The following is a 144179-nucleotide window of genomic DNA, read 5'->3' on the forward strand; positions in this document are numbered from 1 at the left end:
TACACTGCTTCAATTGAATGGAGTGGGAAATACACATTGTGCTCAATGGTAAAGTCCAATTTAGAATCTCCTACTGGAAGAATCATCACTTGCATTACCCTGTACTGGTCCAAAAGGAAGTGGATTAATTTACAAGTAAATGTGGTGTATGCAGCTTGTTCAATTAAAAATAAACAAAGAGAGCGTTAACATTCATCAATATAGAATCAGGCCATCCAAAATTGAATAGCATGGACTACACTCACTGAGCTCACACACAAAAGGTACAAGAGCAAGGTACCAGGGGTTGCAAGCACATTTGAGTTTTACCCCAGTAAGCAAGAAAAACTGGGAATAAACTTATTCAGACATTTCACAAGCTGCTTTATTACACATCCAGACAATTGCATCAGGGTTGTGAGATGCATTCTGGAATAGTGTAGGGTTCGCAAACTGAAAACACCTACAATTTGCATTTATATAGCACCTTTAACATAGTAAAACGTCCCAAGGCATAATCAGCCAAAGCTTTACACCAAGCCAAAGGAGATAGGCTTTAAGGGGCGTCTTAAAGGAGGAGAGTGTTCTGGAGAGACTAAGAGGTTTAGAGAGGGAATTACAGAGGGAGGGGTCTAGGTGGCTGAAGTTATGGCCCTGATGTGATGGGGGATGCACAAGAGGCATTAATCCTAGGAACAGAGAGTGGGGAAAGGAACTATAGGGCTGGAGGAGTTTACAGGGATAGGGGTGTGAGACAATGAAGGAAATTAAACAGCAGAATGAGAATTTTTAATTTAAGGGGTGATTGTTCAGCAGGACTTGAAGCATGCTGCCCAAGTAATCAATCACTACCTGCAGATTGTTGATCTCTGCATTGTGTCTCTCCTCCATCTCCTGCAGTTGTTTCTCCAGAGAATCGTTGGTGCTTTTGACGGCTTCGATTTCAATGTTCCGGGTCTGTAACTGGCGCCGATACTCTGAAATCTCTTCTCTGGCTGCTCGGGCCGCCTCGTTACCGCGTGCTGCATTCTCCGTGACGTTGGCAAATTTAGATTTGTACCACTCTTCTGCAGTCTGCTGGTTCTTGGATGCTATGATCTCATATTGGGACCTAATCTCCTTTAGAGCCGCAGTCAGATCTGGCTTGCTCACATCGATCTCTACAGACACCTTGACAAAACAATTGGAGAAATAATGAATTAAGTTCAGAGATCAAAGCTGTGTGAACTTGAAGCATAAACCACCTTGGCCAATTTAGCAATGGCAATGGGTCTGTTGGAAACATTTATTGCTTGGACTGTTGACATTTTGCCTGGAAAATGGAATATGTTCTTGCACATCCACTACCTAAATCGCTAAGCATGATAATAGTAACATAATTTGTATTAGTGGAGCACTACTGAATTACATTGAAGTGCATTGACTGCTATGCTAGTGTCAGCAAGGTCACAGTGAGATGATTGGTCTGGTTTGTGTTTTGTATTGGAGGGGGTGGGGGATGTTGGACAGGACACTGAGAATTCTCTGCTCCTGAATATAGTGCTATGAAAGTTTCATAGGCAGCCTTTTCCACCAGAACAGGTAGGCAGGGCTTTGGTTTCATATCACACCTGAAGGACATTAAAGGACATTGCCAGATACAGCTCTGAGCCAAAGGTTAGATGGTCCCAGGTTTGACTCAGTCTGTGCTAACTTGGCTGTTAGAACCCGGAGGCCAGCCCAGTCAGGTGGGATGATAATCTCCACACTCTGCTGCCGAAAAGTAAAATCAAGTTCGGGAGCCTCAATGCCCAGTGGATCTGAAGGGGAATTCGGCACTGAATTGGCCAGTCTCCCTCAGAGAGGCAACGATGGCTGCATTGGAAAGCAGAGTCGCCACATTGCTGCTACAGGGGGTTGTGTTTTGGGCAGATTGCAGGAGTTTAAATGGAGCAAGTGCTGTGGCTGGAATTCCAGTCACTGACATCCTTCACCTTGACATGAGCAAAGCTCAGTAGCAAAGTAACCTGATAGCTTAGAATTATCTGCTATTAAAAGTGCAGGCGCTGCAGGAAGTAGCAGAGGTTGAGAATCTTTGAGATTAACTTTCAGGACCATTCAAAAGGGCCGCCATTTAATGTTGTGCTGGGACAGTGACCTCTTTGGTCCCGGTTGGGAGCTGTCCGTGGTGCTGGTGTACAGATTACCATAGAATCATGCAGCACCGAACGAGGTCATTTCGGCCTAGCGTCGCGGTGCCGGCTCTTTTGAAAGAGCTACCAATTAGTCCCACTCCCCCTGCTCTTTCCCCACAGCCCTACACATTTTCCCTTCAGGTATTTATCCAATTCGTCTTTGAAAAAATGACAACTGAATCTGCCTCCAACCGCTCTTTCAGGCGGCGCGTTCCAGATCGTGTTTTGCAAGCTGATCGATCACCAGCTATTTCCGACCGTGTAGAAATGCTGCCTTTACTTGTTACTTGTTAAAGCAGCGATACCTTTAAGATGACAGCATGCTGTAGAGCAGTGTTTATTCAAAATATCGCATGGTATAAAATATAAAACAGCGAGTGAACCAGCCCGAAATATAAAAGTAACCGCATTAAAAAAAACACACGCAATTTACTGTTACAATTATTAATAATTGAATCAATTCGTTAGCATCAATATGAGAAAAATATTGACTCAGGGCGTCAACTAAGTTTCAAGAGTCTTCATTAAGCACGATTTTGTTTGGCAGGGCACTTGATTAAAAAAAATTTTTTTTTTTTTTAAAAAAGGGGAAAAAAATGCAAATGTGATGTTAAAAAAAAACTGCAGGAGTGAAGGCGAGGTGTTTGCATTCGTTGCCCGAGGTCCAGCGCCGCTGTGCTTTGTTCTAAAATGACAGGCGCTTCATAAATCAGGGAGTTGGTGCAGAATGGGAGACTGCGGCGGCCCTTGTAGCGTGCAGATCCCATGGGCAATGGAGGCGAGATACTAGTCCATCGCTTGCAGCATTAAATAGACAGGTTAAAGTAACATTTTACAGTGTGGGGGGGGGGGGGGGAAATCAATATTCTGCCGGTGTGCTGCAGCAGGTTATGGGTTAGAAACATAGGTGCAGGAGTAGGCCATTCGGCCCTTCGAGCCTGCACCATCATTCAATAAGATCATGGCTGATCATTCGCCTCAGTAACCCTTTCCTGCTTTCTCTCCATACCCCGGATAGGAAAATAGAGTTCTGTAATAGAGTTGCCCCTACTCGTAAGGATATATCGCAGGTTCATACCATCGACTTAAAGTAATTGGGGGGAGGTTTAGAGGGGATTGGAGGGGAAATGTCTTCACCCAGAGGGTGGTGGGGGTCTGGAAATCACTGCCTACCTCAAAAGGGTGGGAGAGGCAGAAACCCTCAGCACACTGAAAGGGTGTTTGGATGTGCACTTAAAGTGATGTAACCTGCAGGGCTATGGACCGAGAGCCGGGACCTGGGACAGTGCTGACCCACAGAGCCGGGACCTGGGACAGTGCTGACCCACAGAGCCAGAACCTGGGACCTGGGTCAGTGCTGACCCACAGAGCCGGGACCTGGGTCAGTGCTGACCCACAGAGCCAGGACCTGGGACCTGGGTCAGTGCTGACCCACAGAGCCGGGACCTGGGACCTGGGTCAGTGCTGACCCACAGAGCCGGGACCTGGGACAGTGCTGACCCACAGAGCCGGGACCTGGGACGGTGCTGACCCCACAGAGCCAGAACCTGGGACCTGGGTCAGTGCTGACCCACAGAGCCAGGACCTGGGACTTGGGTCAGTGCTGACCCCACAGAGCCAGAACCTGGGACGGTGCTGACCCCACAGAGCCAGAACCTGGGACCTGGGTCAGTGCTGACCCACAGAGCCGGGACCTGGGACCTGGGTCAGTGCTGACCCACAGAGCCGGGACCTGGGACCTGGGTCAGTGCTGACCCACAGAGCCGGGACCTGGGACCTGGGTCAGTGCTGACCCACAGAGCCAGGACCTGGGACTTGGGTCAGTGCTGACCCCACAGAGCCAGAACCTGGGACGGTGCTGACCCCACAGAGCCAGAACCTGGGACCTGGGTCAGTGCTGACCCACAGAGCCGGGACCTGGGACCTGGGTCAGTGCTGACCCACAGAGCCGGGACCTGGGACCTGGGTCAGTGCTGACCCACAGAGCCGGGACCTGGGACCTGGGTCAGTGCTGACCCACAGAGCCGGGACCTGGGACCTGGGTCAGTGCTGACCCACAGAGCCGGGACCTGGGACCTGGGTCAGTGCTGACCCACAGAGCCGGGACCTGGGTCAGTGCTGACCCACAGAGCCGGGACCTGGGACCTGGGTTAGTGCTGACCCACAGAGCCGAGACCTGGGACGGTGCTGACCCCACAGAGCCGGGACCTGGGTCAGTGCTGACCCCACAGAGCCGGGACCTGGGTCAGTGCTGACCCACAGAGCCGGGACCTGGGACCTGGGTTAGTGCTGACCCACAGAGCCGAGACCTGGGACGGTGCTGACCCCACAGAGCCGGGACCTGGGTCAGTGCTGACCCACAGAGCCGGGACCTGGGTCAGTGCTGACCCACAGAGCCGGGACCTGGGTCAGTGCTGACCCACAGAGCCGGGACCTGGGTCAGTGCTGACCCACAGAGCCGGGACCTGGGTCAGTGCTGACCCACAGAGCCAGGACCTGGGTCAGTGCTGACCCACAGAGCCGGGACCCGGGACCAGGCTGTCTGGTTTATTGGCCGGGCTTGCAAGTGGCTCGGGGGGCGGGGGGGGTGGTCGGGCCATACCTGCGTCGCCTGCAGCGCGCCTTGCAGCTCGGCCAGGTCCTCCTCGTGGATCTTCCTCATGAAGGCGATCTGGTCGAGCAGCGACTCGATCTTCTTCTCCTGCTCCAGCCGGGCCAGGGCGGCGTGGTCGGCTTCCTTGCGCTGCGCCTGCAGCGTGCACTCGGCCTGGCCCCGCAGCCGCAGCTCTTCGTCGTAGCGCTCCCGCAGCTGGTGCAGGCAGCGGGCCAGGTGCTCGCAGTCCTGGCGCGCCTGGCCCTTGTCGTGGCTCAGCTCCTCCAGCCGGGCTCGCAGCTCCAAGATCTCCTGCTCGTACACCTGGTTGAGGCGGGACGGCTCGGCTTGCCTTTGCCTGAGCACACCCACCTCGGCCTCCAGCAGCGCGTTCTGCCGCTCCAGCTGGCGCACCTTGTCGATGTAGGTGACGAAGCGGTCGTTCAGCCCCTGCAGCTGCTCCTTCTCGTTGGTGCGGATGATCTTGAACTCATTGTTGACGGCGGTGCACTGGGACAGCTCGAAGCCGTCCAAGGGCGCGGTGTAGCGGCCGGCCCGCTTGTAGGAGGGAGAGGCAGGGGCCAGGCTCTTGGACAGCCTCAGCACCGGGACCCTGGACGGGCTGCAGGAGGAGGAGGAGGAGGAGGACCAGCGAGGCGAGTCCCCGAATATCTTGCGGTAGGAACCGTGCAAATACTCGGCGGCGTAGCTCATCCTGCAAGGCTGGCTGGCTGGCTGACCTGACCGGTAATGTGGCGAGCGGATAAAGGTACCTCTGCAAAGCGCCGTGTCCCCCCCTTATGTAGCCGGCACGTAAAGACCCCGAGCCAATCTGCAGCCTGCAACACGCCCATTCTCCAAACAAGCCTACCCCCTTGCAACCACCCACCCAGCCTCTGCAGGCCAGGATTGCAAGCGTTGCATCTCCGCCTTGGAAGGCACTCAAGCAGCTGAGATAATCTCTCACCGCCTCCTCCCCACCAAATATAACAATCACTTTTACAACAGTGTAACAGACAAACATATACATCTCACACCGAGCCACAGAAGACATTAAGGCAGATGATCAAAAGCTTGTCTAAAGAGGTAGGTTTTAAGGAGAGTCATAAAGGAGGAGAGAGAGGCGGAGAGGTTTAGGGAGGGAGTTCCAGAGCTTGGGGCCCAGGCAGCTGAAGGCATGGCCACCGATGGTTGAGCTGTTAATAATCAGGGATGCTCAGCGGGACAGAATTTGAGGAGCACAACTATGCACAATGTTCCAGAAATGAGGATATACAATACAAGGGAAGACAGGCTTTTCGGAAACGAAGAGACGCACTGTGTCTGGATTCTAAAGCAGTGCCCCTGATGAAAAATAATACCACTTGGAGTTGGATTTATTCATTTTGAGAGAGAAGCGGGGTGTCACCTTTAATACAGGTGTGGGAGATGTGGAGCAACTCATGCACAATTGCAGTCTGAGGTTATTTGCCCCTTTCCAGCCAGTGGACAGTGATTACATCAAACGGGGAAGCGTGTCTGTTTTTTCCCCAAGCACTTTCCATATTCTACTCAAACCCAAATATTAGTGTCGGGATATTACCGCATGAACACAGCTGTCTGGCGGGGCATCTCCGGATCAATGGCCCAGTTAATGCCCCCCCCCCTCCCAACCCCCCACTTCACTAACATCACCCACAGCAACCTTTGGAATCTTTGCTTTCATTCGCCCACACCCAGGCTGCAATTCTGCTCGAATTTCAAAACATTTCCCCCCTCTTCCTAGCTTACGGTTACTTTTAAAGTTTGAAAATAAACACCCATGTGTTTGTCTGCAGTTCTGCTCCTTCCAGAATTGCGTGATCAATTAACAATGTAGCCGCGAGAATTAACAGCAGTTGGGGTCAGATGAAGAATGCCCTTCAATTCTCCTGATCCCATCCTTCGGAATATCAATCCCAGCGTCTTCCCATTGCAGCATCTCACTGTCCCCTGGAGCTCAGATCAGGAGCTGCAGTCTGGATTCCAGCCAAGCAGTTCACATTGTGAGACTGCGACCTCAATTATACAGCCCTGGACTGCACAGCAACACTCCAAGGCCCTCTCCTAGCAATTCAAGTTGATATTTTTCGACTCCCTAGGGGTAGCGTCCCTGCATGATGACTCCAAACATGTTTAAAAGCCCCGATTTTAACTCCAGGTGGATTCCTCGTTCAGGCCTGAGTTAAAATTACAGTCGAGTCTCAATTATCTCACTGGGCCACAATATGTTGGCTCATAAGAACATAAGAAATAGGATCAGGAGTAGGCCATACGGCCCCTCAAGCCTGCTCCGCCACTCAATACGATCATGGCTGATCCAATCATGGACTCAGATCCACTTCCCCGCCCGCTCCCCATAACCCCTTATTCCCTTATCAGTTAAGAAACTGTCTATCCCTGTCTTAAATTTATTCAATGTCCCAGCTTCCACAGCGAATTCCACAGATTTACAACCCTCTGAGAGAAGAAATTCCTCCTCATCTCAGTTTTAAATGGGCAGCTCCTTATTCTAAGATTATGCCCCCTAGTTCTAGTCTCTCCTATCTGTATCCACCTTGTCAAACCCTCTCATAATCTTATACGTTTCGATAAGATCACCTCTCATCTTCTGAATTCACAACCTACTCAACCTTTCCTCATAAGTCAACCCCCTCATCTCCGGAATCAACCGAGTGAACCTTCTCTGAACTGCCTCCAAAGCAAGTATATCCTTTCTTAAATATGGAAACCAAAACTGCACGCAGTGTTCCAGGTGTGGCCTCACCAATACCCTGTATAACTGTAGCAAGACTTCCCTGCTTTTTTACTCCATCCCTTTGCAATAAAGGCCAAGCTTTCATTGGCCTTCCTGATCACTTGCTGCACCTGCATACTATCCCCTGTCCTTGCTGCCTGCTCAGGAGAGCAGGTTAAAATTACAGATGTTGCAATCATGGCGGTTTTCGGACAGGTAAAGAGCCAGGGCGATTTTAACTGCTGAGCGAGCAGAGTTAAAATCGCCCCCGATTCACAGCAGGCGCGTTTGAAGTGTGTCTCAACGTCCAGTCGGCAATACTGGTCGTAATATCACACTGACTGGGTTTCACAGGGATCTAGAATGGTAGCCGGGATGAGGGGCAGCATTTATGTGGAGAGACGAGAGAAGCTGGGTTTGTAATCCTGAGAGCAGGGCAGGTTAAGGGGAGATTTAATAGAGGTGTTCAATTGTGAGGGATTTTGATAGAGTAAATAAGGAGTAACTGTTTCCACTGGCAGAAGGGCCAGTAAGCAGAGGATACAGATTTAGGATAATTAGCAAAAGAGGATGGGGAGAGTGAGTTGTTATGATCGAGAACGCGCTGCCTGGAAGGGCGGTGGAAGCAGATTCAATGGTAACTTTTAAAGGGGAATTGGATAAATACTTGAAAAGGAAAAAAAATGCAGGGCTATGGGGAAAGAGCGGGGGAGTGGGACTCATTGTATCGCTCTACAAAGAGCTGGCACAGGCACGATGGGCCGAAAGGCCTCCTTCTTTGCTGTATCATTGTGTGATTCTATGAATACCAGGTCACAGGGAAATTAAGAACAGGAAAGAGATAAAAAAAATATGTAACAACTCATCTCACACTGGACCAGTCCCAATGGAGCCAGCAAGCAGAAGGATGAATATAACTGCTGCAAATAACCTGCATCACGCACATTTAATGAACGGCGAGGTCCCTGATTGATCAGCAAATCCCTACATATCCCAAGACACTGCTGCATTCTTTTAATAAACCTGAAAGCTCAAAGCATTCCACATTCACGGCTCTTAATTTCCAGTGGGAATAAGAGATGATTGTCCTGGGCTGAAGCGGGAGTAGTGTGTTCTCCTGGTACTTTAACTAGCTTCTTGTCCCCTTATTTCAACAATAAATGAATGGTCTGGCAGGCGCTCAGCACAGGGTTTAGAGAATGTGCGGAGGTGTGCCCCACATATATACCAGGCATGCAAAACAATTCCAGCAACTGCTGCAGTTTAAAGTCATGAAAAGTTCCCTCATTGCATCTCGTTAAACTGCTGTCTCAGTAAGTATTGATGGGGGTTTAATTAAAATCAATGTCCAACAAACAGAGGCTGTTTTTTTTTGGCTCTGGGTGCAAACAGTTCGGGGATCCGCTGAGAGTGAGAATTGTGAGCAGAAAGACTGAGGCGGATGGAAAATGTATTTAAAGATGCACACGCCGACCTCCCGTGGCAGTGCTCTGGAACCCGGGCCACGGTTTGTGATGTTTGCCTTCTCGGATGGGGCTGTTGGTTTGTGAGGACCTGTGCCTTTAAGGCCGCAGCTCAGGCACACTCTGAGGTCTAAGTGGTCATCTGCTGAATGAAGGGATTTTTTTGTAACGCCCCAGCTCCCGCCCTTGGGGAGAGAAAGAAAGACTTGCATTTATATAGCGCCTTTCACGACCACTGGACGTCTCAAAGCGCTCTACAGCCAATGAAGTACTTTTGGAGTGTAGTCACTGTTCTAACGTAGGAAACGCGGCAGCCAATTAGCGCACAGCAAGCTCCCACAAACAGCAATGTGATAATAACCAGATAATCTGTTTTGTTATGTTGATTGAGGAATAAATATTGGCCCAGGACACCAGGAAGAACTCCCTGCTCTTTTTCGAAATAGTGCCATGGGATCTTTTATGTCCACCTGAGAGGGCAGACGGGCCTCGATTTAACATCTCATCCAAAAGACGAGAGAGGCCAGGTTATCAATGTGAAAAATACCAGCAGGAAATGACTGGCTTTTATTTTTAAGGTTTTATTGCATTTTTGACAAACTATCATACGTCTGAAGTGTGACAGACGTGCACCAGAGGTAAGGCGATAATATAAATAAAATGGGATCTGTTTATTTTTGTATGAACTATATAAATATAGAGTAACACTTTAGCCAATAATAAGTCACTCTCGCTCCAAATGAAGGCGATTTAATTGGAAATTGCAGAGATTATTTTGCTAGATTGCACACTGACCCCCCCCCCCCACCCCCAACATGGTTCACCAATCATCAGTCACATTTATGTGATGCTTCAACATAGTTTATAAAAAAAACACATTCCGTCCCCATCTTTGCCCGCTTTTTGTTGTGAATTTTTATTGGTGGTTGTGTGTTTTATTTATTTACTAAGCAGTGATTTATAAAGCTTTAGCTTAACATCCTTTTGTACTCTATGCCTCTATTTATAAAGCCCAGGATTTGTTTTCTAACAGCCTTCTCATCTTGTCCTGCCACCGTCAAAGATTTGTGTATCGTTAGTTTATATTGCCTCTCCTCATTCTCCGTACCAAAATGACTCTTCACATTTCTCGGCATTAACTTTCACCTGCCTATTTCACCAGTCTGACTATGTCCTCCTGAAGTCTGTTACTACCCACCTCACTGTTCACTACATTTCCAAGTTTTGTGCAATCTGCAAATTATGCCCTGTAGACCCAATTCCAGGTCATTATTAATATATATATATCAAAAAGAGCAGTGGTCCCAACACCGCCCCCTGGGGGATATCCCTCCAGTCTGAAAAACAACCGTTCACTACAAAAGACAAGTTATGACATTTTGGGCTGTTCACTTCCACGTTCCTGTTAAGCCGCATGGCCAGTGGTCTGGAGGTGCCACGTAGGCCACTCACTGGCTTCTACACGGGAGATTGAAGGCGATTGATAGGGTAGATGCTGAGAGGTTGTTTCCCCCGGGCTGGAGTGACCAGAACTAGGGGACACTGTCTCAGGATGAGGGGTCGGCCATTTAGGAATGAGATGAGGAGAAATTTCTTCACTCAGAGGGTTGTGAATCTTTGGAATTCTCTGCTCCAGAGGGCTGTGGCAGCTCAATCTCGGAATATATTCAAGACTCGGATGGAGAGATTATTGGACTGTAGGGGAATAAAGGGATATGGAAATCGGGCGGGAAAGTAGAGTTGAGTTCGATGATCAGCCGTGATCTTATTGAATGGTGGTGCAGGCTCGAGGGGCTTTAGTGGCATACTCCTATTTCTTATGTTCTTAAACTACGCATGCGTGAAAATCTGAATGTGCCACGCAGCCGTGCACCCAAATAAAATGACAGGGAATATTGGTTCAATTCATCCGAGCTGTTCTGATGAAAGGGGCATACTGAGAATGTCCCTCTTTACCCAACCTGTTGTAGATTTCCAGCATTTTCTGTTCATAATTCAGATAAATAACAGAAGCCAAGCTTGATGTTGCACAATGATTGACAGACAGACAATGATAGACGGGAAATGACCCTCTGGTCCATCCAGCTTGTGTACAACATTCCTGTTAAACTGCACGGCAACATGGTGGTATGGAAGTCCTGCACAGGCCACTCACCGGCCTTTACATGGGAGAAACTGCGCATGTGCAAACATTTGAATGGCCTGCGCAGCCTGTTAAAGGGACCACACACGAGAAAAATAATTTGAGCGAACATGTGCATCACAGTATATAAACACCCCACTCCATAAACATCCGAAAGCCATTTCATCTCCTGGGAGAAGTGAAAAACCAGATGAAAACAGGAAAAAAATCTGGGAAATTCCTCCAAGCCCCTTAGACAATCATTTTTAAAAATGGATTTTTTTAAAAAATCACTGTTCGGTGAAATGAGCTTCTCTCAACTCCCACTGAAGGTCACGAAACATAGACTGCGCTCCAAATCGACAGGCCTTCCTGAGGCAGATACTGATGACCAGGGCACTGATTTATGGCTGACCCGCATTCCGTCCTGATCGAAGCCTCATTAAATCAGTGGGAAAAGCAGGATGATCGATTGATCTGATTTACAAAGGGCCGAGCCAGATAATGAATTGGAAACTCTGAGATTTAGACAGTAACTGACCCTCGACAAAGGTCGTGACACAGGATCAGAAATGTCCACAATGCAGAAAGCCGAAAGGGGCCCCGGGACAATCACACGGCTGCGAGTTAGAAAGATTCCCATCCCGGGAATAGCGAGTATTTCCCGGAATTGTTTAGTGCTTGTTCTCAGGATGTGTGCGGTGTTGGCAAAGCCACATTTAATGTCCATCCCTAGTTGTCTTGAGGGCATTAACAATCTTTCAGGTGAGACGTTAAACCGAGGCCTGCGTCTGCCCTCTCAGGTGGACTTAAAAGAAACCCTGGCACTATTTAAGCAGGGGAGTTATCCCTGAAATGCTGGCCAATATCGATCCCTCAATGAACACCAATAAACAGATAATCTGGTCATTTTCACATTGCTGTTTGTGGGAGCTTGCTGTGCGTAAAATCACTGCCACATTTCCTCCATTACAACAGTGACTACACCCCAAAAATACTTCATTGGCTGTTAAGCATCCTGAGGTCATTAAAGGCGCTATATAAATGCAAATCTTTCCTTCTTGGAACTGGAGTCACGGAAAGACGAGACCAGGTAAAGGTGCAGGTTCCCACTGAGACTAGAGGTGACACTGCTATCACTGAGCCACGCTGACACTTGAATACCGACCTGAGGGCTTTCACTTTCCCCCACTGGTTGATTGATTTGATCCTGGAAGTAACAAGTGACAAGTTTTCCAATCTCACTTGTGCCTTTGGAAGAGACACTGGGGTTCTTCAGTGGAACTTCAGAAGGCAAAAAAGCAGACACAATGGGAATCCTGGGCCACTCGTCATTGACCAGAAACTCAACTGGATCAGCCACATACATGCCATGGCTATCAGAACAGGTCAAAGGCTGGGTATTCTGCGGTGAGTGTCTCACCTCCTGACTCCCCAAAGCCTTTCCACCATCTGCAAGGCACAAGTCAGGAGTGTGATGGGACACACTCCACTTGCCTGGATGAGTGCAGCACCAACAACACTCAAGAAGCTCGACACCATCCAGGACAGAGCAGTCAACTTGATTGGCTCCCCATCCACCACCTTCAACACTCACTCCCTCCACCACCGGCGCACCGTGGCTGCAGTGTGCACCATCTACAAGATGCACTGCAGCAACTCGCCAAGGCTTCATCGACAGCACCTCCCAAAACCGCGACCTCTACCACCTAGAAGGACAAGGGCAGCAGGCGCATGGGAACACCACCACCTCCACGTTCCCCTCCCAGTCACACACCATCCTGACTGGGAAATATATCGGCCGTTCCTTCATCGTCGCTGGGTCACAATCCTGGAACTCCCTCCCTAACAGCACTGTGGGAGCACCTTCACCACACGGACTGCAGCGGTTCAAGAAGGCAGCTCACCTTTCCAAGGGAAATTAGGGATGGGCAATAAATGCTGACCTTGTCAGTGATGCCCACATCCCAGGAAAGAATAAAAAAATGTGCACAAAAGCAAAATACTTCGGTTGCTGAAATCTGAAATATAAACAGAAAATGCTGGAAATGTCAGCAGGTCAGACAACACCTGTGGAGAGAAACAGAGTTAATGTTTCGCGTTCTGACACAAACCCGAAACGTTAACTCTGTTTCTCTCCACAGAGACTGCCTGAACTACTGACATTTGCAGCATTTTCTGTTTTTATAAAAAAATATGTAGCTTGTTCAGCTCATTTATCAGCCAATGCTGGCATCTAGTGGCCATTAACATATATTTCGGTCAAAATTGAAATGTAGAGCGAATCAGATTGTAAATAATTTCAACAGGAACTACCGCAAAAATAATTTGAAAACAAAACAAAAATGAACAAACACATGATTATTGTCCAGAATTTTTCACTCTATTTTCTCATTTGGTTAATCTGTTGAAATCTTACCAGTGGCAACTTTTAGCCTCACTGCATGGACACAGTAACAGAACAACAAATGGGGAGCAATTTTCTCTGAGACTGAAGCCTGGAGCTAAAAATGTGAAGTTTGGACACAGAGGCACACTTCTTGCCCAGTGTTCCAGGACACCGACCGGCGCTTCCTGGACACTGCTGCTGATCTTTTGCGATAGTGTAAAAAACACGTGACCGAGAAATTCGTCTCGGCCAGTGGCACAGAACGGGCGATATCCACCTGTTATCGGCCGATCCGGTATCGCCTGTTCTGCGTCACCTCCCGAGACAAATTTATAGTGAGGTGAGAATCAGCAATGCTCCAAATCATTGCCAACGATTCCTCTGCGGGTGCAATTGGGAAGTTACACTGGAAATTACACCCAATCAGGGCGACAGGAACTGCTGAAGCCCTCACCCATGCCTTTGTTACCTCTAGACTCGACTATTCCAATGCACTCCTGGCTGGCCTCCCATATTCTACCCTAAGTAAACCATAGGTGATCCAAAACTCGGCTGTCCTAACTCGCACCAAGTCCCACTCACCCAACACCCCCTGTGCTCGCTGACCTACATTGGCTTCCAGTTAAGCAACGTCTCGATTTCAAAATTCTCACCTTGTTTACAAGTCCCGCCATGGACTCGCCCCTCCCCATCTTTGTAATCTCCTCCAGCCCCACAACCCCCCCTCAGAGGTGTCTGCACTCCTCTAATTCTTCTTGACATCCCCGATTGCATTTGCTCAACCATTGATGGCCGTGTCTTCTGCCTGGGCCCCAAGCTCTGGAATTCTCTGCCTAAACTTCTCCACCTCTCTTTCCTCCTTCAAGATGCTCCTTAAAACATTACTCTTTGACCAAGCTTTTGGTCACCTGCCCTAATTTCTACTTATGCGGCTCGCGTCAAATTTTTTATTCATAATACTCCTGTGAAACGACTTGGGACGTTTCACTACGTTAAAGGCGCTATATAAATATAAGTTGTTGTTGTTATACGCAGTGCCTTGCATTCAGATCCTTCGACTGCAATAGGCTGAATATCAGATGCTGTGTATAACAGGCGGCCGACTCGATAGCGCCCGATCTGTGCCACCCCCCCTCCCAGAGACGAATTTCTAGTGCTGTGAGAATCAGCAACACTCCAAATCTTTGCCAGCGATTCCTCTGTGGGTGTAACTGGGAAGTTACACTGGAAATTACACCCAATCGGGAACTACCTACACCCCCAACACCCTCAGCGCTGGCTTGCCACCCCAAACTTGAAGAAACGTGAATCCCGCAGCCCCTGCTCGGTGAGAGAGTGAGAGAGGGCAGTGGGTGATGTAGAATGCTTCAGGTGGTGTGCCACAGAATGGCTGAGAGTTCTCCGTTTAAGCCTTTGCCACACTTGACGGGCACTACAAGGTCAATGAGCAAAATTGAATAATACAGTTATCGTCGAATCGTAGCAATTTACAGCACGGAAGGAGGCCATTCGGCCCATCGTGTCCGCTCCGGCCGACCAAGAGCTACCCAGCCTAATCCCACTTTCCAGCTCTCGGTCCGTAGCCCTGTAGATTACGGCACTTCAAGAGCACATCCAAGTACTTTTTAAATGTGGTGAGGGTTTCTGCCTCTACCACCCTTTCAGGCCGTGAGTTCCAGACCCCCCACCACCCTCTGGGTGAAGAAATTTCTCCTCAAATCCCCTCTAAACCTCCCCCAATTACTTTAAATCTCTGCCCCCTGGTACTTGACCCCTCTGCTAAGAAAAATAGGTCCTCATAATGTATTCTAGGCCCCTCATAATTTATTTTATTACTAATTCTTGGGATGTGGGCATCACTGCCAAGGCCGGCATTTATTGCCCATCCCTAATTGCCCCTTGAGAAGGTGGTGGTGAGCCGCCTTCTTGAACCGCTGCAGTCCGTGTGGTGAAGGTGCTCCCACAGTGCTGTTAGGGAGGGAGTTCCAGGATTGTGACCCAGCGACGATGAAGGAACGGCCGATATATTTCCAAATCAGGATGGTGTGTGACTGGGAGGGGAACGTGGAGGTGGTGGTGTTCCCATGACATTGCTGTTCTTGACCTTCTAGGTGGTAGAGATGGTGGGGGAGTTGCTGCAGTGCATCTGTGAATCGGTGGTGGAGCTTAAACCAAAAACAAAGAAAGACTTGCATTTATATAACGCCTTTCACCACCACAGGATGTGTCAAAGCGATTTATAGTCAATGAAGTACTTTTGAATTGCAGTCACTGTTGTAATGTGGGAAATGTGGCAGCCAATTTGTGCACAGCAAGCTCCCACACACAGCAATGTGATAATAACCAGATAAACTGTTTTAGTGATGTTGATTGAGGGATAAATATTGGCCGGGACATCGAGGATAACTCCCCTGCGCTTCTTCTTTTACGTCCACTTGAGAGAGCAGATGGGGCCTTGGTTTAATGTCTCATCTGAAAGACGGCACCTCTGACAGTGCGGCACTCACTCAGCACTGCACTGGAGTGTCAGCCTAGATTCTTGTGCTTAAGTCCCTGGAGTGGGCGCTTAATATGCGTGTACAACGAATACACTTAGGTTTATTGAGGCCCTGTGTATAAAAGTGCATTAACCTCAAACAAATACAAGATATTGTACGTACAAAAGACCAAAAGCATTTTATTTACATATTTGCTGAAATTATGTTTTACAATGTTGAAAGGCAATTTACAAAGATACAACATACTTTATCATGAAAAACATTGTGTGAGCAATTGTCAGTATTCAGTGTCGGGGCAACGGAGTGACTGATCCAGGGGGGAAATTACTCTCTCTGCAAGGTTACATACCTTCACCCAGAGAAATTCCTGGGATCATTTTGTCAGACTCCACTAGCGAGTGTCTGGGGGCTGCGATCCGTCGCTTAAACTTTCAGTTTTTAAACTCCGCTGTTGCCCACAGAAACTCTAGATGCCAGAAACACACCGGTGTCCAAGAACTACTCTGGTGCAAGCAACAGGAAATATGTCACGTACAATGTTCCGTCTATTTGCATACAATTATAATATCATTCACATTGAATTACAATATCATTTGCATCAAATTATATCATTTGCAGCTAATTATAATATTCGCATCTAGTTAATCGTTTTGCATCTAATTATAATATTTCCGCACAGTTTGGGGTGGACTTCCTGTACGCTCAAAGTCACTTCTGATGGGAGTGAGTGTGGAGTTAGCAGGGTGGTTGAGGTACTGATTCTGCATTCTCTTTTCAGGAAATTAAAACTAGGAGGTTTAATTTGCTCCCTCGCACTGTCAGGGTCATCCCACTCCAAACTACCCTTACAATAATTACTTCAGCACTTGTTTTTCTAAAATTAATTGAAAAAAAAGGTGTGCAGATTCATTCTAAATATTTGTAGGAGTTTAACAAATGACATTTGCTCGTTCTCTCCCTCCCCTCCCCCAAGTCGCTGGTTCATTCTGGGCTCAGGTTCCAGCAGTTTGCCCCAGGGATCATTCTTCCCTTGGCAGGGTGGTGAATCTCAGCCCCCAGAGGGCTGTGGAGCCTCAGTCTTTCAGCATCTTCAAGACAGAGATCGACAGATTTTTGGATGTTAAGAGAATCAAGGAATATGGGGATCGGGAGGGAAAGTGAAGTTGAGGTAGCCGATCAGCCATGATCTCATTGAATGGCTCGAAGGCCCGAATGGCCTACTCCTGCTCCTAATTCTTATGTTATGTTATGTTCTTATTCCACCTTGTGAGGCATCACAGCCCAGCCCTGTCCTGAACTCACTGGGTGCGGATCCAGACTCGTTCCAGCAAGGAGGGCAGAGGGGGAGGGCTGGGAGCGGGTGTCACTCAATATTGATCGGGAGCAGGAACTCTAGCCACACTGTCCCACTCCCCCGCCCAAGCTCACTGGTGCTGAGGCCCTACTGATTGCTCTTGCTTCTTGGTCAGTAAACTCAGCCCAGACTGGGCTGGAATCTGAGCTCGGCTTGTAGCATTCACACAACAGGTGAATGAGGGAACCCTCCGAGGATTAACCCTTCCATTTCCAGCTCGCCCACCCACCACCCCCACTTTGGGAGCAGGAAGTCAAAGCCCTCTCCAACGCGTACTGCCGGGATCTGGAATTGAGTGAGAATTATAGACACAAGGAAATATCTCACCGCGGTGGGGCACCACATAATGTCCCTGCTTTGCACCTTGCTCAAATTCAGCATCAGGGTGTTGGGTCAGGGCACGAAAGAGAGAAACGGACGAGGCTTGACTTGGCTGTGAGCAGCGGTGTGTCCTGCAGGGTGCTGACGGGGAGGCATGGGCTGTCGGTGACTATGACGGGAAGCTGGGCATTGGGAAGAACCTGGAGATTCTGTGCAGCGAGGATTTGGAGGTGTCGGGCTCGCTGCTTCGCCTGTACGAGACCTCCGACTGCTGCCGTTTGCGGGTGAGCTCCTCCTCCAGAATCTGCACAAACACAACAACCACAACCAGTCACTCAGGGATCGGTCCGAAAATAAACACCACCGCCGGCAGACCATCACCGACAACAACACGTTTCACACAAGCACAGTATTGCTGCAATCGGAAATAAAATCAGAAAATGCTGGGAATACTCAGCGGGTCCGGCAGCATCTGTGGAGAGAAACAGAGTTAACGTTTCAGGTCGATGACCCTTCGTCAGAAAAGTCCAAAAGGTAACAGATTCTTAAAGAAGTGCAAGTGGCCCTGAAAAGGGGAAGGGAGGAAAGAACAAAAGGGAAGGTCTGCGATAGGGTGGAAGGCAGGAGAGATTTGAGAGACAAAGGGAATGATGGGACGACTTGAGATGGTAATGGCACAAGTTAGGAAACAAAAGAGGAGTCTAGGTAGGGGGTGAATGGTGGAATAATGCCTGGGGAACAGAGAACATCGTTTCTTTTGTTTTGTTCCCATTGTCTCATCAGTGGAATACAGGAACAGGAAGAGGCCATTCAGCCCCTCGAGCCTGTTACACAGGAACAGGAGGAGGCCCATTCAGCACCTCGAGCCTGTTACACAGGAACAGGAGGAGGCCCATTCAGCCCCTCGAGCCTGTTACACAGGAACAGGAGGAGGCCATTCAACCCCTCAAGCCTGTTACACAGGAACAGGAGCAGGCCATTCAACCCCTCAAGCCTGTTACACAGGAACAGGAGGAGGCCATTCAGCCCCTCGAGCCTGTTACACAGGAACAGGAGGAGGCCCATTCAGCACCTCGAGCCTGTTACACAGGAACAGGAGGAGGCCCATTCAGCCCCTCGAGCCTGTTACACAGGAACAGGAGGAGGCCATTCAACCCCTCAAGCCTGTTACACAGGAACAGGAGCAGGCCATTCAACCCCTCAAGCCTGTTACACAGGAACAGGAGGAGGCCATTCAGCCCCTCGAGCCTGTTACACAGGAACAGGAGGAGGCCCATTCAGCACCTCGAGCCTGTTACACAGGAACAGGAGGAGGCCCATTCAGCCCCTCGAGCCTGTTACACAGGAACAGGAGGAGGCCATTCAACCCCTCAAGCCTGTTACACAGGAACAGGAGCAGGCCATTCAACCCCTCAAGCCTGTTACACAGGAACAGGAGGAGGCCATTCAGCCCCTCGAACCTGTTACACAGGAACAGGAGGAGGCCATTCATCCCCTTGAGCCTGTTACACAGGAACAGGAGGAGGCCCATTCAGCCCATTGAGCCTGTTACACAGGAACAGGAGGAGGCCATTCATCCTCTTGAGCCTGTTACACAGGAACAGGAGGAGGCCATTCAGCCCCTCGAGCCTGTTACACAGGAACAGGAGGAGGCTATTCATTCCCTCGAGCCTGTTACACAGGAACAGGAGGAGGCCATTCATTCCCTCGAGCCTGTTACACAGGAACAGGAGGTGGCCATTCATCCCCATGAGCCTGTTACACAGGAACAGGAGGAGGCCAATTATCCCATTGAGCCTGTTACACAGGAACAGGAGGAGGCCATTCATCCCCTTGAGCCTGTTACACAGGAACAGGAGGAGGCCATTCAGCCCCTCGAGCCTGTTACACAGGAACAGGAGGAGGCCATTCATTCCCTTGAGCCTGTTACACAGGAACAGGAGGAGGCCATTCATCCCCATGAGCCTGTTACACAGGAACAGGAGGAGGCCAATCATCCCATTGAGCCTGTTACACAGGAACAAGAGGAGGCCCATTCAGCCCATCGAGCCTGTTACACAGAAACAGGAGGAGGCCATTCATCCCCTCGAGCCTGTTACACAGGAACAGGAGGAGGCCATTTATCCCCTTGAGCCTGTTACACAGGAACAGGAGGAGGCCCATTCAGCCCCTCGAGCCTGTTACACAGGAACAGGAGGAGGCCCATTCAGCCCCTTGAGCCTGTTACACAGAAACAGGAGGAGGCCATTCATCCCCTTGAGCCTGTTACACAGGAACAGGAGGAGGCCATTCAGCCCCTCGAGCCTGTTACACAGGAACAGGAGGAGGCCATTCATTCCCTCGAGCCTGTTACACAGGAACAGGAGGAGGCCATTCATTCCCTTGAGCCTGTTACACAGGAACAGGAGGAGGCTATTCATCCCCATGAGCCTGTTACACAGGAACAGGAGGAGGCCAATTATCCCATTGAGCCTGTTACACAGGAACAGGAGGAGGCCATTCATCCCCTTGAGCCTGTTACACAGGAACAGGAGGAGGCCATTCAGCCCCTCGAGCCTGTTACACAGGAACAGGAGGAGGCCATTCATCCCCTTGAGCCTGTTACACAGGGACAGGAGGAGGCCATTCAGCCCCTTGAGCCTGTTACACAGGAACAGGAGGAGGCCATTCATCCCCATGAGCCTGTTACACAGGAACAGGAGGAGGCCAATCATCCCATTGAGCCTGTTACACAGGAACAAGAGGAGGCCCATTCAGCCCCTCGAGCCTGTTACACAGGAACAGGAGGAGGCCATTCATTCCCTTGAGCCTGTTACACAGGAACAGGAGGAGGCCCATTTAGCCCCTCGAGCCTGTTACACAGGAACAGGAGGAGGCCATTCATTCCCTTGAGCCTGTTACACAGGAACAGGAGGAGGCCATTCATCCCCATGAGCCTGTTACACAGGAACAGGAGGAGGCCAATCATCCCATTGAGCCTGTTACACAGGAACAGGAGGAGGCCATTCAGCCCCTCGAGCCTGTTACACAGGAACAGGAGGAGGCCATTCATTCCCTTGAGCCTGTTACACAGGAACAGGAGGAGGCCATTCATCCCCATGAGCCTGTTACACAGGAACAGGAGGAGGCCAATCAGCCCCATGACCCTGTTACACAGGAACAGGAGGAGGCCATTCATTCCCTTGAGCCTGTTACACAGGAACAGGAGGAGGCCATTCATCCCCATGAGCCTGTTACACAGGAACAGGAGGAGGCCAATCATCCCATTGAGCCTGTTACACAGGAACAAGAGGAGGCCCATTCAGCCCATCGAGCCTGTTACACAGGAACAGGAGGAGGCCATTCATCCCCTTGAGCCTGTTACACAGGAACAGGAGGAGGCCCATTCAGCCCCTCGAGCCTGTTACACAGGAACAGGAGGAGGCCCATTCAGCCCCTTGAGCCTATTACACAGAAACAGGAGGAGGCCATTCATCCCCTTGAGCCTGTTACACAGGAACAGGAGGAGGCCATTCAGCCCCTCGAGCCTGTTACACAGGAACAGGAGGAGGCCATTCATTCCCTCGAGCCTGTTACACAGGAACAGGAGGAGGCCATTCATTCCCTTGAGCCTGTTACACAGGAACAGGAGGAGGCTATTCATCCCCATGAGCCTGTTACACAGGAACAGGAAGAGGCCAATTATCCCATTGAGCCTGTTACACAGGAACAGGAGGAGGCCATTCATCCCCTTGAGCCTGTTACACAGGAACAGGAGGAGGCCATTCAGCCCCTCGAGCCTGTTACACAGGAACAGGAGGAGGCCATTCATCCCCTTGAGCCTGTTACACAGGAACAGGAGAAGGCCATTCAGCCCCTTGAGCCTGTTACACAGGAACAGGAGGAGGCCATTCATCCCCATGAGCCTGTTACACAGGAACAGGAGGAGGCCAATCATCCCATTGAGCCTGTTACACAGGAACAAGAGGAGGCCCATTCAGCCCCTCGAGCCTGTTACACAGGAACAGGAGGAGGCCATTCATTCCCTTGAGCCTGTTACACAGGAACAGGAGGAGGCCCATTTAGCCCCTCGAGCCTGTTACACAGGAACAGGAGGAGGCCATTCATTCCCTTGAGCCTGTTACACAGGAACAGGAGGAGGCCATTCATCCCCATGAGCCTGTTACACAGGAACAGGAGGAGGCCCATTCAGCCCCTCGAGCCTGTTACACAGGAACAGGAGGAGGCCATTCATTCCCTTGAGCCTGTTACACAGGAACAGGAGGAGGCCATTCATCCCCATGAGCCTGTTACACAGGAACAGGAGGAGGCCAATCAGCCCCTTGAGCCTGTTACACAGGAACAGGAGGAGGCCATTCAGCCCCTCGAACCTGTTACACAGGAACAGGAGGAGGCCCATTCAGCCCCTCGAGCCTATTACACAGGAACAGGTGGAGGCCATTCAGCCTCTCGAGCCTGTTACACAGGAACAGGAGGAGGCCCATTCAGCCCCTCGAGCCTGTTACACAGGAACAGGTGGAGGCTATTCAGCCCCTCGAGCCTGTTACACAGGAACAGGTGGAGGCTATTCAGCCTCTCGAGCCTGTCCCGTCATACAGTGAGATCATGGCTGATCTGTATCCGAACTTTGGGTGGGACACGATGTGAAGAGCGAATCTCATACGTTTGGAACTCTTTTTAAAAATTCAGGATCCCTTTTAAAGAGGAAGCCAATCTATCTAAAGAGGGAATCTCAGACTTTTGGGATCCCTCTTGAAGAGCGATCTCTTGTATCATTGGGATCACATTCAGAAAAGAACGTTGCATTTATCTAGCACCTTTCACGACCTCAGGATGTCCCAAAAATGTAAAAGCAGGGAGTCTCCATGTGAAACTTGCCGTTTAGCAGAGGGAGAGGGTGGTCTGGCTTTGAGTCTCTTTCTTGGGCAGCACCAACACTGCCAAAAAGTAACTTCTCTCGGAATGGGCTACCATGTCAACCTTCCGCAAAATACTTAAACAACAACAACAACCTGTATTTATGTAGCACCTTTAACATAGCAAAACATTCCAAAGTGCTTCACAGGAGCGTTAACAGATAACAATTGACACCGAGACACACACAAGATATTAGCACAGGTGACCAAAAGCTTGGACAAAAAGTAGGTTTTAAGGAACATCGTAAAAGGAGAGAGAGGCGGAGAGGTTTAGTGAGGGAGTTCCAGAGCTTGGGGCCCAGGCAGCTGAAGGCATGGCCACCGATGGTGGAGCGATTATAATCAGGGATGGGCAAGAGGCTACAGTCGGAGGAATGCAGAGATCTCGAAGGGTCATAGGGCGGGAGGAGGTTACAGCGATAGAGAGGGGCGAGGCCATGGAGGGATTTGAATATGAGGATGATAAGTTTAGATTTGAGGTGTTGCGGGACCGGGAGCCAATGTAGGTCAGTGAGCACAGGCGGGTGGTGATGGGCGAACGGGACTTAGTGCGAGATGGGATTCGGGCAGCAGAGTTTTGGATGAGCTGAAGATTTGGCCGGTGGAAGGTGGGAGCCCCAGAACTTAAGAGTCTACATTCGCTCTGTTGAACATTCACCTCTTTGCGTGACACAAGACGGTCCTTCCATTCCTTCAGCTCCATCGAGTGCTCCTCATCGAGTGTCTTCAGTTTCTCTTTCTCGTGTTGCACCAGGAGGTGCAACTTCTCGTTCTGGTAAAATACAAAGGGGCAGAAATTCGGTCATGCCTCTGTTGCGGCGTTAATCCAGGCGGAGCGGTACTTTCGAAAAGGTTTGCGCCTCCTGCCCAGAAATGTTTCAGAATCGGTCGACGAGCTGGCATGGGCGATAAATCAGCCAGTGCACGCCAGAACTGGAGGGGGTGGGGGGCGATAATGAAAGTTTGGTCGGTACATTTTGAGGGCCCATTGCGCATGTATGGAACTCCGAATCAGATTCCGGGAAAAGCCGAGTCTTAAAGACGCGGCGTGGTAATGCACCCATTAAAGTTTTCAAAATGACTTGTTTCCCCCCCCCCCACACCGTTCTGTCTGTCTGCCGCTGCAAACTGGGGGAGGGGCTCACGCACCGTGCTGTGTGTAAACGTTGCACTGACTGCGACCTCCCAGGGAAGTGTTTCCTCATCCCTTTAAGTAGCCGCCAGTTAACGACTCTGCCAGCCTGCACCCGCTGTTTTTCCCGACGTTGTTATTGGCGGGCGCTCAGTGAGGCGGCCGCACCGAATTTACCGACCGGGGCGCGAGCGTGGGCGTTGCACCAGGACTGATGCCATGATCGGAGCGATCGTCAACGGCCCGGCACTACTGGTTTGTGCCCCCGATGAGCCTCGAATGGATTTTCCGTCGGGGCGCTAAAAGCTACGTGCGGTTGCTAAGCTCTAACGCTCTCATTAATGCCTCCTCTGGCCGCTAACTGAGGCATCAGACAACCAAAAATCCAGCCCAAAATATTGTGTCGCCTCGGTCATTCGCGCCAGGGTGTCCCTGGAGATGGAGCACGCGGTGTCCACCGGTACGCTCGCGGCCTTCCACGAGAGGTGGGCGCCGGAGGGACTGGAGTGCATCATCACCCCCGGCAACCAAATTTTAATTTGCTTAAAGGTTTTCATTACAGTCTTAAATTGTTCATTTGTGGGTGGGTCTAATGCCAAAAGGGGGCACTTGTTTTAAGTTTCTACAGAAATAGTTGTGACACCTCGGTGTCAATCTGGCTCGGCTCGAACTTCAATATTTAACACACGCTTCACTTTTCTGACAAGTTAAGGGTTAGGTAGAATCTTTGATTTGTTCTTCTCTCCGCTGGGTGGGATCCCACTGGAGATTCCAGAGATCCCAATGAGCTCCAAAACCCTGTCAACAACGTGGGAATTGTAAACTGTTGTGGGATTCAGTAACTTCCAACTTACATTTCAAATACTGAAGCACAGAATCTCTACGAAGGATAGGCAGCCAATGCTTTTCTTGGGATGTGGGCATCGTTGGCAAGGCCGGCACTTATTGCCCATCCCTAATGGCCCTTGAGGAGGTGGTGGTGAACCTTTGTCTTGAACCTGCAATCCAGGTGGTGAAGGTGCTCCCACAGTGCTGTTATGTAGTGAGCCATGTTCACACTCAGTGCTTTTTGTGCACAGTCCCGTTAATTTTGCTGCAGGATATCTTTCCCAGCGGCAACTGTGCGGGACCTCTTGATCGATACATGGCTTAGGGTGCATCTTAGGGGGAACTTTGGTAGTGAGTTCTAGGATTTTGACCCAGTGATGATGAAGGAACTGCAAAGAACTAGCCAGAAAACTAGTGTGCAGGAGAGTGCTGCTAGTGCCCACTTTGGTAGGAAGAATAAAACAGCGAGTTATTATTTAAATGGGGAGAGATTACAAAGTGCTGCAGTACAGAGGGATCTGGGGGTCCTTGTACATGAAACACAAAAAGTTAGCATGTAGGTACAGCAAGTGCTTAGGAAGGCAAATAGAGCATTGGCCTTCATTGCAAGGGGGATGGAGTATAAAAGTAGGGAAGTCCTGCTACAACTGTACAGGGTATTGGTGAGGCCACACCTGGAGTACTGCGTACAGTTTTGGTCTCCGTATTTAAGGAGGGATATACTTGCATTGGAGGCAGTTCAGAGAAGGTTCACGAGGTTGATTCCTGAGATGAAGGGGTTGCCTTATGAAGAAAGGTTGAGCAGGTTGGGCCTACACTCATTGGAGTTTAGAAGCATGAGAGGTGATCTTATTGAAAGGTATAAGATTCTGAGGGGGCTTGATAGGCAGATGCAGAGAGGATGTTTCCCCTGGTGGGGGAATTTAGAACTAGGGGGCATAGTTTCAGAATAAGGGGGTCGCCCTTTTAAAACTGAGATGAGGAGGAATTTCTTCTCTCGGAGGGTCATGAATCTGTGGAATTCTCTGCCCCAGAGAACTGTGGAGGCTGGGTCATTGAATCTAGTTAAGGTGGAGATAGACAGATTTTTGAACGATAAGGGAGTGAAGGATTATGGGGAGAGGGCAGGGAGTTGAGCCCAAGATCAGATCAGCCATGATCTTATTAAATGGCGGAGCAGGCTCGAGGGGCCGATTGGCCGACTCCTGCTCCTATTTCTTATGTTCTTTATGCGCTTGCCTCTCTCCGCCAAGCCTTTCTCCCCCACCCCATCTCTCTCCCCACTGCCTCATTCTTTCTATCTATCTGAAGGCGAGAAACTGGAAGAGGGGTAGATGTAAAAGCGCTGTAACCACCTGACGGGACCTACACTAGGCGTAGCGAGTGTTTGAGCGAGGTGCACGGGTACCTGGAGCTGCTGTAGTTCCGCAGTGTTGTTATCGCATTGTTTCTGCAGGTCCCGGAGATGAGCTTCGTGTTTCTGGTGCTGATGTTGCCTCTCTGCTTTCTGTCGAGCTTCTTCCTGGACTGTGAACTGGGGACAAAAACAGCAACATTAGTTAACAGCACATTCACCCCGACCATGTAACCTGCAGATAAGGCTGCTCTCTCTCCATCGCAGATATAGAGAGCCCAAACACCAGAGGGCGGGCAACAACGCAGGGTCAACATCTTGTGGCTTGTGCGATCTTCCCTGAGAGTACCCACAAGGCCCATGAAGGGAATCGGCTCCGTTTCAATCCCCAGGTTCTCTGCATGTATTTCAATGTTACACTAATCCTAACCCCACCCTCGAACCTGAATCCTAACCCCTAACCCCAAGCAGTGTCAGCAGTGGCTCAGTGGGTAGCACTCTCGCCTCTAAGCCGTGGAACTTGAGCACATAAATCTAGGCTGGTACTCCAGTGCAGTGCTGAGGGGGTGCAGTATTGTCAGAGGTGCCGTCTTTCGGTGAGACGTTAAACCAAGTGCTCTCTCAAGTGGACGTAATGGCACTATTTCGAAGAAGAGCAGGTGAGTTGTCCCCGGTGACCTGGCCAATATTCATCCCTCAATCAACATCACTAAACCAGATTAACTGCTCATTATCACATTGCTGTTTGTGGGAGCTTGCTGTGCGCAAGTTGGTTGCTGAGTTTCAAACATTACAACAGTGACTATACTCCAAAAGTACTTCATTGGCTGTAAAACACTTTGCGATGTCCGATGGTCATGAAAGGGCCTATATGCAAGTCTTTCTTTTAAACAACCAACATGGATCTTAACACAGGCGCACTGCAAGTATTATCATTCAGTTCATCAGACCCGAACACGAACATTAACTCTAATGCCTAACCCTACCTTCCAAACCTAACCAGGGCACTGACCCAAATCTTAAAGCAGATACACGGAACCAACTTCATCTCACTCCACTGGCCCACTACCACGGCATATCCCCGACTCTTGCACTAACCCTAACCCCCAAAGGTAGACCCAATCCTAACCCTTTGATACCCTTCAATAACTCGGTCTGAGAAAATGTTGTATGTCGCCGTCTTAAAATCTCGAACACTCGCCTGCCATGCTTCCATCCATTCCCTGCTCCTTCCAGGATTGATGCTGAAACAGTCACTCTCAAGTTACGATTCTAGTGCGGACTTTGTGTTGTTCAGCAGCAGACGAGAATGCCAGAGATTGCCAGTGAAGAATGTGCATCCCTACAAACCGGCGCATGACAGGTTGGAATAGCGAGACACATGTTGTCTTGCCTGCGTCAAATGATTGCACGCAGGGTTAAGAGTTCGATCACTTCAGCAGCAACACTAGAATTGCTATTTCTGCTATTTTGGAGGATGCAATGTATGAGCCTGTGAGAATGCTCACAGGTTTGTAGAGCTGTTGAATCGTGAGTGGCTTAGCCAGTCACGTGATGTTCACACAAAGGAGTCAAGGGTTATGGGGAGCGGGCAGGAGAGTGGATTTGAGGCCAAGATCAGATCAGCCATGATCTCACTGAATGGCGGAGCAGGCTCGAGGGGCCAAATGGCCTACTCCTGCTCCTATTTCTTATGTTCTTATGTAAAACTCATTAAAACCCCAGCCAGTTGGGTTCAGGGGATCCACGATGAGACAGGTGGTTGTGAGCCTGGTGGATGAACTGGTAACGTGTAGTGTGATTGTTAAACCTATTGGCCCAGAAATTGCGGTCGGTGGCTTCCTGTGGGCGGATGTCCCCGACCTGAAAAATTTCTACGAAAGTAGCTGGTGGTCCCGGTGGAGCGTGGGATTCCGTTGGGGAGGGTCTTCTCTTCCCACCCTGAGAAGCGCGCTCCCGTCCTCCAGGTTCGGACGCAGAAGGTGCAGTCACGTGAGCTCAGGTCCAGTATTCCACAGCTTTCTCATTAATAGCAATGGGAACTCCGTATCTACCAGTTCTCATTGCTATTAATGAGAAAAAAAAACAAATACACTAAACACCATAATAAAAAATAAAAAAACACCTCACATAATTAAAATTAATTGAAATTAAACTTAATATATATATTTTTCTGATTTTTAAAAAAGTTTTGTAATTAGGGTTAAAAATAAACTTACCTTAGTGGGCAGGGTTTTTAACAATAATTTAATATTATATTTTTGTATGTTTTAAAACTCTTACACCTGTAAAAGTAGGCTATGTGCTTGCTTTTATCAGGTGCAAGAGTTTTGAGGACATTTGCTGGGCAAGATATGGGTAAATACCACAACCTTGCCCTTGCAAATGTCTTCTCTCCCGAGATGAATTGGATCTGTCAAGCTTCAGCACATGCGCATTGTGCGCTGAAAACCGGCTTTTGCGGTGCCTTCCCGGGTCCGTACACACCCCTTACATTCTCCGTACACACACCCCGTACGCTCTCCGTACGCTCCCCGTACGCTCCCCGTACGCTCCCCGTGCGGACCTGGGGAGGCTGGGCTTTCCAGGCCATTGCTAATACACCAACCCGTTCTTGCTATGAATTCTTCAGCAAAGAATTTATGAAGCAAATACATTACAGGTACCAACTGTGACATTGTATAAACAGCACAAGGGGTGCGAAGTGGAATGACTAACCTGTTTGATGAGCTCCCTTTGTTCCACTGACGCTACTGCCTTGATCTTTAGGCTTTGCTTGAAGATGTTCAGTCTGGTCTTGCTGTCGTTGCGTTGTGTTTTTGGCAGTCGAGTCCTCTCTTGTGCTTGCTGGCTCTTCAAATCCTCAATGAGGCCGTTGTGATCATAGGACATTCGGTCCTTCTCCTGCGAGAGGGATGTGGAAGACACCTCATTACGCAGAAACAATCTAACGGTACGACAATTAAGAGCAGTTGGAAAAGAAATGTCCCCATTTTACAAGTTGATTTGTTCAAATCGTTTGGTTCTGTGCAGTGGCTCTATAATATTTCCCATCCAAGTAGGAACACAACAGAACCCTCCTCCCAATCCTGCTTTTAATTTGATTGTGAGATCATTGACGATTAACTTGCTCTCTGCCTTTCCTGCTGGATTATCGATTCAGTAATGTCACCAGGTCGGGTATTGCAGGGGGAGGGAGGACTGGTGCCCCATCAGACTGTGGTGATCGGATCAGTGTACAGAGGTGAATCCATCCGTCGTGTAGTCACTCTGCAATGCCTAACATTCAGTGGGTGCACAGTCCCAGGAGAATGGAGTGTGAGTGTCAGGAGAGCTCCAAGTTTGTCCAGAGCACAGTAACCCAGGGTGGCACAGCATTGATGCATGGCACCATGGGGTAACCCAGGGTGGCACAGCATCGATGCATGGAACCATGGGGTAACCCAGGGTGGTACAGCATCGATGCATGGAACCATGGGGTAACCCAGGGTGGCACAGCATCGATGCATGGAACCATGGGGTAACCCAGGGTGGTACAGCATCGATGCATGGAACCATGGGGTAACCCAGGGTGGCACAGCATCAATGCATGGAACCATGGGTACTGGGACACTGGGTACTACCCCACAGAAGCAACTGGACGAGACATCCAAGAGTCTTTCTGTTGCAACTCACAGCGGCTGGAACCAGAGACACCAGAAGCTCATCGGCTATGACAGCGTCGCTGCCCAGAGGAGGGGAATCTCACACCTTCATAAAACCATTCTGTGTACTTTGTGGTTATGGGGCGCTCGACAGGCAGGCAGCCTTCCAGATTTAGGTAAATCAATAGGTGCATCTGTCAAACCCCAACAACCTAATCATGGGCTGACTTCTACAAATGTTTAATTTTCTTCAATAGTACAATTTATTCCTTAATAAAACAATCTTCCCTCTGTGGCTGAGGGGGCTAATCAAAACTTCACACACACACACACACACACACACACCTTCCATTTTGTTCTTTCCTCCACTCCCCCTTTCCCTACCTCTACTTGCTTAAAAACGGAATTTCTATCTTCGTCCAGTTCTGATCAAAAGTCATCAATGTGAAATGTTAACTCTTTTTCTTTCTCTATAGATATTGCCTGACCTGCTGAGAATTTCCAGCGTTTTCTGTTTTTATCACACACACACACACACACACACACACACAGGCTCACACACACACAGGCTCAGCAACCCACCCCCCCACACACACACACACACACACACAGGCTCACATACACACACACAGGCTCAGACTCACACACACACTCACACGCACACACACACACAGGCTCAGCCACACACACACACACACACACGCACACACACACACAGGCTCACACACACACACACACACACACACACACACACAGGCTCACATACACACACACAGGCTCAGACTCACACACACACTCACACACACAGGCTCAGCCACACACACACACACACGCACACACACACACAGGCTCACACACACACACATACACACACACAGGCTCACATACACACACATGGGCTCAGACACACACACACACACACACACAGGCTCACACACACACAGGCTCAGCAACCCACCCCCCCACACACACACACACACACACACACAGGCTCACATACACACACACAGGCTCAGACTCACACACACACGCACACACACAGGCTCAGCCACACACACACACACACACACACACACACACATACAGGCTCACATACACACACATGGGCTCAGACACACACACAGGCTCAGACACACACACACACACACACACACACAGGCTCATACACACGTGTGCACGCAGTATCATGTAAAGTTGACATGTGACGCTCACTCACCTTCTCGTGTCGTTTCATCAGCAGGTGCCTCTGTAGCGAGAATTGTTCCTTCACCTGCTGCTTGAACAGATGGTACTTCTCCTGCAGATGTCGTTCCTCAACGTCCCAGACCACTGCCTCACGGTCTAACGCACAGACACAGGACGCAAGGTGACCAGATGGTTAAATTGTGCCTTCGCCAGATGCGGAACATTTAGCGACGGTGTTGAAAAAAACTCACAAAACCAAGATTGAGGATGAACTAACTTGCCTTAGTATATCTGGGCTAGGGTGGGGAAATGTGCCAGGGTTTCCACTTCCAATGGTTATCCAATGACCAAGTGTGTCTGTGTGTGTGTGCAGGTATTCGGTGCGGATGGGATCGGGTTCACCTGCGATGCCTCCTTGTTTGAGGTTCACCGTCCAGCCCTACACATGATGAATGGCCACTTGCGTGATGTACTTAAGAGCGGCTGCGACCTGTGTAATGTATGTACCTGCGAGTATGCTCATGGGTTTGTAGAGCTGTTGAATGGTGTACCATCTTGGCGTCCGGAGGAGGCGGGGGTCCCCGATGGAGTGCTCTCTACGCGGGAGTCCTCCCTCTATTTATTGGGGATTTGGCCTGGAGGGTGTTGCACGTGGCAGTCCCGTGCAATCGGTTTTTGAGTCGGTTCACAGATTCCCAGGCCGCCTGTAATTTCTGCGGTCTGGAGGAGTCCGTGTGCCATGTCTATGTACATTGTGTGAGGTTGCAGCTACTCCATTATTTGAAGGGACTGCTCCTCAAATTCTGGCTGCATTTCAGTCCCACGCTCCTGATCTTTGGGCACCCTGTGCGGAGGGGAGTGGGCAGGTCGGAGGGCCTCCTCGTAAGACTGCTCCTGGGTCTGGCCAAGGTGGCCATCAGCCGGTGCAGGCAGCGGGCGGTCGAGGGGAGTCGTTCAGCCCGACTGCCTGCCTCTCTTCTGCGGTTACATCCGAGCCAGGGTATCCATGGAGATGGAGCACGCGGTGTCCACCGGTACGCTCGCGGCCTTCTGCGAGAGGTGGGCACCGGAGGGACTGGAGTGCATCATCACCCCCGGCAACCAAATTTTAATTTGAACCACTTAATGTCTAAAGTTTAATTTATTTATTTGTCGGTTTAGTGCCCCTTTAATAAGGGGGCACTGTATTAATGTTCAACTAAAAATAGTTGTAGAGCTGTTGAGTTGGGAGTGGCTTAGCCAGTCACGTAATGTTCACAAGACTCAATAAAACCCCAGCCAGTTGGGTTCAGGGGATCCATGATGAGGCAGGTGGTTGTGAGCCTGGTGGATAAACTGGTAATGTGTAGTGTGATTGTTAAACCTTTTGCTAATAAACCAACTAGTTCTTAATAGCAATGTGTTGCTGTGAATTCTTAAGCAAACAACCCATGAAGCAAATACATTACAACCTATGAGATCACCCAGGAGAGGACAGGGGTAAACTAGGGGCAAATGAGTCATCACAGTTTAGAAGATGTAAGGTTTTCAAAAAGTGAAACAGTTGCTTACTCTTCAAGGTTTTACTGATGGTCTCAGAGGATCTTTGAGTCTGACTGGAAATTTGATAACAATTCATAAGGCGGGGAAGGGAGCAATTAAAGATCTCACCAACTTATAAGCTGCTGATCAATGTTTTAAAAACTACCTTCTTTCTTAGGCAGTCGCTCGGAGTCGAGGATGGTTTGCTTCCACACTACAGTGAGTTCTCAGGTGACTGATGAGTCCAATGTGGGACCTACAGTCTCTGTCACAGGTGGGGCAGGCGGTGGTTGGAGGGACGGGTGGGTGGGGTGCCTGGATAGTCGTGCGCTCCTTCCGCTGTTTGCTTTCACGTGCTCCCGGCGCAGGGACTCGAAGTCCCACTTGCCTCTCCTCCACTTTGAGCGGTCTTGAGCCAGGGATTCCCAGATGTCGGTGGGGATGTTGCACTTTTTCAAAGAGGCTTTGAGGGTGTCCTTGTAATGTTTCCTCTGCCCACCTGGGACTCGCCTGCCATGGCGGAGCTCGGAGTAGAGCGCTTGCTTTGGGAGTCTCGTGTTGGGCACGCGGAAAACTATAAAAACTGTTTGACAGCAAGATTTTACGGTGTATCTATCAGTAGAAGATTCCCTTTTCTTCTCATGGATCCCACTGGAATCAAAGCAAAAGCAATGATGAGGTCCAGTTGACGCTATCGAGACTACCCTTGGGATACCAGGATCCCAAATATGACCACCAATGTGTGCCAATTTGCCCCCGATTAGAAGGGAGGGCATTGACACTAAAAGCTGAGCCTCATGTCCTAAACCTCAACCGTACAACGCTCACCCAACAGCATTCAAACACTGCCCTCGGAAACCAGCAATGTCTTCAGTGCCAGTTTTGTTGTTCATCGATATTTGTGTAGAGAGACAAACACAGCGGAGGTTGACCGTGCACTGTGGATTTCGGTGTGTGGTCTGAATATACTTGTGCGTGACGCCTCACCTCTCTTCAGCTGCTGGCCCTTCATCAGCCGCTTAAAGTCCGTGGACGATATTCTTGTCTTCCGCTCCTGAACAATCTTCTGCAGATGCTCATTCAGTTCTTGCTGTTGTTTCTGGATGAATTCTCGCTCCTGGTAAGAAAGAAAGAATTTTCATTTATACAGAGCCTTTCACAACCTCAGGATATCCCAGAGTGATTTACAATTAATGAGGTGTAGTCACTGGTGTAATGCAGGGAAATGGTAAGACAAAAAGTGCACAGAATTCGACATTAGAAAGAACATAAGAAATAGGAGCTGAATATATTTAAGAAGGAGATAGATAGATTTCTAGACACAAAAGACATCAAGGGGTATGGGGAGAAAGCGGGAATATGGGAGAATAGAGGATCAGCCATGATCATATTGAATGGCGGTGCAGGCTTGAAGGGCTGAATGGCCTACTACTGCTCCTATTTTCTATGTTTCTATGAGCCGGAGTAGGCCATTTGGCCCCTTGAGCCTGCTCCGCCATTCAATAAGATCATGGCTGATCTAAAGTTCACACTTTATGTCCTGTTGGTGACAATGGAAAAACACTGAGCTGTGAAATTGCCAAATAAAATCTGTTTACTGATGGAGAATCAGTAATAACTTTCAAAAAGGAATTGGATAACTACTTGAAGATGAAACATTTGCAGGTCTATGGGGAAAGTGTAGGGCAGTGGGACTGATTGGATTGTTCTTTCAGAGAGCCAGCATAGGCACGATGGGCTGAATGGCCTCCTTCTGTGATGGGCTCCATTCTATGGTTCATCTGGAAGAGTTACCGGACAAGTAATAATGGACCACGAACAATAAGGTCACAGACAGATTCTGAGAAGGTTTTTGAAAGCGGGGATAGGCGGAAAGGTTTCTCGAGGGAATTCTAGAGCTGAAAGGTGGGGTTAGGGGAAGGAATGCCCAGGAGGTAGTGAATTGGAAGAGCACGAAGGATGTGTGAGCATGTCGGACTGTAGGATGTTACAGAGTAGGGCAGGGTGAGAACATGGAGGAATTTGTAAACAAGGAATTTGAATTTTATATGTTGGATGCCAGGGAGCCAGTGCATGTTAGTGAAAAATATGGTGCTGGGTGAGTGGGATTTAGTGCAGGATATGATGCAGGCAGCAATTTCTGAATAAGTTGGGTGGATCTCGGGAGGTTGGACCAGAGAGCGTTAACGAACTGTACAGTAAGAATGTAGAAAGCTATATAGCAACACTGCGCTGTAGCTAACCTGGGAGTGTTTGATAGGACAATGTAGAGGGAGCATTACTCTGTATCTAAGCCCCTGTACCTGCGCTGGGAGTGTTTGATGGGACAGTGTCAAGGGAGCTTTACTCTGTATCTAACCCCGTGCTGTACCTGCCCTGGGAGTGTTTGATGGGACAGTGTAGAGGAAGCTTTACTCTGTATCTAAGCCCCTGTACCTGCCCTGGGAGTGTTTGATGGGACAGTGCAGAGGGAGCTTTACTCTGTATCTAAGCCCCTGTACCTGCCCTGGGAGTGTTTGATGGGACAGTGTAGAGGGAGCTTTACTCTGTATCTAACCCCCTGTACCTGCCCTGGGAGTGTTTGATGGGACAGTGTAGAGGGAGCTTTACTCTGTATCTAACCCCGTGCTGTACCTGCCCTGGGAGTGTTTAATGGAACAGTGTAGAGGGAGCATTACTCTGTATCTAACCCCGTGCTGTACCTGCCCTGGGAGTGTTTAATGGAACAGTGTAGAGGGAGCTTTACTCTGTATCTAACACCGTGCTGTACCTGCCCTGCGAGTGTTGGATGGGACAGTGCAGAGGGAGCTTTACTCTGTACCTAACTCGTGCTGTAGCTGTCCTGGGAGTGTTTGATGCTGACACTCACTGCTAAAATTCACAATTTTACTTACTTGCTTTTTGTCCTTCAATGACGGGCGTTGTTTTGATAAATCTTTGTCTTGTTGTGCTTTCAGACGTTTGGCTTCGTCACGCAGCCGGTTTGCGTAGTCCTGATCAAGTCGATCAATAGTCTGTCTGCAGTTTCGCTCCAGGTTCTCAATCTCCTGGTCATAGTAACCTTTCTTGTTCTAATCAGGTAGAAATGACACAGATAAATTACAGAGATTACTTGAACAGGTCCATGTGCTAATGTCTCCTTATTTAAGGAAGGATATACTTGCATTGGAGATGATTAACGAGGTTGATTCTTGAGCTGTGGGGGTTGTCTTATGAAGAAAGGTTGAGCAGGTTGGGCCTATAGTCATTGGAGTTTAGAAGAATGAGAGGTGATCTTATTGAAACATATAAGATTCTGAGGGGTCTGACAGGGTAGATGCAGAGAGGATGTTTCCGCTCATAGGGGAATCTAGAAATAGGGGGCATAGTTTTAGAATAAGGGGTCGCCCATTTAAAACTGAGATGAGGAGAAATTTCTTCTCTCAGGAGGGTTGTAAATCTGTGGAATTCTCTGCTGAGTGCTGTGGAGGTTGGGTCACAATATATTTAAGGCAGAGATAGACAGATCTTTGAGTGACAAAGGAGTAAAATGTTATGGGGAGCGGGCAGGGAAGTAGAGCTGAATCCATGATCAGATCAGCCATGATCTTATTAAATGGCGGAGCAGGCTCGAGGGGCAAAATGGCTGACTCCTGCTCCTATTTCTTAAGTTCTTATGTACCTACTGTACTATCATTCCTCTGATGTCTCCTGCAAGTCTCGAGTCATTCTGAGGGATGGTCCCATAAATGCTAACTGCCCTTGAGTAGCTCATCCAAGGATTCATTTTCACTCACGAGCCTAATCAGTGAAAGTTAGTAGGCTATATGGGTATCGATGCAGAGCATCATCCTGTCCCACCCCGGCAACCTCACATGCACTTTCTGGCTGAGGTGACTGGATAATGATCGGAGTGTCTACGCTTGCTGACCTCCCCACCTCCCTCGGACAGGCCATTGAGGCCCAATTGTGGCACGGTTGCGATCAGATAAATGGCATTGAGCCGGGGATTTAACATTTTTATCCTTGTGTTCCAAACCCTCCATGGCCTCGTCCCTCTCTATCTCTACAACCTCCTCGAGTAAAGCTCCCTCTACACTGTCCCACCAAACACTCCCAGGGCAGGTACAGCACGGGGTTAGATACAGAGTAAAGCTCCCTCTACACTGTCCCATCAAACACTCCCAGGGCAGGTACAGCACGGGGTTAGATACAGAGTAAAGCTCCCTCTACACTGTCCTATCAAACACTTCCAGGGCAGATACATCATGGGGTTAGATACAGAGTAAAGCTCCCCCTACATTGTCCTATCAAACACTCCCAGGGCAGGTACAGCACGGTGTTAGATACAGAGTAAAGCTCCCTCTACACTGTCCCATCAAACACTCCCAGGGCAGGTATAGCACGGGGTTAGATACAGAGTAAAGCTCCCTCTACACTGTCCCATCAAACACTCCCAGGGCAGGTACAGCACGGGGTAGATACAGAGTAAAGCTCCCTCTACACTGTCCCATCAAACACTCCCAGGGCAGGTACAGCACGGGGTTAGATACAGAATAAAGCTCCCTCTACACTGTCCCATCAAACACTCCCAGGGCAGGTACAACACGGGGTTAGATACAGAGTAAAGCTCCCTCTACACTGTCCCATCAAACACTCCCAGGGCAGGTACAGCACGGGGTAGATACAGAGTAAAGCTCCCTCTACACTGTCCCATCAAACACTCCCAGGGCAGGTACAGCACGGGGTTAGATACAGAGTAAAGCTCCCTCTACACTGTCCCATCAAACACTCCCAGGGCAGGTACAGCACGGGGTAGATACAGAGTAAAGCTCCCTCTACACTGTCCCATCAAACACTCCCAGGGCAGGTACAGCACAACTCCCTCGACATGCTCCACCCCTTCTGCCGCTAAAACCCTCCAGGCTTTTGCCAATTCCTGCGGGACCGATCCAATGCTGTCCTGTCCCAATTCCCATCTTGCTCCCTCCATAAACTTAAACTCACCCAAACTCTGCTGCACATTCCCTAACTCGCACCAAGTCCCTTTCACACATCACCCCTTGCTTGTTAAACTGCATTGGCTCTCTGTCCAGCAACGTCTCGATTTTAAAATTCTCATTTTCGTGTTCAAATCCCTCCATATGGTCACCCATGCCCTATCCATGAAAAGTCCTCGAGTCCTATGATCCTCCCAGAACTAGGCCCCTTGCTTTTTGTGGTATATATCAATGATTTAGACTTGAATGTCGGGAGTATCATTAAGATTTCAGGTGATAAAAATATTGGCCGTGCAGTTATAAAGAAGAAGAAAGCTTCAGACTGCAGGAAGATAGCAAGGGAGGTTTAGCAGGGATTTGAGGGCAAATTATTTCACTCCGATGGTGGTGGGGGTCTGGAACTCACTGCATGAAACGGTGGTGGAGGCAGAAACTCTCACCACATTAAAAAAATACATGGAAATGCACTTGAAGTGTCATAACCTACAGGCCTACCAAGAGCTGGAAAGTGGGACTAGGTTGGATAGCTCTTTATCAGCCAGCATGGACACGATGGGCCGAATGGCCTCCTTCCGTGCTGTAAATTGATATGATTGTATGAACTCTGCATTGCTGATTCTCTGGGCTCTTGTGCATCCTCCACCTCATCATTGGCGGCTGTACCTTTACTTGTCTGGGCCCCAATCTCTGTAATTTCCTTCCTAAACCTCTCCATTTCACTCCTCCTTTAAGACCATTCTTAGAACCTATCTCTGACCACACTTCTGGTAACTTGTACTCATGTCTCCTTTGGCTTAGTATATTGTTTTGTCTAATTATGCTCGTGTGAAGCGACTTGGGGTGATTTACTAAGGCAAGGGCGCTATATAAATGATCGTGGTAGTAGTAGTTGTTGTTGTAATGAGCAGTCCATCCTGGCCAGTCCCCTGGTTTGGTGCATTTGTAAAGATCAGGTGGGTTTAGCTGCAGCAATCCCTCTATTTTATTGATCAGACCCTCCTGGTCAGTCTGCCACGTGTATCTAGGTGGTTCGATCCATTTACACTGATCGGGGTTGGGCTGTACTGAATCCATTAGTGGTACTGAACCGCTGATCATCGCAGTCCACTGTGCAGCACAGGAAAGGAATCCAACTGTGATTCACAACGTGTTCACCTGTAAATAGCTCAGTGACTGTTCTGAACTAACGGGCCCTCAACTGCTCCCTGCAGAGTTCACCGTGTCAGGCCGGACTCGGTCTGTGCTGGAGAGAAGTCAGGATGTGGTGGCTCCGAAAGAGGTTGCGGTAATGGTAAAAACAAGAGCGAGGGATGTGAGGCATCGCTTTAATATCCCACAGGGCAGATTATCTGCCTTGCTGGGAGAGAATAAACAGCTGATTGACCGTCGGAGCGATGAGAGCCCTGACCACAAACGGGAGCGTGATGGGAAGGATGCAGAGGTGGAGAATATTTCCCCTTTGGATGGTGCCAGCTCCAGCTCGCGGGGTTGTGCTGAATATTCGACTGTCCTGTAAAACGAGCGCACGCCCTTCAGCTGCCAGGGCGAAAGAATGAGTTGACACTGGAACCCCGCCTGGGAGTTAAAAAACCGTCAGCTCCAGTTTTATTGGTCAATTACATGTCCTGATGAAACGTGCCCAATTAATTCACGAGAACCGAGTCCAATGTTCAGTGAATCCATAAAGCTCAGAACGAACCAGTGTGTGCTTTCCGGCAATCCAAACAATACAATAAAATGGGCATTGAGTCGGCGGCAGTCGGGTTGGGAGGATGTGTTGCGCAGACTAAAAGAAAGGCTCTCAACCAGCAATCGTACAATATACAGCCGGCCAGGAGAGGGCGGCGGAGAGCCACGCCCACCCGAGGCAGGTACAGAGACCCACCGGTAGGGAAAGGGCTCGAGGGGCGGTTGAGTCCTTACCAGCAGACGGCGCCAGGGAGCCTCGCCTGCCACAAGTGCAGTGACCCAGCGGCAGGGAAAGGCCCTGAGGGCGGATCAACCCTTATAGGGCCTGGGCGGTGCGGAGAGAGAACAATGAACGGAGGGAACATTGGACGAGTTCCGTTGCTCCATTCGGATCTTGCTAAACCTGTTTTACTCTGTGTAGGCGTTACTTTACTCCCGAATATGGAAAAGACAAACATCTGACCCGGGGGCTGGATTTCATCCCTTGGTTCTTAGCCATCCAGAGTGACCCGGCCGTGATCCCGGCAGAGTTTTCTCTGGGTTTCCCAAATCCAATATGTGGCGGAAGTTACTGCCCGATATTGGGATCCCGCCTTGGGCGGGGGCGGGGGCGGGGCGGGGAATCTGGCGGTGAAATCACTGCAGCAGTGACATAGGCCACGCAGCATTTAGTTGTGAAACTTTCTAGACCACAACAGTGTCTGAGGAAGCTGGTTCCTCTCACATTGAAGCCTCGCATTCACACACTCTTCGGCTTGTTCTTACTGTGTGAAATACAACACAGGACCACCCTGTCTCATGGTCCTGAGGACAAAAATCTGATGGAGAATACAGCCCAGGAACAGTGGGAGGAGGTTGTCCTTGGCAGTGAGTGTCACCCCCAGCTCCACCTGGAGTCCGCTCCAAGTGTTGCTCACTGTCTGGGAGGAGAAGAATTCCTGAAATCAGTCCTAAGTTTATCTTCACTCAGTGTTACCCCATGTCCCAGAATCCTTCTCTCACAATTTGACTTAAAGTGATGTTTCGAAGTTCCACTTTTCCACCCGCATAACCACCTTTTTCTGAGCTCCTTCCAGCTTCTCCTTTTCAGTCTGTGCAGCCCATGTTTCCCCAGTGTACTCACACCTCAATCCTTTGACACCAGCATCAGCCTTTGCCCCTTACCCACACCGTCTCCAGTGTCTGGATGTCTCCCCAGCACCTTGCAGACAACGAGCCATCCAGGAAATGGTCAGGACTGAGCAGACATCCCGCTAAACCTCCAGAGGCAAATCTCCTCGCAAACAGCAACCTGTCAAGTGGTGAGAGAACACCAGCAGCGGGGGATAGAGGAGTATAAACAGGGACAGCGAATAACAATTGGGATCCAAGTGTGAGGAGCCAGTGTCTCGGAGACTGGGAGCAGGAAATGTTCCTGAAACCAGTCTGAAGTCCTACTATGAAATTAAATCTGGACCAGGCCTGGCTTGGATCATCCTCCTTCTCGATTAGTGCAGAACTGCCAGCAACACTGATCCGAAATCTTTATCAAGGAACATTTTAATCCTAATTGCAATTTCATCTACTCCAGTAATACATCATTGACAGTCGGGAATAAGGAATATTATAATCTTTCATCCAAAAATCCTTCCATTAAGCAAACGTCAATGCTGTGAATTAAATTTGAGCTGACAGGTTGCGTTTCCCACTGTGAGAAGGAACGACCTGCTCTATCCTCAGACACTCTGGTCCTGCTGCTGTTCCATGTTTTAGAATCGAACAGAACCCATTGTCTCCCCGGTTACATCAGTTGTGGCCATGGTCCACAGGAAGGAAGTCCTGGTGTCTGCCCCACATCTCCCCGCACAGTACAGAGGGGACATCGTGTGCTGGGATTGGTAAACTCCATCCTTCTTGTTTTATTATTTCATAAAATCAGCCTCGATTTCAAAATTCTCATCCTTGTTTACAAATTTTCCATGGCCTGGTCCCTCCCTATCTCTGTAATCTCCTCCAGCCCCACAACGCCCCCCCCCCCCGCCCCGCCCTCCCTAGATGTCTGCGCTCCTCAAATTCTGCCCTCTTGAGCATCCCTGATTATAATCACTCAACCATCGGTGGCCGTGCCTTCTGTTGCCTGGGCCCCAAGCTCTGGAACTCCCTCCCTAAACCTCTCCGCCTCTCTTTCCTCCTTTAAGACGCTCCTTAAAACCTCCCTCTTTGACCAAGCTTTTGGTCACCTGCCCTAATTTCTTCTTAGGCGGCTCGGTGTCAAATTTATCTGTTTTGTCTTACAACACTGCCGGGAAGTGCCTTGCTACGTTTTACGACATTAAAGGCGCTATATAAATACAAGTTATCTCTTCAGCCCCTTTGGCACATTGCCATCCTTACCATCATTTCCTGTTGGATTTGCCGGAACATTTGCTCGCGCTGATGCTGTAGCTTGAGGTCGAGCTGTGTTTGCAATCGCTGCTCCTCCTTCTGTAGCAGCCGGAGTTCCCGCAGTTCCTGACGCCTGTAGGAAATCATTCGGTTCACACCAGGCTCGCACGGCTACACATCACACACCAAAACTGTGCTTGGGGTAGACAGGGGTTGGGGCGGGGGCCTTGTGTAGAGGCTCACCATCTTTTGGCAAGTTCCAAACCAATTGGTGGCAGGTAAAGACTGGGATCCTGGCTTGAGTTCTGACGTTTGCCTTACTGACGAATATTCCGCAAAATCTAAATAAACTCAAAAACTAACACCCCTACATCGGTAATATACACAATGGCATACAGGAACAGGAGAAGACCATTCAATCCCTCAAGCCTGCTGCACCATTCAATTAGATCATGGCTGATCTGTACCTCAACTCCGTTTACCTGCGTTTGCTCCATATCCCGTCGTACCCTTACCTAATAAAATCTATCAGTCCCTGCCTTGAAAGCTTCAATTGTGTCCCAGCATCCACAGCCTATTGGGGGAAAGAGTTACAGAGGTCCACTCTCCTTTCTGTAAAAAAAAAGTGCTTCCTGGTGTCAGCCGTGGCTCAGTGGGCAGCACTCTCACCTGCATCGGAAGTTTGTGGATTCAAATCCCACTCCAGAGACTTGAGCACAAAAGTCTAGATTGATATTCCAGTGCAGTATTGAAGGAGTGCTGCACTGTCGGAGGGGCAGTATTGAAGGAGTGCTGCATTGTCGGAGGGGCAGTACTGAAGGAGCACTGCACTGTCAGAGGGGCAGTACTGAGGGAGCACAGCACTTTCGGAGGTGCCGTCTTTCAGATGAGACGTGTTAAACCGAGGCCCTGTCTGCTCCCTCAGGTGGACGTAAAAGATCCCACGGCACTATTTCGAAGAAAAGCAGGCCAATATTTAGCCTTCCTTCCCAATATTTATCCCTCAATCAACATCGCTAAAACAGATTATCACATTGCTATCTGTGGAACCTTGCTATGCGCAAATTGGCCACTATGTTTGCTACATTACAACAGTGACTACACCTCAAAGAATACTTTGGGACATCCGTTGGTCGTGAAAGGTGCTATATAAATGCAAAGTCTTTCATTTAATTTTTCCTAAATGGCCTAGCTCTAATTTTAAGATTATGTCTATCTTTTCTCTTGGGTCCCGAGTCTTACTGATTCCCTGGACACCAGGAGCCACCCAGTACCTCACCAAGTAGCCACGCTTCACACACGGGCCTAGAGAGTGAGTGGTGGTGGGCTACTGATCATGGGAAGCTTCATAACTGAGCCCAATCCTGCCCTCACACAGCCACTTTCTGGTGTCAGTCGCCGGATAGGACAGGAGCAATGGGCCGAATGGCCGTAGGATCCGATGATTCTCAGCCATTGGATGGAGGACGGGGAGGCTGACCTGACGATGAGAGAGCAGGAATTGGGACTGCCGTGCGCTCTCACCTGGCCGATCGCATGTCCTGGCCCTTCTTGTCATCCTCACTGACAACCTTTGACGTTGTGACACTCACTTCCACTCCATCCACCACGAACTTCCGGGTTTTCTTTAATGTCTTCCTCTGTGCGGGTCTATCCTGGAACACAGGTAGTATCTTTATAAACCCTATGGCACGCTCACTTGCCCTGTTATACTAGTATCAAGTGATAATTTTCCAAATTATTACAACAGTTAATTAGTCTCACCCCCACCCCCCCTCCCCCTCCCTCTTGTGGGCCACTTAGTCCACTCCCTTGTCTCTTGCTCTGTAATGTATTTGCCTCATGGGTTCTTTGCTTAAGAATTCATAGCAACACATTGCTATTAAGAACTAGTTGGTTTATTAGCGAAGGTTTAACAATCGCACTACGCATTACCAGTTCGTCCACCAGGCTCACAACTGCATACCTCATCGTGGATCCCAACTGGCTGGGGTTTTATTGAATCTTGTGAACAGCGCGTGACTGGCTAAGCCACTCCCAACTCAATAGCTCTACAAACCTGTGAGCATCCTCACAGGTGAATACATTACATGCTCCTCTCGGGATGTGAGGGTTGGTGCGATTGGGTTGCACTCTTTTCTCATGTGACTTTCTATAAGCCCTTTACTGTAATATGCATCAAATACTCTTATATTGTAACAGAGTGAGAGAGGGACGATATTTGAGCCTTAGGATTTTTGAGAGCTCTGTACAATAGGGCTGCAACTTTAAGAAGTTATATAAAATATCAGAATGTCCAAGGCAAGGTGATATAGGTTTATGGCCTTAATTGCCTTCAATCAGGAACAACTCCCAGACTGTAAGAATAAAAGGCAGGGAAACTGAAGGAGTGCTGCACTGTCGGAGGTGCCGTCTTTCAAATGAGATGATAAACCGAGGTCCCGTCCGCTCTCTCAGGTGGACGTAGAAGATCCCATGGCACTATTTCGAAGAAGAGCAGGGGAGTTATCCCCGGTGTCCTGGCCAATATTTATCCCTCAATCAACATCACAAACAAAACAGATTATCTGGTCATTATCACATTGCTGTGTGTGGGAGCTTGCTGTGCGTAAATTGGCTGCCGATTTTTTCCCACATTACAACAGTGACTACACTCCAAAAGTACTTCATTGGTTGTAAAGCACTTTTAGACGTCCAGTGGTCGTGAAAGGCGCTATATAAATGCAAGTCTTTCTTAGAGGAGAGGAGTTTGGAGCTGAGAGTGAGAAGGCATATGCTGGAAAGTAATCCCTATTACAGTTTTATTCATCGCTGCTGGACTTAAAGACACCACTGCACTGGGTGAATAAACCTGACATGTCCAAATGGAGCACTGAGTCCTGGGCTGCAACTGGTCATGTTCGATATCACTGAAGCTGAGCAATGTCGTTGGCGTTCTGCAAATGTTCTATGCAACGGTAAGAATGAAGCACCAGAATAAATCAGGAACGATTACTTACTTCTTCGTCAAAATCTTCAAACTGCCTCTGGAAAGAAGACAAAGAACAAATGGACAGCCATTCAGATTGTGGCACAGATAGCGGAAAAAATGCAGCGCAAGATCTCAAAAATTAAAAAAGGATACATTTGTTAAATTGAGTCACCTGTCTATAAAACACATCTCGCGGGCAAGGGAGGGATCTGTCTGGCTCAAGTTCTTCAGTGCCATACAGGTAGGAAACTCTCCTCTCCCCAGTCTCACCCTCCGGTGAACGTTCAACCAAAGGGGTCCTTACAGCAGAAGGATGGCGCGTCTCTCCCTCCATTGTGGTTGGACCGTTTGATTCCAGTCTTATGGTTTCCTTGGAAACGTCTGCTTCCATAATCTTAAAAAATAAAAGCAAAGGATTTCTTTTGCAAGCTGTAATGTATGCCCCTGTGAGGATGCTCACTGGTTGGTCGAGCTGTTGATTTGGGAGTGGCTTAGCCAGTCACGCGATGTTCACAAGACTCAATAAAACCCCAGCCAGTTGGGTTCGGGGGATCCACGATGGGGCAGGTGGTTGTGAGCCTGGTGGATGAACTGGCAACGTGTAGTGTGATTGTTAAACCTTTTTCTAATAAACCAACTAGTTCTTAATAGCAATGTGTCGCTATGAATTCTTAAGCAAAGAACCCAGGAAGCAAATACGTTGCACAAGCTTTCCTCCCTTTCACACTGGTTAGTTCCCTTGGTGTACACCTAGGCCGGGGGGGGGGGGGGGGGTGACTTGCTGCAGGGTTCTGCAAAGGTTGCTCTCTAACTTTTCTTACCATTGATAAATTGAGGTGAAAAGTTAAGGTCGATCGTTCAGGGCACTGCCATGGTGGAAATGAACAGAGAGAGGGTAGGAGAAAGGGAAGATTGAGGGCGATAGGTGGCTCCCGAGTGAAGAGTTAGAAAGGGAGATCTTGCAACGAGTCTTGATTTTGACCCAGTGAGCTTGCAGAGAGGAAAAGAACATGGAGAATGGCAAATGTGCAACTTAGAATGAACAAAAGAAGATACCAGAGTAGCACTGACCATAGTAATATTGCTAAAAGAGAGGCGGCAGAGGGAGTAAAGATTGAGGCAGTCATTGGGGGCTAGGGATGTGAAAGGGATCACCAACTGTGTCAGCTGTGGCTCAGTGGGCAGCACTCTCGCCTCTGAGTCATAAGGTTGTGGGTTCAAGTCCCACTCTAGGGACTTGAACACAAAACAAAAATCTAGGCTGATACTCCAGAGTACTGTCTTTGGATGAGTCAGTAAAGCGAGGCCCTGTCTCCCCTCGCGGGTGGATACAAAACATCTCATGGCACTATTTGAAGAGGAGCAGGGCAGGTCTCCCTGATGTCCTGGCCAATATTTATCCCTCAACCAATATCATTGCTGTTTGTGGGAGCTTGTCGTGCCCAAATTGAGTGCTGTGTTTCCTACATTACAACAATGACTACACTTCAAAGTGTACATCATTAACTGTAAAGTGCTTTGGGATGTATCGAGGCGTGAAAGGCGCAATATAAAAGCAAGTATTTTTTTCCTCAAACAATCTAGGACAAATGTTTTCACCCAGAGGGTGGTGGGGGTCTGGAACTCACGGCCTGAAAGGGTGGTAGAGGCAGAAACCCTCACCACATTTAAAAAATACTTGGATGTGCACTTGAAGTGCGGTAACCCACAGGGCTACGGACCGAGAGCGGGAAAGTGGGATTAGGCTGGGTAGCTGTTTGTCAGCTGGCACGGACACGATGGGCCGAATGGCCTCCTTCCACGCTGTAAATCTCTATGATTCTATCACCGGTGGCATTTAGCTGCTTCCTTCACGAAACGCTTTGCCTTATTTTTTTCATTAATTTGTAAACTTTACCTTATTCTGATCATTTAAAGATGTTTCATTTTCCTGGTTACGTGAAGTATCTTCGACAGGCGTTTGGGAGACGTTATTACCATCCGTCTTTCCTGTGTGTGCGTGCTCCTCTTGTTCGCTCTGGGTGTCGCGTGGTTCTGCCTTCTCCTTGCCCACAGCACCGTTTACAAGTGCTTCTTCCTGTACTTTCTCTGCAGATTCATGTGGAGGCTTCAGCCCTTCATCAGAACTGTTGGCCTCTTCAACCTGAACAAAACCTTCTCCGCTGAGGGAACTTCCTACTTTCAGCAGGCATGGTGTGACTTCTTGCTCAGTCTCGTTAGAGTTATTCACCTCAAGTTCTCCTACATTTGCCACGACCAGGTCTATCAGTTCATTTACAATACAGGCAATGTCATCACTGCATTCTGACATGTCTTCCTTTACTTCAACTAAATCGTCAAGTTTCTGCTCTGTATTTTCCTTGCTGGCTGCTTGGGTAGTGTCTACATTTGTTATATTCCCTGCCGCTTGTGGTGTTACGGATTCTTCGCACTCTAATTGTTTAGTTTCTTCAGTCATGATGGTTTCCTCATCTATGTGTGCAACTCCTGACCTCTCGATCGAAGCCTGTGTGTTTATCAGTTCAGGAAACTTTATCGAGTGATTTTCTGTCTCTTCATACTGCATGGATTTAACTGAATCTTCACTGCCAACTCCCAAGTGCTTTACCTCTAAAGCAGGTTCCCCAGCCAAGCTTTCTAACTCATCCGCTACGGAGTTGGCCATTTTGTCACTTGCAGTCTCTAACTCAGATCCTTCTCCCTTGGTCCCTCCCACCTCATCAGTTACAGGCTCCAGACTCATAGAAACTAGTAGTTCAGAGTCTGTATCAGTCATTATAATATTGTCGTATAGCTGTACAGCATCCTTGTGATGCAGACAATCATTATTACTTGCCTGAGGTTGAGAAATTAACTTGTCTTCCTTTAGATCCTGTTCATTTTCTTTGAAGTCTTGGGTAATCTCCATCATTTCTACATCTGAAAGGCTTTCCCATTTCACATCACAGATGCTCTCATCTGTCGCTGCAGTTGTCTCAGCTTCCCCAGGTCCAAGGGAATGAGCGCCAATCTCTCCCTCTGTTGACTCCGTGTCGGTTTCTGTTTCTGATGAGCTTCCCTCTGGAGTGGTAATATTTGTTTCCGGTATTGCAGAATCTCCCATTTCCACATGCTCTGCAATTGATTCCACGCTTTCCGTTAATGGCTTTGCCAACATCCCGGACACCTCGCTTTCTGTTCTTTCGAATAAGGGCACAGCTTTCTCAGTTTCTGCTAGATCCTCATCTCCCGAAGTTGACGCATCAGTGCATTCTGTCCTTAACCTCTTACTGCTCACTCCTGACTCTTCATCCTCCAGTGTTACTTTGGGCGCAGTGCAGTTGCAATCTACACATGCTGAGTCGGTCAGCTCTTTGAAACCAGGTTCCAGGACTCTGTCGTCCGCAGGCTCAGATTCTTTGGTGATATCATTGGGTTTATCATATTTTTGTTCCTCTTCACTTATGATAACATCGTTTTTCTTCAGGTGTAATTCTGTTGATCCTTGTGAACTTGTCAGAAGCTCGTCATCTGTGATTTGTCTTCCTTGATTTATATTGGCCATGAGATTCAATCTTGTGGCTGAGGTTTCTAAATGTATCTCCTCGGCACTGACCTCAGTGAGGCTGCCATCAACCACTGTCAATTGCTCATTTTCAGATACTTTACTTTCACATGTGTCCAGAACGACGCCCACCTCCTCGCTATTGGTCAAATACTCCATTGGTTCAGTAGTGTTGGCTTGGTCTTCTTCAGTGCTGCTCAAGGTGGAGTTAGCAGCTTGGCCATTGTCAACAAGCCCAGGACGTTTTGGCTCTTCCTCCAGTGAAACCTTGGTGAGTTTCCCTGGCCGTTCTTCCTCCACGTTGAGTATACTAACGGAACACTGATGGTATGCGAGAGCCTAGCAGAAAAATAAAAACAATACATAACTAGGAATCAAAATGGCTGGAAATGCACAGAACATCCATCAGAATTTGACGACAAACTAATCACTTTGGTCGGTGCTGTTTATCAGAACCCTATTTAGTCACTTATAGGAAATCTCCCATTGTTCCTGGATGTCAAACTTTTCAAGCTTCAATAGTTTCTGCTTTTTTGAGGAGAATAAACACAGCAATTGAATTCATTGCGTGAGTTGCAGTTTAACTATATTTCTATATTGAACCAAATAAAGTGGATGGCTTTTAGCTGTGTTGGAGCTGCAGGTTTGTGGCTGCGTTTTGCCCTCGTGCTGAGCTCCTGTTCACAGCCATGGTCTCAGGGTAAGGCTCAGAGCGGAGGTCTGGTACATCCCCTCAGCGAGAAAGGAAAGGAGAGACCAGATCCTACAACGAGCCACTCTTGCACACCTCTTAGCATCCAGGTATCAAGCAAGCTTCACACTTGGTCTCCTTCGAGCTTCCTTGGTTGTTGGTAGCATGAGGCCTCAGAAGAAAGAAAGTAAAAAACAAATGATTTTCCAGTTGAAAGCTGTGATGGTAACTCTATTTAACAATGGCCACTCATTGACAGTACCTCCTGTTCGTCCTCCTTCCCTTCTTCAAACTCCTCCATAACCTCGGCCTTCGCTTCAGCAATCAGCTCTCGGATTGGCTTGTTGCTTGCAACACAAGCGACGAATGGGTGCTGAGAGAAAGAACAGGTGTTAATCAAACAGAAGACTGAGGCACAATAAATAATAATCGGCAGGAGAAGATAGATTTTTGAACGATAAGGGAGTCAAGGGTTATGGGGAGCGGAGAGGGAAGTGGAGTTGAGGTCGAAGATCAACCGTGATCTTATTGAATGGCGGAGCAGGCTTGAGGGGCCAAATGGCCGACTCCTGCTCCTGTTTCTTATGTTCTTATAACAAAAACATCTCACTGCTCTTCATTGATTCCTTGACTGTTATTGGCATGTGTGCCTTTCTCAGTAAGCTGCACAGCCATGGGACCTCCAGCACCCGTGACCCCCGCACCCAGACCCCCCGCATCCGGGACCCCCAGGACCCCTGCACCCTGGGACAACCGGGACCCCTGCCCACTGGAACACCTGGGACCCCCACCCACTGGGACACCCACGCCCAGGAACACCGCACCCGGGACCCCCAGGACCCCTACACCCGGGACCCCCGCACCCGGGACCCCCGCACCCCTGCACCCGGGACCCCAGGACCCCCACACCTGGGACCCCCACTCACGCGACCTCCTGCACCCAGGACCTCCCTGCCCGGGATCATCGGGACACCCACCCCTGGGACCCCCATCCCTGGGACCCCTGCACTCAGGACCCCCAGGACCCCCGCACCCTTGAACCCCAGCACCCCTGCCCCCCCGCACCCCCACACCTGGGACTTCTTGTGAGAATGATTTGAACCCGAGCAATTATTAGCCCAAATGTTAGCACAGTTATATTTGCTCAATGCTACCCTGAACGTCTGTTTCCAAAGTCCAACAGTTATTAAGCTAAGTGGTGTATACGTATCCCTTTCTACTCATGTGCAGGGATGTCTTTTTCTCTCTCTGTTCCTTTCTGTTTCAGACTCCATCTCTGCCCCCTTTCCATTTCTCTTTGTCTCTCATTTGTCCTAGATATTTATGAGGGTGTGTTACATAGGCTGGGTGGGAGCGGAGTTTTTTACGGAAAACCCGGAAGTCTGGGTGTCCCTGCATGTTGTGCAGTGAGTCTGTTGGCCCCGACAGCTTCTCCACCCAGTAGTCAGTCGGATTTCCAGTTGGGCCGCAGGACCAGGTCGGTCCGATCCCAGACCTGGCGGCGGGTTATCCAATCCTCGACCCCGGGGAGTGGGACTGATCCCAGTCAGGGTTTGATCCCAAACCTCCGGGGGGAGGGAGGGGGGGGGTCCGATCCCTGACTTGGGGGGATGTGGGGGAGCGTTGTCCAATCATCGACCTCAGGGATGGGGTCTGATCCCGACAGTAGGGGGGAGGGGGGTTGGGGGCGATTGATCCCCGACCCCAAGGGTCTTTGTATAGGGGCAGGGGGTCTGATGGTGGGAATTTGGGAGGCTGAGGGGGGGAGTGGGGGGAGGGGGAGCTCTCCTGCTTCTCCTGGCCCACAAGCAGTGTTGTGAAGGGATTTACCTTCACCCCCAAACTCTCATCACTTTGCTTCTGCTGCCGGGTTTCCCAAGGTCTGGGAAACCTGGCAGCCCACTGTAATTCAGAGGCTGCCAGCCTCATTAACATACTTAAAATGCCTCCTGGGGCTGGGGGCTGCTGGGGTGCTGTGCCAGGTTGGGGGGATGGGGAGGGGGGGGGCGAGGGCATGTTCGGGGAGGGGTGGGGTCTGTGCCAGGTGGGGTGCTGTACCGGATCGGCAATCGGCTTCACCAGGGTACCAGCCAGACAACACAGTTGAAAACGAACCCCTACAATGTCTATGCAGTGCTGATTAGGATGGGGCCCGGTGCACCTGTTCCTAATCACTATTCACTAACCCATCAGGCAGGCCCACCATCCACTGACAACATCCAACTGTGATGCCCCCCATGGTGGAACAACCTGTGCCCTGCTCGCACACGGGTGAGGAACCGGAGGGCAAGAGGTGCCCATGCAACCGGACCCCCAAGGAGAGTCAGCCCTCCAGGAGAGGAAAGGAGAAATTTGGAGTAAAATAATGATCACCTGGAGAAGCTGCTTTACGCACCATCGAACGTCAACATTCTTTTCCAACGCCTTCCTTAAGAAGTCTTTAAAATCCGCTGACCTGTAAATTCAATTATTGAGAAGTTTTTATTTACTAATACAGAAAGTGAGAAATTGACCTCAAGCGGAATTGCTATCACCCTGTTTGCATCAGTAGCCAAAGTTTAAATTAGCCCTCCTCTCTCCAAAGAACCTTTTCGGTTTCGCGGTATATACTCAACTTCTTTCCCCTTCCCAGGGTGGGAGGAACCATGACACTACCTGCCACAGAGGGAGTGCAGCGAAGGTTCACCAGACTGATTCCTGGGACGGCAGGACTGTCGTATGAGGAGAGATTGGGTCGACTGGGCCTGTATTCACTAGAGTTTAGAAGAATGAGAGGGGATCTCATTGAAACGTAATAAATTCTGACGGGGTTGGACAGACTGGATGCGGGGAGGATGTTTCCCCCGGGGCTGGGAAGTCTAGAACAAGGGGTCACAGTCTCAGGATACGGGGTAGGAAATTTAGGACCGAGATGAGGAGAAATGTTTTCGCTCAGAGGGTGGTGAACCTGTGGAATTCTCTACCACAGAAGGCTGTGGAGGCCAAGTCACTGAATATATTTAAGAGGGAGATAGATAGATTTCTAGAAACAAAAGGCATCAAGGGGTATGGGGAAAAAGCGGGAATATGGTGTTGAGATAGAGGATCAGCCATGATCATATTGAATGGCGGTGCAGGCTCGAAGGGCCGAATGGCCTACTACTGCTCCTATTTTCTATGTTTCTATGTTTCTCACAGCCCAGCTCCCCAGGCTTGTTCCAGTGAAATGGAAATAGCAGTTTGCCAGTTACCATCGGGAGGGCAGGACCAGAGTTGGAGGCGGAGCCTTTGTGATCTTCAGGAGGACTCTCATTGGGTTGAGTTCGTGGTGTGGCGGTTCCGTCTCGGCCAGCTCGATAAGCGTGATCCCAAGAGACCAGACGTCTGCCTTGTGGTCGTACGGTGCATCTTTCATCGTTTCACATTGCACAACCTCGGGGGCCATCCTAAATGAGAGAAGGACAATTGAGAGTACAGCGTGCTGACAATGTTCGCCTGTTCAATCAAAAACATAAAAAATCCTCAGTATTCTTTGTCACTGCACCACCGTTATAAACCTTGGACAATCACAACCAGGTAACTAAAAAAAATGCAATAAACAGAAAATTCCTATAATCTAATCCTAATCTGGATTTAGGATTGGGAAGTATAAATCTGTAATGTATGCACCTGTGAACATGCTCACAGGTTTGGAGAGCTGTTGAGGAGTACATGTTGCATGTGTATGTGCAGTGTGCGAGGTTGCAGACCCCATTTCCATTATTTGAAGGGGCTGCTCCTCGATTTCTGGCTGCACTTCAGTCCCACGCTCCTGATCTTTGGGCACCCTGTGCGGAGGGGAGCGGGCAGGTCGGAAGGCCTCCTCGTAGGACTGCTCCTGGGCAGGGCCAAGGGGGCCATCAGCCGGTCCAGGCAGCGGGCGGTCGAGGGGGTCGTTCAGCCCGACTGCCTGCCTCTCTTCCGCGGTTACATCCGAGCCAGGGTGTCCCTCGCGGACTTCCATGAGAGGTGGGCGCCAGAGGGACTGGAGTGCATCATCACCCCCGACAACCAAATTTTAATTTGATCCGCTAAGTCTAAAGTTTTATTGTTAATTTGTGGGTTCTAGTGTCCCTGTAACTCGACTTTATCGTTTCATTTTAAAATAGTTGTAGAGCTGTTGAGTTGTGAGTGGCTTAGCCAGTCATGTGATGTTCACAAGACTCAATAAAATCCTAGCCAGTTGAGTTCGGGGGATCCACGATGAGGCAGGTGGTTGTGAGCCTGGTGGATGAACTGATAATGCGTCGTGTGATTGTTAAACCTTTGCTAATAAAGCAACCAGTTCTCAATAGCAATGTGTTGCTGTGAATTCTTAAGCAAAGAACCCATGAAGCAAATACATTACCAAACTCCCCAATGGGGAGTAATAAATATTACGACAGTGGTATATTGGAGTTTGACTAGCTGGAGTTCTCACAGGACCCGGAAATGCTTGGACCGTCAAAAAGAGCTTGGCCTCCCTTACCTGCTGGCATGCTGGTTTTAAGCTCATTGCTGCAAGGAGAGGCCCAACAGAGGAGGGGGGGGAAAAAACCATGGAGACGATGTTGCTTACTTCTGCTGGCCAGCTGAAAATTAGCTCGAGCGGAGGTCTATAATATAGACTTGCATTTACAACCTCAGGAGGTCCAAAAGCCCTTTAGTGCCAATTTGTGCACAGCATGCTCCCACAAACTATCTGTTTTAGTGATGTCAGTGAGGGATAATTATCAGATAACCTCCCCCCTGTGCTCTTCTTCAAAATAATGCCACAGGATCTTTTACGTCCATGTGAGAAGGCAAACAGGGCCTCGGTTTAACGTCTCATCCAAAAGACAGCACCTCTAACAGTGCGGCATTCCTTCAGCACTTCACTAGAATGTTAGCCTAGATTTTGTGCCGAAGCATCTAGAGTGGGACTTGAACACACAACCTTCTGACTCAGAGGCGAGAGTGCTACCCACTGAGCCACAGCTGACACAAGGGCTGGGAGAGGGCAGTCGGCCAGTGTACGTGATAAGCTGGTGAAAATTGTCAGGAAAGGCAGTGAGTAGTTGAGCCATACAGCCGGGAAGAAAGAAAGACTTGCATTTATATAGTTCCTTTGATGACCACTGGACATCTCAAAGCGCTTTACATCCAATGGAGTACTTTTGGAGTGTAGTCACTGTTGTAATGTAGGAAACGCGGCAGCCAATTTGTGCACAGCAAGCTCCCACAAACAGCAATGTGATAATGACCAGATATTCTGTTTTTGTTATGTTGATTGAGGGATAAATATTGGCCCCAGGACACCGGGGATAACTCCCCTGCTCTTCTTCAAAGAGCATGGGATCTTTTACATCCATGTGAGAGAGCACATGGGGCCTCGGTTTAACATCTCATCCAAAAGACAGCACCTCCAACAGTGCAACACTCCCTCCGCACTGCACTGGAGTGTCAGCCTGGATTTATGTGCTCAGGTCTCTGGAGTGAGACTTGAACCCACCACCTTCTGACTCAGAGGTGATTGTGCTACCCACTGAGACACAGCTGACACAAGGTCCCAAATCTGCTCCTCAGTCTGTGCAGATGGTCACAGCCAGGATAGTGGCTACGATCGTCTTTCACGTCCTGGGTTAGAAAGCTAAAAAAAAACTTATGGTCGAGGACACCGTCCAGCAACCTTGCTGAAAAGTGGTGAACTGTGATGCCTTCTACAGTCAAAGAGCCTGTTGACACTCACTGCTTAGATTTACACATGAAGGGTGACCATTCGGGCAAAGAGGTGGCCTGTTTCCCAATAAGGTCCAACATCTTCCGGAGAAATGGGGAGGGAAAATAATTATTGGAGTGAAAATTTAAGAAAATACACTGAAAGTGGCAAAAATAGATCTCATACTTTCTAGAACAGGAGTAAAACCTACCAATAAGGCGTCCCAATAAACGATGCCCTCCGTTGGATGGTCCGGGTATTCTTTGCAGACACTCCAAAGTCAGCTAGAAAAGAGGACAAAGTATTGGACTCATTGCACAACTCATGTCATCTATGATTAACAACAGACCCTTTACTGGCAAGAAATAACTAACTGAATGTGAACTGTTTTATGTCTTCATTTCTTTTCGAGATAACCACATCCTGGATCGATCTGGTGCTGCCTTGACCACGCACGTACTTGGTCCGATAAGAAACATAGAAAATAGGTGCAGGAGTAGGCCATTCGGCCCTTCGAGCCTGCACCGCCATGCAATAAGATCATGGCTGATCATTCCCTCAGTACCCCTTTCCTGCTTTCTCTCCATACCCCTTGATCCCTTTAGCCGTAAGGGCCATATCTAACTCCCTCTTGAATATATCCAATGAACTGGCATCAACAACTCTCTGCGGCAGGGAATTCCACAGGTTAACAACTCTCTGAGTGAAGAAGTTTCTCCTCATCTACGTCCTAAACGGCCTACCCCTTATCCTAAGACTGTGTCCCCTGGTTCTGGACGTCCCCAACATTGGGAACATTCTTCCTGCATCTAACCTGTCCAGTCCAGTCAGAATCTTATATGTTTCTATGAAATCCCCTCTCATCCTTCTAAACTCCAGTGAATACAGGCCCAGTCGATCCAGTCTCTCCTCATATGTCAGTCCAGCCATCCCTGGAATCAGTCTGGTGAACCTTCACTGCACTCTCTCAATAGCAAGAACGTCCTTCCTCAGATTAGGAGACCAAAACTGAACACAATATTCCAGGTGGGGCCTCACCAAGGCCCTGTACAACTGCAGTAAGACTTCTCCTATACTCAAATCCCCTAGCTATGAAGGCCAACATACCATTTGCCTTCTTCACCGCCTGCTGTACCTGTATGCCAACTTTCAATGACTGATGAACCATGATACCCAGGTCTTGCTGCACCTCCCCTTTTCCTAATCTGCTGCCATTCAGATAATATTCTGCCTTTGTGTTTTTGCCCCCAAAGTGGATAACTTCACATTTATCCACATTATACTGCATCTGCCATGTATTTGCCCACTCGCCTAACCTGTCCAAGTCACCCTGCAGCCTCTTAGCATTCTCCTCACAGCTCACACTGCCACCCAGTTTAGTGTCATCTGCAAACTTGGAGATATTACACTCAATTCCATCATCTAAATCATTAATGTATATCGTAAATAGCTGGGGTCCCAGCACTGAGCCCTGCGGCACTCCACTAGTCACTGCCTCCCATTCTGAAAAGAAGAGTTGAACCAATTTAGAGAAAGATCTATAACTTGTGTAATGCTCCCATAACTGTCACATGGAATGAGGAAAAACACCCTTAAACTCAGGGGAAAGCAGAGCAACTAATCGTCAATCTACCCACCGCTGCTTACTAGAATGTGTTCTTTACTCATCATATTGCTACACTTATGTTCCTATATAATTCTTATGTTCTTATATTTTTGAACAATAAAAGGAGTCAAGGGTTATGGGGAGCGGGCAGGGAAGTGGAGTTGAGGCCAAGATTAGATCAGCCATGATCTTATTGAACAGCGGAGCAGGCTCGAGGGGCCGAATGGCCGACTCCTGCTCCTAATTGTTATGTTCTTACGTTCCGTCTTCAGAAGCCAGTTATTGGGCAACGAGTTTACCACGCTTTCTCTTTTTGACTGCAAGACCGTCTCCTCTCGCTGTGAGGGCACGAATCTCTGGGTTGCTCTCAATGGTCCTCCGTCAACAGCGGATAGGATTGGGATTGGCGGCGGAGGGAAGTCACCCGGATCTCAACCCATGAGGAAACTGGTGAACTTTGCCCTCAGTGGTGGTAAGCGGTGGATGTGAGGCCGAAGGGAGTGGCACTGTTGGAGAAATCGCAGGAGGACTCTCTAAGGGAGATTCTGTATCTGACGGGGAACAGGGATGGGAGATTACAGAAGGGTTAGAGGCAGAATATATATCCACAGTTGGACTTCAACAGGATTTGGAAGGGAGTGTGGGCGAATTTTAAATGTCCAGAGTGGATTGAACTGGATTTCAAACCATGATAGTCTTATGTAAGATTGGGCGAGTAGAGGTGGCAACTTGCCCAGTGTGTGGGACGCGGGATGAGACTCTGTCCCATTTGCTGGTGTTGTGTCCGCAGTTAAAGAATTTTAAGTACTATGTTCGACAGTTGTGTGAGGTTTTCTTGCTGGGTGAGGACCGAAGAGCAAGAATGGGAATCCCGTGGGACTCAATTTTAATAAGAACATAAGAATATAAGAATTAGGAACAGGAGTAGGCCATCTAGCCCCTTGAGCCTGCTCCGCCATTCAACAAGATCATGGCTGATCTGGCCGTGGACTCAGCTCCACTTACCCGCCCACTCCCCATAACCCTTAATTCCCTTATTGGTTAAAAATCTATCAATCTGTGATTTGAATACATTCAATGAGCTAGCCTCAACTGCTTCCTTGGGCAGAGAATTCCACAGATTCACAACCCTCTGGGAGAAGAAATTCCTTCTCAACTCGGTTTTAAATTGGCTCCCCCATATTTTGAGGCTGTGCCCCCTAGTTCTAGTCTCCACGACCAGTGGAAACAACCTCTCTGCCTCTATCTTGTCTATCCCTTTCATTATTTTAAATGCTTCTATAAGATCACCCCTCATCCTTCTGAACTCCAACGAGTAAAGACCCAGTCTACTCAATCTATCATCATATAGGTAACCCCCTCATCTCCGGAATCAGCCTAGTGAATCATCTCTGTACCCTCTCCAAAGCTAGTATATCCTTCCTTAAGTAAGGTGACCAAAACTGCACGCAGTACTCCAGGTGCGGTCTCACCAATACCCTGTACAGTTGCAGCAGGACCTCCCTGCTTTTGTACTCCATCCCTCTCGCAATGAAGACCAACATTCCATTCGCCTTCCTGATTACCTGCTGCACCTGCAAACTAACTTTTTGGGATTCATGCACAAGGATCCCCAGGTCCCTCTGCACCGCAGCATGTTGTAATTTCTCCCCATTCAAATAATATTCCCTTTTACTGTTTTTTTTCCCCAAGGTGGATGACTTCACATTTTCCGACATTGTATTCCATCTGCCAAACCTTAGCCCATTCGCTTAACCTATCTAAATCTCTTTGCAGCCTCTCTGTATCCTCTACACAACCCGCTTTCCCACTAATTTTGAGATGTGGATTGCAGCAGAGTCTGTCCGAGTCTAGTGGAGTGGCAATTAATTTAATGTTCAGTTTGGCGAGATTTGCGATTGTGCAAAGAAGGAATGCTCTGTTTTTTAAGCGGAGGAGAATAAACCTAAAAGAGTATTTTAAGTATAAACTAAAAGATCATTATAAGGCCCTTTGGATGTTTTATTCAGAAAAGAATTTAAAGATAGTATTTTATGATCAATTTGTAAAGTACAATAGATTATTATATGTTACAGGAGATAAATTAAACTTCAGGTTTTGATGTTAATATGTGTTGGAGGAACGGCTGTGCGGAGGGACAAAATGGATTTCTGTGATACAATGGAATGATCACGATGTTGTAAATGTTCTTAATGTTCAATAAATATTAATATTTTTTTTAAAGTGGGTAGCACCCTTGTCTCTGAGTTAGGGTTGTGGGTTCAAGTCCCACTCCAGGGACAACATCTCGGCTGACACTGCAGTGCAGTGCTGGGGGAGTGCTGCACTGTCGGAGGTGCCGTCTTCCAGATGAGACATTAAACCGAGGCCCCGTCTGCTCTCTCAGGTGCATGTAAATGAACTGTGGCACTGTTTTGAAGAAGAGCAGGGGAGTTATCCCCGGTGTCCTGGCCAATACTTATCCCTCAGTCAACATAACTAAAACAGATTATCTGGTCATTAACACATTGCTGTCTGTGGGAGCTTACTGTGTGCAAATTGGCTGCCACGTTTCCTACATTATGACACTCCAAAAGTACTTCATTGGCTGTAAAGCGCTTTGGGATGTCCGGTGCAAAGTCTTTCTTTCTTTCACATACTCTGACTTTCTCCTCATCCACTCTCCCTCCCCTGCTCCTCCTCCTTACCGAGTTTAATGTCTCCCTCCAGGGTCAGAAGGATGTTGCCAGCTTTCAGGTCCCGGTGTATGATCTTGTTGCTGTGGAGGTAGTCGAGTCCTTCGAGCATCTGTCGACAAACAACGCGAATCTGCGGCTCCGTCAATCCTCTCTCCAGCTCTGGGACAGAACCAAACCAAGGGGAGACAAATCATAGAATCGTGGAAATTTACAGCATTTTGGCCCATTGTGTCTGCGCCGGCCGACCAAGAGCTACCCAGCCTAATCCCACTTTCCAGCTCTAGCCCTGCAGGTTTCGGCACATTAAGTGCACATCCCAGTACTTTTTAAATGTGGTGAGGGTTTCTGCCTCTACCACCCTTTCAGGCCGTGAGTTCCAGACCCCCACCACCCTCTGGGTGAAATTTCCCCTCAAATCCCCTCTAAACCTCCTACCAATTAGTTTAAATCTATGCCACTGGTTCTTGACCCCTCTGTTAAGGGAAATAGGTCTGTCCTATCCACTCTATCTCGGCCCCTCGTAATTTTATACATCTCAAATCAGGTCTCCCCTCGGCCTCCTCTGTTCCAAAGAAAACAAACCCAGCCTATCCAAACCAAAATGTGGAGTTTCATTTCTTCTTAGTTAAATAAACTTTGATCCTCCAAAGGTGTAGTGGGATATTGAGGCACACAGATCAACGGGGTTTGTGCCCTGTCTGTGCTGAGGGAGCTGACCTCAGCTAGGGTGGCGGTACAATGGGTCTCACTGCCCCTGGGATAGCGAGGGGAAAATCCGCCAGGGGTTCCTGCTCCCAATCAATACCAGTGACCACCGCCGTAAGGGGCGAGTGTGTGTGTGTGTGTGTGTGTGTGTGTGTGTGTGTGGGTGCTGACCAAAAACAGGATCAAACGCAGCCGTGATGCCTTCAGTGGTGGAATAGCCAGAGACCGCTGACTAGATTCACAGATGAAGAACAACAATTGGACAAGGCACCAGGTCACGCAGCTGTTAATGGCTGGGATTGGATACAGACGAGCGATGCCCACACACTGTTTATCCAATGGGACGTCTCTGATTGGTGACATGACCACGCCATTGAATGGTCAATCACATCACTGCATTTGCAGGTCCTTTACCAACCCCCCCCTTGAGACCATGGAACTGTACCCAGCAAGTCAGCACCTTCAGCAATAGAAGGGGGAAATTGGATGGGTAATGAAAGAAATTCAGCAGATTACATCTAATATTACTTACCCAACATTATAGAGTCTACAGCACCACCAGGACAAAACTCAATTAGAATCTGTAAAGAAAAGGAGAGGGGTTAAGATCTTGGAGTGCTCAATGTCCTTTGCGTTTTCAGAATATAGTGGAATCTTTATACAGAGAGTGGTGATAATGTGGTGCTCGCAGCCATAAGGAGTTGGTGAAGCAGGTTACACTGACACTGCGTACAGTTTTGGTCTCCATATTTAAGGAAGGATATACTTGAATTGGAGGCTGTTCAGAGAAGGTTCACTAGGTTGATTCCGAAGATGAGGGGATTGACTTATGAGGATAGGTTGAGTAGGTTGGGCCTATACTCATTGGTGTTCAGAAGAATAAGAGGAGATTTTATCGAAACATATAAGATAATGAGGGGGCTCGACAAGGTGGATGCAGAGAAGATATTTCCCCTCATGGGGGAAACTAAAACTAGGGGACATAGAATAAGGGGCCGCCCATTTAAAACTGAGATGAGGAGGAATTTCTTCTTTCAGAGGGTTGTAAATCTGTGGAATTCTCTGCTGCAGAGAACTGTGGAGGCTGGGTCATTGAATATATTAAAGGTGGAGATAGACAGATTTTTGAACAATAAGGGAATAAAGGGTTATGGGGAGCGGGCAGGGAAATGGAGCTGAGTCCATGATCAGATCAGCCATGATCTTATTAAATGGTGGAGCAGGCTCGAGGGGCCAGGTGGCCTACTCCTGCTCCTATTTCTTGTGTTCTTATGACACATTTAAGCGGAGGTTTGATGCGTACATTGGTGAAAACAAGAACCTATATTTATATAGCGCCTTTAACGTAGTGAAACGTCTCACGGCGCTTCACAGGAGTATTATGAGATAAAAAAATTTGACAGCGAGCTGCACAAGTAGAAGTTAGCGCAGGTTACCAAAAGCTTGGTCAAAGAGATATGTTTTAAGGAGCATCTTGAAGGAGGATAGAGAGGTAGAGAGGTTTAGGGAGGGAGTTCCAGAGCTTAGGGCCTGGGCAACAGAAAGCAAGGCCACCGATGGTTGAGCGATTATAATCAGGGATGCTCAAGAGGGCAGAATTTGAGGAGCGCAGACATCTCATGGGGTTGTGAGGCTGGAGGAGATTACAGAGATAGGGAGGGGCGAGGCCATGGAGGGATTGTAAACAACTATGAGAATTTTGAAATCAAGGCGTTGCTTAACCAGGAGCCAAGCACAGGGATGATGGGTGAGCGGGACTTGGTACGAGTTAGGACATGGGCAGTCGAGTTTTAAATCACCTTTGTTTACTAGCGGTCAAGGGAATGGAGGGAGATGGGGGACGGTGGGAATAGGTCATTAGAGTGGGAGGAGGCTCGTGTGGAGGATAAACAGCGCATTGACCAGTTGGAAATCTGTGGAATTCGCTGCCTCAGAGAGCTGTGGAAGTTGGGTCATTGAATAAATTTAAGACACAGATTCTATACAATAAGGGAATAAGGGGTTATGGGGAGCGGGCGGGGAAGTGGAGCTGAGTCCATGATCGGATCAGCCATGATTGTATTGAATGGCGGAGCAGGCTCGAGGGGCCATATGGCCGACTCCTGCTCCTATTTCTTATGTTCTTATGTAACCTGGTGAACCAGTGTCGGAATATTTCTTATGCTGTAACAGCTAGTTTGTATATTAGAGCTTCTCTTGGGAAGATGCGGGACGACTCGCTGCTATTCTTCATTCGCCTTCCTGTCTTGACTCACCCACAGGTTGTTTTCATAGTAGAAAGCATCGAGCAGTTTTACAATGTTGGGGTGATCACACGAGGCCAGAATATCAATTTCCACCATATAGTCTTCCAGCTCCTCCTCATCCAATGACTGGATCACCTTGGCAGCTGCCACATCCCCAGTCTCCTTGTTCTGGGCCTTTAAAGCAGAACATAAATGGGAAATAACATCACAACGTGTTTCTGCAACATTGTGCAACACCAACCTTTTTAGATCGTAACCTTCTTAACATCATTGATGTCAAAAATAACAAGATAATTTCTTGATCATTTGCATATCAATCCCTCCCCCCCTTTCTGTCCTGCTGACTATCGCTGGGTTATGGCTCCACTGGCTGCCCACAGATAGGCTCTTTAGCCGTGAACCCAATGGCACCCTATTTAACCATGAGAGGCACTGCAACTCCATTTATCCGTCTTTGCTATATACCCTTTCATACTCTTCCCTAACAAAAATCTATCCATACAATTGACCCCCCCCTCCCCCGCCACACACACACACACACACAGTCTCAACAACTTTTTGGGAGTGAGAGTTCCAGATTTCCACGACACTTTAGGTGGAAAAACTGCATGCTGATTTAATTCCTAACTGGCTCAGCGCTAATTTGAAGATTGGCCATGTTTTGACTTGCATCATTGGCCCAGAGGTGCCCTACTCTGGCACGCCATCGGAGCTCCGGAAAATGATAGTCATGATCCAGAGTCACTATTCAGTTCCTTTAAGATTATGCTTCCTTCTTCTGGATTCCCCCACCAGAGGAAATAGATTCTCTGTATCTACCTTATAGAATCAACTTATTATTTTAAGCACCTGAATTACTGCCACTTCCCAGTGATGCAGTTAGTCTACCAGACTCCTGTCCCCTCCATCTCCCTCATCGCTCCATCTCTTCGCCTCCTACCATTCCTACTATCATTAGCAAGTAATTAGGAAGGCAAATGGAATATTGCCCTTTATTGCAAGGGGGGTGGAGTATAAAAGTAGGGAAGTCATAGAAACATAGAAAATAGGAGCAGTAGTAGGCCATTCGGCCCTTCGAGCCTGCACCGCCATTCAATATGATCATGGCTGATCCTCTATCTCAACACCATATTCCTGCTTTCTCCCCATACTCCTTGATGCCTTTTGTGTCTAGAAATCTATCTATCTCCCTCTTAAATATATTCAGTGGCTTGGCCCGCTACAACTGTACAGGGTGTTGGTGAGACCACACCTGGAGTACTGCGTACAGTTTTGATCTCTGTATTTGAGGAGGGATATACTTGCATTGGAGGCAGTTCAGAGAAGGTTCACGAGGTTGATTCCTGAGATGAAGGGATTGTCTTATGAAGAAAGGTTGAGCAAGTTGGGCCTATACTCATTGGAGTTTAAGAGAATGAGAGATGATCTTATTGAAACGTATAAGATTCTGAGGAGGCTCGACAAGGTAGATGCAGAGAGAATGTTTCCCCTCGGGGAAATCTAGAACTAGGGGACATAGTTTCAGAAAAATGGGTCGCCCATTTAACACAGAAATCAGAAGGAATTTCTTCTCTCAGATGGTTGTGAATCTGTGGAATTCTCTGCCCCAGAGAGCTGTGGAGGCTGGGTCATTGAACATATTTAAAGATGGAGATAGACAGATTTTTGAATGATAAGGGGAGTCAAGGGTTAGGGGGAGCAGGCAGGGAAGTGGAGTTGAGGCCAAGATCTGATCAGACATGATCTTATTGAATGGCGGAGCAGGCTCAAGGGGCCAAATGGCCGACTCTTGCTCCTATTTCTTATGTTCTTACTATTCAGTTCCTTTAAGATTATGCCTCTTTGTTCTGAATTCCCCCACCAGAGGAATTAGATTCTCTGTATCTACCTTATAGAATCACCTTATTATTTTAAGCGCTTGAATTACTGCCACTTCCCAGTGATGCAATTAGTCTACCAGGCTCCTGTCCCCTTCACTGTCATAGAAACATAGAAAATAGGTGCAGGAGTAGGCCATTCGGCCCTTCTAGCCTGCACCGCCATTCAATGAGTTCATGGCTGAACATTCAACTTCAGTACCCCATTCCTGCTTTCTCGCCATACCCCTTGATCCCCCTAGTAGTAAGGACCTCATCTAACTCCTTTTTGAATATATTTAGTGAATTGGCCTCAACAACTTTCTATGGTAGAGAATTCCACAGGTTCACCACTCTCTGGGTGAAGAAGTTCCTCCGCATCTCGGTCCTAAATGGCTTACCCCTTATCCTTAGACTGTGACCTCTGGTTCTGGACTTCCCCAACATTGGGAACATTCTTCCTGCATCTAACCTGTCTAGCCCCGTCAGAATTTTAAATGTTTCTATGAGGTCCCCTCTCATTCTTCTGAACTCCAGTGAATACAAGCCCAGTTGATCCAGTCTTTCTTGATAGGTCAGTCCCGCCATCCCGGGAATCAGTCTGGTGAACCTTCGCTGCACTCCCTCAATAGCAAGAATGTCCTTCCTCAGGTTAGGAGACCAAAACTGTACACAATACTCCAGGTGTGGCCTCACCAATGCCCTGTACAACTGTAGCAACACCTCCCTGCCCCTGTACTCAAATCCCCTTGCTATGAAGGCCAACATGCCATTTGCTTTCTAAACCGCCTGCTGCACCTGCATGCCAACCTTCAATGACTGATGTACCATGACACCCAGGTCTCTTTGCACCTCCCCTTTTCCTAATCTGTCACCATTCAGATAATAGTCTGTCTCTCTGTTTTTACCACCAAAGTGGATAACCTCACATTTATCCACATTATACTTCATCTGCCATGCATTTGCCCACTCACCTAACCTATCCAAGTCGCTCTGCAGCCTCACAGCATCCTCCTCGCAGCTCACACTGCCACCCAACTTAGTGTCATCCGCAAATTTGGAGATACTACATTTAATCCCCTCATCTAAATCATTAATGTACAGTGTAAACAGCTGGGGCCCCAGCACAGAACCTTGCGGTACCCCACTAGTCACTGCCTGCCATTCTGAAAAGTACCCATTTACTCCTACTCTTTGCTTCCTGTCTGACAACCAGTTCTCAATCCATGTCAGTACACTACCCCCAATCCCATGTGCTCTAACTTTGCACATCAATCTCTTGTGTGGGACCTTGTCGAACGCCTTCTGAAAGTCCAAATATACCACATCAACTGGTTCTCCCTTATCCACTCTACTGGAAACATCCTCAAAAAATTCCAGAAGATTTGTCAAGCATGATTTCCCTTTCACAAATCCATGCTGACTTGGACCTATCATGTCACCTCTTTCCAAATGCACTGCTATGACATCCTTAATAATTGATTCCATCATTTTACCCACTACCGATGTCAGGCTGACCGGTCTATAATTCCCTGTTTTCTCTCTCCCTCCTTTTTTAAAAAGTGGGGTTACATTGGCTACCCTCCACTCCATAGGAACTGATCCAGAGTCAATGGAATGTTGGAAAATGACTGTCAACGCATCCACTATTTCCAAGGCCACCTCCTTAAGTACTCTGGGATGCAGTCCATCAGGCCCTGGGGATTTATCGGCCTTCAATCCCATCAATTTCCCCAACACAATTTCCCGGCTAATAAGGATTTCCCTCAGTTCCTCCTCCTTACTAGACCCCCCGACCCCTTTTATAACCGGAAGGTTGTTCGTGTCCTCCTTCGTGAATACCGAACCAAAGTACTTGTTCAATTGGTCCGCCATTTCTTTGTTCCCCGTTATGACTTCCCCTGATTCTGACTGCAGGGGACCTACGTTTGTCTTTACTAACCTTTTTCTCTTTACATATCTATAGAAACTTTTGCAATCCGTCTTAATGTTCCCTGCAAGCTTCTTCTCATACTCCATTTTCCCTGCCCTAATCAAACCCTTTGTCCTCCTCTGCTGAGTTCTAAATTTCTCCCAGTCCCCAGGTTCGCTGCTATTTCTGGCCAATTTGTATGCCACTTCCTTGGCTTTAATACTATCCCTGATTTCCCTTGATAGCCACGGTTGAGCCACCTTCCCTTTTTTATTTCTATGCCAGACAGGAATGTACAATTGTTGTAGTTCATCCATGCGGTCTCTAAATGTCTGCCATTGCCCATCCACAGTCAACCCCTTAAGTATCATTCGCCAATCCATCCCAGCCAATTCACGCCTCATACCTTCAAAGTTAGCCTTCTTTAAGTTCTGGACCATGGTCTCTGAATTAACTGTTTCATTCTCCATCCCAATGCAGAATTCCACCATATTATGGTCACTCTTCCCCAAAAGGCCTCGCACAACGAGATTGCTAATTAATCCTCTCTCATTACATAACACCCAGTCTAAGATGGCCTCCCCCCTAGTTGGTTCCTCGACATATTGGTCTAAAAAACCATCCCTTATGCACTCCAGAAAATCCTCCTCCACCGTATTGCTTCCAGTTTGGTTAGCCCAATCTATGTGCATATTAAAGTCACCCATTATAACTGCTGCACCTTTATTGCACGCACCCCTAATTTCATGTTTGATGCCCTCCCCAACATCACTACTACTGTTTGGAGGTCTGTACACAACTCCCACTAACGTTTTTTGCCCTTTGGTGTTCTGCAGCTCTACCCATATAGATTCCACATCATCCAAGCTAATGTCCTTCCTAACTATTGCCTTAATCTCCTCCTTAACCAGCAATGCTACCCCACCTCCTTTTCCTTTTATTCTATCCTTCCTGAATGTTGAATACCCCTGGATGTTGAGTTCCCAGCCCTGCTCATCCTGGAGCCACGTCTCCGTAATCCCAATCACATCATATTTGTTAACATCTATTTGCACAGTTAATTCATCCACCTTATTGCGGATACTCCTTGCATTAAGACACAAAGCCTTTAGGCTTGTTTTTTTAACACCCTCTGTCCTTTTAGAATTTTGCTGTACAATGGCCCTTTTTGTTCTTTGCCTTGGGTTTCTCTGCCCTCCACTTTTCCTCATCTCCTTTCTGTCCCCCTCCCAATGCCACTCCATCTCCTTTATCTCCTCCATCTCTTCTCCTCCTGTCATTCCCACCATTAAATCTCCCCCTCCTTCCCCTTTCCCATCACTACCTCCACCTCTTCCTATGCTTCTCCTTTCTCCTGGCTATTCCGACCACTCAAGACCAGTGGTTACCGCAGGATCAGGCCCAGCACGTTCCGTCAGCGCAATAGGCCGGATTACCACCTCTAGAATACGGTGGGTGGCAGGCGAAAGACTTCCAGCCAAGCAGAGCCATTTGTAAAAAAAAAAAACCTTAGTAACTTCATGAAAAAAAGGAGACGTATTTTAAGATTACAAATTGGATTTATTTGTTACAGCAAAAAAATCTATTGTATCTGAAATTTAAAAAAACATCCGTTTCTTTTTAAATAAGCAAAGGCAACCAAATAATTTTGTGCAAAGACTGGGCAGTTATTAAGACATTAAACATATTGTTTTTGCTGGGATGAGAGGGTTGTCCTATGAGGAGAGATTGAGTAGATTGGGCCTATACTCTGATTGGAGGAATAAGGTGATCTCATTGAAGCGTATGATTCTGAGGGGGATTGACAGGGTAGATGCGGAGAGGTTGTTTCCCCCGGGCTGGGGAGTCTAGAACCAGGGGGCACAGTCTCAGGATAAGGGGTCGGCCATTTAGGACTGAGATGAGGAGGAATTTCTTCACTCAGAGGGTGGTGAATGTTTGGAATTCTCTGCCCCAGAGGGCTGTGGAGGCTGAATCGTTGAGTACATCATGGCTGAGAGAGATTTTTGGACTCAAGGGATACGGGGATAGTGCGTGAAAGTGGAGTTGAGGTCGAAGATCAGCCATGGGGGTAGAAATTGCCTCCCAACCCGTTTGGATGGTTTTTACCACAGCTGCGGTTCCGGTTGCCTCTTTCGTGAAATTCCGCCCTTTGTTTTTGTTTTGTTTTGATCCGGAAGTTGGTCATAATGGGGGCGGTGACAACACCTGAGGGGCAGAAGTTGGGGGGGGAAGGGGGGGGGGGGCGCGGAATGACCGCCGCAATGACGTCATCACGACGCCACGTCACCACGGCTCTCCCCTTCACTTAAAGGGGAGAGCCGTCGCCATTGTTACACTTTGGCCCATTGGGCCACCAGGGAGGGTTTCGGCCAGGCAAGCAGCTGCCTGGCACCCACAAAGGGAGGGCGGGGGTGGGGGGGGGGTTCTGCTGCCAGGCTGCCTGTTGGGGGCCCGGCCGCACCCGAGGGTGTAACTGTCGGGGCGATCTGGCAATCGACCGACTGAAAAGAAAAATATGGGGCGGCGGCGGTGCGCCCTCCCCTTGAATGGCCGCCGCGCGCTGCTGCAGAAGGCCACAGCCTCACTGGACCATCGGGCGAGCCGAGGATTTTCCGAGGGGAATGTCACCGTCGGGTGGGGTGGGGGTGGGGGTTAGATCGGCGGTGTGCACGGTGATGATGCGTTTAACACCGTTCGGCAGCGGCGGTTCGGTAAAGGGGGGGGGGGGGTGGAAAATCGGGGCCCTGCCGGAAAACCTCCGGAGGGCAATTGGGCTAGCAGCGGCCACCCCGCCAAAAGTCAGCGGCCACTCCACTCAGCTGCGTGGCCGCTGATTTGCGGGGGCAACAGGCCTTAAGGAAAGAGGCATTTTCAGCCTCATGATCTCACTGAATGGCGGAGCAGGCTCGAGGGGCCGAATGGCCGGCTCCTGCTCATAATTCTTACGTTCCTGAAGATGATGTATATTTTCCTATTTTGTACCGAGTTTAAATGTTTCAGGGAAACAAACCCAATTATGGACCAGTCAATGAAACTTTATGTACTACAACTCCTGCAATTAAAAATCGCCAAACTCAAAAATTTAAAGAAACACGAGAGGGAAGATGCAGCCAGTGATGATGTATTGATTTATACATTTGTGAATGGCATTGCTCAGTCACGATGACACTAGCCGGTTAGATGCCACGTTAGTCGGTCTGTTGGAAGGGTTCACACCAGAAGCACTTTGGTTGTTCTGTGCTTGACACACTCGAGTTTGGTAGCAGACATTCGAAGCGCAAATACTTTCGACTTTTCCCAGTGCCTCCCACCTCGGGAACCCAGCTCCTAATGTCATCCCTGCCTTTGTTACCTCTAGACTTGACTATTCCAATGCACTCCTGGATGGCCTCCCACATTCTACCTTACGTAAACTAGAGGTGATCCAAAACCCCCGTGTCGTAACTCGCACCGAGTCCCGCTCACCCATCACCCCCTGTGCTCGCTGCCCCGTGTCCTAACTCGCACCGAGTCCCGCTCACCCATCACCCCCTGTGCTCGCTGCCCCGTGTCCTAACTCGCACCGAGTCCCGCTCACCCATCACCCCCTGTGCTCGCTGCCCCGTGTCCTAACTCGCACCGAGTCCCGCTCACCCATCACCCCCTGTGCTCGCTGCCCCGTGTCCTAACTCGCACCGAGTCCCGCTCACCCATCACCCCCTGTGCTCGCTGCCCCGTGTCCTAACTCGCACCAAGTCCCGCTCACCCATCACCCCCTGTGCTCGCTGACCTACATTGGCTCCCGGTTAAGCAACGCCTCAATTTAAAAATTCTCGTCCTTGTTTATAAATCCCTCCATGGCTCTCGCCCCTCCCTATCTCTGTAATCTCCTCCAGCCCCACAACCCCCGAGATGTCTGCGCTCCTCTAATTCTGCCTTCCTGAACATCCCTGATTATAATCACTCAACCATCGGTGGCCGTGCCTTCAGTTGCCTGGGCCCCAAAGCTCTGGAGCTCCCTCCCTAAACCTCTCCGCTTCTCTTTCCTCCTTTAAGACGCTGCTTAAAACCGACCTCTTTGACCAAGCTTTGGTCACCTGTGCTAATTTCTTCTTATGTGGCCCGGTGTCAAATATTTTTGTTTTGTCTTATAACACTCCCTGTGAAGCGTCATGGGATGTTTCACTACTTCGACAAGTTGTTGTTGCCTTTCTCCTAGGCCATTCACAATTTGGGCTGTGGCTATTTGCGACCATTGTCCAGCAATCCTTCAGATCAGGGATGTCACATCTGTATTGTCCAAAGTCTCGGGAGGGCGGGACATTGTCAGAAGATTGTCTCGATGAGGTGGACTGGGTCTGTAATTTTATGATGCTAAACAGTCAGTAAGACCCAGTTTATATGAACTTGTAGCTAGCTGGAGACTGCCTATATATAAAAAGCTTTCAGAATTTAATTAGAAATGTACAGTTCCTAATCCTTTATCCAGTGACATGAATGTATGTTAGAAGAATCAAATGTGCTATCTTAATATTTAAAGTGTATATTATATAAAATGTCAAAATATGTCAATATAACCAAGATGCATTGGATATGAAAGGTTGTGGATTACCAGAATGTTATCATATTTGCCTTACAATCTGTGAAAATTCTTTGGTGCCTGGAGCAAAGCTATGGAGACTTTGAAATTCACCTATTCACCAGTTTGACCCAACTGTCTGTTTGGTGCTAAATATTAATAAAAGTATAAACTGAAAATACTGGAAACACTTAGCAAGTCAGGCTGGCTCCGTGGAGAGAGAAACAGAGTTAACGTTTCTGGCCCGTGACCTCTGTCAGAACACAGGCCCGAAAAGTCAACTCTGTTTCTTGCGTTTCCCACATTACAACAGTGACTACATTCCAAAAAGTACTTCATTGGCTGTAAAGCGCTTTGAGACCTCTGGTGGTTGTGAAAGGCGCTATATAAATGCAAGTCTTTCTTTTTTCTCCACAGATGCTGCCTAACCTCTCAGTATTTCCAGCATTTTCTGTTTATATTTCGGAGTTCCAGCATCCACAGTATGTTGCCTATGTTTTAATAAAAGTATATTATGTAGAGAAAATGTTATATTGAGATTGTTGAATTGCTGATACTGAAAAGAACGATTTGAAGAAAATGCTAACTTCTACCAAATAACGGCTTAATGCGAAATAATAGGTTTGGAAAAAGTTTCTGAACTGAATTATGGACCTGGAGGAAATTACAAGACCGAAGGTAGATATAGTAAAGATACTTTGTCCTATATTTTGTGGGTGGATACCACTGCTGTTGGCAATTAGCGGCAAGCAGGCTGGAAATTCCAGGATACAGGAGCTTGATCGAAACGTGTTAAATATAGTGGGGGTGAAATTCGATTAAGCTCAAAAACGGGCGCAGGGATTGCGATGCACAATGTGCCCATGCCCATTGAAAGGAATTCAGGCAGCACATATAATTCGTGCTGCCTGCTACTTTACACGATTGCAGTGCACTCAACGTGCTGCTGACAGGCAGTGTGCTCAGCAGGGGGCCAAAGTTTGCAATGTTCGCATGAGGCTAGAGGCCAGCTTTACTTAAAGCTAGCCTGCACCTCTTAAAGGCAGTCTGCACATCTTAAAGTTGAGCAGCCTTCATGGTGATGAAAAATGTTAAAATTGCTTCAGCAGGAACGCAGAGAAAGGGCACCCAGGGTCTTGAACGCAGCATTTGAAGCCTTTCTGTAGGTTCATTCGAAGAGAGGTTCTCTACCCACAGGGGGCCAGGAGGCCCTCTAGAAAGAAGGATGTGGGACGGGACCAGACCACCGAGATGGTCACTGCCCCCAGGATCTGGCTCAAGTGCTCAAAGAAGTTTAATAACCTCAGACGAGTGGTCAAGGTCAGTCAACGCGTTTTCAAAAGCCGTCTCCTACTGACACCACTAGCCTCACACTCTTGTCAATGTACCACACCCACCCCATCACTCACCGACCAACAATCTCTACCAAACACGAGGCACACCTCACATTGTAAGCTTCACCTCACCCTCACATACTTACCACTGCTACAAGCCTCGGAGACACATCTCACAGCTTGAACATACTGTCAGTTATTCCACCATGACAGCCACATCACCCAAACACATTACACCACCCTCACTGACACACTTCCCTTCCTTTTGCAGGAAAAGGTGAAGCATAACCGGTGCCAGAAGACCTTAACCGAATAGGGTCAGACTGGCCTGCATCACCTCACCTCACCCCCTAGGAGGAGACGGTGATGGCCAAGCTTGGCAGGGGCATGGCTGAGCACCGGGCCAGTGGCAGGACTGAAGGAACACAAGACGGCGACATCCTCAAACATTATTCTCCTTCTCAAATCCCACTTCTCCCTCATCCCACAAACTCTTCTGATTTACAAGCTATACATGGTGTAAGCATTCACCTCTTGCTCACCACAACCCTACCCTTGTGCCTTCCTTATTTCAAACACCCAAGAAATCCAGCCTGCCCAGCCAGCGATTGAACAAGAGGGAGAGGAGAGTGAAGAAGAATAAACACCGTCACTCGATTTCACACTCCCGGCCACCACCCTGAGGACGTCCTGCAAGGCCATCGGCAGTCTCCCCCATTGAAGGTCAGCAGGCTTCCACCAGCCATGCTGCAGCCACTGGGGAAGCACTACCACTGCACAGGAGTGCTAGGGCAGGCAAAGGCACACCAAGACAGTAAAAGAGAGACTTGAAAGACTTGCATTTATATAGCGCCTTTCATGAGCACCGGATGTCTCAAAGCGCTTTACAGCCAATTAAGTACTTTTGGAGTGTAGTCACTGTTGTAATGTAGGAAACACGGCAGCCAATTTGCGCACAGCAAGCTCCCACAAACAGCAATGTGATAATGACCAGATAATCTGTTTTTGTTACGTTGATTTAGGGATAAATAATGGCCCTGGGACACCGGGGGTAACTCCCCTGCTCTTCTTCAAAATGCCATGCGATCTTTTATGTCCACCTGAGAGAGCAGACGGGGCCTCGGTTTAATGTCCCATCCAAAAGACGGCACCCAAGGTAACTAAGGGAATGCACAAGGGTGATCAATTGATTTGTTGATGTAATATTGGATGTATATATGGATAAAGTTGGATCGGAAAGTTTGCTTTGTGGGGGCTTTTATTTCAGCATTGTGACCAAGAGGACTGATGGTCAGTAACAGAGGGTAAGGTAAGGTGTGGGACTATTGTTGAAAGGGGAATTGGGTAGCACAGGTGGATCATTCCATGCCTAAACCTCTCCGCCTCTCAATCTCTCTTTCATAGAAACATAGAAATTTACAGCGCAGAAGGAGGCCATTTCGGCCCACCGTGTCCGCGCCGGCCAATAAAGAGCCGCACGACCCTCGGTCAGCAGCCCTGAAGGTTACATATAAACCTATGAACAATGACGGAAAGGCAAAGAGCACCCAGCCCAACCAGTCCGCCTCACACAACTGCGACACCCCTTACACTGAAACATTCTACACTCCACCCCAACCAGAGCCATGTGATCTCCTGGGAGAGGCAAAAACCAGATAAAAACCCAGGCCAATTTAGGGAGAAAACAATCTGGGGAAAATTCCTCTCCGACCCATCCAGGCGATCGAAACTAGTCCAGGAGATCACACCCCGGCCGTTTTCTATTCCCGGCAGTACTTACCATTATATTTGCTCCGTCCAACAGAAGGTCATCCAGTCTAATCCCAATTACCAGCTCTGGGTCCGTAACCCTGCAGGTTACTGCACTTTAAGTGCCCATCCAACCATCGCTTAAAAGTGGTGAGGGTTTCTGCATCCACCACTCTTCCAGGCAGCGAGTTCCAGATCCATACAACCCTCTGCGTAAAGAAGCCCCCCCCCCACTCAAATCCCCTCTAAACCTTCCACCAACCACCTTAAAACTATAAATGAATCCTTTTTCTATCTCCATCTTCAGACTTGACCAAGCCTGCTGTAATTTATTCTTATACGGCTCAGTGTCAAATGTATTTGTTTTGTCTTATAACACTGCTGTGAAGCGCCTTGGGACGTTTTACTACGTTAAAGGCGCCATATAAACAAAAGTTATTGTTGTTGTTGTGATAGCATTGCATAGTCATTGTTAAAGGTATTCCCTTCAACTCAGGGAAATGTATTTGTGTGCAAATTGGATAGCAATGAGGCAAGCACAGATGCAAAGCTAAAGGTGAATCTGGAAGTTACTGTCTGACATGCACCACTCTGTCGTAAGCTGCACGCAAACAGCATCCCTCCATCTGGCTCCCCATTCAAGTAGAAGGGCCATAAATGCCGGCCTTGCCAGAGACGCCCATGTTAAGTCCTGACTCTAATGTACTGACTTACACAAGACACATGCGGAAGTCAAGGTCACTCAGGACCTGCACCTTTAATTCCAGCTCTCCAGTGCTGAACTTGCCTGAGACCTCCTTTTATATACCTCAATGGGACAGGTATGGAGTGTCTCCTGAAAGTGCACCCCTGGTGGTAAGGTATGCTTATTGTTACAGGTCATATCCAGTTACAGTCATGTATAGCATGGTAAGATACAGTTATACACAGTAATGTGAGATACATGACATCACCCTCCCCCAAGGTCTTATTGCCTTTATAGATTCAGTCTCTCAGGTGGTCTGCGCTCTCGCGAGGAGCGTCTTAGTTGTGGTTCAGTTGTTTGCCTTGGTGCCTGTTTTTCGTTTGGTGTGATTGCTGGTATCTCGCCTGGGCTGTCTGTTGAGACTGCCCTTTCCTCAGGTTGTTTCACCTGTCTGTCCACCAGGTATGGTGTGAGTTCCACATTGTAGTCTGCCTCTGGTTCTTCAGTGTTATCAGTGAATCTACTTTTTACTTGGTCCACATGCCTCCGGCAGGTTTGGCCATTGTCCATTTGTACAACAGTAGCCTGTTTCCCTCTTTGTCTGTTACTGTCCCTGCAAGCCATTTGGGACCCCGGCCATAGTTTAGCACAAACACTTTGTTCCTTATCTCATTCCACCTCCCCCTCGAATTTCGGTCATGGTACTCAGTTAGCTTTTGATGCTTAGCCTCAACAATTTCATGCATGTCTGGGAGGATTAACGAGAGCCTGGTCTTTAAGGTTCGTTTCATTAATAGTTGTGTGGGGGGAACCCCAATCAACGAATGCGGACGAGATCTGTATGCCAGCAGCAGTTGCGACAGGCAGCTCTGCAGCGTGGGACCTTGGATTCTGAGCATGCCTTGTTTAATGATCTGCACTGCTCACTCTGCCTGGTCATTGGAGGCCGGCTTGAACGGTGCCGTTTTAATGTGATTTATACCGTGGTCAACTATGAAATCATGAAATTCTGCGCTGGTGAAGCACGGACCATTATCACTGACTAATATGTCAGGAATGCCGTGCATTGCAAACATGGTTCTAAGGCTCTCCACAGTGGTGGAGGTGGTGCTCGAGTTTAAAATGGTTCACTCGATCCATTTTGAAAATGCATCAACGACTATGAGGAACATTTTGCCCATGAATGGACCTGCATAGTCTACATGCACCTGCAACCACGGTTTGGTGAGCCAGGGCCAGGGGCTTAGGGGGGCCTCCCTGGGGGCATTACTGAGTTGGGTACAAATGGTGCACCGACGGACACAGAGCTCCAAGTCCGCGTCAATGCCAGGCCACCAGACGTGAGATCTGGCTATGGCCTTCATAAGGACGATCCCCGGGTGCCCGCGATGGAGCTCCTGGACAAATGCCTCTCTGCCTCGTAAGGGCATAACTACTCGGCTGTCCCACATCAGGCAGTCTGCCTGTAGTGAGAGTTCATGCATGCGCCTATGGAAGGGTTTGACCTCCTCGGGGCAGGCATCGCGATCCACTGCCCAATCACCGGTTAAAATGCATCTTTTAACTAGAGATAACTTGGGGTCACTGGTCGTCCACGCTCTGATTTGGCGAGCCATCATGGGTAAACCTGTGGATTCAAAGGCATTGATTGCCATGACCATCTCACAGTCCTGTTCGTCGGACCCTTCCGTGGTCACCAGGGGTAGCCTGCTAAGCGCGTCGGCACAGTTGTCTGTGCCTAGTCTGTGCCTTATCGTGTAGTCGTAAGCCTCCAGCATGAGTGCCCACCGCTGAATGCGCACCGAGGTGTTGCCGTTTATTGCCTTGCACTCAGATTGTAGGGGCGTGAGGGGTTTGTGGTCGGTTTCTAATGCAAACTTGGCTCCGAAAAGGTATTGGTGCATCTTTTTGACACCGTGCACGCACGCGAGCGCCTCCTTCTCAACCATACCGTACCCGCGTTCCGCCCGCGAAAGTGACTTGGAGGCATAAGCAACGGGCTGCAATTTACCCGCATCACTGACGTGCTGTAAAACGCACCTGACCCCTTACGCTGATGCATCACACGTAAGGACTAACTTTTTACCTGGGTCAAAAAAGGCTAAAACACTCTTGGAACATAGAAGATTGCGTGCCTTATTGAAGGCGCGTTCTTGGGCGTCCCCCCAAAACCAATCACACCCCTTCCTGAGTAGCACGTGGAGAGGCTCCAGCAGCGTGCTCAAGTTCTGAATAAAGTTCCCAAAGTAATGAGTAGCCCGAGAAAGGCGCGCAGTTCCGAGACATTCCGGGGCCTGGGTGCCAGGCGAATCGCTTCAGTTTTGGATTCGGTTGGGCGGATTCCATCAGCGGCAATCCTTCTGCCCAAAAATTCAACCTCAGGCGCGAGAAACAGACACTTGGATTTCTTAACTCTTAGGCCTACCCGATCCAATCGACTTAGTACTTCCTCAAGATTGCGGAGATAAGAGTCGGTGTCCCTGCCCGTGATGAGTATGTCATCTTGAAACACAACCGTCCCCGGGATGGACTTGAGCAGACTCTCCATGTTACGCTGGAATATAGCAGCTGCTGACCCGATGCCAAATGGGCATCGATTGTACACAAAAAGACCTCGATGTGTGTTGATGGTGGTGAGTAGCTTAGACTCTTCGGTCGGTTCTTGCGTAATATACACAGATGTGAGATCTAGTTTCGAGAGAAGTTTTCCTCCAGCCAACGTGGCAAATAGGTCCTCCGCTCTGGACAGTGGGTATTGGTCCTGTAGGGAGACTCTGTTTATGGTGGACTTGTAATCCCCACAGATTCGCACGGATCCATCAGGCTTCATGACGGGGACGATGGGGCTTGCCCAGTCGCTGAATTCCACGGGAGAAATTATGCCGTCCCGCAGAAGCCGGTCCAGTTCATTTTCAATCTTTTCTCTCATCACATAAAGCACAGCTCTAGCCTTGTGATGGACCGGTCTGGCATTGTGTGTGATGTAGATTCTAACTTTAGCCCCTTTGAAGGTGCCCACACCTGGCTGAAAGAGATGTTCAAAACGGCTTAGAACTGTTGAGCAGGAGGTCCGTTCCTCTGACGATATGGCGTGAACATCATCCCATTTGCAATTAAGTTCTGCTAGCCAGCTTTTCCCCAACAGGGCTGGGAGATCCCCGGGGACAATCCACAGGGAAAGTCAGTGCACCATCCCTTTGTGTGTGACTGAGAGCATGGCGCTGCCAAGGACTGGGACGATTTCTTTAGTATAGGTCCTTAGTTTGGTGTCAATCTTTGTGAGTTTTGGTCTGTTGCTTTTGTGCGGCCACAGCTGTTCAAATTGTTGAACGCTCATGAGGGATTGACTGGCCCCCGTGTCCAGTTCCATGTTCACGGGTATCCCGTTGAGTAGAACCCTCATCATAATTGGAGGCGTCTTGGTGTAAGAACAGTGGACATTGATCGTGTTAACCCGCTGTACCTCGGCGTCCCGTGCACTGTTCCAACCGTCTTCTGGTCCGCTTTCCAACCCTTCTGATTCGTATACCAGCCGAGTTGCTGTTTTTCTGCACATGCGAGCCAGATGCCCTGTATAGTTGCTGTTTCTGCAAACGGCATGCTGAAATCGACACACCCTGGCTGAGTGCCTTCCCCCACATCACCAACACATTGTTTCCGAAGGATGAGCTGCGTCTGGCTGATCTCCCTTGAGCTTCTCTCAATCTGTTGTTGATTGTTCGCATTGTGGGTTGATGAGGTGTGATCCGCCGTTCATACTGCCCTTGATTTTGATGGCTTCTGGCGTCACTGTCTGCTGTTAAAGGCCTGCTCTCCTGCCTTTGTCTGTGTGTGGGGGTAGCGGTTTGTTTCACAATGTGAACTCCTTATTCCGATGCCTCATTGGTTATCGTACCCGAAGTATAGATCAGCCTCGTTTCTTCTTCACTTCGAAGTCGGGTATGCTCTGGCCCACACAGCGTCTGTAGTTGTAGAACCTGTGTCTGGCCATGTGTAGGCTGCTCGCTGGCTTCAGGTGGTCTCTCACCAGTGTGTTCAACTCCTCAAACGACTTGCTTGCTGGTTTCTCGGGTGCCAGCAGGTCTTTCATTAAAGCGTATGTTTTCGAGCCACAGCTGGTCAAGAGATGGGCTCTTCTCTTGTCTGCCTTATCGTCGCCCAGCCAGTCTTTGGTCACAAAGCTTTGCTGGAGCCTTTCTATAAAGTTATCCCAATTGTCTCCAGCATTGTATTTCTCATCTGAGCTCTTGGTAGCCATTCTGTGTATTCTGTGATCCTGTAACTCGTCGCCACTGTTAAGTCCTGACTCTAATGTACTGACATACACCAGACACATACCTGCACCTTTAATTCCAGATCTCCAGTGCTGCACTTGCCCGAGACCTCCCTTTATATACCTCAGTGGGACAGGTATGGAGTGTCTCCTGCAAGTGCACCCCTGGTGGTAAGGTATGCTTATTGTTACAGGTCATATCCAGTTACAGTCATGTATAGCATGGTAAGATACAGTTATATACAGTAATGTAAGATACATGACAGCCCACATCACAGGAGCGAATAAAAAAAAACAGGAGCTTTTTTCCTTTGCTCCCTTGGTCTGTGTAGAGCTTGTGACAAAAGAGAATGATTTTTTTCCCTGATGAAGATTAAATCCAGTGTTACACGAGTTATTAACTGATTAAATGTCGGCTTTTCCGTAATGCAAGTTGTAAACTGGGGATTGCAAGGGTCCTGTGCAGATGCCCAGTGTTTAATGGTAACAGGAACAGGAGGCTTTAAAAAAAATATTCGTTCCTGGGATGTGGGCGTCGCTGGCCAGGCCGGCATTTATTGCCCATCCCTAATTGCCCCTTGAGAAGGTGGTGGTGAGCCGCCTTCTTGAACCGCTGCAGTCCGCGTGGTGAAGGTGCTCCCACAGTGCTGTTAGGGAGGGAGTTCCAGGATTGTGACACAGCAACGATGAAGGAATGGCCGATATATTTCCAAGTCAGGATGGTGTGTGACTTGGAGGTGAAAGTGGGGGTAATGGTGTTCCCACGCGCCTGCTGCCAGCATATTGAAGGTTGAGATACAGTCAAACAGCTCGTTGGGGAGAGTAGATTTGCTGGATGAACTCAGTGCCCCTTTCAACCCTGAAGAGCTTTGCTTTCCAAATTTGGTAATGGTATAAACAGCACAGGAAGCAGAGCTGTAGGAGTTGGTGGAACGTGGGGGCTGTTGGACCGAGGAGTGCAATCTGGTTGCTGTGGAGATGAGCCAATATTCAACAAAACACTGTTATATATGGAACATTGAGCTGACAATAATTAAACAGGAAACAATTGAAAATGCAGAGAGGATATTTCCACTCATCGGGGAAACTAAAACTAGGGGACATAGTCTCAGAATAAGGGGCTGCCCATTTAAAACTGAGATGAGGAGAAATTTCTTCCCTGAGGGTTGTAAATCTGTGGAATTCTCTGCCCCAGAGAGCTGTGGAGGCTGGGACATTGAATATATTTAAGGTGGAGATAGACAGATTTTTGAGCGATAAGGGAGTCAAGGGTTATGGGGAGCGGGCAGGGAAGTGAAGCTGAGTCCATGATCAGATCAGCTATGATCTTATTAAATGGCGGAGCAGGCTCGAGGTGCCAAATGGCCGACTCCTGCTCCTATTTCTTATGTTCTTATGAAAATAAGGTAAGCCAGGTTAGAATATAATAAATGAACCTTATTCCCAGACTGAGCCTGCCATTTGTGTAAGTTGGGCACTTGAGGTATGAGAGTAGGCTTAACCGTTGGTTCCCGTGGCAGGGTTGTAGGCACAGAAACAGAAAATTGTGACAAATGTTTATTTTAAAGTATGCTTTTTTTGGACTCTAGTTCCTAATACACTCGCAAAGCTAACTGTAGCCAGCCCAGTGAGCTTCAAGGTGTTCACATCAGAGATGGCAGACTCAATGGGCCCAAGTTTCCACACGCGCCTAGAACGGCGCAGTCCCGGCCTGGGCGCCCGTTTTTTCGCGCCACAAAGTGCGCCTAAAAAAATCCTCCGTATTCTCCAGCTCCCTGCAGGTCCTCTGGCCCTGGGCGCAGCGCAGCACGAGCTGTGGGGGGGCGGAGCCAGGTCCCTGCGCTGAAAACAGTGCCGGGACCTTTGCACATGCGCGCTACAGTGGGCACGCAAGTGCAGTAGCTCCAGGCGCCCAAAACTGTGTGGGAGTGGCCCGAAGCACGCAGCCCCTAGCCCTGGCCCAATGGCCTCACTGGGGCTGCGTGAATAAGGCTCCTCCCACGCCCAGCTCCTGCTCGCCCCCCCCCCCCCCCCGACCAGACCTGACACCCACTCCCCCCCCCGGACTGGACCCGACACCCACTCCCCCCCCCGACTGGACCCGACCCGACCCGCGCTCCTGCTCCCGCTCCCCACCCCCCCCGACTGGACCCGACCCGACCCGACCCGCGCTCCCGCCCCCCGACCCGACCCCTCCCACTGGACCCGATCCGACTCCCGCTCCGCGCGCCCCCCCGACTGGACCCGACCCGATTCCCGCTCTCGCACCCCCCTCCCCGGACCCTGGACTGGATCCGACCTGACCTCCCCCACCTCTCTCCCTCCCTCTCCCTCTCTTCCCCTCCCCTCCCTCCCTCTCTCCCTTCTCTCTCCCTCTCTCTCTCCCTCTCTCTCCCCCCCTCTCCCTCTCTCTCCCCCCCTCTCCCTCTCTCTCCCCCCCCTCCGTCTCTCTCCCCCCCCTCTCCCTCTCTCTCCCCCCCCTCTCCCTCTCTCTCCCCCCCCCTCTCCATCTCTCTCCCCCCCCCCTCTCCCTCTCTCTCCACCCCCCTCCCTCTCCCTCTCTCTCCGCCCCCCCCTCCCTCTCTCTCCCTCCTCTCTCCCTCTCTCTCCACCCCCCTCCCTCTCCCTCTCTCTCCGCCCCCCCCCCTCCCTCTCTCTCCCTCCCTCCCTCTCTCTTCCCCCGACCCGAACCGAACTGAACCTCCCCGACCCGACCCAACCTGTAAATCTGGTGCTGGGGACGGGCCCTGCCCGAAGTCTCGGGCCGGCCCGTTCAGCCTTCGGTCCCGAAAGGCCTGCCTGAAGCACTTTCACACAGGTAGGAAGATGGTTTATTTAATCTTTTCTTTGCTTATAAATGTTTATTCAGGTTGGATTTATTTGTATAATATTTGTATAAGTATAAATAAGGATTTATTGTCGAATTTAATGACTTCCCTTCCCCCCCCACTCCCCCCCCCACCTCGTTCCCGACGCCTAATTTATAACCTGCGCCTGATTTTTTTAATGTGTAGAACAGGTTTTTTCAGTTCTACAAAAATCTTCACTTGCTCCATTCTAAGTTAGTTTGGAGTACGTTTTCACTGTGGAAACTTTGAAATCAGGCGTCAGTGGCCGGACACGCCCCCTTTTGAAAAAAAAATTCTGTTCAAAAGTGAAACTGTTCTAAATGACTAGAACTGCAGAAAACTTAAATGTGGAGAATTGCGATTTCTAAGATACTCCATTTTCCACCAGTTGCTCCTAAAAATCAGGCGCAAATCATGTGGAAACTTGGGCCCAATGTGTCAGCTGTGGCTCAGTGAGTAGCGCACTCACCTCTGAGTCAGAAGGTTGAAGGTTCAAGTCCCACTCCAGGGACTGCTGTGTTTCCCACATTACAACAGTGACTACACGCGAAATGGCTGTAAGGTGCTTTCAGACGTCCAGTGGTTGGGAAAGGTGCTATATAAATGCAAGTCTTCCTTTCTTTTAAACAACTAACACGGACCTTAACACAGGCCCACTGCATACATTACCATTCAGTGCATCAGAACCTAACTCCACTGCCTAACCCTAACCGAGGCCCTGTCTGCAGTATCTAAGATCCCATGGCACTGTTTCGAAGAAGAGCAGGGGAATTATCCCCAGTGTCCTGGGGCCAATATTTATCCCTCAATCAACATAACAAAAACAGATTATCTGGTCATCATCACGCTGCTGTTTGTGGGAGCTTGCTGTGCGCAAATTGGCTGCCGCGTTTCCCACATTACAACAGTGACTACACTCCAAAAGAACTTAATTGGCTGTCGTGAAAGGCGCTATATAAATCCAAAACTTTCTCTCTAATTATAAATGAGAGCACTGGAGTGAGTGGCAGATAATCCGATGATGAACAGGTGCATACTGGGAGCCAGAGACATCGAAATGAACAGACGTTTGGGTAAAAAAATAACTGGGAGAATCCAATTCATTCTGTTTGCTAAGAAGCTATTATCCCATGATTTCCTGATCACATTTGTATTATTTGCTGCACAAGTTGCTCAGGTTGAGTGTTTGTGCCAGAATATGAAAACCCACACGCTGTCAGGGGTGCAATGAGTTGAATGCTCACAGGCGCAGGCTGCAGACTGGCTCGATAGAACTGCATCAAGTCGGAAGTGGCTGTGGTTTTGTTCTTTCTGGCAGACACTTGACTGAATTACAGGGAGGCTTCTTGTTTAAAAGATCATATCTAATGCTGTTGCTGTTGCTTTTCTTGCCTTTTGAACTTTTAATTACTTTAAAACCTGCTGCGTAAGTTGTACCTTCATCTTGCTTATCGTAGCTACAAACTTGAGATGCAATTTACGCACAGACACCACGACAGTGTTTGTGTCCATTGATCAGCATAGAAGTAGTAAGCAGGGCTTGGGTGCCATTGTGACCTAGCCACAAGACTGGGTCAATAAATAGACTCCTTCTACAAAGTGCATGTGTGTGAATGTCAGGTCACTTATAGCAACCTTGCCTCTGAGTTGGAAGGTTGTGGGTTCAAGTCCCACGCCACAGACTTGAGCACATAAATCTAGGCTGACGCTCCCAATGCAGTACTGAGGGAATGTTGCACAGTCCGACATGCTATCTTTTGGCCCCGTCTGCGCTCTCAGGTAAAATATCCCACTGCACTATTTCGAAGAAGAGCAGAGGAGTTATGGCCGGTATCCTGACCAATATTTAACTCTCAATCAACATCACTGAAAACACATTATCTGGTCATTATCACCTTGCTGTTTGTGGGAGCTTGCTGTGCGCACATTGGCTGCCGTGTTTCCTACATTGCAACACTGACTACACTTCGCACAAAAAAATACTTCATTGGGTGTAAAACACTTTGGGACGTTGGTGGTCATAAAAGTGCTATAATCCTTGATTAATATAAGCTATAATCATCTTGGTTAACCCTTGTCACTGGACCAAGACCTCGCTCTGTCAAGCCCGTGTGGTGGCTGGTGTGCAACGGCCACCCCACGTTAAAAAAATCCACGCACAGGGATCTTCCACCCTTCAACATGTAGCTCGGGATCCGGAATATTAGGTCTTTCATTGAAACACCTGTGAACTCATCCCTTTTTGGTGGAAGCAAACGAGGAATCGCCTAAGATGAAGATATAAATGAAAGTCTTTCATTTTTCTAGTTCAGCTGTACAGCTCCCGTTGTCTAGGCTAATCCGTGATGATTGGATTTGGAATGAGTGCCCAGTGCCTTTGAAACGATACCATAAGAACATAAGAAATAGGAGCAGGAGTCGGCCATACGGCCCCTCGAGCCTGCTCCACCATTCAATGAGATCATGGCTGATCTGATCATGGACTCAGCTCCACTTCCCTGCCCGCTCCCCATAACCCCTTATTGTTTAAGAAACTGTCTATTTCTGTCTTAAATATATTCAATGTCCCAGCTTCCACAGCTCTCAGAGGCGAATTCCACAGATTTACAACCCTCTGAGAGAAGAAATTTCTCCTCATCTCAGTTTTAAATGGGCGGCTCCTTATTCTAAGATCATGCCCTCTAGTTCTAGTCTCCCCCATCAGTGGAAACATCCTCTCTGCATCCACCTTGTCAAGCCCCCTCATCTTATACGTTTCGATAAGATCACCTCTCATTCTTCTGAATTCCAATGAGTAGAGGCTCAACCTACTCAACCTTTTCTCTTAAGTCAACCCTAGCAGGTTGAAGGGGGAGGGGAAGGGAGAATGATGTGTGAACAAACAAACATAAGAAACAGGAGCAGGAGCAGGCCATACAGCCCCTCGAGCCTGCTCCGCCATTCAATAAGATCATGGCTGATCTGATCATGGACTCAGCTCCACTTCCCTGCCCGCTCCCCATAATCCCTTATCCCCTTATTGCTCAAAAATCTGTCTATCTCCACCTTAAATATATTCAATGACCCAGTCTCCACAGCTCTCTGGGGCAGAGAATTCCACAGATTTACAACTCTCTGAGAGAAGATATTTCTCCTCATCTCAATTTTAAATGGATGGCCTCTTATTCTGAGACTCTGTCCCCTAGTTTTAGTTTCCCCTATGAGTGGAAACATCCTCTCTGCATCCATCTTGTCGAACCCCCTCATAATCTTATACGTTTCGATAAGATCACCTCTCATTCTTCTGAACTCCAATGTGTATAGGCCTAACCTACTCAACCTCTCCTCATAAGTCAATCCCCTCATCTCCGGAATCAACCGAGTGAACCTTCTCCGAACAGCCTCCAATGCAAGTGTATCCTTCCTTAAATACGGAGACCAAAACTATACACAGTACTCTAGGTGTGGCCTCACCAATACCCTGTACAGTTGTAGCAGGACTTGTGTGGGGTGGGATGGAATGGCCCTCAAAGGAATAAGGAAAATAAACAGGGTAGAGAATGGAATCTGTTGAATAGAGGAAGTATCTTGTTAAAGATAAATACTGTTGGTTTGTATTGCCAAGAAAGCGTCAGTGAAATTACTGCCTTGTTTCCATTACTGAATCTAGAATTTATGTAAAGCGAAGGTTTCTGTTCAGTAAATGATATAAAATGCAATAAGCTTTACCATGCTTAGTATAGTTTCATAATTCTCATCCTTGTTTACAATTCCCTGCATGGCCTTGCCGCTCCCTATCTCTGTAATCTCTTTCAGCCTCATAACCCACGAGATGTCTGCATTCCTCAAATTCTGCTCTCTTGAGCATCCCTGATTATAACAGCTCAACCATCAGTGGCCGTGTCTTCAGCTGCCTGGGCCCTAAGCTCTGAAACTCCCTCCCTAAACCTCTCCACCTCTCTTTCCTCCTTTAAGATGCTTCTTAAAACCTCCCTTTGACCAAGCTTTTGGTCATCTGCCGTAATTTCTTCTTAGGTGGCTCGATGTCAAATTTATTTGTTTTGTCTTATAATACTCCTGTGTAGCGCCTTGGGACGTTTTACTACGTTAAAGGCGCCATAGAAATAAAAGTTGTTGTTGTAGGCCAGTTCCAATACAAGCAGGGTAGGTGTTTTTAACTTTTCTGTGATTTTTTGGGACATTAAACCCACGTGTTATTAGATGTGTTTCAATGCCGAGTGCAGAGTATCGTCACTGTTAACCGTTAGTTCATGAAGTTTCCCTTTAATCCCGTCTTCTCCCGTAATATCCACCGTTTAGCTGTCGGGCTTGGCTCAGTGGGTAGCTCCCTCGCCTCTGGGTCAGAAGGTCGTGTGTTCACATCCCACTCCAGAGACTTAAGCACAAAGTCTAGCGTGACACACCAGCGCAGTGCTGAGAGAGTGCTGCACTGCCGAAGGTGCCGTCTTTCAGATGAGACGTTAAACCGAGGACCCCGGTCTTCTCTCTCAGGTGGCTATAAAAGATCCCATGGCACCATTGGAAGAAGAGCAGGGGGAGTTCTCCCCGGTGTCCTGGCCAATATTTATACTTCAACCAACGAGGCTGAACATTGCAAGCATGTTAGGACACGCACACATACTGGAAAATATTGCAAATGTGGGCAGGAGTGACCATTATAGAACGTGAAACAAAGATTCAAATTCCCAGGAGATCCACCTGTAAAATGCAGCTCTGCAGCGGGATGGAATTACACTGCAGCGAGTCTAACAGGGATCGCACCGTATCAGCGGGAAATGGCTTTACAAATAACTCACGCTACTCTAATTCTGCCCTTGTGATTATAATCGCTCCACCATGCTTGGGCCCTAAGCTCTGGAACTCGCTGCCTAATCCTCTCCACCTCTCTATCCTCCTTCAAGACGTTCCTTAAAACCTACCTCTTTGCCCAAGCCTGCCCTAATTTATACTTATGCGGCCTGGTGTTAAATTTATATCTCATAATACTCCTGTGAAGCGCCTCGGGATGTTTCACTATGTTAAAGGTGCTATATAAATGCAAGTTGTTGTTCTTGTGTGATCTCCTGACCTGGTTTTGATTGCCGGAGTGGGTTGGGGAGCAAATTTCCAGAGTATCTTTCCCTTACTGGCTCCGTATAGTTATCTGGATTTTTGCCTCTCCCAGGGGATGACATGGCTGCTGGGGGGAGTTGGGGGTAGGGTTGAAAGGTATTTAATCAGGCATCATGGTGTGGGCCAGGCTTGATGGACCAGCTTTTCCTGCCTGCCAGTTTTGTTGGTGTCTGGTCAGCAGCAGGGATAATATTACTTCCAGCGCAGTGTCGGTCGCATCAGTTTGACATATTGTGCTCGGTAGACAAAACCGGATCGGAATCCGAAAGCCCATTTCATGTGTGTGTGTGTGTGTGTGTGTGGCCAAAACTGCTGCACATTGACAATGAACGAGAAAGCTAAAGGGATCCATATTTGTCCAGAATACCAGCAGTTACAATGGAGTTCACTGTGCGCATGTTGGTATCTGTCAGTTCTTGCTGCTGTATTGCGCGGGTCGGGGCGAAGGAGCGGCAAGAGTTCATAGAGGGATGTGATCGGGGCCCATAAGAGCCGAGGGCCCAGGGGCAGCACGGGCCCAGCCCACACTGTGCGAGATGTGTGTGCACTGGGTCGGTGCAGCAGAGCTGGTCTCCAGTCGTCCTGGATAATCCTTGTCACTGGACCAAGACCTCGCTCTGTCAAGCCCGTGAGGTGGCTGGTGTGCAACGGCCACCACACGTTAAAAAAAATCCACGCACAGGCATCTTCCACCCTTCAAGATGTAGTTTGGTGTAATGTATGTATGTCTGGGTTTACCTGCCACCAGGGGGAGCGACTGTCGGAGGTCATTGGGTCACAGACACACACGTGCAGCCCTTGTATATAAAAGCCTCCCTGTTTAATCCTCACTTTGAGAGCTAATAAAGTCGAGTCAGGTCGCACCTGATTAGGCTTAGTATCGTAAACTCATTGAGTTACTGCATACGCAACATTTGGCGACGAGGCACAATACGAACTTTCACACACAAAACAAAAAAATGAGCACTGTTGGAATCCTGGAGCGATTCATGGAGGGAGAAGACTGGGAGGATTTTACAGATCGCCTCGACCAGTACTTCGTGGCCAACAAGATGGATGAAGATGCTGACACAGTTAGGCACAGGGCGGTCTTCCTCACGGTTTGTTGTCCAAAAATCTATGGCCTCAAAGAATCTGCTCTCACCTGCACGTCCAACGGAAAAGACCTATGAGGAATTGTGTGCTCTGATTTGGGACCATCTCAAACCTAAAGAAGGCATCATTATCTCGAGATATTGCTTTTACAAGCATGTTCGTTCTGAGGGCCAGGGCGTGGTGGAATCTGTTGCCGACCTGAGACGTCTCGCTGGGCCGTGTAAGTTTGGAACCGCGTTGGAAGACAAGCTGTGCGTCGTTTTTGTAACAGGCATAAACCACGAGCTGATCCTGTGGAAGCTGCTGGCTGCGGAGACGCTGGATCTGAGCAGGGCCATCACGATCGGCCAGGCTTGCCTGACCACGGTCGATAGTACAAAGCAGATATCCTCGCAGAATCGGAACTCCACGGCAAGTACTGTGCACCAGATTGTGTCATCGGTTGGCAGAGCTGCACCTGGCAGGGCGCACCTGACTGTGTTTGCGAAACCAGTAGCTGTTCGAAGTCCGCCATTGGGCACGAATCCGATTTCACCCTGTTGGCAATCATCGGCCTCATCAATGCCGTTTCAGACAGTATATCTGTAGAGGCTGTGCGAAAATGGGGCACCTTCAGCGGATGTGTCCGCAGCTCAGCAAGCGTGCTGCAACACACCACGTGGATGATGATGACCGATCCGGAGCGGATCCGGCAATGCAACCCGAGATACCCGAGGAGCAAGTGTATAGTGTACATTCGTTCCTGACAAAGAGCCAACCGATAATGATTGAAGTAAAATTGAACGGCATGCCAATATCTATGGAATTAGACATGGATGCGAGTCAGTCAATTATGAGCCAGAGGACTTGCGAAAAGCTGCGGAACACCAAGGCCATGAAACCCAAGCTGAGTCCAGTAAATGCAAAATTGTGTACCTACACCAAAGAGCTCATACCAGTGATTGGCAGTGCAGCAGTCAAGGTGTCGTACGATGGGGCGGTTCATGATCTATCGCTGTGGATCGTTCCAGGCAATGGTCCAACGCTGTTCGTCAGGAGTTGGCTTGAAAAAATAAAGTGGAACTGGAACGATATTAAAACTTTGTCATCGGTGGATGACGCTTCGTGTTGATCAAGTTTCCCTCGCTGTTTGAACCGGGCACCGGCAACTTCATGGGAGCCAAGGGGGGGTGCAGATCCACCTGGACTCGGATGCAAGACCCGTCCATCACAAAGCCCGGGCCGTCCCGTATGTGATGAAGGAGAAGGTCGAAATTGAACTGGACAGACTCCAACGTGAAGGGGTCATTTCACCGGTCGAATTTAATGAATGGGCTAGTCCCATTGTTCCTGTGCTGAAGAGTGATGGCACTGTCAGAATTTGTGGAGACTACAAGGTTACGATCAACCGAGTTTCGAAACAGGATCAGTACCCATTACCAAAGGCTGATGACCTGTTTGCAACGCTAGCCTTGGGAAAGTCATTCACCAAATTGGATCTGATGTCGGCCTATATGACACAGGAGTTTGTCGAATCGTCAAAGAAACTTACGTGCATAAAGGGCTGTTCATTTACAACAGGTGTCCTTTTGGAATTCGCTCGGCTGCAGCCATATTTCAGAGAAACATGGAGAGTTTACTGAAGTCTGTCCCTAGAACCATGGTGTTCCAAGAGGTCGTGACACTGCCGAGCACCTGCACAACCTGGAAGAGGTTCTACGTCATCTGGACAAAGTGGGGTTCAGGCTGAAACGTTCAAAGTGCGTCTTTATGGCACTGGAAGTCAAATTCCTGGGAAGGAAGATTGCTGCAGACGGCATCAGGCCTACAGACTCGAAAACAGAGGCCATCAAGAATGTACCCAGACCCCAGAATGTGACGGAGCTGTGTTTGTTCCTGGGTCTTCTCAACTACTTCGATAATTTCTTACCTAAATTGAGCACCTTATTACAGCCACTGCACATGCTGCTCAGAAAAGGCGACAACTGGGTTTGGGGTGTATCTCAAGACAGGGCCTTCGAAAAGGCTAGAAATCTGCTTTGTTCCAACAAATTGCTGGTACATTATGACCCGTGCAAACTTTTAGTATTGGCCTGTGACGTTTCATCACATGCGGTTGGTTGCGTGCTCCAACAATCCAATTAGTCGGGCAAACTACAACCCGTTGCATACGCGTCGAGAAGTATGTCTAAAGCGGAAAGAGCTTACGGCATGGTAGTGAAAGAAGCTTTAGCCTGCGTATACGGGGTTAAAAAGATGCAGCAGTATCTGTTTGGGCTTCGTTTCGAGCTTGAAACCGATCACAAACTGCTCATATCTTTGTTTTCAGAGCATAGAGGTATCAATACCAACGCGTCGTCCCACATCCAGAGGTGGGTGCTGACATTATCTGACTATGATTATGTCATTCGCCATAGACCTGGCACCGAGAATTGTGCCGATGCATTGAGCCGTTTACCGTTTCCCACGCCGGAGGTGGAAATGTCACAACCCACAAACCTACTGTTGGTCATGGATGCCTTTGAGAGTGAAGGGTCGTCTGTCACTGCTCAACAAGTTAAGATCAGGACCTGCCAGGATTCCATCTTATCGATTGTAAAACGTTGTGTCCTTAATGGTGATTGGTCGGCCATTCCCAGGGAAGTGTGTGATGAGACCAAATCTTACAACCATCGCAAAGACGAACTATCCATTCAATCTGATTGTTTGCTATGGCGTAATTGTGTTGTTGTGCCCAAGAAAGGCAGGGAGAGATTTGGACGGGATTTACACAGTACCTATCCTGGTATTGTGATGATGAAAGTCATTGCCAGGTCTCACGTTTGGTGGCCTGGCATTGTCTCTGATTTGGAGTTATGTGTGCATCAGTGCAACACTTGCATGCAGTTAAGCAATGCACCAGTGGAATCTCCGCTAAGTCTGTAGTCGTGCCCATCCAAACCATGATCGAGAATCCACATCGACTATGCAAAATGTTTTTGGTGGTGGTGGATGCATATTCCAAAATGATAGAATGTGTAATCATGTCCACCCAGCACATCCACAGCCACCATTGAGAGCCTTCGTGCCATGTTCACCACTCACGGTCTGCCCGACATCGTTGTGAGCGACAATGGATCGTGCTTCACGAGTCTGGAGTTTCAAGAGTTTATGAGACTCAATGGTATCAAGTACGTAAGGTCAGCACCATTCAAACCCGCGTCCAATGGTCAAACGGAGCGGGCCGCCCAAACCATCAAGCAGAGCCTGAAATGCGTAACTCACGGTTCTTTGCAGACTCGCTTGTCACGCATACTGCTTAGTTACAGGACGAGACCCCACACTCTGAGCTGTTGATGAAGAGAGGTCTCAAGACCAGGCTCTCGCTTGTCCACCCTGATCTTAACGATCACGTCGAAAACTGACGTCAACATCAGCAGTGGTATCATGATCACACTGCCGTGTCACACATCTCTATTGATGATCCTGTGTATGTGCTAAATTATGGTCAAGGCCCCAAGTGGATCACTGGCACTGTTACGGCCAAGGAAGGGTGCTTATTGTCAGGCTCACTAATGGGCAACCGTGCAGGAGGCACATTGATCAGACAAAATTGCGGCACACAGACGAACCGGAACAGTTTGAAGAAGACACCTTCAATGACCAACCGATTCATATTCAGCCATCAGAAGACCCTGCTGCTGTCAATGAATCTGGACCTTCAATCCCCAACATGGACACTGCCACTCCCATTAGATCGGCTACCCAGCCTCAAGTCATGAATGACTCGGAGAGCTCACCCAGATCTGGAATTGAACTGAGACGATTAACTAGGGAGCGGAAAGCCCCGGACCGTCTCAATTTGTAAATAGGACTGATACCAAGATCTTGGGAGGGGGAATGATGTAATGTATGTATGCCTGGGTTTACCTGCCACCAGGGGGAGTGACCATCGGAGGTCATAGGGCCACAGACATACATGTGCAGCCCTTGTATATAAAGAAAGCCTCTAGGTTTAATCCTCACTTTGCGAGCTAATATAGTAGTCAGGTCACACCTGATTGAGTTCACGGTACTAAGCCTATTGAGTTATTGCATACGCAACATTTGGGACCTGGAATATCATTGAAACACCTGTGAACTCATCTCTTTTCGGCGTTGAAGCAAGTCATCCTCGTTTCGAGGGACCACCTATGATGGCACGGATTAAAACTCGGCCACAAGATTCCAGTGAAAAGGCCGGCAATATCGAACGGGCGACATCCAGCCAGCCTCCTGTTTTACATCTCTCCCGACTGACGTCAATGGAAATATGTTAGGGGGCGACTGATCCGATATCGTCCGTTTTATACCATCACCCACTCTGTTCTGGTTTTATAATCTTAAAACTCAATAAATGTACCTTAAATTTTTATCAATTATGAAAAATAACTGAAATTTCTCTGAAATATACCGAAGCCAACTTATAAACTGTGATTTCCATCTGCAAGTTCCTCGTGTATAATGCGTTTGTGCGTCAGAGTCAGATTTTGGGGGGCAGAAATTGGTCTCGGGCAGTCGCACAAAATGGACCTGAACATGGGGCGGGGCTTAGAACCTGCGGCTGCTGCGATTCGCCCATTTCACACTCTCACCCAAGACAGCGTTTTACCTCCAAGGTGGTGGAATTTAATTTCCTCAGGGGCACAAATCAGGCAGAGATGGCTGGGCCGAGCGCAATTCAATGGAACGGGAAATCGGTCTGAGTAACGAGGAGGCGATCCACCGGTTTTGCGCCAGTTCTGACGAAGTTAGATTTCACCCCCGAACTACTGCAAGCCCAGGAGGGCGAGCGACCTGCTCCCAGGCCCTGGACAGAGTTGCTCTTGGTCGAGTTGCTGAGTTGAGACGCAGAATTGTCCTGGACAGACTCCTGCTCCGATTCTTCCTCTCCCTCCCCCGCTACCCAACTCCCCCTGTGGAACGCCCAGCCTCCACTTGGTCCCGTACACCGACATTTCATCAGTCACAAGGCGAGGTGGCCGAACTCCGCCGTCGTCAGCGAGACGAGGCGATCCCTGTGTTGCAGGATCTCCCCGTGTCCAGCTCTTTCCAGTCCCGGGACTTCCTGATTGGGAGCAGTGGGGCTGAGAGCAAGTGCTCCTCATTCAGGATCCCGCTGGAATGGGCTGACATGGTGTCACATCTGGGAGAGAGCCACACACTTGGGGCTGTGGATGTGCAGTTAGCTCCTTTTCTGACATTTAGAATCGCACCATATGTGAGCACCTAGTCAGGCTAGGAGATAGTCACACATCACTGGGTACAGTCTTGCCTCCCTGAAATCAGTGGGACTTCTCTGCTTCATATCCCACCTGATGAAATGCCCATGTTCAGGGGCTGGGCTCTACACAGGGATGCATACGGGGTGGGTGGGTGGGGGGATTTAGGCAGGGGTTATCTGAGTAGGAGTCTGCCCGGGGCTGCTCTCCTCCTCATATTCCAGCAACATGGCCGGAGACCTGGAAATGGGTCCTTCAGGCTATGAATAGTTTGTGGTACAAAACACACTGGGGGGTAATGTTAACATTGGGAGATAGTGTAAAGCGGGCAATGTCGAATTGGCTCACATTGATTTCAATGTAAAGGAAAATCGGGTAGGGAGTGGAACAGGATGCTAATTCAATATCGCCCATTTTACACCATCGCCTAATTTTAAAATTAACCCCACAGTACTTTTCTAACTGTACATATTGATACACATCGCTTGATTTTCATTAGAGCAGAGAATATTTTTAAAATGCATTAATTCACGGGACGTGGGCATCGCTGGCAAGGCCAGCATTTATTGCCCATCCCGAATTGCCCTGGAGAAGGAGGTGGTGAGTTGCCATTTCAGAGGGCAGTTAAGAGTCAATCACATTGCTGTGGGTCTGGAGTCACATATCGGCCAGACCGGGTAAGGGCGGCAGATTTCCTTCCCTGAAGGACATTAGTGAACCAGATGTTTTTTTTCCGACAATCTGGTAGTTTCATTGTCATTATTACTGATACTAGCTTTTTATTCCCGATTAGAAGGATAAGAGATTTGACAGATGTGTTTAAAATCATGAACGATTTAGATAGAGTAAAGAAAGAGAAACAGTTTCCATTGGCTGAAGGGTCGATAATGAGATGGCTCAGATTGAAGGTGATTGGCAAAAGAACCAGAGGCGATGTGAGGACAGACTTTTTTATACGAGTGGTTAGGATTCGGAACGCACTGCCCGATAGGGTGGTGGATACAGATTCAATAGTAGCCTTCAAATGGGAAGTGCCTAAATACTTGAAGGAGTATAATTTGCAGGGATATGAGGAAAGAGTGGGAGAGTGGGACTAACTGGTCGCTCTTCGAATGAGCTGGTGCGGACTCGATGGGCCGAATGGCCTCCTTCTGTGCTGTACAATTCTATGATTCATTACTTCAATGATAAAATAATTGACTGATGAAAGTGCTCGATATCCTTGCCTCGATGAGTTTACCATTAAAGCAGAATCACCTTCCATCAAGTTGTCTTACAATCTAGACCCTCAGTGTGTTTTTTATAGGGGGCTATCTTCCCATTTGCTTCTGTTTCCCATCATTTCCTTGGTACCCTGTTTTGCGGTACAGAATTCGGAGGTGATCCAAAACTCAGCTGCCCGTGTCCTAACCCGCACCAAGTCCCGCTCACCCATCACCCCTGTGCTTCCGGTTAAGCAATGCCTCAATTTCAAAATTCACTTCCTTATTTTCAAATCCTTTCATTGGCTCGCCCCTCCCTATCTCTGTAATCTCCTCCAGCCTCACAACTTCCGCCCATCCCCCCCCACGAGATGTCTACGCTCCTCTAATTCTGCCCTTTTGAGCATCCCTGATTATAATCGCTCAACCATTAGTGGCTGTGCCTTCTGTTGCCTAGGCTCCAAGTTCTGGAACTCCCTCTCTAACCCTCTCTTTCCTCCTTCAAGATGCTCCTTAAAACCTACCTCTTTGACCAAGCTTTTGGTCATCTGCACTAATTTCTCCTTATGTGACTCGGTGTTAAATTTATTTGTTTTGTCTTAAAACACTCCTGTGAAGCGCCGTGGGACGTTTCACTACGTTAAAGGCGCTACATAAATAAAAGTTGTTGTTGTTTCCAGTTCAGTGATTTCACCAATGGGGAGGGTATGGCTGTATCGGGAATCACTAGAATGGAACTTCAGCACATGGGGGGGGGTTCTATGCAGGGGGAAATCAATAAACCACTTTGCTTTATGACCTCTACCGTTCTTCAACTTTTCAGCATAAGACTCATTCTTTGAAGTGAGATGGGGAGATAATCACAGTGTGGTCTGATGCCAGCCGGCTTCTCTGTTTCACTTCTAGCCCTTGAAATATTGGTGTTGAGACAATGGATGGCCAAGTGCTTCTGAGCAGAGAGCAGGGCAAGGGGCAGAATCTTGAGCGGGTATCTGCCCTGGGGGCAGGTTTCATTCACCCTCCAATAGCCCAACCAAGGGCAGCATGTGTTAGCCAGTGGCTCAGTGGGCAGCACCCTCGCCTCTGAGTCACAAGGTCATCGGTTCTAGTCATATTCCAAGAAGCTTGAGCACAAAAGTCCAGGCTGACACTCCAGTGGAGTGCTGAGCGAGCGCCGCACTGTTGGAGGTGCTGTCTTTCAGATGAGATAATAAACCGAGGCCCCGTCTGCCATCTCTATAAGATCCCATGGCACTATTTCGAAGAAGAGCACGGGAGTTATCACCAGTGTCCTGGCCAATATTTATCCCTCAACTAACATCACTAAAACAGATTATCTGGTCATTATCAAGATGTTGAATCAGTTTGGGTGGAGATAAGGAATAATAAGGGGAAAAAGTCACTGGTGGGCGTAGTCTATAGGCCCCCTAACATTAACTACACTGTTGGACGGAGTATAAATCAAGAAATAATGGAGGCTTGTAAAACAAGGAACAGTAATAATCATGGTGATTTTAACCTTCATATTGATTGGACAAAGCAAATTGGCCAGGGTAGCCTTGAGGAAGAGTTCATAGAGTGTATCCGGGATAGTTTCCTTGAACAGTACGTTGCGGAACCAACCAGGGAGCAGCCTATCTTAGATGTGGTACTGTGTAATGAGACAGGATCAATAAATGATCTCCTAATAAAGGATCCTCTAGGAATGAGTGACCATAGCATGGTTGAATTTCAAATTCAATTGGAGAGTGAGAAAGTTGGATCTCTAACCAGTGTCCTAAGCTTAAATAAATGTAACTACAAAGGTATGAGGGCAGAGTTGGCTAAAGTGGACTGGGAAAATAGATTAAAGAGTAGAACGGTTGATGAGAAGTGGCAAACAATTAAGGAGATATTTAATAACGCGCAACATAAATATATCCCAATGAGAAGGAAAGACTGTAAGAGAAGGGATAACCATCCGTGGCTAACTAAGGAAATAAGGGATGGTATCAAACTGAAAACGAGGGCTGATCAAGTGGCCAAGACTAGCGGGAGGCCAGAGGATTGGGAAACTTAAAAGCCAGCAAAGAATGACTAATAAATAATAAAGAGGGGGAAGATAGATTATGAAAGTAAACTCGCACGAAATATAAAAACAGAGAGTAAGAGTAATAGATAGTAATACTCAGGGAGATGCAGTATAAAAGCAGAGAAGTCCTGCTGCAACTGTACAGGGTATTGGTGAGGCCACACCTAGATTACTGCGTACAGTTTTGGTCTCGGTATTTAAGGTAGGATATACTTGCATTGGAGGCAGTTCAAAAAAGGTTCACTAGGTTGATTCTGGAGATGAGGGTTGACTTACGAAGATAGTTTGAGTAGGTTGGGCCTGTACTCATTAGAGTTCAAAAGGATGAGAGGTGATCTTATTGAAACATATAAGATAATGAGGGGGCTCGACAAGGTGGATGCAGAGAGGATATTTCCACTCATAGGGGAAACTAAAACTAGGGGACATAGTCTCAGAATAAGGGGTCGCCCATTTAAAACTGAGATGAGGAGGAATTTCTTCTCAGAGGGTTGTAAATCTGTGGAATTCTCTACCCCAGGAGAGCTGTGGAGGCTGGGTCATTGAATATAGGAGACAGACATATTTTTGAGCGATAAGCGAATAAAGGGTTATGGGGAGTGGACAGGGAAGTGGAGCTGAGTCCATGATCAGATCAGCCATGATCTTATTAAATGGCGGAGCAGGCTCGAGAGGTCAAATGGCCGACTCCTGCTCCTATCTCTTATGTCCTTATGTTCACATTGTTGTTTGTGGGAGCTTGCTGTGTGCAAATTGGCTGCCGCATTTCCCACATTACAACAGTGACTGCACTTCAAAAAGTACTTCATTGGCTGTAAAGTGCTTTGGTACATTCTGAGGTCATGAAAGGCGCTATATAAATGCAAGACTCTCTTTCTTTAATGTTATCAGAAGCCTGGGAGCAGGTTACCTGCGCTGGGAATAATCTGTGGCACAAACACACAGGTCTTTGTTTTTTAACTGTTCCAATTGAAATAAATGATTTACTAAATGTGCTTGAAGTCAGTACATTTGGTATTGACTAATACATTTTGCAAAACTGCACCTGCATTTCTTCTTGGAGAGAGAAGTGTAAAGAACATTCAAACTGTACAGCTGTGAAAAGTGAATGCTCTTTGACTCAATGACCTCTCTCTATTTCATCTGGAAATAAAATGCTGAGATCGGTAAAAGTGGCCATGAAGCTGCTGGATTGCCGTTAAAAAGCCAACTGGTTCACTGTTAGTGAAGGAAACCTGCTGTCCTTACCCGGTCTGGGCCTACATGTGACTCCAGTCCCACACCAACGTGGATGACTCTATAACTACGCCTCTGAAGTGACCACTCAGTCGCACAGAACCACTAACAGTGGTTCAAGAAGAAGGTCGACCACCTCACGGTAACTAGAGATGGGCAATAAATTCCGGCCTTGCGGGCACATCCACATCCCGAGGATGAATGCTCAAGAATCCATAAATGTCTGTCATTTCTATACTTGCTGGCGTCTCAGTACTCTACTTGTTGCCATGTTCTGTGGTTCAGACCCCACTTGTTGCAACCAGCTCGTAGCCGACATTGTGTGGCCTTCCTAGTGCCGGGGAATCATGAATGGGGACAGTGGGGCTGTGGGCAGTGCACACCATTCATGATCTCTGAGGTTCAGAATTTCACCATGGCACATCAGTATAATGTGGATAAATGTGAGGTTATCCACTTTGGGGGTAAAAACAGAGAGACAGACTATTATCTGAATGGTGACAGATTAGGAAAAGGGGAGGTGCAACGAGACCTGGGTGTCATGGTACATCAGTCATTGAAGGTTGGCATGCAGGTACAGCAGGCGGTTAAGAAAGCAAATGGCATGTTGGCCTTCATAGCGAGGGGATTTGAGTACAGGGGCAGGGAGGTGTTACTACAGTTGTACAGGGCCTTGGTGAGGCCACACCTGGAGTATTGTGTTCAGTTTTGGTCTCCTAACTTGAGGAAGGACATTCTTGCTATTGAGGGAGTGCAGCGAAAGTTCACCAGACTGATTCCCGGGATGGCGGGACTGATATATGAATAAAGACTGGATCAACTGGGCTTGTAGTCACTGGAGTTCAGAAGAATGAGAGGGGACCTCATAGAAATGTTTAAAATTCTGACGGGTTTAGACAGGTTAGATGCAGGAAGAATGTTCCCAATGTTGGGGAAGTCCAGAACCAGGGGTCACAGTCTAAGGATAAGAGGTAAGGCATTTAGGACCGAGATGAGGAGAAACTGCTTCACCCAGAGAGTGGTGAACCTGTGGAATTCTCTACCACAGAAAGTTGTTGAGGGCAATTCACTAAATATATTCAAAAAAGGAGTTAGATGTAGTCCTTACTACTAGGGGGATCAAGGGGTATGGTGAGAAAACAGGAATGGGGTACTGAAGTTGCATGTTCAGCCATGAACTCATTGAATGGTGGTGCAGGCTCGAAGGGCCGAATGGCCTACTCCTGCACCTATTTTCTATGTTTCTATCAGAGGGAGGCTCACAAAGAGCTTGCCTCTGACCAATAGTTTCCAAGCTCGAAATGGGGCAACGAGGGCTGACAGAGTGACGGGGAAGTGTACAGATGACGCCCTATGAAACACTTAAGATCGTGTGACAATTCAGAAACAGAGGAAGTTAAAATCTTAACACAGCACATCAAAAAACGTTTACCAACCCTCGCATAGCAAAAATAATCCCAAGACTTTATATGGTTGATGCTACTCATTTAATGGAAGCGTTAACTCATTTATTTTAAATAGAAAGAGACTGGCACTTATGTAACACCTTTCACAATCTCAGGACCCTCCCAAAGCCCTTTACAGCCAATGACGCACTTTTTAAAGTGTAGTCACCTATGGACTGGAGGGTAGCTAATGTAACACCACTTTTTTAAAAAGGAGAGAGAAAATGGGTAATTATAGACCGGTTAGCCTGACATCAGTAGTGGGGAAAATGTTGGAATCAATCATTAAGGATGAAATAGCAGTGCATTTGGAAAGCAGTGATAGGATCGGTCCAAGTCAGCATGGATTTATGAAAGGGAAATCATGCTTGACGAATCTTCTGGAATTTTTTGAGGATGTAACTAGCAGAGTGGACAAGGGAGAACCAGTGGATGTGGTGTATTTGGACTTTCAAAAGGCTATTGACAAGGTCCCGCACAAGAGATTGGTGTGCAAAATCAAAGCACATTGTATTGGGGGTAATGTACTGACGTGGATAGAGAACTGGTTGGCAGACAGGAAGCAGAGAGTCGGGATAAACGGGTCCTTTTCAGAATGGCAGGCAGTGACTAGTGGAATGCCACAGGGCTCAGTGCTGGGACCCCAGCTCTTTACAATATACATTAACGATTTAGATGAAGGAATTGAGTGTAATATCTCCAAGTTTGCGGATGACACTAAACTGGGTGGCGGTGTGAGCTGTGAGGAGGATGCTAAGAGGCTGCAGGGTGACTTGGACAGGTTAGGGGAATGGGCAAATACATGGCAGATGCAGTATAATGGGATAAATGTGAGGTTATCCATTTTGGGAGCAAAAACACGAAGGCAGAATATTATCTAAATGGCGACAGATTAGGAAAAGGGGAGGTGCAACGAGACCTGGTTGTCATGATACATCAGTCATTGAAAGTTGGCATACAGATACAGCAGGCGGTGAAGGCGGCAAATGGTATTCGTGTTTTGGCCTTCATAGCTAGGGGATTTGAGTATAGGAGCAAGGAGGTCTTACTGTAGTTGTACAGGGCCTTGGTGAGGCCTCACCTGGAAAATTGTGTTCAGTTTTGGTCTCCCAATCTGAGGAAGGACGTTCTTGCTATTGAGAGAGTGCAGCGAAGGTTCACCAGACTGATTCCCGGGATGGCTGGACTGACGTATGAGGAGAGACTGGATGAACTGAGCCTTTATTCACTGGAGTTTAGAAGGACGAGAGGGGATCTCATAGAATCGTATAGGATTCTGATGGGACTGGACAAGTTAGATGCGGGAAGAATGTTCCCGATGTTGGGGAAGTCCAGAACCAGGGGACACAGTCTTAGGATAAGGGGTAGGCCATTTAGGACTGAGATGAGGAGAAACCTCTTCACTCAGAGAGTTGTTAACCTGTGGAATTCCCTACCTCAGAGAGTTGTTGATGCCAGTTCATTGGATATATTCAAGATGGAGTTAGATATGGCCCTTACAGCTAAAGAGATCAAGGGGTATGGAGAGAAAGCAGGAAAGGGGTACTGAGGGAATGATCAGCCGTGATGTTATTGAATGGTGGTGCATGCTCGAAGGGCCGAATGGCCTACTCCTGCACCTATTTTCTCTGTTTCTATGGAATGTAGGAATCGCAGCAGCCGATTTGTGCACAGCAAGCTCCCACAATAATGACCAGATAATCTGTTTTAGTTATATTGATTGAGAGATAAATATTGGCCAGGGCACCGGGGATAACTCCCCTGCTCTTTTTCGAAATTCGTGCCATGGGATCGTTTACATCCACCTGAGATCGCAGACAGGGCCTCGGTTTAACGTCTCAACCGAAAGACGGCACCTCCGGCAGTGCGGCGCTCCCTCAGCACTGCACCGGAGTGTCAGCCTCGATTGTTTTGTGCTCAAGTCTCTGGAGTGGGCTTTATAATCTCTTAAAATTAGATTAAAATGGGATTAGGCTGGATAGCCTCTTGTTGGTTGGCGCGGACACGATGGACCGAAATGGCCTCCCTCCGTGATGCAAACAGGGGGGGTATGTCTGAGAACTGTATCACTGTTACTTCAGGGCTTAACCGTGAGAAGTTGCTCAAAGACCCGAAACACACAGCTTTTGAGGGTGGCTCACATTTGAAACCGTGCTGAGAATCCGTGCAACGGTGAGCTTTGTGATCAGCCCGTAAGGTTCCGGCGTTAAGTACGGCGCAGTGCAGAGAGAGCGAGAGAGAGAGAGAGAGAATGGGCGCTGCCACCGCCCCGCTCGGCGTTCTTACCTTGAACACTTTGCCGAAGGCTCCATCCCCTAGCTCGCCCACAACCCGCCACACATCTTCGGGATCCAAGCCCCTCCTGACATTCTCGTACTGTTTCACCTTTTTCTTCTCGGCGCCCAACTTAAACAGTCTCATGAAGCTGAAGAAAGACATGCCCGCCCCGTCAGCCGGCCCCAAGTCGATCCAAAAAGGGCCAACGATCAGGGAGGAAACGAGAGATTACAAGAAACGAGGGCAGCCTCTCAGGCGAGTGAAGGTATCTCCGGGTGGATTCATTGCCCTCAAACGCCCAGTGTCATTTCAACTCCGTGCTGGAAGAAGTCTCCCAAGTTTCAGCAGTTGCAGCTAAACCCACTTGGAGGAAAACGTCTTTAAAAATAACTTTTAGAAAAACACAAATGCGAGCAGAATTTCACTTGGAGATGACTGTGAAATATTCTCACTGGGTAAAAAGGCAGAAAGTCGCAACTGAGATCTGAACACGTGCTTCCAGCGAAGTGCAACATGACGAGGCTGTGGCCGGAAGAATTCAACTCATTTTGACACAAAGCACGATATTGCTCATCTGAAGGCACCGTGCCAAAATGTACCATCATTTATTTTTCTTTAAATACATTTCCCCCCCACCCGTGTATGGGTTTAGAGACTTTTGTGCCAGAGGTGATCTCATTGAAACATGCAAAATTCTCACAGGGCTTGACAGGGTAGATGCAGGGAGGATGTTTCCCCCGGGCTGGGGAGTCTAGAACCAGGGGTCACAGTCTCATTTAGGGGTCGGACATTTAGGACTGAGATGAGGAGAAATTTCTTCACTCAGAGGGTGGTGAATCTTTGGAATTCTCTGCCCCAGAGGGCTGTGGAGGCTCAGTCTTTGAGGATAGTCAAGACAAAGATCGATAGATTTTTGGATATTAAGGGAATCAAGGGATTATGGGGCTGGTGCAGGAAAGTGGAGTTGTGGTAGAAGATCAGCCATGATTTTATTGAATGGTGGAGCAGGCTCGAGGGGCCGAATGGCCAACTCCTGCTTCTAATTCTTATGTTCTTATAAACTATATGTATTTTCTAAAATTGAACCTGCATCTTCTCCCAAGGCTCCCCTCCCCTCAAATTGGGCTACACTAAACTTCAAACAATATTCAAATAATGCACTGATAACCAAGGGAATTTTGACGGTCGTACAAAGGGAATGTTTTTTAATGCAGTAGTGCTGTAATTTAACCACGGTCCCTTGATGTGCTGCGGTTTGATGTATTGTTTAAGTGGGTTTGCTATTGACATGCGAGGAGTGGGGCATGAATGGAAAGAGGGTTTGTTTCACAAAGTTTGATGGAACACAAACAAACACAGGTTATTTTTTTTCCAGGGGGGTGGATTGGGGTGTAATGAACGCTGCCGAGAGCTTATATTGCAATTTTCCATTGTCTCACTGAGCAGACAGCACGCAAATATTCCCAGGTGAAAAAATAAAAGACTTGCATTTATATAGCGCCTTTCACGACCCCCGGACATCTCAAAGCGCTTTACAGCCAATGAAATACTTTTGGAGTAATGTAGGAATCGCGGCAGCCAATTTGTGCACAGCAAGCTCCCACAAACAGCAATGTGATAATGACCAGATAATCTGTTTTTTTGTTATGTTGAAAAGGGATAAATATTGGCCAGTACTCCAGGAATAACTCCCCTGCTCTTCTTCAAAAAAGTGCCATGGGATCTTTTACGTCCTCTTGAGAGAGCAGACGGGGCCTCGGTTTGTCTCGCCAGAAAGACGGCACCTCCGACAGTGCAGCCCTCCATCAGCACTGCACTGTCGGAGCATCAGCCTAGATTTTTTTTGTGCTCAAGTCCCTGGAGCGGGACTTGAACCCACAACCTTCAACCAGGTGAACTCGCCTGTCAGTCCGCAGCAACTATATTCATCCTCCCCTCAACTCCCACTGTAAACCCCAGCCCACTTTGCTGCTATTGTTTCAGAAGTTTTGAAATGTTTCTCTGAATGCAGATTAAAAATGAGCTGAAGCAAAACGTAGCCTTTGGGAAGATTCAGTGGCACTTAAAAAAATATTTTAATGACCCCCCCCCACCAAAGGACATGACTAAATTTCAGGTGTGCCTCATATTGTACATTGTTTATTGGTGTTGTGTTATCATTTTAAGGGATGTGATGTAACAGGAAAGCAGTGTGTTATTTCTTTACCAGCAAGGTTTGTGAATCGCACTTTTTGGCAATGCTGTGCAACACTTTGGTAAATGAATAAAACCTGTCTGTCTTGGGTTCAGCTGTGGGTAGCACTCTAGCTCTGAGTCAAAAAGTCCCACTTCAAAGACTTCGAGTACATCCTCTAGGCTGACACTCCAATGCAGTGCTGAGGGAGTGCTGCACTGTGACGCCTTTCAGATGAGACATTAAACTGAGCTCCCATCCGCCTTCTCAGGTGGATGTAAAAGATCCCATCCGCCTTCTCAGGTGGATGTAAAAGATCCCATGGCACTTTTGGAAGAGTAGGGGAGTTATCCCCAGTCTTCTGGCCAATATTTATCCCTCAACCAACATCACTAAAATAGATTATTTGGTCATTATTGTTATGTATGGAGCAAGAGTCAGACTGAACACTGTGAGCTCAAAGTAAAGTGTGACCGTAGTATTTTATTGCAGGTCTCCAGAGTACCTCTCCAGCCTGTGAGGCCTCCTTAAATAACTGTGCTCCCAAGAGATTATGGGATCCCTTGGGACTCCAGGGGGTGAGCCCTCTGGTGGCTGTACAGAGTAAATACAAGAGTAATTACATATATAACAACACTCCCTCCCCCCACCAAAGTCAATAGTGTAACTATTTACAATGTGAGTCGATCTAGGGCCCTTCTTGCCCTGGTTGATCGTCTCGGTGTGAAAGCTGGTATTGTTGAATCATTTGTTGGGCCTTCGCTGGGCTGCCTGGTGTGTTGGGCCCTGCTGGGCTGATGTGGATAATGGGTTCTGCTTCATGGTCAACTGTGGTGCCGGTTGCCACTGGTGTGTGTGTTGAGGGATCAAAAAAGGTAGGGTCCAAGATTGGTTGCTCAGGATAGTCCGTGAATCTGAGTTTGATTTGGTCCAAGTGTTTCCGGTGAATGAGTCCATTTGAAAGTTTGACCCAAAACACCCTGCTCCCCTCTTTGGCCATGACAGTGTCGGGAAGTCACTTGGGACCTTGTCCATCATTCAATACAAATACAGGATCATTGATTTCAATCTAGGGTGACACATTTGCGCTATCATGGTATGCACTTTGTTGAAGCCGCCTGCTCTCTACCTGTTCATGTAGATCAGGGTGAACTAACGAGAGCCTTACCTTAAGTGCTCTTTTGATGAGCAGTTCAGCAGGTGGGATCCCAGTGAGTGAGTGGGGTCGCATGCGATAGCTAAGCAGGACTCGGGATAGATGCATTCTCGATTGCCTCCGTCTTCGCGTTGGTAGGCTTGATGCTGTCTGCCGCAATCCTCCTTCCCAAGAACTCCACTTCAGGCGCTAGGAAAACACACATCGAGCGTTTTAACCTGAGCCCCACGCGGTTGAGTCAACTAAAAACCTTCTCCGGTTCTGCAGATGCTCGACTGTGTTCCGACCAATGACCAAGATATCATCCTGGAAGACCACGGTGTGCGGGACTGACTTCAGTAAGCTTTCCATGTTTCTCTGGAATATCGCCGCCGCTGCTCGGATTCCAAACGGGCATCTGTAATAAACAAAAAGACCTTTGTGCGTGTTGATGCAGGTGAGGGCCTTCGATGATTCCTCCGGTTCCTGCATCATGTAGACTGAAGTCAGATCCAACTTTGTGACTGTCTTTCCTCCCACCAGCGTTGCAAAGAGGTCTTTGGCCTTTGGTAGTGAGTATTGGTCCTGCGATTGATAGTTACTTTGTAATCGCCACAAATTCTGACGGTGCTGTCTCCCTTGAGGACTGGCCCACTCGTTGAACTCGATCGGTGAAATGATCCCCTCTCTTTGCAGCCGGTCTAGCTCAATCTCTACCCTTTCTCTCATCATGTACGATACTTCTCTTGCCTTGTGATGGATGGGTCGCGCCCCCGGAATTAAGTGGATCTGCACTTTTGCTCCTTGGAATTTCCCGATTCCTGGTTCGAACAGAGAAGGAAATTTGTTTAAGACCTGGGCACACGAAGTGTTGTCAGCGGGCGATAGCGCTCGGACATCATCCCAGTTCCAGCGTATCTTTCCCAGCCAGCTCCTGCCGAGCAGCGTGGGACCATCGCCCGGTACCACCTAGAGTGGTAGCTTGTGCACCACTCCATTGTAGGAGACCTTTACGGTAGCACTGCCGATTACAGGAATCAGTTCTTTTGTGTAAGGTCTTAGTTTGTGAACTGGAGTTAAGACTGGCCTAGAGGCCTTGTTGCACCACAATCTTTCCAAGTCTTTTTGCCCATGGTGGGCTGGCTCGCGCACATGTCCTGCTCCATTGACACCGGGAGTCCATTTAGTTCAACATTCAACATTATCGGGGGACAATTCATGGTGAATGCCTGCACCCCATGTACCTCTGCCTCCTCGGTCTGAGGCTCTGGTTCGTCGTGATCCTCCGTGGATCTGTCCTCCTCTGCAACATGGTGGCTTGCAGGTTTAACAGGATTTGCAGCACGCCTGCACACTCATTGGAGGTGTCCCATTGTTCCATAGTCCTTGCAAACGTACCCTTTGAATCGGCATGAATGGAAATGATGATCACCCCCGCAGCGCCAACAAGGTGTTAATGGCCTTGCATTCATTACCCTTGATGGTGGACTCTGAGACATCTGTGGACGTGCAGCTGCAGGTATGTGTGACCTGCCCTGTACGTTATGATTCAAAAACAACATCACTTTGTTCACAGTACTTGTAGCAGCACTTGTGTGCTGAGAGATTTGCTTCGTATTGTCACTGGTGGCAATGAACGCTATGGCCTTATTCAAGATCGGGGTCTCGACAGTCAAAAGTTTGCGAAGTATGGTTTCGTGGTCATTGCCAAGTATGAAAAAATCTCTTGAGCATGTGCTCCAAATTCGCAATGTCCAGCAAGGCGTCTTCGCTCAGCGACATAACTCGCCATTTCCTGGCCTTCAGACCTTTTGTAGGTGTAGAACCGGTACCTCACCATCAGAACGCTTTCCTTCGGGTTCAAATGCTCTCGGACCAATGTGCACAAATCATCATACGATTTCTCCGTGGGTTTCGCTGGAATGAGCGCATACATTGGTGCCCCACAGACGGTGAGGTGGATCGCCCTTCCTTTGGCAGTGTTCTCTCCCCCATCTAGCTCGTTGGCCACGAAGTATTGATCGAGTCGCTCCACAAGTTTCCCAATCATCTCCCTCCGAGAATTTCTCCAGGATGTTCACTGTTCTCTGCATCTTTGGGTTCGCTATCTGTATCTCGTCGCCAGTTGTTATGTATGGAGCAAGAGTCAGACTGAATACTGTGAGCTCAAAGTGTGACCGTAGTCTTTTATTGCAGGTCTCCAGAGTGCCTCTCCAACCTATGAGGACTCCTTAAATACCTGTGCTCCCAAGGGATTATGGGATCCCTTGGGATCCAGGGGATAAGCCCTCTGGTGGCTGTACAGAGTAAATACAAGTTTACATATTTAACAACTATCACATTGCTGTTTGTGGGAGCTTGCTGTGTGCAAATTGGCTGCCGCGTTTCCCACATTACAACAGTGACTGCACTTCAAAAGTATTTCACTGGCTGTAAAGCGCCTTGGGATGTTCTGAGGCTGTGATTTTAATGTTTGCTGGTTATTATGTGAATGTATGAGATTGTTTAAAAGGTAATTTTGCTGCCTGTGATGTGGGAGAAAGTAAACGAGAAGCGAGGAATCAATGGGCTGGTTCGAGAGAGAGCTTTGAGACAGGAAATGGGGCAAGAATCAGGTGTGGATGGGAATAAAAACAGAAATTACTAGAAGCTATTAGCAGGTCACTTCTTCAAATCCACCCTCCCCACTATATTCAGCCTATCATACCTGTCCTGTGCCAGCTCTTTGAAAGAGCTATGCAATTGGAATCATAGAATCTTGCAACATTGAAGGAGGCCATTCAGCCCATCGTGCCTGTGCTGGCTCATTGAAACAGCTGTCTAATTTAGTCCCATAACTCTGCAAATTAGTTCTTTTCAAGTACGTGTCCGATAGTCTTTTAGAAGTTCCTATCTTCAACCACCCTTTCAGTAGTACATTCCAGATCTTAACAACCCTCTGAAAAAAGTATCGCATTTGCCCTCTATTTCTTCTGCCAATTAATTTAAATCTGTGACCTCTGGTTATTGACACACTTGCCAGAGGAAACGGTTTCTCCAAACGTGCTCTATCTAAACCCCTCATTATTTTGAATAACTCTATTAGGTCTCCCCTGAACCTTCCCTGCTCGAAGGAGAACAATCCCAGGTTTTCAAATTTCTCCATGTAACTAAAGTCCCTGGTATCATCCTGGTAAACCTGTCCCCACTCCAAGGTCTTGACATCCTTCCTAACGTGTGGTGCCCAGAATTGTACACAATACTCCAGCCGAGGCCTGACCAGTGAATTGTAAAGGATTACCATGACTTCCTTCTCTTCGTATTCAATGCCCCGATTTACCAGGCCATGTATCCCATGCCACCTTCAAAGATTTGGGAATATGTACACCCAACTCCCTCTACCCTCAAAATAGTTTGCAGATGTGATTTAGATTATACTGCCTCTCATGTTGTTCCTCCCAAAGTGTATCACTTCACACTTATCCGCATTAAGTTGCATCTGCCACCGGTCGGCCCATTTCACCAGTCTATGACTCCTGAAGTCTGTTACTAGCCACCTCGCTATTTACATGTTACAACGTTTTGTATCATCTGCAACTTTGAAATTGCACTCCTACCCAAGTCCAGCAATTTATATACAAGGAATGGTCCTAATACTGACCCCTGGGGACCCCACTGCATACTTCTCTAGTCAGAAATACATTTGTTCACCACTACTCTCTGCCTCCTATCCCTTAGCCAATTACGTACCCAAGTTACTGCCGACCCTTTAATGCTGATTGAGCAAGTCTGATGTGATGCATTTTATCAAATGCCATTTGAAATTCCACATATACATTCACTGCAGTACCCTCAGTTACTTCAAAAGAACTCAAGCAGGTTCGTCAGACATGATTTGCCTTCAACAAATTCGTGCTGACTGTCCCTGATTAGCCCGTGCTTCTCCAAGTGTCCTTGAAAATGGTCTCAAGTAGTCTTGAACGGGGTGTAACATTTGTAATCTTCCAGCCCTCCGGCACCATTCACTTATTCCTCTTACCAAAATGAATCGAGGGAGTGAAGGGTTATGGGGAGTGGGCGGGGAAGTGGAGTTGAGGCCAAGATCAGATCAGCCGTGATCTTATTGAATGGCGGAGCAGGCTCGAGGGGCCAAATGGCCGACACCTGTCCCTATTTCTTATGTTCTTCTGAATCACTTCGCACTTCTCTGTATTAAATTTCCCCTGCAATGTGTGTGTCCATTTCACCAGTCTATGCCCTCCTGCTATCCTGCTCACTTATACCTTAGTTGTCATTGCGACACAAGAGCTTTGAGTCATTTGCAATCTTTGAAATTATGCCCATCTAAACCTAGGTGGTTTATTTGTAAAATGTGCATGAAAAACAAACAGCCGAACTTTGTTAAAATCCTTCTTTAATTGGACATTGCACGCACACCAGCCCAGGAAATCTTCACAGTTAAACCAACTCCAGCTGTGAAATAGCTTCACAGCACACCAGTCACGGTGACTTTTTCATAATGTGCAAGGACCCACTTGCAGCTTTAGTTCGGCGCCAACAAAAACAATCCTACTCTTTAGTCTCTGGTTGGAGAATATCTGAATCAATCCAGAAATGCCACACACTTATTTCGGAAGCAGTGGGGTCAGAGGACACGCCAGCAGCAGTGCGGATTGAACCGAGGCCCATCCCACTCCTCGCTTAACAGCTCTTGAGCAAAGCAGAAACTAAAACCACAAACACAAGTTGCTTTGGCTTTTTCATTTTACAAGATTTAAATTGTGGAAGTATCAGAAATGGGAATATCACAACAGCTGGAAAAATGAACCCTTATATCCAAAAATTATTAAAAAAAACTTTTTTTGGGGGGGGGGGGGGGGGTAAAGAGAAGAAATGGAAACCCAAGACAGGGGCCAGATGCAACATTTCACCAATCAAATATGCAATGATCGCACTCCTGCTTTAGCCCCGAGTTGCGATGTCAGGGTGGTGCCTTGCCTACCGTGCATCACACACAGTAAATATTCCAATTCATACATAAAACTCAACGTTTAGTCGTCGGGATTCAAAATGAAGCTTTGAGGCCAGTTAGGTATCAGCGGCAATCGCTGGATTTACTCGAGAGTTAGAAACATCAGAGATGGAGGGGAACATTTGCAAAGCGGGAGTGAGCACCCACACAAATGCGGCTTCGAGCTGTGATAATGTACCAGGGAGGGAGAGCGCCAAATCCACTGCTTCCCCTTGGGAGTATCACAACAGTTGGCAAAATGATCTATATCCCAAAATATGAGACTTATTTGGTGGGGGGGGGGGGGGAATTGAGAAGAAATGGAAACCCAAGACTGAGGCACAAGCAGGACTAGATGCAACATTTCACCAATCAAATATGCAATTAGAACACTCCAAGTACACTTGGGATATTTACTGTGTGATGCATGGCTTTTATATGGAGAAACCACACGTGCATGGAAATTTGAATGTGGCGCGCACCCCAAATAAAATTAGCGGGAACATTGCCGATAACATATTCGTTCCGTGTCCGGGAAACAGCCCTCCTGACCCCCTTTCATGCAAGGAGCTACACACCATTGAAATAAATTTGAAAGAAAAAGAAAAAGCGAGTGGACAAATCAGGAAATATTGGGAAAAGTATAGCAGGTCCTTGAGCAGCTGAAATGTGTGCAACATCTCCCCGAGCTGGGCTGCAGAAAGGTCCAATCTAGGACCAACCACAACACAGAGGGGAGAGCAGGGCAACAGATGGAAAGCAATTATTTCTTAAATGCAGCGACACTTCCTGTCTACTACACAGTGCGCAATGTCTGGCAGGAAACGTACTATCAGTACAGCATCAGTGGTATGATGCCCTTCAGTCAGGCCCCACATCAGCACCTTCACCGTATCACACCACAGTAAGTAGAGCAATACATCAGTATGTGTGTGTGTGTGTGAGAGACAACAGTTAGAATGAGCATCTGTGCGTTTAATGCTGTGACCCAATCGTTTGGTTCTGTCGACGTTCACTGCAGTTTCTCAAAGTTGTCCAATCCATCTCCTCCCACTTCATTGTTTGTTTATTTACTACAAATGCAGTTGAAATGTTTCTGTCCGGAATATTAAGCAAATTCCTACAAAAAACATTGGTAGCATCGCGTCCGAGGCAGCACCAAGGAAACCGTTTACTGTCAACAGTGTGACAGTCATTGCATATATTGAAGGCGGAGAGAGACAGATTTTTAAACGACAGGGGAGTCAAGGGTTAGGGGGAAAGAGAGCAGGCAGGGAAGTGGAACCGAGGCCAAGATCAGATCAGCCATGATCTCATTGAATGGCAGAGCAGGCTCGAGGGGCCGAATGGCCGACTCCTGCTCCTATTTCTTATGTTATGTTCCAGAATAAGGGGCCGCCCATTTAAAATGGAGACAAGGAGGAATTTCTTCTCTGAGGGTTGTAAATCTGTGGAGTACTCTGCCCCAGAGAGCTGTGGAGGCTGGGTCATTGAAGATATTCAAGGCTGAGATAGACAGATTTTTGAACTACAGGTGAGTGAAGGGTTATGGGGAACAGGCAGGAGAGTGGGGTTAAGGCCAAGATTAAATCAGCCGTGATCTCATTGAATGGCGGAGCAGGCTCGAAGGGCCGAATGGCCTACTCCTGCTCCTGTTTCTTATGTCCTCAACTTTGAGCCAAGACTCCATGACCTGTTGGGGAGACATGCTTAGGCCTGAGTTAGATATATTCAAAAGGGAGTTAGATGTGGCCCTTACGGCTAAAGGGATCAAGGGGTATGAAGAGAAAGCAGGAATGGGGTACTGAAGTTACATGCTCAGCCATGATCATATTGAATGGTGGTGCAGGCTCGAAGGGCCGAATGGCCTGCTCCTGCACCTATTTTCTATGTATGTTTCTATGAGTCCTTGCAGAGGCCCAAAATAGTCCACTGAGGCCGTGATTTTGTGTCGAATGATTTCTTGATCTAGAGACAAGAAAGAAACGCTCTTCAGGGACCGAGATCAGCATCTTTTAACATTTCCAGATTGCAATTGAGTGGAACCCGCATAGGGAAAGCTTGCTGATCTCTGTACGTAAAGATCTGGCACACACTTATCTCAGCGCCCGATAACAGCAGGGATCAGGATCTTTATGGAATGCAAAATGCTGCCCTTCTCCTGCCACAGACTTAGATTAACATCTCCCTTCAAAGACAAGAGTACTAAAGAACACAATTGGGAGAAGGTTAGAACTGAAGTGACAAAACTATTCTGCTTTAGCTCACAGAGGAAACAGGCTACGCACTCATTCACAACAGTAAAACGAAACGCTGTTGAACAGCCGAGTAACGGTGTTTATCGAAAGCACAGTACTGCGGTGAAAGAATCACCAGTTTCTTTTAGTCAGCTCCCTCAGTTACCCCGATGGGTGAAGTCACAACCTGGTGTGGCAGTCACTACAGACCCGCTTTAAATTGCAGGGGGGGGCGGGGGGAGGATTCAGCCAAGGCTGCAACTTCTGATCACCATCTGATGACGCACGCTAAATGCCGGGCGAGAACACGATCAGGGGTTTTAGCTGCGATACCCACCAAAACAGGTCCGATGGCCAGCTGGGTGAAGTGCCATACGGTTCCAGTAAATGTATCCCAGCAAGAAGCAGCGCCTTCAGGATAGATTGGTGGTGGGGGGGGGGGTGGGGGGGGCAGGGAAGTTTTGTAAGTGACTAATTGAAGTCCCGTTTGCTGGATTGGGGTTCAGTGCACAGCAACACAAGACAGAATCGATTGTGCCGCGAAATGTGTCGCGCAGAGGGGTCCCGCCTCTCCCAGCTGTGAATCTCGGGCCGCTGTTGCCGTTAACCCTCGCTACCCGTCTCTGGGCAACGCCACCATCAGTTCTCATCGTCTTTGCTCGAAAGTCTCGGGTCCGCAGTTGTGTACGCACGGTAGACTTTGGGCCATGTTTCACTCGTGTGGACCGCACTGGAATCTTGCCGTGCGATTTGGTTCGTCGTGACGTCCCGGCTTTGGTGCAATAAAATCTATACTTTATACCGCAAGGTGTTGCCTTATTTTGCTATAGACGCTAAGGATTCCTTCAGGTTTTTCGTCATGCTTGGGATTAGGTAAGCATGATCATCCACACACTTAGTGACGCAGGACTCAACCTTGTATTTGACGTCCTGCTCTTTCACCCCTGAATCGAAGGCATCCCTCGCCTTGTCATTGCAATCCATCATGCAGCGCTGCAGGCGATTCTGTAACAATAAAACACACACAAAGGAATCCAAAGATATTCTACAACATAAAAACAGTAAACGGGTAGCAAGAGGAGGGATATGGGCCGATTTGAAAGACTTGCATTTATATAGCGTCTTTCACGACCACCGGACATCTCAAAGCGCTTTACAGCCAGTGAAGTACTTTTGGAGTGTAGTCACTGTTGTAATGTGGGAAACGCGGCAGCCAATTTGTGCACAGCAAGCTCCCACAAACAGCAATGTGATAATGACCAGATAATCTGTTTGTTTGTTATGTTGATTGAGGGATAAATATTGGCCCCAGGACACCGGGGGGGTAACCCCCCTGCTTTTCTTTGAAATAGTGTCATGGGATCTTTGACGTCCGCTTGAGCAGACGGAACCTTGGTTTAACGTCTCATCCGAAAGTCGGCACCTCCGACAGTGCAGTGCTCCCACAGTACTGCACTGGAGTGTCAGCTTAGATTAGGGACCAAAATAGAGACCTACACATGGAGGCAGAGGGCATGGCGGAGATACTAAATGAATATTTTGCATCAGTCCTTACCAAGGAAGAAGATGCTGCCAAAGTCAGTGGAATGGAAGTAGTTGAGATACTGGATGGGATAAAAATTGATAAGGAGGAGGTACCAGAAAGGCTGGCTATACTTAAAGTAGATAAGTCACCAGGACTGGATTGGATACCGAGGGATGTAATGGTGCAAATTGCAGAAGTACTGGATATAATCTTCCGATCTTCCTTGCATACGGGGCTGGTGCTAGAGGACTGGAGAATTGCAAAATGTTACACCCCTGATCAAAAAAGGGTGCAAGGATAAACCCAGTAACTACAGGCCGGTCAGTTTAACCTCAGCAGTGGGGAAGCTTGTAGAAACGATAATCAGGGACAAAATTGTCACTTGGACAAGTGTGGATTAATTAAGGAAAGCCAGCACAGATTTGTTAACTTGATTGAGTTTTTTGACGAGGTAACAGAGAGGGTTGATGAGGGCAATGCGGTTGACGTGGTGTACATGGATTTCCAAAAGGCGTTTAATAAAGTGCCACATAATTGGCTTGCAGCAAAGTTGAAGCCCATGGAATAAAAGGGACAGTGGCAGCATGGATACGGGATTGGCTCAGTGACAGGGAACAGAGAGTAGTGGGGAACGGTTGTTTCTCGGACTGGAGGACGGTATACAGTGGTGTTCCCCAGGGATCGGTACTGGGACCACTGCTTTTCTTGATATATATTAATAACTTGGACTTGGGTGTATAGGACACTATTTCAAAATTTGTAGATGACACAAAACTTGGAAGTATAGTGAACAGTGAGGAGGAGAGGGCTAGACCTCAGGAAGAGACAGACAGGCTGGGGGAATGGGTGGACACGTGGCAGATGAAATTTAATGAAAAAAAGTGTGAATTGATACATTTTGGTCGGAAGAACGAGGAAAGGCAATATAAACTAACGGGTACAATTCTAAAGGGGGTGCATGAACAGAGAGACCTGGGGGTATATGGGTACAAACAATTGAAGGTGGCAGGGCAGGTTGAGAAAGCGGTTAAAAAAACTTACGGATCCTGGGTTTCATAAATAGAGGCATAGAGTACAAAAGCAAGGAAGTTATGATGAACCTGTATAAAACACTGGTTCGGCCTCAACTGGAGTATTGTGTCCAATTCTGGGCACCACACTTTAGGAAGGATGTGAAGGCCTTAGAGAGGGAGCAGAGAAGATTTACAAGAATGGTTCCAGGGATGAGGGACTTCAGTTACATGCACAGACTGGAGAAGCTGGGGTTGTTCTCCTTGGAGCAGAGAAGGTTGAGAGGAGATTTGATCGAGTTTTTCAAAACCATGAGGGGTCTGGACAGAGTAGATTGAGAGAAACTGTTCCCATTGGTGGAAGGGTCGAGAACCAGAGGACACAGATTTAAGGCGATTGGCAGAAGAACCAAAGGCGACTTGAGGAAAATCTTTCTTTACACAGCGAGTGGTTAGGATCTGGAATGCACTGCATGAATGGGTGGTGGAGGCAGACTCAATCATGGCTTTCAAAAGGGAATTGGATAGCTACCTGAAGGAAAACAATTTGGAGGGCTACTGAGAAAGGGTGGGGAGGGGGGGGGGGGAGTGGGACGAGCTGAAATGCACTTGTAGAGTGTTGGCACAGGCTCGATGGGCCGAACGGCCTCCTTCTGCGCTGTAACCATTATAGGATTCTACATCAGTCTGAAACATTTTTCCTTCCTCCCACTGCTCCCCGTCCTTCGAGTCCGTTTTTGTGCTTGGCATCTAGTGTCGAGAAATGGAACACTTTCCATCTGGGCGCCCAGTGTTGCCAAGAGCACTCTCACATTAGATATAGGTGCAGAGTAGAACTACCTCTGCTCTGCCACCACCTCAGAAAGGCATGCTCTCCCCACCCCGCACACTCGGGTGACCGTTTGCAACACCAGTGATCGTGCGGTCTTGTTGAGTGGGTCTGTAAGTGTAGAGGACGTTTTATTTGGGGTCCTTGATCACTCCGTTCTTCTTTGGCAGTCCTCCGGAGTCGAGGATAACTTGCTTGCATACTGACATGAGTTCTAAGGTGACTGGTGAGACCAATGTGGGATCTACAGTCTCTGTCACAAGTGGGGTAGGTAGTGGTTGGAGGGACGGGTGGGTGGGGTGCTTGATTTGTCGTGCCCTCCTTCGCTGTTTGTACTTGGGACGTTCAGGTCTGTCACTGTTGGGGTTGTCCACGAGGGTCCTGACGTTCCCGGCCCCGAATTTCATTTGAGAGGGTGGAAGATGCCTGTGTGGGTGAATCCTAGGAACTGAATGGAGACTGGCAAAACTCACTTCGCGTGCGGCCCGCACACCAGCAAGTAGAGCAGACTTTCAGCTCTTCGGAGGGTCTGGTTTCAAACCCAAGTCCCAGGGATGAGAATAAATACAACATAGAAAGAGGCCATTCGGCCCAACAAGCCGATGCAGTAAGCCAAACAATGTTCCCGCTAAGCTGCAAGGTTCCGCGCCGGCCGCGCACCGGTTTTTACATCGTACATACCGCGCATGTGCAGAAATTTAAAGGGGCGGCGCAGCTTACAGGGAACATTGATCCTGAATCTCTTGTGCTCGCCCAGTTGCCACAAGCCTTCATTTCCCATTTTCCCTCAATCACCTATCGGACCCATTCTTAAATGCTGATGTGGTCTCTGCTTCAATCACAAACTGCGTAGTGCATCCCGCAGCCTCATGACCAATGGTCCCTTTAAGCTGCGGGCTGTGATGCTAGGCAGCTCCTGCGCAGCCGGCTCTTAAATAGGGAAAACCGCGCATACAGGGTATTGTGAATGGGCCGCTCTGCCCCTTAAAGGGACAGCACACGCAAAACAAATTAAAGGGAACATTGATCACAAGCCACGTTTTCTCCTGTTCTCGGTCCTAAATCTCTTGCATTTAATCTTATAATCTCTCTCCTCATTCTAGACCTCCAAATCACTGACAACGGTCTTTTTCTATCTATTCTGTCCCACCCCATCATCATTTTCATCACCTCTATCAAATGATCCCGTAACCACCTCTATTCTAACAAAAACAGGCCCAATTTTTCCAAACCTTTCTCAATTCTAATTCCTCAAACCAGGCAGCGCCCCAGTGAATCTGTGCTGGACCCTCTGTATTGCCTCAACATCCTTCCTATAGTGTGGAACCCGACACCACACACAGCCCTCCAACTGTGGTCTTACCGAGGTTTTACAGAGAATCAGGATTACACCTCAACTTCCACAGAATCATAGAAATTTACAGCACAGAAGGAAGCCATTTCGGCCCATCGTGTCCGTGCTGGCCGACCAAGAGCTATCCAGCCTAATCCCACTTTCCAGCTCTTGGTCTGTAGCCCTGTAGGTTACAGCACCTCAAGTGCACATCCAAATGTGGTGAGGGTTTCTGCCTCTACCACCCTTTCAGGCAGTGCGTTCCAGACCCCCACCACCCTCTGGTTGAAGAAAGTTCCCCTCAAATCCCCTCTAAACCTCCCCCCAATTACTTTAAATCGTGCCCCTTGGTTATTGACCCCTCTGCTAAGGGAAATAGGTCCGTCCTATCCACTCTATCTAGGCCCCTCATAATTTTATACACCTCAATAAGGTCTCCCCTCAGTCTCTTTTGTTCCAAAGAAAACAACACCAGTCTATCCAATCTTTCCTCATAGCTAAAATTCTCCAGTCTAACATCCTCGTAAATCTCCTCTGTACCCTCTCCAGTGCAATCACATCCTTCCTGTAATGTGGTGACCAGAACTGCACGCAGTACTCCAGCTGTGGCCTAATTAGTTAGTATATACAGTTCAAGCATAACCTCCCTGCTCTTGTATTCTATGCCTCGGCTGTACTCCGGCAAGTATTCCGTATGCCTTCTTAACCACCTTATCTACCTGGCCTGCTACTTTCAGGGATCTGTAGATATGCACTCCAAGGTCGCATTGTTCCTCGACATTCCTCAGTGTCCTACTATTTAATGAGTATTCCCTAACTTTGCTAACCTATATGTCGCGTCATAAAATCCATGCATTTGCATTTTTTGTGATCTTATCCACTTGAGGCCTTGCCATTAATGTTGTGTACCTGAACCCCCAAATCCCTCTGCTCCTCCACATCACCCAGCCTTCGGCATTCAAAGTATTTTATTTGACCAAAATATGAGGTCAGACTGAGGTCACACCCTCTTCCAATAGTCTCAGAATAAGGAGTCGCCCATTTAAAACGGAGATGAGGAGGAATTTCTTCTCTGAGGGTTGTAAATCTGTGGAATTCTCTGCCCCAGAGAGCTGTGGAGGTCACTGAATATATTTAAGGCGGAGAGAGACAGATTTTTGAGCAATAAGGGAGTGAAGGGTTATGGGAAGCGGGCGGGGAAGTGGAGCTGAGTCCATGATCAGATCAGCCATGATCTTATTAAATGGCGGAGCAGGCTTGAGGGGCTGAATGTTCCTATTTCTTATGTTATGTTCTAATGAATGTTGAATTAAAATAAAGAGCCCACAGGGATTGAAAGGAATGGAGTGATTGCAGATTGCTCCTTACCTGGAACCTCTCGAGTTCCCCAGTAAGCACGGCCTGTGCCTTGGCAAGGGGAGTGTGGCACCGCTCGATACACTGATGAACCTCTTCCATGGACGCGTTGCCATTCTCACAGCAGTCCGCGCTGCACTTGAACATTTTTGCCTGGAGAAGCAATGTAAACACACAGTAATAAGACGCACTCATTCACCACACTGCGTCACTTAAATGTAATGCAGCCTATATAACATGGCAGACGGAATACAATGTGGAGAAATGTGAAGTTATCCACTTTGGTAGGAAAAATAGAAAAGCAGGGTATTTTTTAAATGGTGAGGGATTGGGAAATGTTGTTGTTCAGAGGGACCTGGGGGTCCTTGTACACCAATCACTGAAAGTTAACATACAGCTACAGCAAGCATTTAAGAAAGCAAATGGTATGTTGGCCTTTATTATGAAGATTTGAGTACAAGAGTAAAGACGTCTTACTGCAATTATATCGGGCCCTGGTGAGACCACACCTGGAGTATTGTGCACAGTTCTGGTCTCCTTACCTAAGGAAGGATATACTTGCCATAGAGGGAGTGCAACAAAGGTTCACCAGACTGATTCCTGGGATGGGGGGATTGTCCTATGAGGAGAGATTGAGTAGACAAGGCCAATTTATTCTCTAGGGTTTAGAAGAATGAGGGGTGATCTCATTGAAACATACAAAATTCTTACAGGGCTTGACAGGGTAGATGCTGGGAGGATGTTTCCCCCCGGGCTGGGGAGTCTAGAACCAGGAGTCACAGTCTCAGAATAAGGGGTCGGCCATTTAGGACTGAGATGAGGAGGAATTTCTTCACTCAGAGGGTGGTGAATCTTTGGAATGATCTGCCCCAGAGGGCTGTGGAGGCTCAGTCATTGAGTATATTCAAGACAGAGATCAATAGATTTTTGGACATTAAAGGAATCATGGGATATGGGGACAGTGCAGGAAAGTGGAGTTGAGGTCGAAGATCAGCCATGATCTTATTGAATGGCGGAGCAGGCTCGAGGGGCCGAATGGCCAGCTCCTGCTCCTGATTCTTCTGTTCTGATGAGCGCTTCGCCCTACCTCGCTCCTCTTTTCCTGGCTAGTTCTCTGGGTGACAAACACCCCCTTTTCTCTGTGCCCTTACCCCCACGCCCAGGGGTGTCTCAAGTCCCAGGCCTTCAACATGAGCTGGCAAACTATTCCACCATGTGGGCCATCATAGCCAGCCAGATCTCATTCTCATACGATGACAACAGAGGCATTCACTTACCACGATGGAGACAGGCAGTCGCTCGAGCCTGACCCGCCAGTCACTTAAATCATGGCTGATCTGTACCTCAACTCCATTTATCTGCCTTAGTTCCATCATTGGAGTTCAGAAGAATGAGAGGCGATCTTATCGAAACATATAAGATAATGAGAGGGCTCGACAAGGCGGATGCAGAGAGGATGTTTCCACTCATAGAGGAAACTAAAACTAGGAGATATACTCTCAGAATAAGGGGCCGCCCATTTAAAACTGAGATGAGGAGGAATGTCTTCTCTCAGAGGGTTGTAAATCTGTGGAATTCTCTACCTCAGGAGAGCTGTGGAGGCTGGGTCATTGAATATATTTAAGATGGAGATAGACAGATTTTTGAACGATAAGGGAATAAAGGGTTATGGGGAGCGGGCGGGGAAGTGGAGCTGAGTCCATGATCGGATTAAATGGCGGAGCAGGCTCGAGGGGCCGAATGGCCGACTCCTGCTCCTATTTCTTATGTTCTCCCTGGGCTGTGCTTACCTGATGATCAATGGGATAAGCCCTCTTCCCCACCCCCTGCCTCAAAATCTATTTTAAATATGTCTCTGACTCTCAGTGCCCTTCTGTGTGTTTTTTAAATTAAGATTTCAGGGCCAAAAGAATAATGTTTAGATTAGGGAAGTGGCCATTGTTCAGGACTGCCCTTTGCTCCGGTACTGAGATAATGCCTGTACGGCACTGGACTCAGATCCCGCTTTGCATTCAGTAAATATACCCAGACTGGTGGGACAGCAGGAGCTTGGGAAGGAGAGCAAACACAGTTCGGTGGCTCCGTGTCGTGTCATTGGATCAACTATTCACAATAGTTCATTCTTTGGCTTGATTCAACATGGTAAATGCAAAGCCTTTAGTTTACCATCACTTCAAACCAGAAAAAGGAGAAATTATCCTAAAATTAGAGTTAATCCATTTAGGAGTGAAATCAGGAAGCACTTTTCCACACGCAGGGGAGTGGAAACCTGGAACTCTCTCCCCCAAACAGCTGTTGAGTGTCGGGGATAATCAGAAATTTAACAACGGAGATTAATAGACTCCCCTCCCCCACACTACATACTCTCCCCCGCATCCCCCCCTCCCCACTCACAGTCCCCCCTACCCCCCACACACCCAATACCCTCTCCCCCCCCCACACACACCCCCCATACCCTTCCCCCCCCACACACACCCCCCATACCCTTCCCCCCCCCACACACACCCTCCACCCCCCACAGACACCCCCCCCCCCCACACACACCCCCCATACCCTTCCCCCCCCACACACACCCCCCATACCCTTCCCCCCCCACACCCCCATACCCTTCCCCCCCCCACACACACCCCCCATACCCTTCACCCCCCACACACACCCCCCATACCCTTCACCCCCCACACAGACACACCCCCCATACCCTTCACCCCCCACACAGACACACCCCCCATACCCTTCCCCCCCATACCCCCCCCATACCCTTCCCCCCCCACACACACCCCCCATACCCTTCCCCCCCCACACACACCCCCCATACCCTTTCCCCCCCCATACCCTTCCCCCCCCCCCACACACATACCCCCCCATACCCTTCCCCCCCCCCCACACACACATACCCCCCATACCCTTCCCCCCCCCCACACACACCCCCCATACCCTTCCCCCCCCACACACATCCCCCATACCCTTCCCCCCCCACACACACCCCCCCATACCCCCCCCCACACACACCCCCCAAACCCTCCCCCCCCACACACACCCCCCATACCCTTCCCCCCCCATACACACCCCCCATACCCTTCCCCCCCCATACCCTTCCCCCCCCACACACACCCCCCATACCCTTCCCCCCCCACACACACCCCCCATACCCTTCCCCCCCCATACCCTTCCCCCCCCACACACACCCCCCATACCCTTCCCCCCCACACACACCCCCATACCCTTCCCCCCCCACACACACCCCCCATACCCTTCCCTCCCACACACACACCCCCCCACACACACCCCCCATACCCTTCCCCCCCCCCACACACACCCCCCATATCCTTCCCCCCCACACACACACCCCCCATACCCTTCCCCCCCCACACACACACCCCCCCCATACCCTTCCCCCCCCCCACCCACACACTACCCCACCCACACACACCCCCCCCAACCCCACCACCCACATACCCTTCTCCCCCCCCCCCACACCCCCCCCATACCCTTCCCCCCCCACACACCCCCCCCATACCCTTCCCCCCCACACACACACCCCCCCCATACCCTTCCCCCCCACACACACACACCTCCCATACCCTCCCCCCTCCCGCACTGTGACCTTTCCCCTGGAGCCTGATCCCGAGCGCGCCCCCTGACCCGGTGACCTTGCCCACAAACCTGCATCTGGCGGATCTGCTCCCGCTCCAGGCCCTGCACCATGCCGTCCACCGCCGCCTGCAGCCGGCGCTGCTGGGGCTCGGCGCCCGCCATCTCCCCGGACTCGGGCCTGTGGTGCCCCGGACCCGCGCTGTCCCCCTCTCCCCGGGCTCGGGCCTGTGGTGCCCCGGACCCGCGCTGTCCCCCTCTCCCCGGGCTCGGGCCTGTGGTGCCCCGGACCCGCGCTGTCCCCCTCTCCCCGGGCTCGGGCCTGTGGTGCCCCGGACCCGCGCTGTCCCCCTCTCCCCGGGCTCGGGCCTGTGGTGCCCCGGACCCGCGCTGTCCCCCTCTCCCCGGGCTCGGGCCTGTGGTGCCCCGGACCCGCGCTGTCCCCCTCTCCCCGGGCTCGGGCCTGTGGTGCCCCGGACCCGCGCTGTCTCCTCTCCCCGGGCTCGGGCTCCGCTCCCGCCGCCAGGGAGGGTGCAGCGCGGGCAGGAGGGCACCGAGTGCCGGGCGGGCCGCTCGCCGCCTCTGGCGCCCCCCGGCGACCCGGAGGTGCAACAACAAGTAAATCCTTTCACATTTTTGAAAGGAATCATACTGCAGCAGAAGAGCAAATGTTTTGTTTTTTAATCATTTTCTGTCCTCTCCTGAAGGTGCTTATTATTTTGTGTCAGCCGGGAGATGCTCACTCCTCCATCAGTTTGCTCATGATGGTGTCTTCTTTTGATCATTTTTGTTAACCCTCAGCATTCCTTTTTCTGCCGGGGCTCAGTGGGCAGCACCCTCTCTCACCTCTGAGGCAGCAGGTCGTGGGTTCATGTCCCACTCCAGGGACTTGAGCACATAAAGCTAGGCTGACACTCCCCGTGCAGTGCTGAGGGAGTGCCGCACTGTCGGAGGGGCCGTCTTTTGGATGAGACGTTAAACCGAGGCCCCGTCTGCTCTCTCGGGTGGACGTAAAAGATCCCACGGCACTATTCCGAAGAAGAGCAGGGGGGAGTTATCCCCGGGTGTCCTGGGGCCAATATTCATTCCTCAATCAACATAACAAAAAAACATTATCTGGGTCATTATCACATCGCTGTTTGTGGGAGCTTGCTGTGCGCAAATTGGCTGCTGCGTTTCCCACATTACAACAGTGACCACATTTCTAATCTTTTCTTACTTCACTGGCTGTAATGCGCTTTGGATTGTCCAGTGGTCTTGAAAGGCACTATTTCAGTGCAAGTCTTTCATTTATTTTGGTTCCCTCAAGTGCTGGGGTACAGGTTCCTGGGGTACAGGTTCCTGGGGAGCAGGTTCCTGGGGTACAGGTTCCTGGGGTGCAGGTTCCTGGGGTACAGGTTCCTGGGGTACAGGTTCCTGGGGAGCAGGTTCCTGGGGTGCTGAGGTACAGATTACAGGTATGGATACTGGGTGGTCAGTTGGAGCTTTTAAGCCTGAGATCGTTAGATTCTGACGAAGGGTCATCGACCTGAAACGTTAACTGTTTCTCTCTCTGCAGATGCTGCCTGACCTGCTGACTTTTTCCAGCATTTGCTGTTTGCATTTCAGATTCCAGCATCTGCAGTATTTTGCTTTTGTGTCGATAGATTATGGTTGGGTAAGGGTATCGAGGGAAATGGAACAAGAGCGGGAAAATGGAGTTGAGGTACAGATCAGCCATGATCCAATTAAATTGCGGAACAGGCTTGAGGGGCTGAATGGTCTCTTTCTGTTCCTGTATTCCACCCGAGGTAAGGAATGTAAAATCAGCCAGGGTTTTCTCAATTGCGATTCAGTGACTCCCTGCTAGATATTGCACATGTTGGCTGAGGGCAACGTGGAGCTCTGCTGTAATGTCCTCCACATCTGGATAGTTGTTGACTCTCACTGGCCGCGTTTCCCACATTACAACAGTGACTACGCTTCAAAAATCCTTCATTGGCTGTAAAGATATCCGTCAGTCGTGAAAGGCGCTATATAAATGCAAGCTCTTTTTACTTGGGCAAGGCTGCTGTCTTTGAAACTGTAGACCAGTGAGGGGGTCAGCTTCTGCAGGAGGGGAAGAAAATTGCGCAGGGGGCAATCCTAATTTACCATGAATGAGTTATCGTTATCTGTATCATCATAATCTCCAGAAAATATTTTTCTGGATGAATTCAGTCGCTGTAATACAAAGCCTGCCCACAAGATGGCATAGGATGCCTTTTCAATCTTTATTACTGAATCGTAGAATCACAGAACGGTTACAGCACAGAAGGAGGCCATTCGGCCCATCGAGCCCGTGCCGGCTCTCTGCAAGAGCACCTCAGCCAGTCCCACTCCCCCAGCCCTTTCCCGTAGCCCTGCAATTTTTTTTCTTTCAGGCACTTAACCAACTCCCTTTTGAAATCCGTGATTAAATCTGCCTCCACCACCCTCTCAGGCCGTGCTTTTCAGATCCTATCCACTTGCTGTGTAAAAAAATATTTTCCCTCATGTCGTCTTTGGTTCTTCTGCTAATCGCCTTAAATCTGTGTCCTCTGGTTCTCGACCCTTCCACCAATGGGAACAGATTCTCTCTCTCTCTCTACTCTGTCCAGACCCCTCATGATTTTGAACACCTCGATCAAATCTCCTCTCGACCTTCTCTGCTCCAAGGAGAATAACCCCGGCTTCTCCAGTCTATCCACGTCACTGAAGTCCCTCATCCCTGGAACCATTCTCGTAAATCTTTTCTGCCCCTTCTCTAAGGCCTTCACATCCTTCCTAAAGTGTGGTGCCCAGAATTGGACACAATACTCCAGTTGAGGCCGAACCAGTGGTTTGTACAGGTACATCATAATTTCCACCCTTTTGTACTCTGTGCCTCTAGTTATGTAAATCTTTTCAGCTGCTTTCTCAACCTGCCCTGTGTAATGTAGCTCCACCAAGTGGACTGCTGTGGTAATGCAACTGCTGATGTATAATAATAAAATGGTCATAAGAACATAAGAAATAGGAGCAGGAGTAGGCCATACGGCCCCTCGAGCCTGCTCCGCCATTCAATAAGATCATGGCTGATCCGATCATGGACTCAACTCCATTTCTCCGCCCGCTCCCCATAACCCCTTATCCCCTTATCGTTTAAGAAACTGTCTATTTCTGTCTTAAATTTATTCAATGTCCCAGCTTCCACTGCTCTCTGAGGCAGAAAATTCCCACCGTCAGAGAAGAAATTTCTCCTCATCTCAGTTTTAAATGGGCGGTCCTTTATTCTAAGATCATGCCCTCCAGTTCTAGTCTCCCCCATCAGTGGAAACATCCTCTCTGCATCCACCTTGTCAAGCCCCCTCATAATCTCATACGTTTTGATAAGATCACCTCTCATTCTTCTGAATTCCAATGATTAGAGGCCCAACCTACTACGCCCTTAACTGTCCCTAAAAATGCATTAAAAACTCCCTCCAAAAAAGCTTTGTTTCCCAAGATTAGCGGTTAATGCCGATTTTGATCAGACTTGACCAGGTAAGGCAAGCTTTTACAAATTGGTAATTATCGCTGTCCTTAAACATGTGACCAGGTTACCTGACAAGTTCCTGTCGAGCTATCTTGTAGCCTGTGTGTTTATGATGTCGTAAAGAAGATATAGCACCCTGACACCTCCAACGGAAAAAACTGGTCATCTAAAAAAATTATCGATAGACTTATAAACCCAAGCGTGGTATGACATCATCACCACTTCCTGATGCATCATTTTCCTCACCCTTGGCTCCCCCTGTGTCTTGGCCTTACCGCCTCAGTTTCTCGAGTGAGAATAAGATAGTAAGCCAAAAACTGTAATAGTTTCTGAATACAGGTTGAACCTCCCTTGTCCAGAACTCCCTTATCCAGAACCACCCCTCGTCCAGAACCATTCCCGGCCACCGGGTGGCGCATGCGCAAAACTCCGACATGAACAAATTGAAGTCCTTCCTCGTTGCTGACTCCCGCAATCGCTGGCCTGACCCCGCGATCCACCGCCCCCCCCCCACCCCTTGTACCCCCACCCCTCTGCCACACTCCCGGCTCCAAGCCAACCAGCCCCGATATTCCCTTGCTCAGCACCTGTACCATCCAATTTAACATGACCACCCCTCGTCCAGAAAAACCCCTTATCCAGAACAGGCCAGGTTCTGGATAATGGAGGTTCAACCTGTGGCTGTTTCATGCCTTGAAACCTCTCGTTGCGGAGCTGCCCAGCGGCAGATGTTTGCTGGGTGATACTCTCCTCTCTCAAGGGATCGGTGAACCTTGCAATTATTCTTCCAACTGCAGCCGGCGACTGCCCTCGTGTACGCGCGCACATCTTTGAAGGTGACAGGACTGGTTGAGAAGGCAGTTATAAAGGCATATGGGATCCATGGCCTCATTAATAGAAGAAGCACAGAGCAGCAAAGCAAAGAAGTTATGCTAAAACCTTGATAAAATGCTGGTTAGTATCAGCCGGAGTATTGTGTTCAGTTCTGGGCGGCACACTTTCGGAAGGATATCAAGATCTTGGCGAGGGTGCAGAGGAGATTTACCAGAATGGTAACAGGGATGAGGGACTTCAGTTATGTGGGGAGACTGGAGAAGCTGGGGTTGTTCTCCTTGGAGCGGAGGAGGTTAAGAGGAGATTTGATAGAGAAGTTCAAAATCATGCAGGGTTTTGTTTGAGTAATTAGGAGAAGCAGTTTCCAGCGGCAGAAAGGTCAGTAACCAGAGGACCCAGATTTAAGGTGATCAGCAAAAGAAGCAACATGAGGAAACTCCCTCAGCACTGCACGGGGAGTGTCAGCCTAGATTTATGTGCTCCAGTCCCTGGAGTGGGACTTGAACCCACAACCTCCTGACTCAGAGGCGAGAGAGGTACCCACTGAGCACCGTGATAATGACCAGATCATCTGTTTTTGTTATGTTGATTGAGGGATAAATATTGACCAGGACACCGGGGATAACTCCCCTGCTCTTTTTCGAAATATTGCCGTGGGATCTTTTACGTCGACCTGAGAGAGCAGACGGGGCCTCGGTTTCATGTCTCACCTGAAAGACGGCACCTCTGGCAGTGCGGCGCTCCCTCAGCACTGCACTGGATTTTTTTACTTGAACCCACAACTTTCTGACTCATGCGAGAGTGCTACCCACTGAGCCACAGCTGACAAAGCGAAGCAGGCTTGAAATTACCTCCATTTGCGGATGCCATGGCCGCGGACCCTGTTTGAGAAACACTGATCTAAGGCAGCAGTGACACAGTTATTTTTCTTGAGGCTGCTTGTGTTCAGGTTGGATGACTGAGTGAATCCCTCCCCACACTCAGAGCAGGTGAACGGCCTCTCCCCAGTGTGAACTCGCTGGTGTGTCAGCAGATTGGATGACCGAGTGAATTCCTTCCCACACACGGGGCAGGTGAACGGCCTCTCTCCGGTGTGACTGCGTCGATGAATTTCCAGCTCAGATGGGTAATTGAATCCCTTCCCACAGTCCCCACATTTCCACGGTTTCTCCGTGGTGCGGGTGTCCTTTTAGTTCACCATGCCATTGTCTGCCTTCAGTGAATTGCAGTCAAGACGAGCAGAGATGTGTTTTGTATAAATTACATCATAGTTCTCTCTTACCATGAGTCATATTTTATTGCAAACTTCATCCAAAAATAATGTTTAATTCCTCACTCCATCCTCCCGGAGCGTCAGGTTCACAGCTGCATCAGTTTGGTCATGGTTGCATCCTGTTTTAATCACTTTGTTGACTGTCAGCATTTCTTTCTGCTTTGAGTGTCAGCCGGGGCTCAGTGGGGCAGCACTCTCGCTTCTGAGTCAGAAGGTTGTGGGTTCCAATCCCAGCCCACGGACTTGAGCACAAAAATCAGGGCTGACACTCCAGTGCAGTGCTGAGGGAGTGCCGCACTGTCGGAGGTGCCGTCTTTCACATGATACATTAAGCCGAGGCCCCGTTTGCTCTCTCAGGTGGATGTAAAAGATCCCAGGGCACTATTTCGAAGAAGAGCAGGGGAGTTATCCCCGGTGTCCTGGGACCAATATTAATCCCTCAATCAACATAACAAAAACAGATTATCTGGTCATTATCACATTGCTGTGTGGGAGCTTGCTGTGCGCAAATTGGCTGCCGCATTTCCCACATTACAACAGTGACTACACTCCAAAAGTACTTCATTGGCTGCAAAGTGCTTTGTGACATCCAATGGTTGTGAAAGGTGCTATATAAATACAAGTTCTCTCCTTTCTCACAATCTGACGGAAGACTTTCAAGATCTTGATTTTTATCAGCTCTATAAATTCCTCACAGCATGTGTTCAGGCAGCAGAGTCGGAGTTACTTTCTGTATCCATTCCTTTAAAACATTTGGAAAAAATGAAGAATTTATAGAATTGTAGAATGATAAAGCACAGAAGGAGCCCATCGAGCCGGTGCCAGCTCTTTGGTTGAGCTATCTATTTAATCCCACTCCCCCGCTCTTTCCCCATAACCCTGCACATTTTTTTCGTTCAAGTATTTATCCAATTGCCTTTTGAAAGTTATTATTTGAATCTGCTTCCACCGCCCTTTCAGGCAGCGTGTTCCAGATCACAACAACCCGCTGCGTAAAACAAAGAGTCCGCATGTTGCCTCTGGTTATGTCCGACAAAAATGTACAAGCAGTGATTGGAGCTCACGTTATCTCAGCATTTCTGGAGCGATTAGTTGTGGTGAGAATTGATTTCCATTGCCGATCAATGGCACTTAAATACAGTTTATTTGGTAGAGTGGCATGTTGCTGCAGTGGATTCAGGATTACTCCCTCCCCTTCTCCTCTGCCAAAGGTCTGGACGCTGTAATATATTCTTTACGACATCACAAACACACACACATTCGACAAGATGGCTCCAATACATCATGTGACTTATTGTATTTACAGCAGCAGTTGCATTACCACAGTATTCCACCAGGTGGAGCTTTAGTTTGGCAGGTGGAGCCGTAGTCCACTAGGTGGCGCTGTAGTCCACTAGGTGGCGCCGTAGTCCACCAGGTGGAGCCTTAGTTCGCCAGGTGGAGCCGTAGTCCACTAGGTGGCGCTGTAGTCCACTAGGTGGAGCCTTAGTTCGCCAGGTGGAGCCGTAGTCCACTAGGTGGCGCTGTAGTCCACTAGGTGGCGCTGTAGTCCACCAGATGGAGCCGTAGTCCACTAGGTGGAGCCGTAGTCCATCAGGTGAAGCCGTAGTCCATCAGGTAGAGCTCTACATTATAGATGCCATGCGGGTCAGACAGTGAGCCGTCCTGAGCTCCTCTGCAAAAGCCCCCCCAGCATTCTGTTGCTCAAAACCACCTTCACAGTGACAGTCGGCCGACGGGCGGGAGCCAAATATCAGACAACAACAACTTGCATTCATCCGGCGCCCAAGCAATGTTCCCACTAAGCTCCATGGCCGTGCAGCTCTCTGGAGGTCCCGCGAAGGCCGGCCACCGGCTTCTCAGTGGCAGATTCCGCGCATGCGCGTGATCTTGAATGGGCCGGGCAGCCCCTTAAAGGGACCGCTCATCCCCAAAAAAAGACTTAGCGAGAACATTGGTCCCAAGACGCTTCACAAGAGCATCAGCAGACGTAAATGGATCACGAGTACGGCCATCGAGGAACTGCTGCCAAGAGCCAAACTGATTTTACAATCTTCAATAACTGCTTTCTTCACTCATCCATTTTTGACGGATTTTCATTGAGATCTTCCCCGCCAGTCGGGGTAAAATTTAATTATTTTACCTTTTCACATCCACCCATCGGGCGCACAGCCTTGAGTTCTGAATGGAGTCATCCGTTATTCGCTTGTGAATTCTTCCTGTCCATTGGCAAAATATCAAATTTGGCAGGATTTAAACTCAAGGAGCTGTTTTGCAACTGTGGAGAAAAATAATTGCCTGTTTGCAGAACAATAGGACCCACTCACACCAGCTATTATAGGTGCAAGGATTGCGATACAATTAACGTTATTTGCACACAGATTGGATCGGCCATTGACACTTCTGAATTGTTTCGCCTGCGCCCCTCCAGAAGATCGAGTGAATAATTTTATGCTGCCCCCAATTATCTCACAGTTACCAGTGCCATCAGTTTATATTGAAACTGCTCGTGGATTTTTATTTTTATATTTCCAAAGGATGAAGAAATCATTTCAACACTTTCATATTTGTGCCTCCAGATAAGAACATAAGAAATAGGAGCAGGAGCAGGCCATACGGCCCCTCGAGCCTGCTCTGCCATTTAATACGATCATAGAAACATAGAAACTAGTTGCAGGAGTAGGCCATTCGGCCCTTCTAGCCTGCACCGCCATTCAATAAGTTCATGGCTGAACATGCAACTTCAGTACCCCATTCCTGCTTTCTCACCATACCCCTTGATCCCCCGAGTAGTAAGGACTTCATCTAACTCCTTTTTGAATATATTTAGTGAATTGGCCTCAACAACTTTCTGTGGTAGAGAATTCCACAGGTTCACCACTCTCTGGGTGAAGAAGTTTCTCCTCATCTCGGTCCTAAATGGCTTAACCCTTATCCTTAGACTGTGACCCCTGGTTCTGGACTTCCCCAACATTGGGAACATTCTTCCTGCATCTAACCTGTCTAAACCCGTCAGAATTTTAAACGTTTCTATGAGGTCCCCTCTCATTCTTCTGAACTCCAGTGAATACAAGCCCAGTTGATCCGATCTTTCATGGCTGATCCGATCATGGACTCAGCTCCACTTCCCCGCCCGCTCTCCATAACCCCTTATCCCCTTATTGGTGAAGAAACTGTCTATTTCTGTCTTAAATTTAATCAATGTCCCAGCTTCCACAGCTGGAAGCTGAGGGACCCATGAGGGGAGGAGGAGGGTCACCTCGGTGAACAGCCATATTTGGGATGTTGAGGTTGTTGGAGAGAAGTTGCGAGGATCCGTTGCCTGTCTCTTACTGGTTGCTGGAGGGATGAAAACTGCTGATGCAAGAACTGGGTGGCACACATTGCCAGACCTCCATACGGCCCCTGGAGCTGGAGGTTAACTTCCTGAGCTTGTAAGAGTTCTAACTGAATTTAATCTGGTGCAGTCCCCAGCAGGTCGAAACGTGTCCATAATTCAGGGACATTGTGAATGAAAAGGCATACGGAATGCTTGCCTTTGTTCGCCGAGGCATAGAATACAATAGCAAGGGAGGTTACGCTTGAACTGTATAAAATACTACTTAGGTCACAGCTAAAGTACTGCGTGCAGTTCTGGTCACCACATTACAGGAAGGATGTGATTGCACTGGAGAGGGTACAGAGGAGATTTACGAGGACGTTGCCTGGACTGGAGAATTTTAGCGATGAGGAAAGATTGGATAGGCTGGGGTTGTTTTCTTTGGAACACAGGAGGCTGAGGGTAGACCTTATTGAGGTGTATACAATTATGAGGGGCCTAGATAGAGTGGATAGGAAGAACATTTTTCCCTTAGCAGAGGGGTCAACAACCAGGGGGCATAGATTTAAAGTAATTGGGAGGAGGTTTAGAGGGAATTTGAGGAGAAATATCTTCATCCAGAGGGTGGTGGGGGTCTGGAGCTCACTGTGTTAGAGGCAGAAACCCTCACCACATTTAAAAAGTACTTGGATGTGCACCTGAAGTGCCGTAACCTACAGGGCTACGGACCAAGAGCTGTAAAGTGGGATTAGGCTGGGTAGCTCTTGGACATGATGGGCCGAAATGGCCTTTTTCCGTGCTGTAAATTTCCAGGATTTTATGAAAAGTGGATCACACTCCCAGTGCTGCCATGGAGCCTCCTGGATTAAGCGGAGCATGCTCTTAATGCAGAGTGGAGAATCTGATGCTTGAGCCCAACAATATTCCTCGATGTCAACTTTAAATGAGTGTCCCCCACAGTCTTTCCAGCTGCAGCAGTCTTTGCTGGCCCTCGGGTTTTGACAGTTAATTTAAGGCTGATTGGTTCCCTTCGCGGAGGCAGTGGTGATGGGGAGGGGAGTGGGAGACGTGAGGCCATAGGTAGAGCAAGGGGGGGCATATCGCCAGGTTCATTGTGTGGCCACTCCAGCTCCCTTGCACCTCCACAATTATTGCTGAACCCCAATCCCCCAAAGCGATCATCACTCACGAGCTCCACGCAGTCTCCTCTAGTGATCAGACGCACTGCACCCCTAACCCTTCGAGCTTTATCATTGTCAGCTCCCGGGAGCAAGATCCACCTCGTCCCCCGCCCACCCCCCCCCCCCCACCCCCACTCAGAGGAACTGGAAGAGGACGATGAGACACCTTGTCCCCGCGAGGAAGAGGAGGAGGAGGCGAGCGAGGAAGAAAGGCACTGTGTCAATCGTTGCCACTGTCCGCAGGTACAAGCTCAGAGACCGGCAGCAAGTGTAACTCAGAGGCCAGGGTAGAACACGGACCCCTGCAGTGGCATGCACTGGGCACTAGTGGGCAGCAGCCACGCCGGGTGGAAGGGACATCACAGGTGCCACCTTGCTGGGGGGAGCAAGATCCCAGACTCGTTCCGCTGTACAGGAATCAGATGAGGACCTCGCAGGGCGAAGCCTCCGAAGAAGGCGGATGGATTTAACAAACCAAATGCTCGGTGCATTGGACCCCTTACGGGTCACAGCGGGGGGTGGGGGAAGGGTGGAGGAGTACGCCTCCAGCTTGGCCTGTGGCTTGACACAGAGCCTGGAACCCATTCTCTCCGGCGACCTGTGGAGCCAATCATCATGCAGTGTGTGATGACTGAGGTCATGGCTTCCACTGCAATCGTAGCAGCTTCCACCGTACTGCAATGGAAGCAGGCAGCTGCCATGCTGGGTCTGGGCTGCTCAGTTGAAAGGGGCTGGCAGAGTGTCTCATAAGAACATAAGAACATAAGAATTAGGAACAGGAGTAGGCCATCTAGCCCCTCGAGCCTGCTCCGCCACTCAACAAGATCATAGCTGATCTGGCCGTGGACTCAGCTCCACTTACCCGCCCTCTCCCCGTAACCCTTAATTCCCTTATTGGTTAAAAATCTATCTATCTGTGATTTGAATACATTCAATGAGCTAGCCTCAACTGCTTCCCTGGGCAGAGAATTCCACAGATTCACAACCCTCTGGGAGAAGAAATTCCTTCTCAACTCGGTTTTAAATTGGCTCCCCCGTATTTTGAGGCTGTGCCCCCTAGTTCTAGTCTCCCCGACCAGTGGAAACAACCTCTCTGCCTCTATCTTGTCTATCCCTTTCATTATTTTAAATGTTTCTATAAGATCACCCCTCATCCTTCTGAACTCCAACGAGTAAAGACCCAGTCTACTCAATCTATCATCATAAGGTAACCCCCTCATCTCCGGAATCAGCCTAGTGAATCGTCTCTGTACCCCCTCCAAAGCCAGTATATCCTTCCTTAAGTAAGGTGACCAAAACTGCACGCAGTACTCCAGGTGCGGCCTCACCAATACCCTGTACAGTTGCAGCAGGACCTCCCTGCTTTTGTACTCCATCCCTCTCGCAATGAAGACCAACATTCCATTCGCCTTCCTGATTACCTGCTGCACTTGCAAACTAACTTTTTGGGATTCATGCACAAGGACCCCCAGGTCCCTCTGCACCACAGCATGTTGTAATTTCTCCCCATTCAAATAATATTCCCTTTTACTGTTTTTTTTCCCAAGGTGGATGACCTCACATTTTCCGACATTGTATTCCATCTGCCAAACCTTAGCCCATTCGCTTAACCTATCTAAATCTCTTTGCAGCCTTTCTGTGTCCTCTACACAACCCGCTTTCCCACGAATCTTTGTGTCATCTGCAAATTTTGTTACACTACAGTCTGTCCCCTCTTCCAGGTCATCTATGTATATTGTAAACAGTTGTGGTCCCAGCACCGATCCCTGTGGCACACCACTAACCACCGATTTCCAACCCGAAAAGGACCCATTTATCCCGACTCTCTGCTTTCTGTTAGCTAGCCAATTCTCTATCCATGCTAATACATTTCCTCTGACTCCGCGTACCTTTATCTTCTGCAGTAACCTTTTGTGTGGCACCTTATTGAATGCCTTTTGGAAATCTAAATACACCACATCCATCGGTACACCTCTATCCACCATGCTCGTTATATCCTCAAAGAATTCCAGTAAATTAGTTAACATGATTTCCCCTTTATGAATCCATGTTGCGTCTGCTTGATTGCACTATTCCTATCTAGATGTCCTGCTATTTCTTCCTTAATGATAGCTTCAAGCATTTTCCCCACTACAGGTGTTAAACTAACCGGTTACCTGCCTTTTGTCTTCCCCCTTTTTAAACAGAGGCGTTACATTAGCTGCTTTCCAATCCACTGGTACCTCCCCAGAGTCCAGAGAATTTTGGTAGATTATAACAAATGCATCTGCTATAACTTCCGCCATCTCTTTTAATACCCTGGGATGCATTTCATCAGGACCAGGGGACTTGTCTACCTTGAGTCCCATTAGCCTGTTCAGCACTACCCCACTAGTGATAGTGATTGTCTCAAGGGCCTCCCTTCCCACATTCCCGTGACCAGCAATTTTTGGCATGGTTTTTGCGTCTTCCACTGTGAAGACCGAAGCAAAATAATTGTTTAAGGTCTCAGCCATTTCCACATTTCCCATTATTAAATCCCCCTTTTCATCTTCTAAGGGACCAACATTTACTTTAGTCACTCTTTTCCGTTTTATATATCGGTAAAAGCTTTTACTATCTGTTTTTATGTTTTGCGCAAGTTTACTTTCGTAATCTATCTTTCCTTTCTTTATTGCTTTCATAGTCATTCTTTGCTGTCGTTTAAAACTTTCCCAATCTGCTAGTTTCCCACTAACCTTGGCCACTTTATACGCATTGGTTTTTAATTTGATACTCTCCTTTATTTCCTAGGTTATCCACGGCTGGTTATCCCTTCTCTTACCGCCCTTCTTTTTCACTGGAATATATTTTTGTTGAGCACTATGAAAGAGCTCCTTAAAAGTCCTCCACTGTTCCTCAATTGTGCCACCGTTTAGTCTGTGTTTCCAGTCTACTTTAACCAACTCTGCCCTCATCCCACTGTAGTCCCCTTTGTTTAAGCATAGTACGCTCGTTTGAGACACTACTTCCTCACCCTCAATCTCTATTACAAATTCAACCATACTGTGATCATCATTCCTAGAGGATCTTTTACTAGGAGATCGTTTATTATTCCTGACTCATTACACAGGACCAGATCTAAGATAGCTTGCTCCCTTGTAGGTTCTGTAACATACTGTTCTAAGAAACAATCCCGTATGCATTCTATGAATTCCTCCTCAAGCCTACCCCGTGCGATTTGATTTGACCAATCGATATGTAGGTTAAAATCCCCCATGATTACTGCCGTTCCTTTTTCACATACCTCCATTATTCCCTTGATTATTGCCTGCCCCATCGTGAAGTTATTATTTGGGGGCCTATAAACTACGCCCACCAGTGACTTTTTCCCCTTACTATCTCTAATCTCCACCCACAATGATTCAACATTTTGTACATTAGAGCCAATATCATCTCTCACAACTGCCCTGATATCATCCTTTATTAACAGAGCTACCCCACCTCCTTTCCCTTCTTGTCTATCTTTCCGAATTGTCAGATACCCCTGTATGTTTAATTCCCAGTCTTGGCCACCCTGCAACCACGTTTCTGTAATGGCCACCAAATCATACCCATTTGTAATGATTTGTGCCGTCAACTCATTTACTTTACTTCGAATGCTGCATGCGTTTAGGTAGAATGTTTTAATACTCGTTTTTAAACCCTGATTTTTAGTTTTGACCCCTTTATATTCATACATATTGTCCCATCCTATCACCTTGTGGTTTACACTTACCCCAGTGCTACTCTGCTCTGTTGCCTCCTGCCTTTTGCATTCATTCTCAGATGGCCAGAGATCAAGCAAGTGATCAGGAAGGCCAATGGAATCTTGGCCTTTATTGCAAGGGGGTTGGAGTATAAAAGCAGGGAGGTCTTGCTACAGTTATACAGGGTATTGGTAAGGCCACACCTGGAATACTGCGTGCAGTTTTGGTTTCCATATTTATGAAAGGATATACTTGCTTTGGAGGCAGTTCAGAGAAGGTTCATGAGGTTGATTCCAGGGATGAGAGGGTTGACTTATGAGGAAAGGTTGAGTAGGTTGGGCCTCTACTCATTGGAATTCAGAAGAATGAGAGGTGATCTTATTGAAGTGTATAAGATTGTGAGGGGGCTTGACAGGGTGGATGCAGAGAGGATGTTTCCACTGATGGGGGAGATTAGAACTGGAGGGCATGATCTTAGAATAAGGGGCCACCCATTTAAAACAGAGATGAGGAGGAATTTCTTCTCTCTGAGGGTTGTAAATCTGTGGAATTCACTGCCTCAGTGAGCTGTGGAAGCTGGGACATTGAATAAATTTAAGACAGAGATAGACAGTTTCTTAACCGATAAGGGAATAAGGGGTTATGGGGAGCGGGCAGGGAAGTGGAGCTGAGTCCATGATCAGATCAGCCATGATCGTATTAAATGGCGGAGTAGGCTCGAGGGGCCGTATGGCTTTCTCCTGCTCCTATTTCTTGTGTTGTTAGAACGGTCCCCCAACAGATCACTAGGCTGGCTACACAGACGGCCCGAGGTAGCAGTGTGAGAATCATGGAGCAGGAACCTATTGGCCTCCCTCATGGCGTTCCTGCTCCCTCCCTTTGTCACTCCACCATTGTCCTGCTGTTGCCTGTCAGCCAGGGGGCCCAGACTGCTCAAGGCCGTGCTGAGATGGTGCAGACTGAGGCGGGGCCATTACAGCTCACAGCCTCTCGAGGGCACTGCAGGAGGAGGTCTGAACTGTAGCCATCATCATAGGCGGGCCCTCGAAACGAGGATGACTTGCTTCCACGCCAAAAGGGATGAGTTCACAGGTGTTTTGATGAAGGACCTAATAGTCCAGATCCTGAACTACATCCTGAAGGGTGGAAGATGCCTGTGCGTGGATTGTTTTTTAACGTGGGGTGACCGTTGCACACCAGCCACCACACGGGCTTGACAGAGCTAGGTCTTGGTCCAGTGGCAAGGGTTAACCAGGACGACTGGAGATCAGCTCTGCTGCACGGACCTAGTGCGCGCACATATCGCAGTGTGGGCTGGGCCCGTGCTGCCCCTGGGCCCCTGGCCCCGAACTCGCGCCTCTCCTGGGCCCCGATCACGTCCCTCCACAATCTCTCGCCGCTCCTTCGCCCCGACCTCGCCGCTCCTGCTGTACCTGCCCACGCTGCAATCAGCGAGCTGGACCTTGGTGACGTCACTCTTCGCTGCTGTCACCCTCCTGCACCAGCTCGCGCTGTACCTCGCCGTGGTACACCTCCACGCTGCTCGTGGCCGCCGCTCACCCGCTCCTTTTATGGCCCCGACCTGCCGCTGGTGTTCCCTCGCAGGTCGGGACCTCCACGCTGCTGTAGTAACAAGAGGGTAACCGTCAACTACAGGCCAGACAGTTTAACATTGGTGGTGGGGAAGTCAATGGGAATTTTAATCTCAAAGAACAGATGAGTTTGGGTCGGGTGCGATGGTAAAATGTTAAAACCTCAACGAAGCCGCCTGCAACGTATTTGCTTCATGGGTCCTTTGCTTAAGAATTCATAGCAACACATTGCTATTAAAAACGAGTTGTTTTATTAACAAAGGCTTAACAATCACACTACACATTACCGGTTCATCCACCAGGCTCACAACCACCTGCCCCATTGTGGATCCCCCGAACCCAACTGGCTGGGGTTTTATTGAGTCTTGTGAACATCATGTGACTGGCTAAGCCACTCCCAACTCAACAGCTCTACAAACCAGAGGGCACAGATTTAAAGTGATTGGCAAAAGAACAAGAGGTGACACGAGGAAAACCTTTTTTAGCGCAACGAGTGGTTAGGATTTGGAATGCACGGCCTGAGAGGGTGGTGGATGCAGAGTCAATAGTATCTTTCAAAAGTGAATTGGATAAATACTTGAAGGAGAAACAATTGCAGGGATATGGGGAAAGAGCGGGGGGAGTGGGACTAACGGGATTGCTCCTCGATAGAGCTGGCGCAGACTCGATGGGCCGAATGGCCTCCTTCTGTGCTGTACTATGATTCTATGAATCGATCACACAGGAAACATCTTCTTTCTCAGGCAGTCCCCCGGAGCCGAGGATGACTTGCTTCCACACTACAATGCGTTCTCAGGTGACTGATGAGACCAATGCGGGACCTACAGTCTCTGTCACAGGTGGGGCAGATGGTGGTTGGAGGGACGGGTGGGTGGGGGGCTTGGTTTGTCGTGCGCTCCTTCCGCTGTTTGTGCTTGGCTTCCGCGTGCTCCCGGCGAAGAGGCTCGCGGTGTTCGGCGACTTCCCGGATGCTTCTCCTCCTCTTTGAGCCGTCTTGGGCCAGAAATTCACAAGAGTCTTTGGGGATGTTGCATATTAGGCAATTCAGTGAAGAGCGTGTTCCCTTTAAGTAACCCTTGTAGACAAGCCCTACATGGAGCTGGAGGTGGCAATGTACGGTACAACGCAGCTTGGGTTAGGCTTGAGGCAAATGATTGTTCCGTTTTAATTGAATGAAAAGGTTGGATTGTGGTTTGGCTCAGGATCCTTCAGAAGAAAGTGCTGATGATAAATCTGATGTGGCCCAATGGTGGCAGTTTTATGAAAGGGAAATCATGTTTGACAAATTTGCTGGAGTTCTTTGAGGATGTAACGAGCAGGGTGGATATGGGGGAACCAGTGGAAGTGGTGTATTTGGATTTCCAGAAGGCATTCAATAAGGTGCCACATAAAAGGTTACCACACAAGATAAGAGCTCACATGGTTGGGGGTAATATATTAGCATGGATGGAGGATTGGCTAACTAACAGAGAGTCGGGATAAAAGGGTCATTTTCCGGTTGGCAAACAGTGATTAGTGAGGTGCTGCAGGGATCGGTGCTGGGTCCCCAACTATTTACAATCTATATTAATGACTTGGATGAAGGGACCGAGTGTAATGTAGCCAAGTTTGCTGATGATACAAAGATGGGTGGGAAAGAAAATTGTGAGAAGGTCACAAAAAATCTGCAAAGGGATATAGACAGGCTAAGTGAGTGGGCAAAAAATTGGCAGATGGAACATAATGTGGGAAAATGAGAGGTTATCCACTTTGGCAGAAATAATAGAAAAGGAAATTCTAATTTAAATGGAGAAAAATTGCAAAGAGTTGCAGTACAGAGGGATCTGGGGCTCCTTGTGTATGAAACATAAAAAGTTAGTATCAGGTACAGCAAGTGATCAGGAAGGCAAATGGAATGTTGGCCTTTATTGCAAGGGGGATAGAGTATAAAAGCAGAGAATTCCTGCTACAACTGTACAGGGTATTGGTGAGGCCACACCTGGAGTACTGCGTACAGTTTTGGTCTCCGTATTTAGGGAAAGATATACTTGCATGGGAGGCTGTTCAGAGAAGGTTCACTAGGTTGATTCCGGAGATGAGGGGATTGACTTATGAGGATAAGTTGAGTAGGTTGGGCCTATACACATTGGAGTTTAGAGGAATGAGAGCTGATCTTATCGAAACATATAAGATAATAAGGAGGCTCGACAAAGTGGATGCAGAGAGGATATTTCCACTCATACGGGAAACTAAAACTAGGGGACATAGTCTCAGAATAAGGGGCCGCCCATTTAAAACTGAGATGAGGAGGAATTTCTTCTCTCAGAAGGTTGTAAATCTGTGGAATTCTCTGCCCCAGAGAGCTGTGGAGGCTGGGTCATTAAATATATTTAAGGTGGAGATAGACAGATTTTTGAGCGATAAGGGAGTGAAGGGTTATGGGGAGCGGGCAGGAAGTGGAGCTAGTCCATGATTGGATCAGCTATGATCTTACTGAATGGCGGAGCAGGCTCGAGGGGCCAAATGGCCTACTCCTGCTCCTATTTCTTATGTTCTTAAATAATTTTCGGGCAGGAAGCCAGCTTCCAGCGCCCCGCCGGGACATTCGCTGCTGGTTTTGCGGGGGGCACGGAGCAGTACTGCCCGGGAGAGACGAGCCGGTGTGCAACGCCCCTTGGTTACGACACTGTTCTGAGGACCCGTAGTGCCCAGTAACGCCACCTAGTGGGACTCTTAGGGCGCTCCGAGGCCGGCTGTTTAGCTCGGGATTTTCCCGGCCCAGCGCCCTAGGAGAGATGTGTAACGCCTCCCTAAGTGCTCCGCCCCACACTCAGGGCCCAGCTGATGAATTTTGTGGCAGCCGCCGCAAACCATTTCCCGGCGCTAAATTTATCGCCCCGTCGCCATTAGCGCCTCAAAACGGGCGGTACCGAATTTCCGCCCCAAAGCTGTTAAACTTTCCAGAAAAGTTTCCAAATTGAACAGATGAAAACAGAATTGCGTTTTTCTTTATAGTACGAGGTCCCTGAACACAGCCACACAAGTCACAGTGTTAAGATGACGTCCATAAAGTGTGACGAGCTCTTGCTCTTATGCAAGCCCTTGCCTTGCGAATGTCATCCTAAACCTCCTCACGTTGAACTCCCTGGTGTCTCTCCCCCGGCAACAGATCACTGACTTTCAAGTGACTTAATTAGCGGCCAGCTTCTGCATCATTGTCCTGGGCAGAAATATTCTAATTAAGCCTTGATCTTTTTTTTTGAAAAACTATAAAACAAAACATTGCACTGGAAAGCTCGCTCCATTTCCATGGTTACAAATGGATTATCGCTATAAAATAGCAAACTGCTTTAAGTGCCCTGTCTCCGCTGTTGGTCACTAATGGAGTGATGAATTTTTTATGAAGTATTATTTGTCACTTTTATGAGGAGGGTCTGTACCGCCTGTTATTTACATACATATCCAGGCCTCAAAATTGCAAGCGCTACACTCCAAAAAACCCCACCAATGCTTTATAAAATTCTGTGGTCCCATACATCAAGACGCCGGTCTGGATTTTTGGGTCCTTTGTGCTCCAGGTTTCGGTGGGTTTCGCCCCGGAGCGGCGAGAAACAGGGCGGCGAGGTCTTTTGCGTCCGGGCGTGATCCTCTGGTCGGGTTTTGCGACGGCGCGGAGCTTCACCGCCGGGGAGAGCCACGGCGACTGTGCAACTAACGCGTCGCATTGCAACACCGGCTGGAGTTTGGACTCGCGCCCGACCCGTCTGCCCCGAAGCGCGCCCCGCCATGACTGCCCGGGGAAAACACAGCCATGCCGGCGATGGTGAGGTAGGTGAACGGCAAAAAATGGTAAGTTCCAGCGTTTATTCTTTTATTTTTTTTGTTAATGATTTGTGTTGTGGTGGTGTGGCCCGGGGCCGTTAGCGGGAGCAGCGTGGAAGCAAGTCATCCTCGCTTCGAGGGCCTGCCTATGATGCTGATGATGGTGCGGGCAATGTTTTTGGAATGTTTTGTGATTAATTTATTTGGGTATTTTCCCCCTCTCTCGGACCGCTCCCGGCCCCGCACTTTACTTGGTGAGGTTCCCATTTTTGTGCCGTGAAAGTTGCTCAATGCGTCCCTTTGCGCTGTGCCCTGGCGCAGGGGCCAAATGGAAAACATTTCTCCACACAGCGCAGACGTTACCCGGGCAGTAACTTTCTCGCCCCGCCTCCGTTTTCGTCCCGACAACAGAAAAACCGAAAATTCACAATGCTGCGAAGTGGTTTATAAGCTGGGGTTGTCCTCCTTGGAGCGGAGAAGGTTGAGCGAAGATTTCACAGCGGTGTTCAAAATTGGGTTTTGCTCTCATAATTAGGGAGGAACCGTTTCCAGTGGCAGGAGGGTCGGTAACCAGGGGACAGAGATTTAAGGTAATTGGCAAAAGAGCCAGAGGGGGGAGATGAGGAGAATTTATTTTACGCAGCGAGTTGTTGTGATCGGGAACGCGCTGCCTGAAAGGGCGGTGGGAGCAGATTCAATCGTGACTTTCAAACCGGCAATTGGATAAATACGCGAAAAGGAAAGAGAAGGGGAGTGGGACTAGTTAAATAGCTTTTTCATAGAGTATGATGGGCCGAATGGCCTCCTGCGCTGTACGATTCTCATAATAACGTATTCACCTCAGGAAATTATAATGCAGTGAAGTGATTTATTCAGCGTTGCACAAAAATGTGTTTGTCAGGTGGGCGACGCAGATCTTCTTGCTGATTTTCTTGTATCGCAAATCACATTAACGTGCCCGATCTGGAATGTTGCTTTAAGAATGTTCACGGATTGCTGCATCCTCCTCCAGCTGCTACACAAGAAATGCCCTTGCTTTGCATGACACGGAACTGGAGAGAGCGAGTGCAGAAAAGGTCAGAGTAAAATGCTTACCTTCCACAAATTCCAGCCTTTGTGTACAAGTGAATATGTCTATAAGTGATACCTATGCATATCATGCACTCATGTCTATACACAGCACACACACGCCCCCACACATACACGGTACATAGTTTCAGACTAAGGGGCCGCCCATTTAAAACGGAAATGAAGAGGTTTCTCTTCTCTCAGGGGGTTGTAAATCTGTGGAATTCTCTGCCCCAGAGAGCTGTGGAGTCTGGGTCATTGAATATATTTAAGGCGGAGATAGACAGATATTTGAGCGATAAGGGAGTCAAGGGTTATGGGGAGTGGGCGGGGAAGTGGAGCTGAGTCCATGATCGGATCAGCCATGATCTTATTGAATGGCAGAGCAGGCTCGAGGGGCCGAATGGCCGACTCCTGCTCCAATTTCTCATGTTCACAGACACACAAACACACAGATACACACAAGCACATATACGCTCACATGCAGACACACACACACGCACACATGCATATGAGTATGTATGGTAGCATAATGGTGATGTTACTGGACTAATGATCCTGAGACTTGAGTTCAAATCCCACCATGGCAGCTGGGGAATTTAAATTCTGTTAATTAAATACATCTGGAATAAAAAGCCAGTATCAGTCAATAGTGACTGTTGGATTGCCATAATAAGCCCAGCTGGTTCACTAATATCAGGTTCAGGAAAAGTAGAGGGGAGACTGAAAGGTGAAACGTGGAATTAAACGCATCAATCACCCGAATGGAGGCAACAGAATGTTTAATGACACTGATCACATTACTGCCCATTGATTTTATTTATCCCAAAAAACAGCAAGGATTGAGTATGTTTGACACAGAATGACTATAATCAAAGTTACTGTGGTCGAGAGATCACGAGGAGAGGATGGAGAATACAATCTCAGTAAGCTTTGATGAAGGATGAGCATTTGATGAATAATATATATTATACACATCAAATATCACCACATATTATATCAATAAAACATGCCTATACGTTAAATATTACTGTGTGTATTAATTAGATATGACTGTGTATTCTGTAAAATCTATATATTAAAATATTGCTATATATACTATACATGAAATATTGCAAATATTTGTCAGCTGTGTCTCAGTGGGCAGCACTCTTGCCTCTCAGTCAGAAGGTTGTGGGTTCAAGTCCCACTCCAGGGACTTGAGCAAATAAATCTAGACTGACACTCCAGTGCAGTACTGAGGGAATGCTGCATTGTCGGGGGTGCTGTCTTTCGGATGAGACGTTAAACCGTGGCCCCGCCTGCTCTCTCAGATCCCACAGCACTGTTTCGAAGAAGAGCAGGTGAGTTATCCCCAGTGTCCTGGCCTCAGATGTTAAACCCGAGACCCTGTCTGCCCTCTCAGGTTACTGTGAATGATCTTACGGCCCTATTTTATAGAAGAGCAGGTTGTTGGATAATTCCATCCTTATCCTTTAAATAGATTTGTACAACTAGAGACAGTAATATGTTTGATAATTCATTTAATTTATTACTGTCAAAAAACATTAATCTTAGACACCCTAACCAAACGTACAAAGCAGCGCACGTGTGTAGATTTAATGATAAATGCTGACGGTGGCCTCTCCACGTCCTGTTCACTCCCCGGGGTTCTCCCCAAGATTTCCAATGAAGCTTTCTTTCTTATTAATTTCTCACTAAGTAAAACATGGCCTCTGTCTTAGACCCTCTCGGTTTATGCTTCTCTTCCTGCCGAATGTAACCCTTTAACTCGTGTGTAATGTATGCACCTGTGTGTATGCTCACAGTCACGTGATGTTCACAAGACTCAATAAAACCCCAGCCAGTTGGGTTCGGGGGATCCACGATGGGGCAGGTGGTTGTGAGCCTGGTGGATGAACCGGTAATGTGTGGTGTGATTGTTAAACCTTTGCTAATAAACCAACTAGTTCTTAATAACAATTACTAGTTGCTAATAACAATAACTAGTTGCTAATAAACCAACTAGTTCTTAATAACAATGTGTTGCTATGAATTCTTAAGCAAGGAACCCATGGAGCAAATACATTACTGCAATCTATTATTAATTGTCCCCGATACCATCCTCTGGTATATCCACTCATGGTTCCACCTGCTGTGCTAAAAGCCTGTGTTTCACAAGTTCCTTTTATCAGCTGTATCGAGAAAGGCTTTTGAGAACATGACAGGGAAAAGACAGGCTTTTTCGAGAACAAATCATTTCCCGATTGTAGCATTGTCTCTATTAAAAACAAAAGTAATGCAAAAATATATCGATATTCTTACACAGGGGCATTCTCCCCGGTGTCCTGGGGCCAATATTTATCCCTCAACCAACATCACTAAAACAGATGATCTGGTCATTTCTCATTGCTGTGTGTGGGAGCTTGCTGTGCGGAAATAGAAACATAGAAACATAGAAAATAGGTGCAGGAGTAGGCCATTCGGCCCTTCTAGCCTGCACCGCCATTCAATGAGTTCATGGCTGAACATGCAACCTCAGTACCCCATTCCTGCTTTCTCGCCATACCCCTTGATTCCCCTAGGAGTAAGGACTACATCTAACTCCTTTTTGAATATATTTAGTGAATTGGCCTCAACAACTTTCTGTGGTAGAGAATTCCACAGGCTCACCACTCTCTGCGTGAAGAAGTTTCTCCTCATCTCGGTCCTAAATGGCTTACCCCTTATCCTTAGACTGTGACCCCTGGTTCTGGACTTCCCCAACATTGGGAACATTCTTCCTGCGTCTAACCTGTCTAAACCCGTCAGAATTTTAAACGTTTCTATGAGATCCCCTCTCATTCTTCTGAACTCCAGTGAATACAAGCCCAGTTGATCCAGTCTTTCTTGATATGTCAGTCCCGTCATCCCAGGAATCAGTCTGGTGAATCTTTGCTGCACTCCCTCTATAGCAAGAATGTCCTTCCTCAAGTTAGGAGACCAAAACTGTACACAAAAAATTCCAGAAGATTTGTCAAGAATGATTTCCCTTTCACAAATCCATACTGACTTGGACCTATCATGTCACCTCTTTCCAATAGCTGCCATGTTTCCTACATTATAACAGTGACTACCATCCAAAAAGTATTTCATTGGCTGTGAAACATTTTGGGATGTCCTGAGATTATGAAAGGCACTTTATAAATGCAAGTCTTTCTTTTTCACTGTTCCCCCATCTCTTGGCTAATAATTGGCACAGGAGGAACTGGTACAAGATAGACGGGTTGCACCTCACTCGGGCTGGGACCGATGTTCTTGCAGGGAGGTTAACTAGCGCTGTGGGGGGAGGGTTTAAATGTACTTGGCAGGGAGAGGGGCACCAGGATGAAGTATTAGAGAGGCGATACAATGTGCACAGAGGACTTCCAATCCTCCTTAGATATGGGAGTGGTGCCAGAGGACTGGAGGATTGCAAAGG

General features: G+C 48.4%; 3 protein-coding genes across 3 annotated transcripts in view; all 3 read right to left on the reverse strand.

Moving 5' to 3' along the window:
- Positions 1-5460, reverse strand: part of LOC139234652 (low molecular weight neuronal intermediate filament-like) — a 7930-nt gene extending 2470 nt beyond the window's left edge. The window contains exons 1-2 of the mRNA XM_070865334.1: positions 4756-5460; positions 832-1149 (exon numbers count right to left, since the gene is read on the reverse strand). Of these exons, the coding sequence (XP_070721435.1) occupies positions 832-1149; positions 4756-5460 (1023 nt within the window). The remainder of the gene's footprint in view (positions 1-831; positions 1150-4755) is intronic.
- A 10665-nt stretch (positions 5461-16125) lies between these two features.
- On the reverse strand, positions 16126-100630 carry LOC139235108 (STE20-like serine/threonine-protein kinase). The gene is made up of 20 exons (XM_070866277.1): positions 100282-100630; positions 61406-61570; positions 59683-59731; positions 58455-58604; positions 54373-54445; positions 51697-51891; positions 50840-50921; positions 48729-48839; positions 46129-48114; positions 44404-44625; positions 44260-44286; positions 42785-42915; positions 41270-41393; positions 35123-35299; positions 33216-33345; positions 30739-30863; positions 28597-28782; positions 25933-26058; positions 23223-23336; positions 16126-17952 (listed from the first exon to the last, which is right to left on the reverse strand). Exons 1-20 carry the CDS (start codon positions 100432-100434, stop codon positions 17818-17820), a joined length of 4461 nt encoding a protein of 1486 aa, XP_070722378.1. The 5' UTR covers positions 100435-100630; the 3' UTR covers positions 16126-17817.
- Positions 100631-107956: 7326 nt separating this feature from the next.
- fam136a (family with sequence similarity 136 member A) lies at positions 107957-120773 on the reverse strand. The gene is made up of 3 exons (XM_070866279.1): positions 120524-120773; positions 116873-117013; positions 107957-111812 (listed from the first exon to the last, which is right to left on the reverse strand). The coding sequence occupies exons 1-3, from the start codon at positions 120614-120616 to the stop codon at positions 111624-111626; spliced, it is 423 nt and encodes a 140-aa protein (XP_070722380.1). The 5' UTR covers positions 120617-120773; the 3' UTR covers positions 107957-111623.
- Between the last annotated feature and the right edge of the window lie 23406 nt (positions 120774-144179).

Source organism: Pristiophorus japonicus, chromosome 22 (assembly GCF_044704955.1).
Source record: "Pristiophorus japonicus isolate sPriJap1 chromosome 22, sPriJap1.hap1, whole genome shotgun sequence".
Classification (NCBI taxonomy): Eukaryota; Metazoa; Chordata; class Chondrichthyes; family Pristiophoridae; genus Pristiophorus; species Pristiophorus japonicus.

Coding starts and splice junctions, on each gene's coding strand:
- LOC139235108 (XM_070866277.1), bottom strand. CDS start 100,434: ATGTCTTTCTTCAGCTTCATGAGACTGTTTAAGTTGGGCGCCGAGAAG. Junction 44,626..46,128: donor CTTTAAATGATCAGAATAAG/GTAAAGTTTACA, acceptor TTATTTTTTAAG/ATTATGGAAGCAGACGTTTC. Junction 41,394..42,784: donor CAGGACATGCGATCGGCCAG/GTGAGAGCGCAC, acceptor GATTTCCTACAG/GCGTCAGGAACTGCGGGAAC.
- fam136a (XM_070866279.1), bottom strand. CDS start 120,616: ATGGCGGGCGCCGAGCCCCAGCAGCGCCGGCTGCAGGCGGCGGTGGAC. Junction 117,014..120,523: donor AGCAGATCCGCCAGATGCAG/GTTTGTGGGCAA, acceptor TTGCTTCTCCAG/GCAAAAATGTTCAAGTGCAG. Junction 111,813..116,872: donor GGGAACTCGAGAGGTTCCAG/GTAAGGAGCAAT, acceptor TTATTGTTACAG/AATCGCCTGCAGCGCTGCAT.